Source organism: Esox lucius, chromosome 5, assembly GCF_011004845.1.
Source record: "Esox lucius isolate fEsoLuc1 chromosome 5, fEsoLuc1.pri, whole genome shotgun sequence".
NCBI lineage: Eukaryota > Metazoa > Chordata > Actinopteri > Esociformes > Esocidae > Esox > Esox lucius.
In genome coordinates, this window is record NC_047573.1 from 27,175,591 (window position 1) to 27,279,261 (window position 103,671).

The 103,671-nt window shown below is 40.9% G+C and overlaps 3 protein-coding genes across 5 annotated transcripts; all 3 read right to left on the minus strand.

Moving 5' to 3' along the window:
- Positions 1 to 6,511: 6,511 nt before the first annotated feature.
- LOC105005972 (collagenase 3) lies at positions 6,512 to 19,755 on the minus strand. The gene is made up of 10 exons (XM_010864257.5): positions 19,646 to 19,755; positions 15,413 to 15,657; positions 11,826 to 11,974; positions 10,167 to 10,295; positions 9,875 to 10,036; positions 9,566 to 9,701; positions 9,283 to 9,416; positions 8,922 to 9,081; positions 7,607 to 7,710; positions 6,512 to 7,384 (listed from the first exon to the last, which is right to left on the minus strand). Exons 1-10 carry the CDS (start codon positions 19,745 to 19,747, stop codon positions 7,284 to 7,286), a joined length of 1,422 nt encoding a protein of 473 aa, XP_010862559.4. The 5' UTR covers positions 19,748 to 19,755; the 3' UTR covers positions 6,512 to 7,283.
- Positions 19,756 to 39,596: 19,841 nt separating this feature from the next.
- On the minus strand, positions 39,597 to 48,909 carry LOC114839302 (collagenase 3-like). 2 transcript variants are annotated; one of them, XM_034292153.1, is made up of 10 exons: positions 48,806 to 48,909; positions 43,300 to 43,544; positions 42,871 to 43,019; positions 41,600 to 41,728; positions 41,301 to 41,462; positions 40,972 to 41,107; positions 40,722 to 40,855; positions 40,340 to 40,499; positions 40,128 to 40,231; positions 39,597 to 39,964 (listed from the first exon to the last, which is right to left on the minus strand). In XM_034292153.1, exons 2-10 carry the CDS (start codon positions 43,452 to 43,454, stop codon positions 39,864 to 39,866), a joined length of 1,230 nt encoding a protein of 409 aa, XP_034148044.1. In that variant the 5' UTR covers positions 43,455 to 43,544; positions 48,806 to 48,909; the 3' UTR covers positions 39,597 to 39,863. The 2 variants fall into 2 exon arrangements, with proteins under 2 accessions (XP_034148044.1, XP_034148043.1); XM_034292152.1 differs by lacking the exon at positions 48,806 to 48,909 and adding an exon at positions 43,866 to 44,127.
- A 6,093-nt stretch (positions 48,910 to 55,002) lies between these two features.
- LOC114834950 (collagenase 3-like) lies at positions 55,003 to 79,302 on the minus strand. Of its 2 annotated transcripts, none has more exons than XM_034292151.1 (10): positions 79,113 to 79,302; positions 78,551 to 78,795; positions 78,122 to 78,270; positions 77,223 to 77,351; positions 76,924 to 77,085; positions 56,316 to 56,451; positions 56,066 to 56,199; positions 55,684 to 55,843; positions 55,472 to 55,575; positions 55,003 to 55,324 (listed from the first exon to the last, which is right to left on the minus strand). In XM_034292151.1, the coding sequence occupies exons 1-10, from the start codon at positions 79,209 to 79,211 to the stop codon at positions 55,224 to 55,226; spliced, it is 1,419 nt and encodes a 472-aa protein (XP_034148042.1). In that variant the 5' UTR covers positions 79,212 to 79,302; the 3' UTR covers positions 55,003 to 55,223. The 2 variants fall into 2 exon arrangements, with proteins under 2 accessions (XP_034148042.1, XP_028975805.2); XM_029119972.2 differs by lacking the exons at positions 55,003 to 55,324; positions 55,472 to 55,575; positions 55,684 to 55,843; positions 56,066 to 56,199; positions 56,316 to 56,451 and adding exons at positions 75,358 to 75,744; positions 75,902 to 76,005; positions 76,114 to 76,273; positions 76,345 to 76,478; positions 76,595 to 76,730 and having other exon boundaries at positions 79,113 to 79,300.
- Positions 79,303 to 103,671: the final 24,369 nt, after the last annotated feature.

The window sequence follows — 103,671 nt, forward strand, 5'->3', positions numbered from 1 at the left end:
AATCGAGAGCTTCGCCTTGCGGCTCAGCTCTTTCTTCACCACGACAGACCGATACATCGACTGCATTACTGCAGAAGCTGCACCGATCCGTCTGTCAATCTCCCGTTCCATCCTTCCCTCACTCGTGAACAAGACCCCTAGATACTTAAACTCCTCCACTTGAGGCAGGCACTCTCCACCAACCTGAAGTGGGCAAGCCACCCTTTTCCGACTGAGGACCATGGCCTCGGATTTGGAGGTACTGATTTTCATCCCCACCGCTTCACACTCGGCTGCAAACCGTCCCAGCGCATGCTGAAGGTCCTGGTTAGAAGGGGCCAACACGACAACATCCTCTGCAAAGAGGATGTCGTCGGGCGGTGGAAGGAGTACTTCGAGGATCTCCTCAATCCCGCTGTCACTTCTTCCATTGAGGAAGCAGAGGATGAGGTATCAGAGGTGGACTCGTCCATCACCCGGGCTGAAGTCACTGAGGTGGTCAAGAAACTCCTCGGTGGCAAGGCACCGGGGGTGGATGAGATCCGCCCTGAGTACCTCAAGTCTCTGGATGTTGTGGGGCTGTCTTGGTTGACACGCCTGTGCAACATTGCGTGGCGGTCGGGGACAGTGCCTCTGGGATGGCAGACCGGGGTGGTGGTCCCTCTTTTTAAGAAGGGGGACCGGAGGGTGTGTTCCAACTATAGGGGATCACACTTCTCAGCCTCCCCGGGAAAGTCTATGCCAGGGTTCTGGAGAGGAGAATACGGCCGATAGTAGAACCTCGGATTCAGGAGGAACAGTGTGGTTTTCGTCCGGGCCGTGGAACACTGGACCAGCTCTATACCCTCTACAGGGTGTTGGAGGGTTCATGGGAGTTTGCCCAACCAATCCACATGTGTTTTGTGGATTTGGAGAAGGCATTCGACTGTGTCCCTCGCGGCATCTTGTGGAGGGTGCTTGGGGAATATGGGGTCCTGGGTCCTTTGCTAAGGGCTGTCAGGTCCCTGTACAACCGAAGCAGGAGCTTGGTCCGCATTGCCGGCAGTAAGTCAGACTTGTTCCCAGTGCATGTTGGACTCCGGCAGGGCTGCCCTTTGTCACCGGTTCTGTTCGTAATTTTTATGGACAGAATTTCTAGGCGCAGCCAGGGGCCGGAGGGTGTCAGGTTTGGGGACCACACAATTTCGTCTCTGTACTGTTTCTCTGTCAGTATTATGACGGTTGTTCCCGTGGTGCCACATAATTAAACTTGAAATAATCAACTGTTATACCAGACTCTGAGAAATTTTTACTGTATTAAATCGCGAAAATTTTCCATCTTCCACAGATGGATAAATCTCCATAGACAAACAAATGAATCATGCCTCACTATCTGGCAGTCTGGTGGATGAATCTGGGTGTGGCGGATGCCAGGAGTACGCTAATTACCGGAATGCATAGTGCCTAATGTAAAGTTTGATGGAGGAGGGATTGTGGTCTGGGGCTGTGTTTCAGGGTTTGTGGTAGGCCCCTAAGTTCGAGTGAATGGTCACCTTAATGGTACAGGATACAAAGACATTTTATACAATTTGATGATTTCAACAATGTAGCAACAGTTTGGGCAGGCCCTTTCCTGTTACAGCACAACTGTGCCCCTGTGCACAAGGTGGGGTCCATAAAATCACGAGGTTGGTGTGGAGGAACTTGAGTGGCCTGCACAGAGCCCTGATCTAAACCACACTGAACACCTTTGGGATGATTTGGAATGGCATATGTGAGGCAGGCCTTCTCATCCAACATCAGTGCCTGACCTTCAAAATGCTCTTTTGTCTAAATGGACACAAATTCCCACAAATTCCCCACAATTCCACACAAAGTCAGTGGGCCAAGGGTGAATGTTGTGACTTGGCACAGATGCAGACCATGGGACTGTCCAGTAGGTTCACCTCTCTGGTGTGTTCTCCCACTTCCTTCATATCTCCCTGTCCCTCTGCTTTTCACACTTTTAGCTCTTCTCCCTCTTCCTCCCCCTATGCATTCTCCTCTTTTCCCTCCACTTCCTCTCTCTCCACTCACAAAACGATCTGGGGCAGTACTTAAAACTCAATGCAGCTGTGTGAATGTTGCCTTTCCAGAACCTAGTTTTAAAACACTGACCAAAGGCCCTCTAATGGATGGAATCCTTCATCCAGTCACACCACTGCTGAGCAAGCAATGGATCATTGACTGAACTGACTACAGAAAGGACTCTCCTTCTGATGAGAGGTTTTTCTTTAATGACAAATAATTTGGCCACACCGCTGTACACCCAATGCACGTGGCACAGGGAGTGCGTCTTGGTCCAGGTTTTTGACATTCTATGCACTCTCTTCAGGGATATTAAGTGACTGTTGCTCACCCATTTCATAAGCCAGAATCCTCCCTTTGCACAAATGGCTCTCAGCTCATGGAAGATTGAGACAGCTTCTTCAGATGAATTCAGACAATCATCAACATAGAAGTTGTAAAGCCTTGTGTTGACCAGCTTAGCATTAAACAGCTCTCTGTTGTCTTCTGAACATTTCTGGAGTGTGAAGCCGGCGCAACTAGGAGATGAGGTAGAAAATACCGATTTTGGATTCTTTGGTGGTAGATGGTTCAACGTGGTACCTACGAACGACGCCTCACAAGCGAACACCACCCTCACTTTTTCGGATGGTCACTACGGCTAAGATTTTCACATGAGACTCTCACAGTAAAACCTTTGTTGATTTATATCACCCATAAATGCAGCATACTCTGCATGAAACAATGGGCTTTCCAAACTTCCTTCTCAAGTTGGGAGCATTCTGTTCCGCTATGTGGGTTTTTGGCATGTTAATAGCCTCCTTCCATAGAGGCAGACCAGTGATTGAATGCCAGTCTATGAGTCACACACTGTGAGACCTTGTCCATAAACATAAACAGTTTACGGTCCCGAATGTTGTCGAGATGATCATGACAGTGGACTACATTCTTGACAACTCATCCTGTAAAGCCACTGATTATGTTTTGTAACCTGGATGACCATTATACTCTCTGATTGATCCATTCACTGTCCACCTCAACATGGCTCTCAAAGCATTATGTTCAATAATCCACGCTGTTGATGACATGCCACACAAATCCATAAATTCGTCACTATGAGCAGACTTATCTGTTTAAACTAATATCCTCTTTGCTTCTTGATAGCCATGGTCCGATTCCATGGGTGAACAGTTGCGGATCAACTCTCCGGGCTGTCCTCTTGTGTATTGCTCCAAGACGTAGAGTCTATCTATGCTGGGGTGTGCCAGCTACTCTAACAAAATGAGTATAATTTCGCGTATGAGCAATTTGCAAGGTACGGACATGATCTGATTATTTAATCAGTTAGACCTTTCCCGTGATTGGATAAAGTTAATGAAAAACATAATTTGCTTGTCACTCCCACGGCTTGGATTGCTGACATGGTTAGATTCTCAAAAGAAACTCTCCCACACACACGACTACATTAACACACACACACACACACACACACACACGACTACATGAACACACACACACACACACGACTACATGAACACACACACATGTAATTTCAACCTGCATTCACTTGCACCCATTCGTCACTCATTGGAAAACTGTCTCCAGTTCTCATCCAAATGCATTTTATGTACAAGGTAGCCATCAAGCTACTTATATCTTCCACTGACTTTATGAGGCGGTAATGTAGTGGACGTTTTTTTTTTTGCCACTGGTTTTAGTAGGTGTGGTCTTGTTCATTAAATTTTATAATACAGTTATTTGTCTGCCTCACAATACATTTTACTGGGAAAGAAACAAATCGAGGCACCACATTATTAATAGCACTTAAAAGAAATAAGAAGCGTGTTACTATCAGGATCATTATTAAACTATCAACATGTTTTGAGTGTGTTAAAGAACATAAAAATCACAATGTTGGGCAATCTGAATGATGGAGCAATAACTTACCAATGAAGTATAGGCTTTGCCATCTTTAAAACACACTTCCGGGCTTTTCGATCAGAGTATAACCTATTACGAGTGTCACGTGTGACAAACGGATACAATTACGGAAGAATGAGACGCTCAGCACATCCCTAAAATGTAATGAACTTGGATTAGCATGCACAACGTGCCATTGAAGCATGGTTGGTGATAATGGGCCTGTATGTCTCTGTAGATATTCCATAAAAAATCTGCCGTTTCCAGCTACTGTAGTCTACACTGCATTTCGGATCAATTCGATGTTATTTTAATGGCCTTTCAAAAACAAGGCCATTTCTGTGACCCCAACCCCCATACTTTTGAACGTTAGTAAATGGTTAGTGCCCAAATACAGTATTCACGTTGCTACACCAGGAACCCTTCAAAAACACACTTTTCCCTATTATTTTTATTAACACGACTAAAAGAACGCACACATTAACCCTGGATAATTGAACTTTAGCTTTTCATAAAGCTTGAACACAGCCATTGGATGTGACGCAACAACGCTGGTGTTGCTTTGAAATCCCAGGAATGACAAACATCAGTAAAAGGTTATTTGATGAGTAAATAATTAAAATGTGTTTCATAATTTAATTTACCTACCATCTATCATTTACTCGCCCTTTATATTTTTCAACACCTCACTTCTACTTTTCCTCAAGACACATTTCCCATTTCTTCGTGGGATATTATAATTAGAAAGGTGTGACTAAACTACCTGGGTAGTTTCTGATACATCATTGGCTAATAATTATGCGCAACAAACACTCGACTACTAGTCTGTTGGGACCAAGCGTGCCGCACAAGCCCTGAAAAGTGAAGCCAAAACGTCTCGATCGCCCCCTGGTGAGTGGTCCCAGTATAGGTCATAAACCCCGCCCTCCCCATGTTATTCAATGAGACGCGAGACCAACTAAACAATTAAATTACCCTTCAAATATATTTTTTCCGAAGCTGGTTTCTGTCATTTACTGTAGTTTGTATCACGCTAATGTAAATTCAAGAGTATAAGTTTGTTTTTAGTTAGTTATTTAATGCTCTAAAAACGGTGGTGTGACGTCGTGATTCACAGCTGTGATTGACAGCTATCTGAGCCAAGGAGCCAGTGAATCTTCAGAGGACTGAGGAGATTGGAACTTTACATTTAATCTCTAAATTTCTATAATTGAAATTTATATATTTATATAATTAACTGCAGTACATTGTGCTAACCGATCTGGCATTTCCAATCGATCTTTGAATTTTTTTCGGTAAGTTAAATTTATAAGCTATTTAATTAGTAAATAAATGTAATGGGCTAGCTAACGTTAGCTAAAAGACAACAAGCCTCGTTAATAGCCATGTTAATAGCTAGCAGGTGATCGTTAGCTAGAAGTTACCAATTATTTTTGTATTAGGCCTATTCTAAATTAAGGTTAAACATGATGTAAGTTAGGCTATAACATATCGTCTAGGTTTAACAAGCAAAGGTTGTACTGTACTTGGACTTGCGATTGATTACGGAATGCGCATTCTGCGAGGGAGAGTGAGGGCGGGGCACAGGGGTGGGGCCGTTGATTTCGCGGCTTTACGGCTTTACTTCCTTCTCGCTACTGCGCATAACTACTGCGCAGAACTGGTCCCAAGATCGCTATCTGCGCAGACGCAAGTCCAAGATGTCAGCGCCGTATCAGGACACTGGTGGCTTCATTTTTCACCAATGGAAAAGAGCGAAAGGGCGTCGTCCATTATATTTACAGTCTATGGTTGGGACCAGTACTTCCATAGTCAGGCACTAGATGTCAGTGAGATTACTTTTAGATCTAGCTATAGTTCAGCTAGATGGCTAGCTATATAATTTGACTTTGAACCGTTGTCTTATTGTGATTGTTTGGTAGTCACAATGGGGTCATACACTCAAATTGTAACAGACATACGCGTTTTAGCCGAGGACATAGAGCGAGTCTAAAGCCGATATCAGAACATCTAACGGAACAAGGTTAGCTACCCCTTCAAGGACAAAGTGTTACCGTAGTAACGAAGACAACAATACTTGAGTCGGTGGGAGAATTTATTTTCTGCTGCGCTGCAATTTGTTACTTGAAGCAGACTAACAGTTGTAGTTCAAACAACTTTATATGAACGTTTATACCAGCGTATAATGCATGTGCATTAAACAACATCAATATCGCAGTATTGACTTTGTTGGCTTTTAGTAGGCAATGGAAATTATAAAACACTTTTTTTATATTTAACTATCCTTTTAAATAGTTTACTCATCAAATAACCATTTACTGACATTTTTAATTCCTGGGATCCCATGAAGCAGCTGTAATTTTTTTTCAAAGGAGGCATTCCTTTGCTAATGGCAACGGTGAACGCTTGCTGTAGTGTTGCTTCTAGGTTACAGGTGTTGAGGATGCTGTTGATCCAGAAAGAACATATTGAATTGGATTTATTTGGGCAACAAAATATACAAGATGTAAATTGCTTTCCTAGAATATAGCACCTAAAACTATGAAGTATTAATTAAACACATTTTACATCTGTATTATCACCCCTTTTTGTCAGATTACACAAAACCATTACAAAAAAATGTATACATACATTCATATAAAATTGACTTGTTGCATGAGGAAAACAAAACATGACTTCATTCATTTTTCAGATCTCGCTCACATTTGACATACTGTTATACTGTGTGTGTTTTGTTAACCAAAAAAAGTTACCTCACTGTTTCTGGCCAAGTATGTGTGGAACAAATCTCACTGCCCTAGAAATATCTCAGACATAATATACCCCCAGGGCCCTTTTAACAAATAATAGTGTAGTAATTAGATTAATACATTTGTATTGTTTACAAGGTATGATAGAACCCAATTCACCACTCACTACTAAAATGACTACATGAATCAGTCAATCAAAATTAAGTTGCAAAGAGAGTAGTTTTTTTTTTAGATCTTGTGTAGGAGTATACATTTTTCATGAGAGATCTCAGGTCATTTCCCTCCCTAAGCATGAATGCCATGTGTTAGTTACCTCATCCATTAACAGAGATCTGGGACTACATACCTTACATTCATTCATTATTGGAACAAATAAACATCACAATTACATTGAATGTATTTGAATATGAAATGTTTAAATATGTTTTGGTTAATTAATATACATAAATGTTTTACATTTTGAGGATACAATTTAATTGAGAAACGTAAAGTTTTTTAACCAAAATAACAAATGTGTAACTAAAAACTTTATATTAAGACACATCTACAAATTTGGGATTTGGCTACATTGATTGTTGGTCACAGCTACTTTAAATGAGTGATGATGTGCTAACAAGGCAGGAAGTAATTGTTTCCCAGAACACGAAACTGTCTCTTTGTCCACATGCTATACTCAAACACTAAGGGACCACTGAAGAGGTAGGTGAATCCTGAAAAGACATTCAGGGTAAAGAAATTAGAGACATGTCACTCTGACAAATGTTCAAAACAAGACAAATATGGTATATGAATTTGATTATTCGTATATGGCATATGAATTTGCTATTCGTGGGACTTTCAAATATTCATTAAGAAATGATGCAAGTAGAAAGGGGGAAATAACATTTTCCTTGGCTTCTAATGCACGTGTATGTTTAGATGTTAATTCTCACCTTGGACTTGGAAGGCTGCAGTCACTTTGCTTGTCATGCCTGGGAACCCTTCATCCACACGCTTGGGGAAACCTTGGTCCATCCTTTCTGTTATCTCATTGTAACTATGGCAACAGAAAAAGTAATTAGATTGTTATACTTTTCATAACAATATTGGATGGCAACACATGTTCAGTGAGGGAAAACAGTATTTGATCCCCTGCTGATTTTGTACGTTGGCCCACTGACAAATAAATTATTAGTCTATAATTTTAATGGAAGGTTTATTTGAACAGTGACATACAGAATAACAAAAAAATATATAAATTGATTTGGATTTTAATGAGTGAAATAAGTATTCGACCCCTCTGCAAAACATGACTTAGTACTTGGTGGCAAAACCCTTGTTGGCAATTACAGAGGTCAGACATTTCTTGTAGTTTGCCACCAGGATTGCACACATCTCTGGAGGGATTTTGTCCCACTCCTTTTTGCAGATCTTCTTAAGTCATTAAGGTTTCAAGGCTGATGTTTGGCAACTCGAACCTTCAGCTCCCTCCACAGATTTTCTATGGGTCTGGAGACTGGCTAGTCTTTGAGCCACTCCTTTGTTGCCTTGGCCGTGTATTTTGGGTCATTGTCATGCTGGAATACCAATCCATGACCCATTTTCAATGCCGTGGCTGAGGGAAGGAGGTTCTCACCCAAGATTTGATGGTAATGACTTACATGGCCATCCATCATCCCTTTGATGTGGTGAAGTTGTCCTGTCCCCTTTGCAGAAAAACACCCCCAAAGCATAATTTTTACACCTCCACCAGTAGCCCGCCGAAGGCCATTTTGTAGGGCTCTGGCTGTGCACCTCTTTTTCCTCCCCGCACAAATGAGCAGATACTGCTCCTGTTGCTGGGTTGATGCCCTTCTAAGCCCTGTCCAGCTCTCTTCTTGTAATGGTGGAAGAACTGGACTACCTGTACAACCTAAATGGGCTGCAGGTACGGCCTTATGATAACAGTAATGACAAGGACATTGGCAAAACGCAAAACTAGAGAAGAATCAGTCAGGTAGGAGAGCAATTTTCTGTGGCCACCACCAGCAAAACCATTCCCTTTTTGGGGGTTGTCTTGCTGTTTCCTCTCCAGTGCACCTGTTGTCACGTTCATTTGCACCAAAACAGGTGACATTAATTCACAATCGCGTATGCTTCCTAACTGGACAGATTGATATCCCTGACATTTCCTTGATTTGGTGTTATACTGTGATGATTATATGTTCCCTTAATTTTTTTGACCAGTGTATATACAGTAATCGTATGTACACCCTAGACTCTACTAACCTGTAGTAGTTGTCACCAACAAAGAACAACGTTTTCTTGGAGACTTGATCGTACAGGGCGGCATCAACTTTCTTCACAGTTCGCGGTAGACCCACAGCATTCAGGTACCTGGGATAGCCAGGGACTATCTCATAACCAGAGATAGCCCAGACCTGAATGTCTGTGGGAAAATGTTATATAATTACCAAGATTACAGGCACAAATTGAACAGGTTCCCTTTGTGTATGATCCTAATATATGTTGTAGCCTGTAGTGTATTCATATTGTACAGCTAGTGCTAATTCAACAGTGACCTTGATTATTTTTGTCAAGACTTCAGCCATACCAGGCCTAATTTGAGACAATCAGTACTCGGTCATACCTTTGAAGATGAACACTTTGTTTGATACGAGACTCTCGTAAGCAGCATCAATGTTTTCAGGAAGTTGGGGCCAGAAGGCCTTGATGAGTTTCTGCACTGGTTTTCTGTTCTTGGAGAAGTTAATCCAGAAGAACCTAAAGTTGAATGGAGGAGATGAGTAAATTAGTAGTTTTTCCCCCTGGGAAATAGTGTCATGCGAGGACATTCCTCTAGTTTGCTAGTCACTATTTTACTCTAGGTTAAGCGACTGAAAGTCGGATGTAGGTTACATGATGGTCTGTACCTGCCCTTGAAGAACATTTTCTTTCCACGAAGTGTTGTGACAGCATCCAGAACCAGGGAGGGGTCACAGGCATCTGGAGTGGAAGGGGGTGTAGGTTCTGGCTTGTCTGGTTTGGGGTTCACATCTGGGTTTGGACCTGGAGGACACAGACACATTTCTTCAAGTTCCAGTATGGATTGGACATTTAAGTTTCTATTTATTTATTTGGAGATCAATCATATAATGTATTTTTTTCTGAGGCAAACAAATTGAAATACAACAATATTAGACTGAAGAGAGTAAAAGGAAAAACGATATTGGAATACCGACCATAGATGTACTGGATACCATTGACATCATCACGGGGAAGAGAGAAAGTTCTGGGGTTTCTGTAGCTGTACGTTGGGAACATCAGTGCTCTAGGGTCTTTTGAGTGGTCAAGACCCAGGGAATGACCAAACTCATGGGCAGCAACCAGGAACAAGTTGTACCCTATATAAGGAAAAACCATAACTACACATCTACGCTTTTGGGGTAACTTTCATGACATAACACCCAGGATTGTCCTACATTTGTAACAAGGTAAATAAAGTAATGTTCCATGTTGTTGTGAATGTCTTACCTCTGGTTGAGATGAAGCTGAAGTTTTCATCATCATCAAAATGGGCATCTCCTCCAATGTAAGGGCCAGGGGCAAAGGCATGGGCAAGGGTGCCACCAGGGCCATCGAAGGGGTTGAAATCACCATGATCTACACAAATGGGAGAAATCATAGTAGGAGCTATCAAAGATTAGCACAAATGTGTTGTGTATTGACCAGGGTATTGGGGAGTAACATATTGCATGTTTTGGTCGGTGGTGAACAGGGATGAGTGGATGCAGGAGGTGAGGAAAGGTAGAAGCTCTGAACAAATGCATGCTGGGGGTCGGGGGTGTTATGAGAACCACAGAGTGCCGTGAATGGGAGTAAGCTATGGATATCACTTGTTTTTTATATTAAATAAATGTTTTATATTAAATACAATGCAAATCAATTCATAAAAATTTTGGACATGCATTTTTCTGGATTTCTTTGTTGTTTTTTTCTCTCATAGTTCAAATAAACCTACCATTAAAATAATAGAATGATAATTTATTTGTCAGTGAGCAAACATACAAAATCAGCATGGGATCAAATACTTTTTTCCCTCACTGTACACATAACCATTAAGATAAAAGACAAAATCTGTATGTGGCCATCTATACAGCTCCGGAAAAAACTAAGTCGAAAAGGAAGTTTTTGAACGAGGAACAGAAGGGGTAAAATTAAGAGTCCACTGCAAATTGAATGCTTCTGTTCCTCACTCAAAACTTTCCTTTTCAACTTTTTTGGTGGTCTTTTAATTTTTTCCGGAGCTTTATATAACTTTATGTTAAAGTAATTGTAAGAAAATGTCTTTCAATCTTCTAAAATTCTTAATAGGAAACTAATCCATACATCTGTTTAATCAGACTACGTTACTGATTTTGAGTAATCCAAAGTTATATTAAGCTTGTTTTACTATAGCAGCTAGCACATGATAAGCGTGTGTTTACCAAGAGACACAAAAATATTAATGACATTGCAAAAGGAGACAGGACACATGCACTGGGAGAATGGAAGGCATTTCATGAAAATAACTAAGACCTAACATAATTCAAATAACACACAAAACAGAAAATAGTTACTCTGGCGTGTAAACCAAATAAAACTGACAAAACCCAATAGGAAAGGAAGGACTTAAATAGGGACAGTGATGAGGAACACAGGTGAGGGTAATAATCACAAACAGATGTACATGCTACACATGAGGGAGAGAAGGCATGCCTGACATGCCAGGACGAGACAACCTTCCTCTGGGGAAGGAAATAGATGCAGATTGATACATTTACAGATCGATACAAAATTGACAGGTAACCATAGGAAGTATCAGTGTATTTAAAAATAGGAAGTATCATTGCAATTACAAATAGGAATTATATTGCAAAAATAAGAAGGAAGCATTGGGATGGAAACACTGGCAGGTTGTTTGAGGTAAATTAAGCAATCATAATGTGTTTTAAGAGGTAATTTCGTCTTTAAATGTAGCTCATGTCTTAGTGTTATAGTGCATGGTTTCAATTCATTCATTTTGACAATGCTAGTTAGGCTAACTTCAGGCAGAACTTAACAATGGCTTATTGTGGGGTTTGACACCATAAGCCTTCAAATACAACCAAATCAAGAAGAATTCCTTTAACTCATCACATCAAGACTGCGTACCTCCTCTCGTAAAGGAGATCATGATGTCTGCAGTACCACGGTAGATGCGGATGAACCTCAGGGGGGAGACCTTGGCCCACACCTGTAGTGCTCTCGTTATGGACTGGTCCACTTCAGCCACAGACATGTCAGGTGTGTAGTTCTCAATCCTGAAGAACACAATGCACCAACAGTCAACATCAGAAAACAGTTTTCAATGTTAATAATGTCATCAGTTAAACATGAAAAGGACTATCACTTATAGTGCCTCTGTGTATAGCTTGAAAATACAAACAAATCTCCAAATTAATGAGATGATTAAAACAAATTATTTTCTCAAAGTTTAAAGACAACTTTATTGGTGTTGCCATTACTAAGCAATAATCTTTTGACTTACAATCAATTTAACATGGTCAACTTTGTCTGTCCCCTCCAAGAACTGCCACCTTAACGTGGTGGAGGGGTTTGAGTACCCGAGTGACCCTAGGAGCTATGTTGTCTGGGGCTATATGCCCCTGGTAGGGTCTCCCAAGGCAAACAGGTCTTAGGCGACGGGTCAGACTCACCACCCACAGGAGGGACCATAAGGGGCCGGTGCGAAGAAGATCGGGCGGCAGTCGAAGGCAGGGGCCTAGACAACCCGATCTCTGGACACGGAAACTAGCTCTAGGGACGTGGAATGTCACCTCGCTGGCGGGGAAGGAGCCTGAGTTAGTGCGTGAGGTTGAGAGGTTCCGATTAGAGGTAGTCGGGATCACCTCTACGCACGGCTTGGGCTCTGGAACCACACTCCTTGAGAGAGGATGGACTCTTCACCACTCTGGAGTTGCCCATGGTGAGAGGCGGCGGGCTGGTGTGGGTTTGCTTATAGCTCCCCAGCTCTGCCGCCATGTGTTGGAGTTTACCCCGGTGAATGAGAGGGTCGTTTCCCTGCGCCTACGGGTCGGGGATAGGTCTCTCACTGTTGTTTGTGCCTACGGGCCGAACGGCAGTGCAGAGTACCCGACCTTCTTGGAGTCTCTGGGAGGGGTGTTTGAAAGTGCTCCGACTGGGGACTCTATTGTTCTACTGGGGGACTTCAACGCCCACGTGGGCAACGACAGTGACACCTGGAGGGGCGTGATTGGGAGGAACGGCCCCCCTGATCTGAATCCGAGCGGTGTTCAGTTCTTGGACTTCTGTGCTAGTCACAGTTTGTCCATAACGAACACCATGTTCAAGCATAAGGGTGTCCATCAGTGCACGTGGCACCAGGACACCCTAGGCCGCAGGTCGATGATCGACTTTGTTGTCGTCTCATCTGACCTGCGGTCACATGTCTTGGACACTCGGGTGAAGAGAGGGGCGGAGCTGTCAACTGATCACCACCTGGTGGTGAGTTGGATCCGATGGCGGGGGAGGAAGCTGGACAGACTCGGCAGGCCCAAGCGTACTGTAAGGGTCTGCTGGGAACGTCTGGCCGAGTCTCCTGTCAGAGAGATCTTTAACTCCCACCTCCGGCAGAGCTTCGACTGGATCCCGAGGGAGGCTGGAGATATTGAGTCCGAGTGGACTATGTTCTCCACCACCATTTGTGAAAGCGGCCGCTCGGAGCTGTGGCCGTAAGGTCTCCGGTGCCTGTCGAGGCGGCAATCCCCGAACCCGGTGGTGGACACCGGAAGTAAGGGATGCCGTCAAGCTGAAGAAGGAGTCCTATCAGGCCTGTTTGGCTTGTGGGACTCCTGACGCAGCTGACGGGTACCGACAGGCCAAGCGGGCTGCAGCCCGGGTGGTTGTGGAGGCAAAAACTCGGGCCTGGGAGGAGTTCGGTGAGGCCATGGAGAAGGACTATCGGCTGGCCTCGAAGAGATTCTGGCAAACCATCCGGCGCCTCAGGAGAGGGAAACAGTGCCCTACCAACGCTGTTTACAGTAGAGGTGGGCAGCTGTTGACCTCAACTGAGGATGTCGTCGGGCGGTGGAAGGAGTACTTCGAGGATCTCCTCAATCCCGCTGTCACGTCTTACATTGAGGAAGCAGAGGATGAGGGCTCAGAGGTGGACTCGTCCATCACCCGGGCTGAAGTCACTGAGGTGGTCAAGAAACTCCTCGGTGGCAAGGCACCGGGGGTGGATGAGATCCGCCCTGAGTACCTCAAGTCTCTGGATGTTGTGGGGCTGTCTTGGTTGACTCGCCTGTGCAACATCGCGTGGCGGTCGGGGACAGTGCCTCTGGGATGGCAAACCGGGGTGGTGGTCCCTCTTTTTAAGAAGGGGGACCGGAGGGTGTGTTCCAACTATAGGGGGATCACACTTCTCAGCCTCCCCGGGAAAGTCTATGCCAGGGTTCTGGAGAGGAGAATACGGCCGATAGTAGAACCTCGGATTCAGGAGGAACAGTGTGGTTTTCGTCCGGGCCGTGGAACACTGGACCAGCTCTATACCCTCTACGGGGTGTTGGAGGGTTCATGGGAGTTTGCCCAACCAATCTACATGTGTTTTGTGGATTTGGAGAAGGCATTCGACTGTGTCCCTCGCGGCATCTTGTGGAGGGTGCTTGGGGAATATGGGGTCCTGGGTCCTTTGCTAAGGGCTGTCAGGTCCCTGTACAACCGAAGCAGGAGCTTGGTCCGCATTGCCGGCAGTAAGTCAGACTTGTTCCCAGTGCATGTTGGACTCCGGCAGGGCTGCCCTTTGTCACCGGTTCTGTTCGTAATTTTTATGGACAGAATTTCTAGGCGCAGCCAGGGGCCGGAGGGTGTCAGGTTTGGGGACCACACAATTTCGTCTCTGCTTTTTGCAGATGATGTTGTCGTGTTGGCCCCTTCTAACCAGGACCTTCAGCATGCGCTGGGACGGTTTGCAGCCGAGTGTGAAGCGGTGGGGATGAAAATCAGTACCTCCAAATCCGAGGCCATGGTCCTCAGTCGGAAAAGGGTGGCTTGCCCACTTCAGGTTGGTGGAGAGTGCCTGCCTCAAGTGGAGGAGTTTAAGTATCTAGGGGTCTTGTTCACGAGTGAGGGAAGGATGGAACGGGAGATTGACAGACGGATCGGTGCAGCTTCTGCAGTAATGCAGTCAATGTATCGGTCTGTCGTGGTGAAGAAAGAGCTGAGCCGCAAGGCGAAGCTCTCGATTTACCAGTCAATCTACGTTCCTACTCTCACCTATGGTCATGAGCTTTGGGTCATGACCGAAAGGACAAGATCCCGGATACTGGCGGCCGAAATGAGCTTTCTCCGCAGGGTGGCCGGGCGATCCCTTAGAGATAGGGTGAGAAGCTCGGTCACCTGGGAGGAGCTCAGAGTAGAGCCGCTGCTCCTCCACATCGAGAGGGGTCAGCTGAGGTGGCTTGGGCATCTTTTTCGGATGCCTCCGGAACGCCTTCCTGGGAAGGTGTTCCGGTCCCGTCCCACCGGGAGGAGACCCCGGGGAAGACCTAGGACACGCTGGAGGGACTATGTCTCCCGGCTGGCCTGGGAACGTCTCGGTGTCCCCCCGGAAGAGCTGGAGGAAGTGTCTGGGGAGAGGGAAGTCTGGGCATCCCTGCTTAGACTGCTGCCCCCGCGACCCGGCCCCGGATAAGCGGAAGAAGATGGATGGATGGAACTTTGTCTGTCTCACCCCTCACCTGTAGGTAAGCTGGTTTGTCTTCCACTTCCGGTTGTTGAAGGTACTAAAGTGCCCAATTTGAACATCAGGTACACCACAGCGTGGCTTCTTCATCATTGCCAAAGTCTCAGAGTCCAAGGTTCCTGTCAACTTTAGGCCAAAGAACTTCTGCATCTCTTGGACCTTCCTGCTCCTCTGACTTGGCCCCTGTCTGGCTGTTGGAACGGTCTCCTCTGTCAGGTTATAGAACCTTTTCAGGTACGTCTACAGTAAGTACAGAAAGCATGATGTCAGTATGAAAGCCAATTATGGTACCATACTAATGTGCTATGAATATAAAATATATGAGGCTCTCATAGCAATCTTTTTCTACGTAAACTTTTTTCTCATTGGCCCAGTGAATTTCTTAAATATATTAGAGTCAATCAGAGTGTGTATATTGTTGGTTAGTTAGCTATAGTATGCATTGTTTCTTGGGATATATTTTGTTATTATTTTATTGTTAAAAAGCTGTTAATCAATACAGTAATTCTGAAGAGAGAAGCACAGTCTATAAAGGAAACAAAATTGATGGATTGCTTACATTTCACTGGCTTTTTGTAGGCCACCTTAGAAATACCCTGACAAATTTGGTCTACAAAGTTTTGTATTGAATATTGGTGCAATATTATTTAGTCCATACTTCATGCCTTGGCACCAACTTAAATAATAATGCTTTAGCATGCAACATAAAAAATATTCTGTAGCAATGACGTTAATGATAGCTATGTAGACTATGTTTGCTAGCTAGGTTAGTTAATAAACGTTCACATGTAAACATACAGTGGACAGGCTATTTTCAAAATATATTCATATTAAATTAATGCACAAATAATTATGACAAAAGGTATTTGTTGATAACAATTTTAATGGTTTGGTATTTTAATAAGTAGTGTGAAAATATATGTTGACATTCTCATGGATAACATTAGCATAGGAGATAGAGGAGGAAAGGTGAAGATATGATTACAGAGCCTGCCAATTAAGTATTCCAAACAATGTTTTTGAGATAAAATACAGAAATGAGGCAAGGAATGGGAATCTGTTAACCAAAGTATTTAATGTAATAGTGTACTACATATTATTAAAGATTGGAGAGTTAGAAGAAGAGAATGAAAAGGAAACATTAGGAAGTAAAAAGAGGGAAGCAAGGTGAGTGTAGAAGAGTGAGGTGGAAATTAAGAAAGAGAAGATGAGTGAAGAGAAGAGGAGAAAGACTGGAGAAGACATTTTGCTCATGTTCTCTTCTGCTCTTATGCAACCCAGAATACCAGGACCACTGAATGGCTGTTCAGTTCATACAAATGTCTTGACTGTAGTGTTTCTGTACTGTGATGTACCTGTTAGACTAAATACAGTGGACATAAAAGGTCTACATACCCCTGTTAAAATGCCAGGTTCTTGTGATGTAAAAGAATGAGACAAAGGGAAATCTTGTCAGAACCTTTTCCACCTTTAATGTGACCTATAACGTGGACAATTCAATTGAAAAACTTTTTTTATTTTAAACTCACAATAACCTGGTTGCATAACTGTGCACACCCTTTAACTAGTTCTTTGTTGAAGCACCTTTTGATTTTATTACAGCACTCTTTTTGGGTAGGAGTCTATTAGCATGGCACACCTTGATATGGCAATATTTGCCCACTCTTCTTTGCAAAAGCGCTCCAAATCTGTCAGATTGCGAGGATATCTCCTGTGCACAGCCTTTTTCAGATCACCCCACAGATGTTCTATTGGATTCAGGTCTGGGCTCTGGCTGGGCCACTCCAAAACGTTAATCTTCTTCTGGTGAAGCCATACTTTTATGGATTTAGATGTGTGCTTTGGGTAGTTGTCGTGCTGAAAGGTGAACCTTTCTAAAGGACGCCTGAAGATTTTGTGCCAAAATTGCCTGGTATTTGGAACTGTTCATAATTCCCTCCACCCTGACTCTGTTCTTTGGGTGATGTGCAGTGTTGTTTTTGCACCGAACATACCTTTTGGAATTATGGCCAAAAAGTTCAGACCATAACACATTTTCCAACGTGCTTTTGGGAGACTTGATGTTTGTTTTTGCAAACTTCAGCCGGGCTTGGGTGTCTTGCCACCCTCCCCATAGCCCATTCATATGAAGAATACGGGAGATTGTTGTCACATGTAGCACACAGCCAGTACTTGCCAGAAATTCCTGCAGTTCCTTTAATGTTGCTGTAGGCCTCTAGGAAGCCTCCCTGACCAGTTTTCTTCTTGTCTTTTCATAGATTTTGGAGGGATGTCCAGTTCTTGGTAATGTCTCTGTTGTGCCATATTTTCTCCACTTGATGATGACTGTCTTCACTGTGTTCCATGGTATATCTAATGCTTTGGAAATTATTTTGTACCCTTCTCCTGACTGATATCTTTCAACAATGAGATCCCTCTGATGCTTTGGAAGCTCTCTGCGGTCCATGGCTTTTGCTCTGAGATGCAACTAAGAAAATGTCAGGAAAATCCTACTAGAACAGCTGAACTTTATCTGTGATTAATCAGAGTCACTTTAAATGATGGCAGGTGTGTAATGACTTCTATTTAACATGAGTTTGAATGTGATTGGTTAATTCTGAACACAGTCACATCCCCAGTTATAAGAGGGTGTGCACACTTAAGCAACCAGTTTATTGTAAGGATTTAATGTTTAATTTTTTCCCCTTGAAGATTACAGTTTGTTTTTCAATTGAACTGTTCACATTATAGGTCACATTAAGAGTGGAAAAAGGTCTGACATGATTTATCTTTGTCTCTTACATCACAAAAACCACACAAAGGGGTGTGTAGACTTTTTAGATCCACTGTACATGAAACATAGATAATAACATGGGATATTTTAGTGATATACTGATCGGCGACCTGGAAATGTCCCCCCCCGGTTTTCATTTCAGAAATCTGGTCACCTTAAATATCAATATCAACCATGCGCGTGGGGAAGTAGAAGAAATGCAGATTGTAGCAGATTGGCTATGTGGGTACTGCTCTTCAGACATGTGAAATGCAACACTTCGGCTGCCCAGTGCAAACAGCTTTGAAACAAGTGCATCTGTAACTTTGCAACAAGTGCATCTGTAACTGCACTAAATTAGTTGAAAAAGTTTGAATGCAAGTCTTATCTGTAAAATGTTTTAAATAGATGTTTGGGTGTGGACATCTCTAGAAGAGTGAATGTGTCTTACTGAGTGAATGCAGGAGTTACTGATTATCCATTGATAAACAGCATAGTGGTTAGCCGACCGGCATTTGATCCTTGCCGCGGACTAAAAGATTATGCATTAGGATTTGTTCCGGGATAGACTAAAACTTTTCTGACTACAAGCATCAGTAGCTACTTTATAGTAAGCCTAAAATAAAACAGTTTTCGGTTATATTTCGGTGGACAAACTGCAACGACAAAGAACACATTCTTCTCTATTTTAGATTTACAAAACATAGTGAGTGATTGGAGTCATTGTTTTCATTAGTGTATAGCTATTAGCCTGCTATCTAGAATAATATTTTAGTAATTTAAAACGTTGAACATAGTGTAGCATACCTGTTGTTGGTTTGGATGTTAGCTAATATAAGAAACTAGTTTCGAGATCCCTGGAGTTTCGACCAACTAAACAAGGCAGAAGTATATAGACACCACATCTCTACGCACATATCCCAAGCAACAACACCCACTGTTTAAATAGTGTAGTGGACTAACAGTGTATAAAGACGCAGTCCACCACATAGGAAATCACAGATCGAATCCACACATGACAACAACATTCATCCCTTGTAATCCGGGCCCAGCAGAACTAGGCTTTCCTGGTACCTTTCATGTTTGTCAACAGTTGAGTCAGTGGTAGACTAAGACAGACTATATGTAGAACTGAAAATGGGATGAGAAAGTTACTGGCACGGGTTGGGCCACAGACTGACGAGATCCACTTGATGTTTCTACTGGCCATTGGGCCATCCTTACTGTACAACCCTGAATTAACTGTGTATAGCCACTAAGCAGGGATTTACATAGTTCACACACCTTCATATGATTAACATTCCAATCCATTTGCCTACATTTAACCAGGTAAATCTATGAAGACACATTATTTTCTATACTTACTAAATGACAAGGCCAAGTTAAGTTACATGTTCACATCTGTTCCATTGTAATCATTTATGTTTTCAAAAGTCTTAATGTCCCTCCAGTCATAAGATTTAACAAAAAGCATACCTCTCCAAAAGCATAATCTTCTTCTGTAGGTTCCGTTATTGGCAAAGAGTAAACCACTAATGCCATATTGGCCAGTATCAGGCACAGACTGACAGGCTTCATGTTTGATCCTTAATAGAATCTGGTTTGTGGTGTTTGATCAGGGAACATCTTATATACTCTTAATCCTGGAGAGTTAAGTAATAGTAATGAGTCATGGGTGTGAAATCTTCCCATCACAACACAAGAGGAAGGGAAACCAACTCATGGTTTACTAAAGACAAAAACACCTACTTAATCTGCACTTACACATTGTCATATTGTCCATTAATCAACAGTTTGATGGACCATTCTATTACTCTGTCTAAGGTCTTAATGGAAATGTTGAAATACCTGGTTAGTTGATGTACATAATTTTCCAGTTACTGCATATAATTGGTGTTGCTAATGTAACTTTCCACATTATAAATAAGAGGGAGAAAATATGTTTGTAGTAATGCAGAAATAAAGTGTTTGAGATTTGACTCTGCTTCTAGGTTATTGCGCTCTAGTAACTCAGAACTACTGACCTGCAACACAATCAGAGGTTGTCAGGTGTGTGAGCAGGCCCTCAGACATGTTTTCATCTGTGAAAAAAGTGTGGCAAAGAGCAAATCGTGGCTATGATTTGAAAATCTAATACCAGGTTTATGCTTAATGACTGGCCTGGAATTCTTATTTATTTAAAAAAAAATTTTTAATGCTTTATTAAACAGGAAAATGTGGAAAAAGATTTTGCTGAAAGAGAAGTTGTCCAGATTCAAGCATATTCATCATGTTGAGTTTAATACTTGTGCAATAAATAAGTGAGTCAAAGACAGTTGATATTATAGTTTACTCAGATACAGCAAAATATTAACCTTTACTCCTACGTCCTGTTGCCATGTATTATTGTACCAACCACCTACACTCTGTATAAAATTAGTTTGGGAGGGCTAAAAATAAAAGAAAGCAAGCTCTGTTTTATTTAAAAACATTTTCTGAATGAATCCAACTCATTGTATGGTTATATCAACAAAGTCAGACAAGTGAAATCTTATGTACCAAATTGTTCTAAACATTCTCACCAATTTACATGGCCCTGATCAGAGAATTATGTGTAGTTAAAAATGTGTAGAATATGATAATTATACCCAATATTTTATGAGTTTAAAGAAAGAAAATAACTTGTATATGCAGCTTGTTGTTCTAAAAAGATGTGATAGATTGTGATTAACAGATATAACAGTTTAATGTTAAGACGACTAGCAATGCAGTTAGTATTTAGACAGTGCCAGAAGTCGTGTTGTTTGGGCTCTGTTTTATACACACAGTATTGCCCCAGTTAAGGGTATTTTAAAACTTTGCTTCACAGCTGTCCCTTATTGTGCGGCGTATTGTACTGTTTGCATAGTTACTGTATGCAAAAAAAATTCTGTTTCAAATGAATTACTAACTGAGATAGTTGACATCAAGTCATAGTAAGAATCCATTACACAACAACAGCAATATGGATTGTGAAGGCCAATTTTTCTAGCTTGAGTCAAAGAATATACATGACAGGGATTTTCTGTTAAATAAAATGTATGTAAATGTTTAAAAATACAAAACTATAAAAAATGCTCCATAACGTTCGCAAATCAAGATGGACCTACGTATTTCTACTCACAAACCTGATCAACCCTACAAAGACAGATCTTATCCAGAAGTAACTTTAGCAATGAATGAGAGTAAAATAAAGTCACCCCTGTCCATTTATTTTGGCCTGAAAGGAACAGCACAGGAGTGGCTCCAATACATATTATACAATGATAATTTTCTCTCATGTACAGGAACAAGTTGCTCCATAATTAGATCAACCCTAAGGATAGGAGCAACTATACAAGGCATAGGTAAAGGTTAAAGGAACTGCGGTCGTGGTAGCTCTAGCGATCGAAATAGCATTGCTGTTGTTCATCATAATAACCCTTATCAGAGTAGGAATAGTTAAATGTGGCACAATAATTAGCAATACTCAGAAAGGACATCGCTAAGAAAGGCTCATCTGAAGTGAAGGAGGAGTGCTGATATCCATATATGGAATAATCTCACTTAGATGAACGGCAGGAAGTCCCAAAATACATGATTAATCAACCTAAAGGGAAAAGCCCCGAACCAGGCGAAGTAGTTTATGTACTGGAAACAGAGGTCAAGGAAGTTAAATAAGTAATTTACTGTACGGAGGAAGAATCCATTAGTGGGACCTTTTGGGTCCACGCCCACATCATGACTATCAGACTTAAATGACCTAATAAGGAAACGGGAGCAGGGAGTATTGTGACACGAAAAGTAAAAGCAAGCTAGTTTATTTATATAGCATAATTCATTCATAGAAGCAGTTCAGTGTGCTTTACAAAGAAAAAGAGAAATATAAAAATACAATAGAATGAAAACAAATTATAGAATAAAAACAATAAAACGTCATAATAATAAAACAGAATAATAAAATAGAAATAGAATAAAAACAAAAACATAACAGGTAAATTTGGCAGGTAAAAGTGACCATTAATAGATGTGGTGGAGGTAAACTTAAGAAACATTACTTAGTTTAACACAATGCTTAATGGCGTCTAGCGACACATTACTGGCTAATGAGCTTTCAAAATAACCATGACAAAAGTCATACAGTTCCTAGAGACTATTTGTGGTGGAGGTAAACCTAATAAGAAACGTTACTCAGTTTAACACAATGCTTAATGGTGTCTAATGAAATATTCAACTAGGCTTGCTTGGTTTATTGTTTATCTCACACAACAGGTTTTGTTCAAATAGATAACTCCATACACTTCGAAAGTTTTACTGTGTTTCCAGTGCCACTACTGTAAATGTAGCTAATATAAAATGTTATTTCTCTTGCGTCTAAAATGAGTTGCATAACTCATATTGATGCATTTCACAAAAGGCTATAGTTTTAATATTGCTAAATTACTTATATTACGCAATTTCTGTGAGAATATAAAAACTTGGTTCTCAGTGCCCACTGTAATTAATGGGATAATTAAACCTTTTTGCTGGACCGCGTAAGTGGTGCCGGCCAAGAAGACCAATTTGTCTCTTACTGACTGACTGAGGGAGTGAGTGCCTGTCTGACTACCCCTTGTTAAATAGCGTGGTGGTTAGAGACGTGGACCTCTAACCAATAGGTCCTGTGTTCACATCCTGTCAAAGCAAATTATGCATTAGGATTTGTTCCAGATAGATTAAAACTTTGCTGGTTACAACCTTCAGTAGCTGCTTTATAGTAAGCCTAAAATAAAACTGTTATATTGAAGTTATATTGCAACTATTTCTGGTGGATTTTTGAAGTACGCATCCATGCATGCTTTTTGGGACAGGATAGATAAAATCTTTGTTGGCTGCAACCTTCAGCATGTTATAGTAAGCTTAAAATAAAAATTTAGGCTAGATAAAAAAAAAAGGGCTGTAAATGAGCAGGGGTTTCCACAATCCTCTCGTCTTTTGACATGACGAAAAAGTAAGTTATTGTCACCTACAATGATAATGATTGTATCAATGTCATTCACGAATGAAAGAAAAACGTACATTGTTGTGCCATGAAATAGCTTTGGCTGTGTTTAGTTCATATTCAGTCTCGCTAGAAATTGCTCAAATCTTATGACCAAGTAGTAAGTCTATTACTGGCTAACAAGCTGTTTAAACCGCCAGTGGCCAAAAGCCATACAGTTCAAAGATGCTATTTGCAGTGGAGGTAAACTTAATAAGAAACGTTAGTAAGTTTAACACAATGCTTATTGCTATCTAACAAAATATTCAAACTTGGTGTGATGTTAAAACGTGGCAAATGGGTAATTATTGAAGTGAGCTAAGTATTGAAGTGATTCTTTGTTTCATATGTCCACTTTTCTAAAGGGTATTTTTGTTTGATGCCCAAAGATGCTTGCCTGACAAGTTTCCGTTTTGATATAATCATATATCTTGAATTATATAGAATATTTGTATATATGTACATGGGATTTTGAAAGAGAAGAGGAGAATGTGGAGGAGAATTTTCCCCCCCAAAAATGATCTAAAAGCTAGATTAGTGTCCTCTAATGGTTATTACTTGTACAACAAGACAAATAGTTCTCACTTTGAAGTGGATATCATTTTGAGATTGTATTTGGCTGCTATGAAGAAATAAACAAAGGTGTTAAATAAGTTTATAGTTCATTTATTTGTTTGTATTTTTTTAATCAACCAGTTTCACATTGTTTCTCAATACTTTGGTGATTCAAAATGTGATGTTTTCATTCTTGTTTTTTATAGAAATAATAAAACAACAAACATGAACTTATGTTTTTAGATGTATTTCTGATATATAACATTATAACTCGTGTGTCTATAAAAATGTGCTTCAGCTTCATCCCCCTTGTAGCTGAGTTTGTGCAGAATCCATAGATTCTTTTTTGTATTAAGGAAGACCATTTTAGAAGTCTGTAACTGGTGTAGTAGGTGCGTGAAATAAGGAGCCAACGCAGGGAGGTAGTTTCAAGCTATATATATTCACACAAAGGGCACGCCTAAAAACTCAAGCGCACAGGCGCAAAACAAGCGTGCAGACAGCTCTTACAAAATGTACACCACACATAGAACAATACCACACAAAGACAGCCAGAAACACAGGAACTTATATAAGCGATCTAATGAGGGAATGGACACCAGGTGTGTGCAATAACAAGACAGGACAGTGCCGTGGGAAGAGGAGCGGCGTGGCTAGATGGCCGGCGATGACGTGCACCGAACACCACGTCGGGAGGGGTGGCGCGCGTCCTCCACGCACGTCCTTGTTACAAAGTCAAAATGTCAAGATAGTGCCAGATGGTGTAAAATACAATCACCTTTAATGTATTAGAAATAGGTAAAATTGCACCAATCTGACAAAACAATTGCATTTGAAGGCCAAATAATTAATCTGGAAGTAGTCTGGCATTGTCTGTATCTTATAATTTGCCCAGAAACAGTATTGGAAATACTCACAATTGCAGACCTTTTTCGGTAAAAACTTATGACATCCTCCGACTTGTCAATTACTCAGTTGAAAGGCTTTGAAAAGGCTTAACATCCTATATACTGTATATTGCTGCTTAATTCATGAAATGATTTACTCTCCGGCCAAAATGAGGAAATAGGATCTGCATTCTGACATCTCCAACAATCAGTGGTCTTTATGTCTGAAAAATGTATCTAAAACGTATCTAAAGAAATGGATAACAGTGACATAGTGACACAGATTGTTTAAATAGTATTGTCAATGTCATCTATGCTCATAGTTTCCTCAGTATTTTATTTTTAACCTTGATCCTTTATTAGTATATATATCCACTCCTGATTGTTCATTGTCTCACTTGATGGTGTGTACATAGGCCAATGTGAAACTGGTGGTTGTACATCCTGTTTGTTAGCAGGGACACTGCTTAATAAATTAGGAAGAACAAGTTTGAGCATTTTTTTATTTTATGCCTAATGATTTTGGGGGCCCTCCCTTTATGAGAGCCTTGGGCCAATCTGTCCTAGTAAGAATCCTTTTGGACTGGAGGCTGAGCCCTGATGGCGTCCCAGGACGTGGTGGGTGGAGGGCGTCCCAGGATGTGGTTTCAAAAATGGTTCAGGAATGGTTTGAGGACCACAACAACGAGTTCAAGGTGTTGTCTTGGCCTCCAAATTCCCCAGATCTCAATCCAATCGAGCATCTGTGGGATGTGCTTGACAAACAATTGCGATCCATGGAGGTCCAACCTCACAACTTACAGGACTTTTTGTAGATCTTGTGTAGTTGTAATGAGTAGTAATTCAGTATTGACTTTTCATGAGGGATCTCTATCAGGACATTTCACTTCACAAATGGGTATTCCATGTTTTACCTCACCCATTATCAGAAATCCTGGACTACGCAAGTAACCTTATATTTCTTCAGCATGGGAACAAATAAACATCTATTGTTAATGTTGTTTCCACAATAAGTACACTATAATAACAGCTAAAACACAGGTATAACAAATACGTTTTATTTCAATGAATATGAAGAATGTAAATCTGTTTGGGTTAGTGAATAAACATATATTTTTTCAGGTCATTGACCAGGTCCTGCTGTGTAGTTCTGGGCTGATCCCTCACCTTCCTCATGATCATTGATGCCCCACGAGGTGAGATCTTGCATGCAGCCCCAGACCGTGGGAGATTGACCATCATCTTGAACTTCTTCCATTTTCGAATAACTGCGCCAACAGTTGTTGCCTTCTAATTATTTAAAAATCATACAATGGGATTTTCTGGATTTTTAGATTTTTTTAGATTCCTTCTCTCAGAGTTGAAGTGTACCTATGATAAAAATTACAGATCTCAACATGCTTTGTAAGTAGGAAAACCTGCAAAATCGGCAGGGTATCAAATACTTGTTCTCCCCACTGTATTTAGTAACGAGTAAACCACTATTGCCAGATTGACAAGTAGTAGGCACAGACTGAATGTCTTCATGTTTCTTCCCTATAAATGTCTTGATTGTTTGGTGTGTGGCCAGGGTACATTTTATATACACTTAAATCCTGAAGAGTTGAGTAATATTACTGAGTCATCAACATCATCCGATCATGAATCAAGAGGAAGAACTAACTGATTTCATGTTTCACAACAATGTAATGATAACAAGGAATGATTGAAACATATTTAATCCATATTCACACTGTCATGTAATCCTTAATCAACAGATTGTTGGGAAATGTATATGCAGTTTATTTGTGTTAAAGTGTTAGTGTTGCTGGCATATTGTTTCACATTAAAAATTTGAGGGTGAAAACTATTATTACACTATCATTAAAGTGGATGTGCATTTATTAGAAGTAAAGATTTGTCCCATTATAAATCATTTAAAAAAAGTGATAATACATTGTTTTAAGAACAACAACCCAAAATGTGTTTTAAAAACCGAGATGAGAGTATTTAGCGTCTTTTCTGTTACTAAATCGAAGCCCCACAGTGGTTTATTCCAACGGACCTTGATGCCTGTCCATCAAAACATGATCGTCTTTGGTTCTATGAAGTCCTTTCAGAAGACGAAATACACCATATAGCAGAGGTCCCCCTGATGCCGTTGTGTTCCAAGGCACTCATTTCTAAGACCAAGCTGACAAACACATTCTAGGTTCTAGAGGGTCAACCCCATAGAAAATCTTTGGAGGGAGTTGTGTGATGGCAATTTCTAAAATCCAAATAATTCTATGAAAATGGTAGGTAAGACAGGAGAAATCAATTGCGCAATAAACGGTTTTAATCTTGCTTGCAAGGAGAAAGTATATCATTTCGACAGTATTTATTACATAGGAAAAAGGGGTGTGGTAAGATGCTGCCATCTGTCTCAAACACCTTTCCCTTTGTTCTATCACACAAGTCAAATGCTATCTTCCCCAACCTTATCCTTCCTGCCATAATGTTTACTGTTGTGTTTACCCAAAGGGGCCAACTGGCCTTACTGCCCCCTGTTGTATCTTCTCCTATCCTGTCCTAAAACCCATTGATCTCCATCTGGACAGACAATAGATGTCCCCTATGCAAATACCAGATCCCACACATTCCTGTACCTATCTTAACAGTGGGACTCAGTCCTTTACTCAGTTAGAATACATTGTGCATAGAAATTTCCACAACAGTTGAAAGTGTTGCCCAGCGACAGCCCCAAAACATCACTGCTCTAGAGGATATCTGCATGGAGGAATAGGCCAAAATACCAGCAACAGTGTGTGAAAACCTTGTGAAGACTTACTGAAAACCTTTGACCTCTGTCATTGCCAACAAAGGGTATATAACAAAGTATTGAAATTAACTTTTGTTATTGAACAAATACTTCTTTTCCACCATAATTTACCAATAAATTCATTTAAAAATCCTACAATGTGATTTTCTGGAAATCTTTTTCTCATTTTGTGTCTCATAGTTGAAGTGTACCTATGATGAAAATTGGCTGACTAAATACTTTTTTGCCCCACTGTATATCAATCGATCCAGCACAAAAATATGACCAATGCACGGACCAGCACCACAAAGGCATGATTATAAAATATGCTTTCACTCACCAAGGCTGAGGGCTCACTTGAAGAGAAAAGTTTTCCTCTGGGCAAACTTTTCGATGACTTTGGGAATTAAGTCATGTAGCTGCTGAATCAGCTGGCTTTCGATGGACAACATGGCCAAAGCGTTGAGTCGCGGCTGTCCCATGGTATTGCAAGTTAAGTTTTTTACCCTCTTCAAGGTGGAAAAGTTCCTCTCTGACTCGGATGTCGTCATAGGTGTTGTTATGATCATTTTCAACAGAGTGACGGTCTCAGCAAAATCCTCCTCTAGGTTGTTTTCATGGATGGATCTTAACAGAGACAGGGCCGTCTTACAAGTGTGAAGCTCAGTGTGGTGGTACAGAGTGGTCAGCTCTGACTTCAACTTTTCATCATTTCCTAGAGGCCATAGTTTCACCGCACAGTCAAGCTCAGATGTAGGGAATGACAGGACAAATTGCGGGAAGAGCGAGCTGTCAACCAGCTTGGCAGCGAACAGGTGGTCACATTGTGAGAACCTCTGCAGCACATGGGAGATGACTGTGTTGCTTGCCTCCTTCATTACCGGCGCTGTGTTGGTTACTCATCGGCCTGGCTCGTCTGTTCCATCGTGAACGGTGGCAGCCCATTCATCAGTTTGCTTCCGCATATTCTGGACATTCTCCTTGAAACCGGTGAGCGCACTGCTAATCCCAGATCCATCGATGCTCTGTTTTTGCAGAGTGTTGTATAAAACATCAACTTCTGTCATGAGGAAGAAAAAAAATTCCAGCAGCTGCAGAAAGGCTTGGCCCATATGTTTTTTGACAGGCCATATGCATCACCTATGGTGGCCTCAGGCAACCTGGTCTCAGGAACCTACGTAGACTATTTAACGAAAGTCCATGGCACCCGATTTCGTATGATATGTGATGTTACGTTACATTACAATGCGCCACCAAAACATATGATACATTATGAAATTAGTCAAATGTAACATATCTTACTAACGCTATTACAATGTATCAAATGTTACGCTATTAAAACGTAAAATAGAATAAGAATGCCAGACAAATGTATGATATTTTACAAACGCTATTAACCGTTTGAAGCGTACGATCACACTGGTGTGATTAGAACGTCATGTTTAGAACGCACCATTAGCATGCCTAGCTACAAGTAACGTAACAATGGCTGGCAAAACCGTGCTATTATTTACTCACATTTAGCTCAAACAGTGTTTATGACTTTATTTCCTGATGGTAATTGTTTCAAGACCACACTATGATATTAACCAGGTAGAAAGCATTCAAATCAGGACAGGAAGTGTAACTTACGTACCAACAGACAGTCAACACTAGTACACAAAAACTAATTATATTAGCGACTACTACCGATCAAAACCATTGCAAAAACTTTCTAGAAGTTACGTTACCCGTTGTATGCATTTTATATAGTTTATTCATTTTCACTGCACTGAATAACTGGTCACGATTTGTTAGCTAGCGGGCAGCTGACGTTTGCTAGCGGTTAGCTGACGTTTCTAGCTAGCTACAGTTATAAATCAACCAACTTTTGCAGCTCTTAGAATTCAAGTCAACAAGAGAAGCTTGCAATGCAATGCATGTAGTGTTCCTTACCTAGCAAGGTGACAGTTCAAATGCTGGCGTGAGTTCAAATGCTGGAGTCACATGCAAAAAAACTCACGCTGGGGGGTCGGTAAGGAATATTTGAAACTCACGCGTGAAAAGGTTAAAGACGATTTTTGGAGAAAGAAATTAGACTTGTGTTTCAATCCAGTGACATTTGGATTAGAAGGCAGTCACCTTACCCACTGAACTACACTAGACATGGGGATGTCCGATTAGTAACAGCAATAGCAATCACTTCAAACACTTAAAATTAATGTTGCACTCGCCAAGATTAATTATAGGTCCCCAGTGGAGCAGTGGGTAGCATTGTGTAAGATGCGGAAGGTCGCTGCTTTTTTCCATTCCGACTCTAACGTTATTTTACTGCACGTTATATATGTTACGAAATCCCCTGCATAAAATGTACGTAAAATAGTCTACGTCATCATTCTGAGACCAGGTTGCCTCAGCCCATCCTCCATGATGCTCATCCTTGCTGAACAAAGTTGCTGAAAGGTCTAGTTCAGCTGGTGAGCATAGCAGTGAACAAACTGGGCATGTGAGTCTCTTTCATTAGAGTATGTACCCCTCTGACGTTTCCACTCATTACAGCCGCCCCATCATAAGTCTGAGCGATCACCTTTTCCCCCAGCTTCAGTGGTTCCAGCACTCCCTTGATGCTATTAGAGAGGCAGAGTCCAGATTTATCTTTGACTTCCATAAACTCCCAAAACCTCTCTGTCACTGTATTGTCAGGCCAAATGTATCGCAACACAACCACCATTTGTTATTTACAGGAGACATCAGTTGTCGCATCTGCCAGTATGGCTACAAATGGTGTCTTGTCCACTTGCTTGGATATCTCCTCCCTGTACACTTTATACATACAGTCTAACAGTTCGTTTTGTACAGTGCTAGATGTCCCTTTGAAGATGGGCTGAGCGTCATAGTGCCTCTGAAGTCTCGAATCGCCCTCACACACAGTCTCGAAAATGCATTTGAATATTCCAGGATTCAGGGAGTCCACCGACTCGTCATGCCCCTCAGTGCGGTTTCACATTTTCCACACAGTTTAATACATGTTATGATGCAATGAACATGAAATAAAATCCTAACACAAATGATATGCAATTTAGGAAGATGCTATATTCATAGATAATAAATTATAGGAATTTATCTTCAAGAAATAAAAATAAAAATGTTGTAGCAGTTCTTTCTGTTGACAGCAGGTGGGGCTGTGCCACTAAAAAATAAATGATCAGTCTATAATTTTAATGGTAGGTTTATTTGAACAATGAGAGACTGAATAATAACAAACAAATCCAGAAAAACGCATGTCAAAAATGTTTTAAATTGATTTGCATTTTATGCACCAACTGTTATCACCTTCTCACCAAGCTGCTTGGCGATGGTCTTGTAGCCCATTCCAGCCTTGTGTAGTTCTACAATCTTGTCCCTGACATCCTTGGACAGCTCTTTGGTTTTGGCCATGGTGGAGAGTTTGGAATCTGATTGATAGATTCTGTGGACAGGTGTCTTTTATACAGGTAATGTTGGAAATTTGTTTGAAGAAAGATGTGAATTAAGCAGCTTGTTCTGATGTGAGGCATGATGGATTGTGATGAAAAGATATCAAAACCATAAGGAAATAATTTACTGAACTGGGAACCAATCTCTTCCGGGAACACAATTGAATACAATTATTTTGGGAAAATGCATTATTGGCTTTGATACATTTATTATACAAAATCCAATAGATTATTACTTTGTTTTGAACAGCACCCCTACTTTTTTACACAAAGAACTTCAACATAAGCAGTGTAAGACTGGAGAACATAGCAGATGACAGAACTCGTAAGAACAAATTAATTTTATATTTCACTTGAAAGACGGAACCAATAATCCCATCTTTTTATTGATGGAATTGTGCAGAAAGCAAAGTGTGTGTCTGTGTGTGAGAGCGGGAGAGCGAGAGAGCGAGAGAATGCATCCTCGTGTCTGTTCAAACAGAACATTGCTCAGAGGAAGTATGCCTGGCTAACTTAAAATTGGAAGCATAATGCTTTTAATTAGTGAACATTTCTAAATAAATGTTGTTAAAACATTATACAGATTTTGGTGTTTTCTTAACATTACAATAAAACAAAGCATATTTTTTCACATAAATACAAAAGATTATGCATTTAGTCATTTCAATTATTTTAACTGTTCCACAGCGCTTGCAAAAAAACTGTCAGCTCTTGCTAAAAAAAATATTATAATAATGGTCACCTTATCGGACTGTACAATAGCCTTAATGATACATTCCAGTATTTTTAGCCACTGGTTGTAAAAGGGTTTGTTAGGCCACTTGGTTTAATAGCACACCATTCTAAAATGGTGTATGCATGTACTATGTGCCAAAATGTAGCACATGTCATCAAAACCCATTTGTAAACTTGCAATTGGATGGATAACTGAGTTGTAATAGACCCAGACTGCATCTTTAAAGCACCTTGGAAGCACAATTTCATTATCTAAAGAGTGACAGTCGGCGTCCACTTGCAGTAAATAATCAAACTCAAATTTGACCATCAGGATCAGAAATGATTCACTGCTGTTAAGGGCAAAAACATGAACTGTGTTCACATGGCTTTTCGTAAAGACACAATGGAAAATAAATCTGCGTCTTAATCTGACTGTCTGGGTATGTTCTGGAGACAGAACTGGTGGAGACAGCAACATGCAGGCTGTAGCTACAGTAGAAAAGGGGCAGGCTTGCCAGGCCTTGTCCTGAACTTGTTTCTTGTCTGTACACTCTTTCCTAACCTAGATGCTTTTTACCCTCCCTTCCCTTTTACTTATGTATTTCCCTTTATTTTTCGTTTGCGCTGTTGAGGTGGAGAGCAGATTCTTAAGAAAAGTGAAGGAAGTGAAGCATGAACAGTGCCTGACTACTATGAGGTTTTGTTAGGTTTAGCTTTTGGTTTTGAGTGTAGCCTGTTATGTTTGGTGTTTTTCCTCCCTATTAAAGATCCTCCTGCACCAGTGTTTCTTGTTTGTTTTTGTGTTTGCTGTTGCTGCCGTTTGTGCCTTTTGTTTCCCTGGAAAATGTATTAAACTACGGTCGCCCATGACAACCTCTGTACTTGTATCCTGCCTCCATGCCTCAAAATATGACTGTAAGAAATAAGTTGTTGTTGGGGCTTGTTGTTTTTATTATTATTATTATTATTATTTATTATTATTATTATTTCCATTTGAGATCCGGGGCTATTCATAAAAGATCCAGGGCTATACCCCCGGACGCCCAGGGCTAACGATGCCACTGGTGCCCTTTATAAGCTATTTTTGTTGTACTCTCAAGGAATATGAAAACATGATTTAATAATGAGTAAGAAAGATTGTTTAATAATCTTTGAATACTTGTAAAATGTGTAAAATAGGAGTCATCTTCCACTCAAGGCAAGGTAAGGCAAGCTTATTTGTATTTCACATTTCGTACACAGGGAAATTCAAAGTGATTTACATCAGAGAAAATGAAAGGAATAATGGAAAAACAGCTCTGGAAACAATTAAGAGACCACTGCAAAATAATACATTTCTCAGATTTTACTATTCATAGGTATGTGTTTGAGTAAAATGAACAGTTCTGTTTTATTCTATAAACTACTGACAACATTACTCCCAAATTCCAAATATATATTTTTTCATTTAGAGTATGTATTTGTAGAAAATAACAACTGGTCAAAATATCCAAAAAAATATACATTGTATTCAGACCTCAAATAATACAAAGAAAACAAATTAATATTCATTTTTCAACATCAAAATACTAATGTTTCAATTTAGGAAGAGTTCAGTAATCAATATTTGGTGGAATAACCCTGATTTCTAATCACAGCTTTCATGCGTCTTGACATACTCTTCACCAGTCTGTCACATTGCTGTTGAGTGAATTTATGCCACTCCTGGCACAACAATTCAAGTAGCTCGGCTTTGTATGATGGCTTGTGACCATCCATCTTCATCTTGATCAAATTCCAGAGGTTTTCAATGGGGTTCAGGTCTGGAGATTGGGCTGGCAATGAGAGGGTCTTGATCTGGTGGTCCTGCATTCACACCTTGATTGACCTGTCTGTGTGGCATGGAGCATTGTCCTGCTGGATAAACCAATTCTCAGAGTTGGAGAACATTGTCAGAGCAGAAGGAAACAGTTGTTCTTCCAGGATAACCTTGTACTTGGCTTGATTCATGCATCCTTCACAAAGACAAATCTGCCCGATTCCAGCCTTGCTGAAGCATTAACCAGATCATCACCAATCCTCCACCAAATTTCCCAGTGGGTGCGAGACACTTTGGCTGTGACCAGGTTTTGGGCAAAGCTGAAAATTTGACTAGTCAGAAAAGACGACCTTACTCCATTTCTCTACGGTCCAATCCTTATGGTTTTTGGCAAACTTCGGCCTGGCTCTTCTTTGCTTCTCATTGATGAAGGGCTTTTTTCTAGCTTTGCACGACTTCAGCCCTGCTCCTAGGAGCCTGTTTCAAACCGTCCTCACTGTGTACTTCACCCCAGCTGCTGTTTGCCATTCTTTTTGTAGGTCACTTGATGTCATCCTATGGTTGTTGAGTGACATTCGTAAGAGTTGACGCTCATCTCGGTCAGTGGACAGTCGTTTTCGCCCTCTACCAGTCTGTAGCTTTGTTGTCCCCAATGTCTGTTGCTTGACCTTGTTCTTATGAACCACCGTATTTGAGGTTTTCAGGATGGAAGCAACCTGACGCTCACTGTATCCCTCTGCCAGTAAAGCCAATCAAAGCTTTTCTTTTCAACTCTTTTGTCATGCTGAATATTTTTTTTTATTCAAATTACCTTTTGAGGTACTACTTGCACTGTTTTTGCTATACAGCTGGTTTTATTGCAAGAGGATAGTGAAGACCACAGCAGTGGTTTTTATACTTTCCCTTGTTAAATTAGATTTGGTTCAGGTAATCACCTAATCAGGACCTCATTAAGTAAAATGAGGTGTGCCTGTGGTGGAATTTAACAGACACTGGAATGGAATAGCGGCCATACATGGAGAGATGCTGATTTAAGAAAAATTAGGAGTGGTCACTTAATATTTTCCAGTACTGTAAATTGAGCATAAAAGACAAAGCATACAAAATAAAAATATCACATTTAAGATGCCTAAAAGATTATTAAAAGATTAATAAAAGACAGATGAAAACAAAGATATTTTGCCTAGATTTAAGAGGTCAATGTTGGAGCTAGATTTTCTGGCAGGTTGCTGCAACTCTGCACAACATAATGACTAAAAACTGCCTCACTAGCCTAAGTCTTTACACTTGGAATTGTTAGCAGACCAGACCCTGATGACCTGAGGGGTCTAGACGGTTCATACTGAGAGAGTAGGCCTGAAGCATTCTGAGATTCATAGACGAGTAGTAGTATGTGAAAATCGATTCTATGAGAGACCGAGAGCCAGTGCAGAGACCTAATAATTGGTGCAAGATTTTCACATTTCTACGAATTTCAGTGGCTAGGAAAAACTCCCTAAGAAGGCCAACATTTAAGAAGAAACCTAGAAAGGAACAATGCTCAGATAATAATGAATAAATGCATGTTCTTCTCTGTACATGAATCCTCTAATTCTAGCAATGTTTTTAAGGTTATAAAACATGATAGCTTTATTAATTAAGGTGATGACAATTATTTCAGTTTTATCTTTGTTTAGTTGCAGAAAGTTCTGGCACTGTCACATCTGAGGTTGTGGTAGGACACAGGCGCAGAGTCGATGTTGTTCCAATAATCCATGTTTTAATAAAAGAAAGTCTCAAACAAACAGTAGCAGCAACCAGCGACGTGGGTCTTACTGAAACTCAGGCAAAACCAAAATGAACCACATCAGCATGGCCAACCCAATGAACTTAAATAGGGTCCCCAATTGGAGGCAATGACCAACACCTGCCTCCAATTGGGGAGACCAAAAATGATTAGAGGTGGCTAGATGCCACCTCCTGTCCTGTCCTGGCTATGCCCCGAGCCCAGCGCAGAGATGGCTAGGGGCACAGCCAGGACGTGACAGGAACATCCAATCATTGATTTGTCCAAGGCACTGGCAGAGTGATTCTGTGGGACCGTATTCTCTAGATGAGATAGCTATATACATTTGGGTGTCATCTGCATAATTATGATAAGCAATTCTGTGGCTTTGCATGATTTGGGCTAGCAGTAGCATATTGTCACGGATATTGTAGTGGTGGAGAGGAGGAACCAGAAGCAGGCAGTGTGGCAGTCGACGTTGAGTATATTTAATAGCAAGACAAACAAGGAACAATGACCGACCAATGAGTGGAGCAGAGGAGCAACATTTAAACACATACTGATGGTGACTTAATTGGGACCTGGTGTGATTGACAATTGGAAACAAGACAAATGAAGGAGTCCGGGGTGAGTTCATGAACCATGGGAAACCGGGAACAGCGGGAGATGACAGAGCTGTCCGTCACCTCACCGTCACACATATACATGTGGAAAAAAAGAGGCCTTATGTGAAAGCCTTGGGGAACTCCACATGTAATTTGTTATTCTGTCTGATCCATAATTGCATATGGAGATAAAGAATTTTATTGAAAAAAAGACTTGAACCAATGTAGGACCTAGTGTCACTAAGACCAACCCAGTTTTCCAGTCTGTCTAGTTATATTGTGTGTTCAGTTGTGTCAAACGCTGCATAAATGTCTAATAACACTCAGATTGACATTTAACCAGAATAAGTGTTTAGACGAATGTAATTCAAAATTTTAATAAGGGCAGTCTCAGTGCTGTGACCACCTGAATTTAAGAAATGTCTTATTTGTTTGAAAACAACTTTTTCCATCATTTTACCTATAAAGGCTAAATTTGATAAAGGTCTGTAGTTGCTGACTACACAAGGGTCTAGGCTTTTAACAGGTTTAATGACTGTCATTTTCAAGGCCTTTGGAAAATTGCCTGTTAAGAAGGAGCTGTTAACTATTTGCAGTAGCTCTATTGCAAAGCAGCTAAAAACAACTTTTAAAAAGTTTGTAAGCAGAGCATCAAGGCAGTCGGTAGACAACTTAAGATGTTGTACAGTTTCCATAAGTGTATTGTCAATTGCATTAAACTGTGTCATGCTTACCAAATAGTTCCGCTGAATTGACGCCACTGTAATTCACATGACTCAAAATATGTGACACCAGCAGTTGGCAGATAACCAGGAAGTCTCAGTAAGGACTCGATTAGTTAGCAACAAACATGGTTCCCATATGCAATTAGACCCATGACACCTGTCCAGTTCCAAAGAAGAACAGTCAAATAATACATAATGACGGTGAAAAGTAATGAAGAAATTTAGTTTTCTGCTTGCAATGCAGCTTTGCTGTAGTGTGACGATAAGTTTCCATTAATGAATTTGGACGATGCTAAGAACGTTAATTACAGCTGGGGACAGAGCTGAATAATGGGTGGTTTGAAAAAAATACTCTTTGTGCATTCCTGAACAACTTTTAATTATGATTTTTAGAAGAACTATCCCTTTAAATTCTCCCTCAAGGGCTCCAGTTCTGGCTTTTTCTATAACTGGCATCCTTTTATTGAGTATTTTCACTGGCCGAGGTCTTCACTGACATTTTCTACCTGTCACTAGCCCAGGTGGTGGTCCCCACGTCCTTCCAGATTGCAACCATTGTGCCAGTGCTGATACTGTCGTCGGTGTCTAGTCTGAATGACTTTCCACCTGATGCACTCACCCCCACGATCATGAAGTGCCTCGAAAGACTAGTTCTGGTGCACCTTAAGTCCTGCCTCCCTGGATCCCTACCAGTTTCCCAGCCAGTAGAACAGGTCTACAGAGGACGCCATCTCCACAGCTTTACACTCTGCCCTGACTCACCTGGACAAAATCAACAGCTATGTGAGAATGATGTTCATAGACTTTAGCTCAGCATTCAACACGATCATTCCCTCTAGGCTGGTCAACAAACTGCATGACCTGGAGATCAGCCTCTCTCTGGAACTGGAATTTAGACTTCCTTACCATCAGACCCCAGTCTGTCAGGTTAGACAACCTCACCTCCTCCACCCTGATTCTCTCTGTACTCCCCCCCTCCTGTACTCCCTCTTCACCTACGACTGCGTTCCTGTATAGAGTTCCAACACCATCGTCTAGTTCGCAGACGACAACACGGTGGTTGTCAGGGAGGAGGTCAAGCGCTTGGCGGCATGGTGCACTGACAACAACCTGGCTCTCAATGCACAGAAAACCAAGGAGCTCATTGTGGATTACAGGAAATCTAAAGGCTGCAACCACACCCCAGTTCGTACCGATGGCACTGAGGTGGAGCGTGTCCAGCTTCAAAGTCCTGGGTGTCCACATCTCTTAGGACCTCTCCTGGTCCCTCAGCACCTCAACCCTGATCAAAAAGGTGTGGCAGCTTAAGAAGGCCCATCTGTCTACCAAGATCCTTGTGAACTTTTACCGCTTCATAATGGAGAGCATTCTGTCTAACAGTGCCACAGTGTGCTTTGCTGGTTGCTCTGTAGCCAACCGAAAGGCCCTAAAACGGGTGGTGAAAACCACCCAGTACATCACACATATCCAGCTCCCAGACATTGTAGACCTTCAACGAAAGCAGTGTCTTTGCAGGGCACTGTGATAACATTATACAACCCCCATTAAAGGATAACTGCAATTTTTCATTTAGTTTATAAGTGAATTAGCTTCTCTTATGGAATATGAAAAAGGGGCTGGCTCAGGCTTGACAAGATTATAATGGACATGTTTTAATTTACATGACCAAACATCAGAAATAACACACCATTTGCAGTCACACCTTCCATTAGGTTAGCTAAAACCAATATACGACAAATAACCAGGGACCCTTCACATCCACGCCACAAACTGTTTGCCCTCCTCCCATCAGGCGGGCCGTACAGGTCTCTCCATTCCCGCACCAGCAGGCTCAGGAACAGTTTATTTCCATCCACTGTAACCCTGGTGAACTCTGTGACTTCCCATCACTAACTATACCCACCCCTTGTACTACTGGACTCTGTCACTGTCTAACAACAAAGGTTTACATTTGTCTACAGGTACGTGTCTTTGCTGCTATTCCTGTATTTCATTTCCACATGCCGACTTGCACCTTAAACTTGCCATCATTGCACATTTAGAACTTCCACTATAGTTGCATTATGAATTATTACAGACACGTCTACCTTGGGAACCTCATTGCTGCTATCCCTGCATTTCAGTTGCACATGCTACAGTACTCTACTCCTTAAAAATACATACATACCTACATACCTAGCAAGCATGCACATTTATTTGTATAGCAAAATTCAAACATAGAAGCAATTCAATATGCTTTACAAATAAATAAATAAATAAATATATACAACTCCAGAAAGAATTAAGAGAACACTGCACCTTTTCCTTTCTTTTCCAAAAAAGTTGAAAAGGAAAGTTTTGAGTGAGGAACAGAAGCGTTTAATTTGCAAAGTACATTCTTTTGTACTGTACTGTTCAATGACAAAGTTTAATCTAAATCTCAATGCAGAGACTCCCTTTTGACGTTGGGATTTTATATGATTATTTATTATTATTATTATTCATTTGTTTATTAATCTATGTAATTTTGGTGTTTTGTTTCTGTGTATTGTAAAAAGAAATACAAAAGTAAAATAAATGTATCAAGGGCAAGTTTCCCAGTTACGTAATGCAGAACTCAGCTTTGTAAAAGTGCTTCAGAAAAGATGCAGGTGGACACAGCCTCTGTGGTCCATTTGTATGCTGCTCCTGGACTGGTTTATTTAATTACCAACCTACACAGAAGGTCTGCACAAAGCACAGTTCTGAGATAGTAGTAGAAAGTATTGATGCATCAAAGATTTCATATCAGATTTATTTCCTACCCTGTTAAGTTCCTTATCTTAAAGTGATCATAACTAAGTGCTTCAGGTTTTTTAAGTGGGGTGCAATCGTCTGTAGAACCTCATGGTTCTGAAACATTCATCTGGGTTCAGTAAGAAGGTCATGTACACACAGAACATTTCCATTTCAAATGAAAGGTAGAAAAATATATGAGAATACCTCCTGTCTATCTGTGTCCTCAAACATATTTAGTCATTTTTAACACAAATCTGTTAAACTATCACAATACATCCATATTCAGGGGAAAGCTGATGTTTTAGGATACAGGGAAATACACCAGTCATGGTTGCCATGAAGAACAGATGCTGAATTTATTAAAAGATGCACACCACACACACACACACACACAAAACTCGTATTATTCACATTCTTCTCAAGGTTATTACTTAGTACTTCAGCTGCATATAAGAAAAGGCAGGTTTCATTAATCTGTCATGTAAAGAAAGCAGGGGAACAAACACTTAGCCAAAATGTAATGCTGTAATAATGCTCAATTTAACTTTTTTTTCTTTATATTAGAAAGAAAGTTTGGGATATGGCTACATTGTTTATTGGCCACACAGCTACTACTTAGACGAAGGTTGATGTTCTAACAGGACAGGAAGTAACTGTTTCCCAGAACACGGCGCTGTCTTCTTGTGCTCATGCTATACTCAAACATTAAGGGACCACTGAAGAGGTAAGTGAATCCTGAAAAGACAGTCAGGGTAGAGAGGTCAGCAACATGCCACTCAAACAAGCATTAAATACTAAATAAATGGGACTGAACAGGGGACTTTTTGATATTTTATAAAGAATAACATTTTCCTTGGCTTGGCACACTTGTATGTTTGGATTGCTGTTTCACACTCACCTCGGACTTGAAAGGCTGCAGTCACTTTGCTTGTCATGCCTGGGAACCCTTCATCCACACGCTTGGGGAAACCTTGGTCCATCCTTTTCTTTTCTTCATCATAACTATGGCAACAGAAAAAGTCATGAGATTGTGATACTTCTCAAATCAATATTGGATGGCAACACATGTATTGTACATGGAACTATAATAGTACTCTATAAACCACTGACCTGTAGTAGTAGTTACCAACAAAGAGCAAGGTTTTGCTAGAGCCTTCATCATACAGGGCAGCATCAATTTTCTTTACAGTTTGTGGTAGACCCATGCTTTTCAGGGACTTGGGATAGCCAGAGACTATGTCATAACCTGAGATAGCCCAGACCTTACGACCTGCAGGAACATACAGTATTATTAATGAATATACAGGCTCCAAATAAACAGGTTCAGTTGGTTTATGATCCTAATGTACAGTATGTTGTAGCCTGTAGGTTAGTAAGGTTTTATGGGGCTAGTGCTAATTCATCTGGAGACTCAATTGTTTTCATAAAGACATGTTATCAAGACACCAGACATACCAGGAATAATTTGAGGCAATTAGTGACCGTCTCATACCTTTGAAGATGAACACTCTGTCAGATAGGAGACTCTCATAAGCAGCATCAATATTTGCAGGGAGTTCAGGCCAGAAGGTCTTGATAAGGTTCTGTTCTGGTTGGCTGTTCTGAGAGTAGCTACGCCAGAAGAACCTGAAGATCAATAGAGGACATTAGCAAATTGGAGTGCTAGATCACAGATGAACAATTCGCCATTTTGTTTTCCTGAGAAACCGTTTCATGCATGTAGGTTACATTATGGTCTGTACCTGCCCTTGAAGAACATCTTCTCTCCACGAAGTGTTGTGACAGCATCCAGAACCAGGGAGGGGTCACAGGCATCAGGAGTGGAAGGGGGTGTAGGGTCTGGCTTGCCAGGTTTGGGGTTCACATCTGGGTTTGTGCCTGGAGGACGCAGAGACATTAATCAGAGTTCCAGTATGGATTGGACATTTAGGTCTCATTATTTAGTTATATGGAGATTAATTATAGCAAGTTTTTTGCCTGAGCCTGTTTATTGATCAATTAAAAGGAAAAATAAGTGAAACACAATAATATTAGGCTAAAGAGGGAAGAAGAATTATAATTGAATACTGACCATAGATGTCCTGGATGCCATTGACATCATCACGAGGCAGAGAGAAGGTTCTGGGGTCTGTGTAGCTGTATATTGGGAACATCAGTGCTCCAGGGTCATTAGAGTGGCTGAGACCCAGGGAATGACCAAACTCATGGGCAGCAACCAGGAACAAGTTGTACCCTATATAAGGAAAATACTGTTACTACACATCTACTCTTTTGGGGTAACTTTCATGACATTACACCCAGGACTGTCATAAAATTGTAACAGGGTAAATATAGAAAATGATTCAAATGTGTTGTGATAGAAGGTCTTACCTCTGGTTGAGCTGAAGCTGAAGTCCTCATCTTCATCAAAATGAACATCTCCTCCAATGTTAGGGCCAGGGGCAAAGGCATGGGCTAGGAAGCCACCAGGGCCATCGAAGGGGCTGTTATCACCATGATCTACACAAATGGGAGAAATCTTAATGTGAGTTTTTTCAGTTATTCTTGCCTTACAGATTGTGGTTGTTAATCACTGTGCAGACAGGTATTTGTTTTCTTATTTCAACTTTATTTCAGCAGGTGGTAAAACTGATAAAGAATACAATTTAACCCAAAAATGGTTTTAGTGAAGTTTAGCATCAACTGCTTTTCACTTTCTTTTGGACACTAGACAGCCAGTGAAAAATGTGCTTTTAGACATAGCCCATATGGAACATAGAATTTCTACACTCTTCTAAACTCCTTGTGTTTAAAACACAATTTAAACATTACTAATGTTTCTTTCACGAAGTAATCACAAAATGTAAGTAATTAAATTACCTTAATTTGATTAAGTAATCCAAACCCTACATTATTTTATATAAAAAGTTGCATTACAAGAGGAAACTTCCTCGAAAACACTTCAAACTAAGTTTAGTAATTTGTCACTTCAACAGAGATTTTCAAATGTAATGCTGCTGAACTAGCCGACGGAGTTAGTTCTCCCAGTCAGGGGCGCTGTATAGGGGGGAAAGTTAGGACAATTCCAAGGGCCAATGACTGACAGGGGCCCCAAATAATAGGTAACAGCTTCGCCGAGGGGGCCCAATGAAATTTTTTGGCATGGGGCCCAAAACTCCTGGCGGCGCCCCTGCTCCCAGTAATTGCACTATTTCCGTAGTAATGTGGCCACACAAATATTTGTGTATAATAAGTGACACAAGAAGATACTTTCCTCTGGGGTAAGTAATAGACACGGACTGATACTTCTAAACAAAACTGACAGACAAAAACAGGAATTATCAGCACAACAAGAATTAGGAATTATTTTGCAAGAGTAACCATATTCTTATGGGAAGGAAACCTTGAGGTAAATGTTCCTTTCGAGGTGAATTTAAGAAGAAGGTTCCTCTGGCAATGCAACTTTTGTAATAGTGGTTGCAAGGTTTCACTTGTTTAATTTTGACAATGCTAGTTAGACTAACTCAAGGCTGGGGCCAAAGTAAACAATGGTTTATTAAGAATCTTGACACCATGAGCCTTCAGATATAAAATGTCAATAAATTCACCCAAAGACAGTTTTTGGCAAACTATTCCTAACTCTTCAAATCAAGACTGCGTACCTCCTCTTGTAAAGGAGATCATGATGTCTGCAGTACCACTGTTGATGCGGGTGAACCTCAGGGGGGAGACCTTGGCCCACACCTGTAGTGCTCTCGTTATGGACTGGTCCACCTCAGCCACAGACATGTCAGGTGTGTAGTTCTCAATCCTGAAGAACACAATGCACCAACAGTCAACATCAGAAAACAGTTTTCAATGTTGATAATGTCATCTGCAGAGTTTTGATGTACAGTTTGCAAATGCAAAAACTTAATTCTTCATATCACTAAAACAATTTAAATTAATAACCTACAACTGATTTTCATTTTGAGTGTTTTCGAAGTTCAATGACAACATCATAGGTTTTGTCATTTTGACTTTGTATGTGTCACCCGTCACCTGTAAGTAGTCAATTTAACATGGTCAACTTTATCTGTCTCACCCCTCACCTGTAGGTAAGCTGGTTTGTCTTCCACTTCAGGTTGTCGAAGGTGCTAAAGTGCCCAATATGAACATCAGGTACACCACAACGTGGCTTCTTCATCATTGCCAAAGTCTCAGCATCCAAGGTTCCTGTCAACTTTAGGCCAAAGAACTTCTGCATCTCTTGGACCTTCCTGCTCCTCTGACTTGGCCCCTGTCTGGCTGTTGGACCGGTCTCCTCTGTCAGGTTATAGAACCTTTTCAGGTACGTCTACAGTAAGTACAGAAAGCATGATGTCAGTATGAAAGCCAATTATGGTACCATACTACAGAGTTATAAAAGGTGTACACGGCTCTCATAGAAATAATTTAAATATACAATTTACTAAGTTAAGTACAGATACCAAACAAGTGTTTACTGCACTTCAAGGCAATGAGTTTTGCCTACATTTCAATAGGTAAATCAATTTTTTTTAACACTGATGTTGTGACCAAGCCAAATGATATTACATGTATTTGTACCATCGTAGTAATTTATGTTGGAAAAAGTCATAAAGAGCTTCCAGCCATAAGATTGTAACAGAAAACATACCTCTGCAAGAACTTCATCTTCTTTGCTTGGTGTTATTGGCAAAGAGTGAACTGCTATTGCCAAACTGACTAATAGTAGGCAAATTTTGAAGGTCTTCATGTTTCTTCCTCAAAAATGTCTGGATTGTGTGGTGTGTAGCCAGGGAACATCTTATATATGCTTTAATCCCAGAGAGTTGAGTAATATTACTGATTCATCAATATCAAAACATCATAAAAAAAGAGGAAGGAAAACCAACTCATGTTTGTCTGATATCATGTTTCAAAACAAAGTTTTGACCACAAAAGAAAAAAAACATCAACTTACTCTGTATTCACACGCTGTCATGTTGTCCTTTAATCAAAAAATCTATGGATCACTGTTTTCGTATAAAATCAATTTGATTGATTGAACTGAAGTCCCAATTGTTATGTTGCATAAGTTTGTGTGTTGGGGTACAAGGGACAGTCTGAAAGTATTCTTACATATCTTTGTGAATCCTAGGAATGCATCTCTTTACATTTCCTGGTGACCTGTTTAACTTAATGAGGACATGAGCTCTTGGACCCGACCCCAGGACTACCAGGCCCTAATGACTCTTGGCTGTTACTGTCCAAAGTCCTCCAGGATGTGTTTCAGATCAAGTTGCTGCTTCATGATTCCTGCGGCCACTACCCATCTCATTGTCCATGTCCTTGTCCACTTGGTTATGCACCTGACTTGGATTCTGTTTAAGGACACAGCCCACATACATTAAATGACCGGCTTGTCTTCTGATCATGCAAAACATTGACATGGCCCAAAGGGAATGTACTCTTATGATCGTCACATGGCACAGTCAATAGAAGAATGGCCACCCCTCAAAGTCTGGTTCCTCTCTAGGTTTCCTCCTAGAGTTTAGAACCAAGTTGGAAGTTTTTCCAAGCCACTGTGCATTAACTCTTGTGGCTAGCTTTTTGGGATTTCAGGCTGGGTATCTGTATAAGCACTTTGTGATTACTGCTGATGTAAAAAGAGCTTCAGAAAATACATTTGAATGATTGAATTGATTGTATCCGAAGTCTTGATGGGAATGTTGAAACATTTGGTAAATTCATATAGCTATAGTACATTTCTGTCACTGTATATGTGTTGTTAACATAAAGTTTCACATTCTAAATTAGAGCAATTTTGTAGTATGCATCCTTCCATCATTCTGCATCTATAAGAGGGAAGAATTTATATCCATCATGTAGTGTTTAGAAAAGCTGATATATTGATTCAGGACCAACAACAAAAAAGTGTTATAAACATTAGTTAAGATGGACTCATTGGCTGCTGTCCTATTTAACATGTCCCAACCCTAAAGTAATACAAATCTGGCCTATATAGCTGAAGTAGATACACCATACATTGGTGAATTCACCTGAAGGCACAGTGTTCTAAGACATTTGAAACACCAAGCTAATCACCAAAGTTAAAGTCTGATCCTTGACTGTGCTGTTAAGTCACTAAACTCTAACAACTCCCTCTGGATGGCTGACACATGTAAAGCTTTCTGAGGTGGTCAAGTGAGTGAGCAGATCCTCAGACATGTTTTCACTCATGAAGGGCAGTGTGACAAACAGCAGAACATTGCTTGGCACCAATAACACTTTGGAAAGACACGATCTTCAGCTCTACCAAATTCACTGGGAGTTTTTGCTATAATTCAGGGTATTTTTTATGGTTTATTTGGCAGGAGGGGGTGAAATGGGTTTTTTGCTGAAAGAGTAGTGGGCTGGTTTAAATCGTATTAGTCATGTTAAGTCTAATATGTGTGTAGTAAAGAAGTGAATCACTGATGATATTAAAGCTTACTCTGCAACATACAATATCAACCATTTCACACGTCCTGTCACATGTTATGTTGCTATGTACAGTAATATTAAAAAGTTTGGTACAAATGACCTTGTTTTCTATAGAAAAGCATTTTTTTGTCCATTGAAATATCATCAAATTGAACAGAAATACAGTGTTAATTTACATTGTTAATGTTGCACATGACCATGGTAGCTGAAAGCAGCTGATTTTTATTGCAATATCTTCATAGGCCCATTATCTGCAACCATCACTCCAGTGGGTCTTTGTGTTTTCTAATCCAAGTTTATCATTTTAAAAGGCTAATTCATCATAAGAAAACCCTTTCTAACAAAACAGTTTTCAGCTGTGCTAACATACAGCTCTGGAGAAAATTAAGAGACAACTGCACCTTTTTTTTTCCTTTCCACATATAGTAGAAAAGGAAGGTTTTGAGTGGGGAACATAAGGGTTAAAATTAAGAGACCACTTCAAATTGAACGCTTCTGTTCCTCACTAAAAACTTCCTTTTCAACTTTTTTAGGAGGCAAAGAAAAAGGTGCAGTGGTCTCTTAATTATTTCCAGAGCTGTATGTTAGCACAGCTGAAAACTGTTTTGTTAGAAAACTGGCCATATATACCGGGGTTCATTATCATTTTTATTACAGGCTATAAATATCCGGAAACAAAAAATTATCTGAGACAAGTCTGTTCTTGTTCTGAGAGATGAAGGCTATTCCATGCGAGGAATTGACAAGAAACTGAAGATTTCATACAACGCTGTGTACTACATCCTTCACAGAACAGCACAAACTGGCTCTACCAGATTAGAAAGAGGAGTGAGAGGCGCCAGAGCACAACTGAGCAAGAGGACAGTAGAGTGTCTAGGTTGAGAGATAGACGCACAGGTCCTTAACTTCTCTAGTCTCAATGTCAACTGTAAAGAGGCAACTCCAGGATACGGCCTTCTAGGCAGAGTTGCAAAGAAAAAGACATACCTCAGACTGGCCAATAAAAAGAAAAAATTAAGATGGGCAAAAGAACACCGATAACAGATTATATTTAGCGACAGCAGTTAAAGTGGTTACCAGGCTGTTTCAACAATTTTATGTGCTTCTGGCCTAAAGGTCGGAGAAACATCACTTCAACAATTCCTTAGTCTACTAAGTATTTAATATTGACTTTGTTCTTTAATTGTCTGTTATGATTTTGAGAGTAGCAATTAAAGGGATGAACATATTTTAACCAGTTTTAATTGAGTGAGAAAGATTGTTTAATAACACTAAATATTTGTAAAATGTGTGAAATGTCTAACCTGCATTAATGCAGCTTGCTGTGTACGCTACAACAGAGATCTCAGTATAATGCTTATTTTAAACATGACTGTTATACTCTGGAAGAACCCAGAGTCCTGGCCAATTCCAAGGAAGTAAAATCATGTCTGTATTGAGTAACGACTGTGAGACAGAAATCATCTGAATGACGTCTACTTGATCTTCTGAAGGAATCTTCTCGTTGCTATTCACATTCTATAGCAAATACCTGAGAGGCTCCAACATGCACTGCTTGGCAGTGGTATATGAAATAATATTTGTGATTAATATTACAATTATTCATGCTATCTGCAGACCCCAGAAAGAGAAGCACCAGCTAATGCAAGAGCAAATTGACATCCAAATAAAGAGGGAATGTCACGGCTTTGGGGTTTGGGAACAAGGAGGAGAAGGAGAAGGCGTGGTAGAAGGATATTTAATGGTATCCAGAAGAAATATACAATATATATATACAGTACGAAGCATCGCACAGCTCTTTGTCACAGTCGGAGGCAATCACACACAAAGACAGGGGGAGCAGAGGGAACATATATACCGGGGGTAATAATGATGATGAGGAACAGGTGCACTAAACGGGACACAGGTGAAATGTATGATGAGACGGTGGTGTCAGAAGGTCGGTGACGTCGACCGCTGGAGCCCGCCCGCTGCAGGGGGAGGTGAACCAGCAGAGGGCGCAGTTGTCACAGGGAACTTGGAAAGATATTGAGCAAGTTGTTTTGGCACAGCCCACTCCACATTAAATTGGTTCCTAACAGAAATCTTAACCAACCTGGGGCACCAGTCCATGTAAAATTTACTGGACCACTCAATGGAAAGAAGCACAAGCAAGAAAATTCTAAAAGCAAATTATGAAATAAAATGTGAAAAAGTTCAAATTGTGCTGACGGGGAATCATGCAGTCTACTGGAATTAAGCTTGTGTGACATCCACAGAATCTTTGCCAATCTGTCTAGTAAATGGCAGGTCTTCTAACACCACCGCCCATCTCATTCATTCATTTAACCTGTTGTCTTGTTTAGCGCACCTGGTCCTCTTTCTCATCATTCCCCCCAGTATATATGTTCCCTCTGCTTCCCCGGTCTTTGTGTGTTATTGTCTCAACGTTTGTGAGCACAAGTCAGTGATTCCGCATATAAAAAATATAAAACGTTATTTTTAAACGAATCCACGTCTCCTGCTCCTCTTTCGCACGCAGCCCTGACAGGTGCGTTCATGTTCCATAAACTATCGCCATTAATCCTCTCCTTTATGACACAAAAGTTGGTGTTACCATTGTTATCCATTAGTAAAATGTCATCCCCGTTAGCAGAGTTTCATCAAGGATGATCATGTGCAACCACCAGATATTTGAAATCACCCATGAGAGAATGTATCACTATGGTCCCATTTCACATTGTTAAACACTACTATCAATATGTGGAAATTGCCTCAGTCAAACAATTCAGTAATTGGCCTCGAAAGAACCTCAAACTTCAAATACATTCTTACTTATAAGGAATTAGGTTATGTAATAAAGAAATATTGGTATTTCCTTAATGAACAATTTACAAAAGGATTCCCTTGTTAGATTCATGTTGGAAAGAATACCTATAGGACTGTAGCTCTCCCTGAACAGGATAGGGACAGCCTAGTCCTACAGGCTGCCCCGATATATTTAATTAGCCCAGGATACATTTAAAATTGGCGGTAATTAGCCAATGCATCAAAATGTGACCGGATTACAAATCTGAAGTGAATAAATATTGGTTTCAGCTAGGTAATGGGCAGCAGTCTTCAAGGTTGACAGCAGCTGTAGTGTTGACTTACGACAGGAGCTTCTTGCGAGCCTTGTCTGTCTTCAGCTTGTGAATGTGCTCCATTAAGATGCACTTGTTCTTGAAGACATTGCCCTACACCTTCAAGTAGAGGCTGTGGTACCTGGGGAGAGAACAATGTCAACAGTGCCACAGTGTGGTTTGGTGGTTACTCCTTAGCCAACCGAAAGGCCCTAAAACGGGTGGTGAAAACCGCCCAGTTCATCACGCGTACCCAGCTCCCAGACATTGTAGACCTTAAACGAAAGCAGTGTCTGTGCAGGGCACTGTGATAACATTATACAACCCCCATTAAAGGATAACTGCAATTTTTCATTTAGTTTATAAGTGAATTAGCTTCTCTTATGGAATATGAAAAAGGGGCTGGCTCAGGCTTGACAAGATTATAATGGACATGTTTTAATTTACATGACCAAACATCAGAAATAACACACCATTTGCAGTCACACCTTACATTAAGTTAGCTAAAGCCAATATATGACAAATAAAGTTATGGTCAGTCTCATGCAATAAAATTGTCATTCCCACCAAGTGTGTCTCCAGACTGCAACATTTTAGTGGCATTCGTTCAAGCCCTGTATGTTTCAGCTTATATTTATTATGGTTGCATTCTGTCTAACAGTGCCACAGTGTGGTTTGGTGGTTGCTCTGTAGCCAACCGAAAGGCCCTAAAACGAGTGGTGAAAACCGCCCAGTACATCACTCGTACCCAGCTCTCAGCCATTGTAGAGCTTCAGCGTAAGCGGTGTAATTGCAGGGCACACGGCATCACCAGGGACCCTTCACATCCACGCCACAAACTGTTTGATAACATGAAGCGATCTAATTAACCCTCCGGTGCACAGGGACGAAAACGGAGAAAGCCCGGTGTAGAGGTAAATCTTCTCATCTCAGCCATTAGGGTGTTAAATGAGAAAAAATTGCTTAGTATTGTGCTCGTGCATCATCACCTAATATTGAACGTTTCATTGCTGTCACTAAGCTATCACTAGCTAGCTAACTGTTAGTTATTACTTTGCTAGTTTGCTACGTATTACTAGCAAACGTAACTTCACTGATAACCTAAGTTAACTTACCTGGATGTAAATGTCAAAAGACCAGTATCACTCGATTGAATCGATCACTCGATTTTTTTGGCCATGGCCAGATGCACTCAGGCCGGCACCTGCTGGAGAAAGGACACCTGATCCTTCATCTGAACTTTGTAAGTACAACTAGTACTATTGTTGCTGTTTTTGTTATTGTTATTATTATTAGCATTTATTACTTTTATAATCACATCACATTAATTCTACTAATTGTAATCAGTAGTATTATTTAGCCTTTTAGCAGCCTAATAGAGTAGTAATACTAGTAGTGGTGGTAGTAATTGTAATTTATCCACTACAAGTTACATGGTCAGAGATAAAATTGATTTGTACAATGCAACTATGTGGTACAGTGGTAGGATGATAGAAATGACCAAATGCAGTTGTGTAACAAACAGCATGGATAAACTCTGTGTTTAAATATGATACAGCTGCAGGAGTAGGGACATCCAGTAGTAGTACTCCAGGGAACAGTGAAACACAGGCCAGGAACACACAGCCTGCATTAAGTGAGTCTATTTAATAGTATTTATTCAAGCCACATCCATACTTTAAAGTACAATAAAAAAAAAAGTTAGCATGTATTAAAATACAATAGCTTGTTTTCTTAAAGAAGTTCAACCACATTCATTATTTCACTCACTGCTTGTCTGGCTATACAGTTTGCTTGTATACAGGTGATACTATTCAATTATTTTGGATTGCACCCCAGACCTCAGCCATATAGAACAGTTATATGTTATAGTTAGAATGGTTGCAGTAGATGACACAGACACCCCTACAGTAAAATAATATTTCATGGGGTTCCTTGAGGTGGAATCATCCACGGGAGAAAGGCCAAAATCCCAGGGCTTTATTTGTCCATTGCGGGGCACATACATTAAATCTTGTTGTTGCTGATGCAGCAAAAAGCTCCACAGATCTAATTAACTATTTTGGCTACCTACAGAGAATTTTTACACTATTCTCTGCCTCCACACAAAGGTGGACCATCCTAAAGCACCACATCAAAACAACTGTGAAATCCTGGTCAGATACAAGATGGGAAAGTCGCATTGACAGTGTACAGGCTGTGAGATTCCAGACAGCGGAGGTGAGGGATGCCCTTCTTGAGGTCAGGGAGAAAGCCACAGATTCTATGATTAAAACTGAGGCACAGTCTTTGGCTGAAGAGGTTGGATCATACCGCTTCTCCATTTGTAGCGTTGTGTGGTATGACATGCTGGCCAAAATTCATCATGTCAGCAAAGCATTACAGTCCATGTCTATGCAACTGGATGTGGCTCTGAATCTCCTGAGGACAACTGAAGCCTCTCTGGTCAGCTACAGAAGCAGTGGGTTTGTTTCTGCTTAGGTATCTGCAAGAGATCTCAGTGAGGAGATGAATGTGGACATTGTCCTAAAGCAGAAGAGGCTGAGAAAAAACAAAAGACAGTTCTCTTATGAATCCCCTGATGAGCCAGAGGGAAATGCGCTAAAGAAAATGGAAATTTCCTTTTTCAATGTCATTTTTTTTTCATGTGTCAGTTACATTACTGCATGAACGCTTCAAGCTCTTGGGTGATGTTGAGGACAAGTTTGGAGTGTTGGTGAACTTTCCTAATTTGCCAGAGGAAGACCTTGCAAAGGAGTGTTGATGGGAGGGAACTGGCACTTGAGTTGAAAAATTTCCCAGTGTTGCCAAAAGCTGGCATGACGACAATGGAAATTCTGAATTACTTGAAGGAGAAGAAACTTGAAGAAGTTTTTCCTAATATGTGGGTGGTCCTAAGAATTGCTGTCACACTACCGGTGACAGTAGCTTCTGCTGAAAGAAGCTTCTCTAAATTAAAATTACTTAAGACCTACCTGAGGTCACCGATGAGTCAGGAACGCCTCACTGGGCTTGCACTGATGAGTATCAACCAAGAAGTCTCAAGTAAAATATCATTTGATGATACCATCAACGAATTTGCCATTAGGAAGTCCAGACGAGTCAAATTGTAATGCTGTGTTAATTTTGAAGGTGAAAGCCGAAAGGGACTTTTGTTTGTAGAGGGTATAGTTTTGCACAGTTATTGGAGTTTATTACTTAATCTATGTAAATATCCTCGAACATTCTTTGCAGCATTTGTGTATGAACAATTTATTACTGTTTATCCTTATAATTTGCTTGTTAAAGTGTTGCAGTGACTATTAAAGCATTTTAGCTTGTTCATCCATGGTTTGAGTCATAATTAAATGCCTTTGAAAATTTTTTGTAGTATATGCAACTTATTAGTTGGGGGGGGGTGCAAAACTCAATCTCACCTAGGGCAACCAGAGGGCTAGAGCCGGCCCTGCACTTCGGACTCTCTGACCGGCGGAACTAGTGCAATATTTATGGTGATATCAAACCGGTCAGCTGACTGAATGGCTGTAGAAATGTGCTCGACCGCTGCGCAGGTGATATTTCCTGCACAGCCCGTGCTATAGCGACTTTACCGTCTATCTCTAGTTGTCGCAACTTATACTCAGCCTCATTTTCCTGACTTCTAACTTGTAGTTGTATTCTGACAGTTTAGCCTGCTCCTCGCAACTTCACACGAGCGTCGAAACTGGACATCTGGCTAGACATGAGATCAAAGCGAGTCAGCGTTAATGGCGTTGCACCATCGCCCTTAGCCTCTGCTTGCTTAAGAGCGCTACCGGCGCCGCTAACCTGTTCCATTCCATCCGGGTGACAAGGACTCTCCACAATGGGAATTAAGACTGCCCTGCAGTGCTTCTCAATCTTTTTTCAATGACGTACCCACTATCAAATTTTTTCTCAGCCAAGTACCCCCTGACCGGCCCCAACCATTTGAGATAAAATAAATGCAATTACTACAATATACACTCACCTAAAGGATTATTAGGAACACCATACCAATACTGTGTTTGACCCCCTTTCGCCTTCAGAACTGCCTTAATTCTACGTGGCATTGATTCAACAAGGTGCTGAAAGCATTCTTTAGAAATGTTGGCCCATATTGATAGGATAGCATTTTGCAGTTGATGGAGATTTGTGGGATGCAAATACAGGGCACGAAGCTCCCGTTCCACCACATCCCAAAGATGCTCTATTGGGTTGAGATCTGGTGACTGTGGGGGACATTTCAGTACAGTGAACTCATTGTCATGTTCAAGAAACCAATTTGAAATGATTCGAGCTTTGTGACATGGTGCATTATCCTGCTGGAAGTAGCCATCAGAGGATGGTTACATGGTGCTCATAAAGGGATGGACATGGTCGGAAACAATGCTCAGGTAGGCCGTGGCATTTAAACGATGCCCAATTGGCACTAAGGGGCCTAAAGTGTGCCAAGAAAACATCCCCCACATCCCATTACACCACCACCACCAGCCTGCACAGTGGTAACAAGTTATGATGGATCCATGTTCTCATTCTTTTTACGCCAGATTCTGACTCTACCATCTGAATGTCTCAACAGAAATCGAGACTCATCAGACCAGGCAACATTCTTCCAGTCTTCAACTGTCCAATTTTGGTGTGCTTGTGCAAATTGTAGCCTCTTTTTCCTATTTGTAGTGGAGATGAGTGGTACCCGGTGGGGTCTTCTACTGTTGTAGCCCATCCGCCTCAAGGTTGTGCGTGTTGTGGCTTCACAAATGCTTTGCTGCATACCTCGGTTGTAACAAGTGGTTATTTCAGTCAAAGTTGCTCTTCTATCAGCTTGAAACAGTCGGCCCATTCTCCTCTGACCTCTAGCATCAACAAGGCATTTTTGCCCACAGGACTGCCGCATACTGGATGTTTTTCCCTTTTCACACCATGCTTTGTAAACCCTAGAAATGGTTGTGGGTCAAAATCCCAGTAATTGAGCAGATTGTGAAATACTCAGACCGGCCCGTCTGGCACCAACAACCATGACACGCTCAAAATTGCTTAAATCACCTTTCTTTCCCATTCTGACATTCAGTTTGGAGTTCAGGAGAAGTGAAGATGGTGGGCATACTCATGGTGTGGCTGGCTTCAATGAGGTTTAGGCTTCCATTGTGTCTGACAATTATAATGTGACACACAATGTATTGCATTTTCTTTTAATTTACTTAATGCAGATGGAGATGTGTTCTTAAGCACATAGTTTTCATGGGAATTTGGGCTGCTCTTTCATTTTTATTTTCTTTTGTTTTTGAAAATATAATTACAACTGTTCAGAATGGAACTAATTTGATGCAGACTGAGTGGTGACTGTATGTTATTTATATAAAAGCTTTATGGTTACATTACTGTAGGTTTTCAGTTGGTTTTGTTATGGAGACATTTACTGGATTAAGTCACTAAGAGAATGTGGGTACCACCAACTGTCTGGACTGCCATAGTAAGAGTATGCACCCTTAAGTACTAAGTAGGTATTGCAGTGAACAATTTACAGCTGAAGATTTAAAATGTGAGACAATGTTAATACATTACATATTTTAATACCAACATACTCTGAAATGAGACATTTGACAGTTTCAATATTTAGTGTAATTACTGAATATATTTAATTTAAAGTTCTCTTTCAAATTACCTAAGTGGTGCCTTCAAATATACTTCTGGGTTGGTAAGCAATATAACCAATTCAGAATTATCTGACTGGAAATTTGTGATAATTCATGCACATAGTAACAAAAATAGTGACCGTGTAGAATTTGTGTGGTTGTGTAGGTTATTAGTAGTTAGTACCCACATGCTCAGTTACACTGAGTAATTAAGAAATGTAGTGATTTCAGTAATAAACGTGTTTTGATAGATTCTATATATCTAATCATCTCAATGAGAAAAACTGTTGTAAAGTGTTCAGGTTTTTTGTAGATCTTGTTTTGTAGTGATGAATAATTGTGTATGAAGGTTTCACGTAGGATCTCTGTCAGGACATTTCCCTTCAGAAGCGGGTTTGTCATGTGCTAGTTGCCTCACGCATTTTCAGAGATACGCAACTACGCAAGTAACATGTGTTCAGCATTGGAAAAAAACATCTATTGTTCATAATGTTTCCACTAAAAATACAGTATAACAAAACCTATGACACAGATATCAAAATATCATCACTTTTATTTAAATATTCAATTTATAAATTTGTTTGGGTTAATAAATATAGTTGATATAGTTTTACATTTTGTGGTTAAAACTGAATCGAGAAACAAGTCAAATAAATTAGGAACATGAATAGATAATTAGATGTAACAAGAATATTTGTTAGAAAACAAATCTGTAACATCGAACCAAACCCAACTTTATATTAGAAAAAAAAAGTTTGGGATATGGCTACATTGTTTATTGGCCACACAGCTACTACTTAGACGAAGGTTGATGTTCTAACAGGACAGGAAGTAACTGTTTCCCAGAATACGGCGCTGTCTTCTTGTGCTCATGCTATACTCAAACACTAAGGGACCACTGAAGAGGTAAGTGAATCCTGAAAAGACAGTCAGGGTAGAGAGGTCAGCAACATGCCACTCTAACAAATATTTAATACTAAATAAATCTGGAATATGAATAAGAAGGACTAACATTTTCCTTGGCTTGGCACACTTGTATGTTTGGATTGCTGTTTCACACTCACCTCGGACTTGGAAGGCTGCAGTCACTTTGCTTGTCATGCCTGGGAACCCTTCATCCACACGCTTGGGGAAACCTTGGTCCATCCTTTTCTTTTCTTCATCATAACTATGGCAACAGAAAAAGTCATGAGATTGTGATACTTCTCAAATCAATATTGGATGGCAACACATGTATAGTACATAGAACTATAATAGTACTCTATAAACCACTGACCTGTAGTAGTAGTCACCAACAAAGAACAAGGTTTTGCTAGAGCCTTCATCATACAGGGCAGCATCAATTTTCTTTACAGTTTGTGGTAGACCCATGCTTTTCAGGGACTTGGGATAGCCAGAGACTATGTCATAACCTGAGATAGCCCAGACCTTACGACCTGCAGGAACATACAGTATTATTAATGAATATACAGGCTCCAAATAAACAGGTTCGGTTGGTTTATGATCCTAATGTACAGTATGTTGTAGCCTGTAGGTTAGTAATGTTTTATGGGGCTAGTTTTGATTCATCTGGAGACTCAATTGTTTTTATCAAGACATGTTATCAAGACACCAGACATACCAAGAATAATTTGAGGCAATTAGTGACCGTCTCATACCTTTGAAGATGAACACTCTGTCAGATAGGAGACTCTCATAAGCAGCGTAAATATTTTCAGGGAGTTCAGGCCAGAAGGTCCTGATAAGCATCTGCTCTGGTTGGCTGTTCTGAGAGTAGCTACGCCAGAAGAACCTGAAGATCAATAGAGGACATTAGCAAATTGGAGTGCTAGATCACAGATGAACAGGTCACCATTTTGTTTTCCTGAGAATCTGTTTCATGTACATAGGTTACATGATGGTCTGTACCTGCCCTTAAAGAACATCTTCTCTCCACAAAGTGTTGTGACAGCATCCAGAACCAGGGAGGGGTCACAGGCATCAGGAGTGGAAGGGGGTGTAGGGTCTGGCTTGTCTGGGTTGGGATTCACATCTGGGTTTGGGCCTGGAGGACGCAGAGACACATTCGTTCAAGTTCCAGTATGAAATGAATAAGTCTCATTATTTATTTATTTATTTGGAGATCAATCATATAATGTATTTTTTTCTGAGGCAAACAAATGGAAATAAAACAATATTAGACTGAAGAGATTAAAAGGACAAACGATATTGGAATACCGACCATAGATGTACTGGATACCATTGACATCATCACGAGGCAGAGAGAAGGTTCTGGGGTCTCTGTAGCTGTATGTTGGGAACATCAGTGTTCCAGGGTCATTAGAGTGGTCAAGACCCAGGGAATGGCCAAACTCATGGGCAGCAACCAGGAACATGTTGTACCCTATATAAGAAAAGCCATAACTACACATCTACGCTTTTGGGGTAACTTTCATGACATAACACCCAGGATTGTCCTACATTTGTAACAAGGTAAATAAAGTAATGTTCCATGTTGTTGTGAATGTCTTACCTCTGGTTGAGCTGAAGCTGAAGTTTTCCTCTTCATCAAAATGGGCATCTCCTCCAATGTAAGGGCCAGGGGCAAAGGCATGGGCAAGGATGCCACCAGGGCCATCGAAGGGGTTGAAATCACCATGATCTACACAAATGGGAGAAATCATAGTAGGAGCTATCAGAGATTACCACAAATGTGTTGGGGAGTAACATATTGCATGTTTTGGATACTCTGGTAAGTAAAGGTTTCAGAGGTTGTGAACATAGCAGTGTGATGATGCGACGTAGCCAAGGATATTGGTTTTCAAAGAGAAGAGGGCCTAGATCAGACCGCTTTGGAACACTAGTACTGAGTGCTCATGGTGCAGACAAAGATCCTCTTCAAGTAACGTGGGAGGAAAGGCCTGCCAGACATTTCAAATAAACCTATCATTAAAATGATAGACTGATCTTTTCTTTGTCAGTGGGAAAACGTGCAAAATTAGTAGGGGATCAAATGATTTTTTCCCTCACTGTATACATAACCAATAAAGTAAAAGACAAAATCTGTATGTGGCCATCTATACTGCTCCGGAAAAAATTAAGAGACTACTTTTGAACGAGGCACAGAAGGGTTAAAATTAAGAGACCACTGCAAATTGAATGCTTCTGTTCCTCACTCAAAACTTTCCTTTTCAACTTTTTGTAAAGGAAAGAGAAAGGTGCAGTGGTCTCTTAATTTTTTCCAGAGCTGAATATAACCTTATGTTAAAGAAATTGTAAGACAATATCTTTCAATTGGTAAAACTCTTAATAGGAAACTAATCCATACATCTATTCAATCACATTACTTTACCGATTTTGAGTAATCCAAAGTTATATTAAGCTTTAACAATAAAACTTATTTGAAAACAGTTCAAACTGAGTTTAGAAATGTTTCACTATAGCAGCTAGTTTTTAATCTTCTGCTTATCATACATCCAGCTAGCACATGATAAGCGTTTGTGTTTACCAAGAGACACAAAAATATTTATGACATTGCAACAGGAGGCAGGACACATGCACTGGGAGAATGGAGGACATTTCATAAAAATAACTAAGACCTAACAAAATTCTAAGAACACACAAAACAGAAAATAGTTACACTGGTGTGTAAACCAAATAAAACTGACAAAACCCAATAGGAAAGGAAGGACTTAAATAGGGACAGTGATGAGGAACACAGGTGAGGGTAATAATCACAAACAGGTGTACATGCTACACATGAGGGAGAGAAGGCATTCCTGACATGCCAGGACTTTCCTCTGGGGAAGGAAATAGATGCAGATTGATACTTTTACAGATCGATACAAAATTGACAGGTAACCGTAGGAAGTGTATGTGTATTTAAAAATAGGAAGTATCATTGCAATTACAAATAGGAATTCTTTTGAAAAAATAAGAAGGAAGCATTGGGATGGAAACACTGGCAGGTTGTTTGAGGTAAATGAAGCAACCATAATGTGTTTTAAGAGGTAATTTTGTCTTTAAATGTAGCTCATGTCTTAGTGTTATAGTGCATGGTTTCAATTCATTCATTTTGACAATGCTAGTTAGGCTAACTTCAGGCAGAACTTAACAATGGCTTATTGTGGAGTTTGACACCATAAGCCTTCAAATACAACCAAATCAAGAATAATTCCTTTAACTCTTCAAATCAAGACTGCATACCTCTTCTTGTAAATGAGATCATGATGTCTGCAGTACCACGGTAGATGCGGGTGAACCTCAGGGGGGAGACCTTGGCCCACACCTGTAGTGCTCTCGTTATGGACTGGTCCACCTCAGCCACAGACATGTCAGGTGTGTAGTTCTCAATCCTGAAGAACACAATGCACCAACAGTCAACATCAGAAAACAGTTTTCAATGTTAATAATGTCATCAGTTAAACATGAAAAGGACCATCACTCATAGTGCCTCTGTGTATAGCTTGATGTTTGAAAATAGTGTTAGTTTTAGTTTAGTATTCTCAAAGTTTAAAGACAACTTTATTAGTGTTGCCATTACTAAGCAATAATCTTTTGACTTACAATCAATTTAACATGGTCAACTTTGTCTGTCTCACCCCTCACCTGTAGGTAAGCTAGTTTGTCTTCCACTTCCGGGTGTTGAAGGTACTAAAGTGCCCAATTTGAACATCAGGTACACCACAACGTGGCTTCTTCATCATTGCCAAAGTCTCAGAGTCCAAGGTTCCTGTCAACTTTAGGCCAAAGAACTTCTGCATCTCTTGGACCTTCCTGCTCCTCTGACTTGGCCCCTGTCTGGCTGTTGGACCGGTCTCCTCTGTCAGGTTATAGAACCTTTTCAGGTACGTCTACAGTAAGTACAGAAAGCATGATGTCAGTATGAAAGCCAATTATGGTACCATACTAATGTGCTATGAATATAAAGTGATGAATATATGAAGCTCTCATAGGAATCATTTTCTACGTTAACGTTTTTCTCATTGCTCCTTGAATTTCTTAAATAAATTAGAGTCAATCAGGGCGTGTATATTGTAGGTTGGTATGCTATAGTATGCATTGTTTCTTGGGATATATTTTGTTCTTATGTTATTTTTAGAAAGCCGTTAATTAATACAGTAATTCTGAAGAGAGAAGCACATCCTATAAAGGAAACAAAATTGATGGATTGCTTACATTTCACTGGGTTTTTTGTAGCCCACCTCAGAAATACCCTGACAAATTTAGTCTACAAAGTTTTGTATTGAATATTTGTGCAATATAATTTAGCAAAGACCATACTTCATGCCTTGGCACCAACTTAAATAATAATGCTTTAGCATGCAACATTCTGTAAAATATGCAGAATATATGCAAAATATTCTGTAGCAATTACGTTAACGATAACGATAGCTATATAGACTAAGAATCTGTTAACCAAAGTATTTAATGTAATAGTGTACTACATATTATTAAAGATTGGAGAGTTAGAAGAAGAGAATGAAAAGGAAACATTAGGAAGTAAAAAGAGGGAAGCAAGGTGAGTGTAGAAGAGTGAGGTGGAAATTAAGAAAGAGAAGATGAGTGAAGGGAAGAGGAGAAAGACTGGAGAAGACATTTTGCTCATGTTCTCTTCTGCTCTTATGCAACCCAGAATACCAGGACCACTGAATGGTTGTTCAGTTCATACAAATGTCTTGACTGTAGTGTTTCTGTACTGTGATGTACCTGTTAGACTAAATACAGTGGACATAAAAGGTCTACATACCCCTGTTAAAATGCCAGGTTCTTGTGATGTAAAAGAATGAGACAAAGGGAAATCATGTCAGAACCTTTTCCACCTTTAATGTGACCTATAACGTGGACAGTTCAATTGAAAAACTTTTTTTTTAAACTCACAATAACCTGGTTGCATAACTGTGCACACCCTTTAACTAATTCACCTTTTGATTTTATTACAGCACTCAGTCTTTTTGGGTAGGAGTCTATTAGCATGGCACAACTTGACATGGCAGTATTTGCCCACTCTTCTTTGCAAAAGCGCTCCAAATCTTTGAGATTGCGAGGACATCTCCTGTGCACAGCCCTCTTCAGATCACCCCACATATGTTCTATTGGATTCAGGTCTGGGTTCTGGCTGGGCCATTCCAAAATGTTAATCTTCTTCTGGTGAAGCCATGCATTTGTCGATTTAGATGTGTGCTTTGGGTCGTTGTCGTGCTGAAAGGTGAACCTCCTCTTTATCTTCAGCTTTCTAAAGGACTCCTGAAGGTTTTGTGCCAAAATTGCCTGGTATTTGGAACTGTTCATAATTCCTTCCACCCTGACTCTGTTCTTTGGGTAATGTGCAGTGTTGTTTTTGCTTGATGTTTGTTTCTGCAACATGCTTTGTAAGTAGGAAAACCTGCAAAATCGGCAGGGTATCAAATACTTGTTCTCCCCACTGTATTTAGTAACGAGTAAACCACTATTGCCAGATTGACAAGTAGTAGGCACAGACTGAACGTCTTCATGTTTCTTCCCTATAAATGTCTTGATTGTTTGGTGTGTGGCCAGGGTACATTTTATATACACTTAAATCCTGAAGAGTTGAGTAATATTACTGAGTCATCAACATCATCCGATCATGAATCAAGAGGAAGAACTAACTGATTTCATGTTTCACAACAATGTAATGATAAGAAGGAATGATTGAAACATATTTAATCCATATTCACACTGTCATGTAATCCTTAATCAACAGATTGTTGGAAAATGTATATGCAGTTTATTTGTGTTAAAGTGTTAGTGTTGCTGGCATATTGTTTCACATAAAAAATTTGAGGGTGAAAACTATTTTTACACTATCATTAAAGTGGATGTGCATTTATTAGAAGTAAAGATTTGTCCCATTATAAATCATTTTAAAAAAAGTGATAATACATTGTTTTAAGAACAACAACCCAAAATGTGTTTTAAAAACCAAGATGAGAGTATTTAGCGTCTTTTCTGTTACTAAAACGAAGCCCCACAGTGGTTTATTCCAACGGACCTTGATGCCTGTCCATCAAAACATGATCGTCTTTGGTTCTATGAAGTCCTTTCAGAAGACGAAATACACCATATAGCAGAGGTCCCCCTGATGCCGTTGTGTTCTAAGGCACTCATTTCTAAGACCAAGCTGACAAACACATTCTAGGTTCTAGAGGGTCAACCCCATAGAAAATCTTTGGAGGGCGTTGAAAGTGTTGGCCAGCAACAGCCCCAAAACATCACTGCTCTAGAGGATATCTGCATGGAGGAATGGGCCAAAATACCAGCAACAGTGTGTAAAAACCTTGTGAAGACTTACTGAAAACCTTTGACCTCTGTCATTGCCAACAAAGGGTAAATAACAAAGTATTGAAATTAACTTTTATTAAAGTTGTCAAATACTTATTTTCCAACATAATTTACCAATAAATTCATAAAAAATCCTACAATGTGATTTTCTGGATATCTTTTTCTCATTTTGTTTCTCATAGTTGAAGTGTACCTATGATGAAAATTACAGACCTCTCTCAACTTTTTAAGTGGGTGAACTTGCACAATTGGTGGCTGACCAAATACTTTTTTGCCCCACTGTATATCAATCGATCTAGCACAAAAATATGACCAATGCACGGACCAGCACCACAAAGGCATGATTATAAAATATGCTTTCACTCACCAAGGCTGAGGGCTCACTTGAAGAGAAAAGTTTTCCTCTGGGCAAACTTTTCGATGACTTTGGGAATTAAGTCATGTAGCTGCTGAATCAGCTGGCTTTCGATGGACAACATGGCCAAAGCGTTGAGTCGCGGCTGTCCCAGGGTATTGCAAGTTACGTTTTTCACCCTCTTCAAGGTGGAAAAGTTCCTCTCTGACTCGGATGTCGTCATAGGTGTTATCATCATTTTCAACAGAGTGACGGTCTCAGCAAAAGCCTCCTCTAGGTTGTTCTCATGGATGGATCTTAAAAGAGACAGGGCCGTCTTACCAGTGTGAAGCTCAGTGTGGCGGTACAGAGTGGTCAGCTCAGACTTCAACTTTTCATCATTTCCTAGAGGCCATAGTTTCACCGCACAGTCAAGCTCAGATGTAAGGAATGACTGGACAAATTGTGGGAAGAGCGAGCTGTCAACCAGCTTGGCAGCGAACAGGTGGTCACATTTTGAGAACCTCTGCAGCACCTGGGAGAAGACTGTGTCGCTTGCCTCCTTCATTACCGGCGCTGTGTTGGTTACTCATCGAAAGGCTTGGCCCATAGGTTTTTTGACAGGCCATATGCATCACCTATGGTGGCCTCATGCAACCTGGTCTCAGGAACCTACGTAGACTATTTTCCGAAAGTCCATGGCACCCGATTTTGTATGATATGTGATGTTACGTTAGGTTACATTACAATGTATGATACATTACGAAATTATTAAAATATAACATATCTTACTAACGCTATTACAACGTATCAAATGTTACGAGTGCTATTAAAACGTAAAATAGAATAAGAATGCCAGACAAATGTATGATATTTTACAATGTCTGATTAGTAACAGCAATAACAAGGTTGCTAGTATATGTTGTAAAAGCATTTTATCGTCGATGTTAGGCATCACAGCACTGGGGTTAGGTTTAAGGTTAGATCTCATAGCACCAGGGTTAAGGTTAGGGTTAAGGTTTGGGCTACAGTTAGGAAACAAAAAAGGTTAGTTTAAGGTTATGTCTCACAGCTCTGGGGTTAGGGTTTGAGTTAAGGTTAGCTATCACAGCACTGGGGTTAAGGTTAGGTTTATGGTTTGGGTTAGGATTACAAAGAAAATCACTTCAAACACTTCAAACTTATGTTGTGACAACAGCACTCGCCAGGATTAGTTATAGGTCCCCAGTGGAGCAGTGGGTAGCACTCCTGTGTAAGATGCGGAAGGTCGCTGCTTTTTTCCATTCTGACGTTATTTTACTGCACGTTATATATCTCACAAAATCCCCTTCCTAAAATGTACGTAAAATAGTCTACGTCATCATTCTGAGACCAGGTTGCCTCATCCCATCCTCCATGATGCTCATCCTTGCTGAACAAAGTTGCTGAAAGGTCTGGTTCAGCTGGTGAGCATAGCAGTGAACAAACTGGGCATGTGAGTCTCTTTCATTAGAGTATGTACCTCCATGGGCGAGGCTAGCCCCTTTTTAGGGGTACTTCAGCAAGTAAGAAATGTTGTTATTCTAACATTTTTGTTCGTCTTTGACAAGGTTAAATAATGTCCAAAACATACTCCGTAGTTTTTGGTTTAAAGTGTATGTGTTAAGCATGAAAATGAAAACATCCCCGCTTAGCAAATGGTGCGAAACACACGCTGAGTGAGAACCCGTTATGTAGTGTTGTGAATCAACTAGTTGCTCCAAAGTTGTGTCTCACACTTCTTTCCTTTTACCTAGAGTTGTTCCGATACCGAAACCATATCGGTGAGTACTGGAGTCAGTATCCTGAATCACGGTACACCGATAATAAGTGTTTATTTTCTGACTATTTTAGTCCAGCGGGTCGCCGCCGCTGTGGAGTTGCACAGGACCTGGGTGACTCGTCCATAGTCATTAACGGAGAGAAGTAGCGCCGGTTACAATGTTCTTCCGCAAGACGCATGCAGTTCTGTTTATTTTTAGTATTTTTTTAGTATTTAAAAAAAAAATTATAACATAGAAGAAAGTATACATCACATTTGTGAATGTAAAATTTGCTTAGGAAAATAATTAAATTAATAACAAAACAGATATTTTCTTTTGTGGGGTCTGAGTCAAAGTACCCAAATATAATGTTTCTCATATGTATTGAGAAGCCTGGCCAAATCTTACACTTAAATGCATCAATATAATTCCAAAGCATCTGAGTGTAGTGACATGACCAAAATAAGTGAACCACTGTTTCATCAGACTTCAAACAAAAAGAGCATCTTAGCTCAATATCCGACTTAAATCTTTGTATACATTTCTTAGCAGGATAGAACTTGGGTATGAGCTTAAATGAAATTTCTTTCACTTTATTTGTGAGAAATAATTTCTGCTGTAAAGACCAGATTTTTTTCCAATTAAGGTTAACAAACAGATTATTCCAAAAGTAAATAACAGGAGGAACAGATATCACATTCTTAAGAAATAAAGATCTTATTTTATAGTTTTTAGCTTTCAACTGAGAAAAACAAGTTTGACCCACAGGAGTATCACAAGGTTTAGGAAAGGATGTAGTAGATACTGGGGAGGAGTATTTACAGTTTTTAAAAAGCATACATAAGCCCGAAGGAATAACACCCATTACAGTATGAAATTATTTTGGGGTTATTGGTATGTGGTATTCTGAAAGAAATTCTGAATATCTGAACAAAAGACCTTGTTTATTAAACCAAGTGTCATAAAATAGAGACGTATTCTTGAATAAAATGTTCTTATTGTTCCAAATAAAACATCTCTGTGGTGAAAAGTTATGTTTATAAATTAGTGCCCATGCTAAGAGAACCTGACGATGAAAGTTGGGAGTTTGGATACATCATAATTACACAATAAGAGAAAATGAATGCCACAAAGTTGTGAAAAAACAAGTTGAGGAATAACATTCCAGATAGAAGATGGTTTGGCTAGGTACTGTTTCAGCCAATTAATTTTAAATGTATGCAGTTCTGTTTATTAACTGCTAGAGCATGAAACAAAAATAAACTGCGTACCAGTGTATTGCATACGTGTGTCTCTGTTGTTAAAGTTTATTGTTCATTTGATACTCATGTAAACATGACATGATGTGCGACTTTTCTGGTCAGTCGTCATGGAAACATGAAGCCCTGGCGTTTGGACCAGGGTGAAAACAAACATCACTGTATACCAGTATCTGTGAAAACACTAACTGTGGCTTTTTAAATGAATTGTTATTCATTCCTAGATTTATATCTGTTATTTTTCAGTTGTGGCTGACTATCAAACTAGACAATAAAAGAAAGTTTAAGTGTTGATACAAAAGGAGACACATGGAGTTAACGGTCAGGAAAACGAGTGAAGAAGGTTTTGTGTTTGTTACAGGGGGCTGTCTGTGTGAACTCTCACAATTAAGCTGGAGCTTTGAAAAGGTCTCAAAAAAAGAAAAAATAAATCTGCATTCTGGAGTTAGTTGAACCAATTTTTCAATGAACATATTTTTTGTTTTTGTGTGAAAAGAGGGTGGATGGTGGCAGTGGGTCTCATTGGGTGCTCAGCACCCCTAAAGCTCTGACCCTAGAATCGCCCCTGTGTACCTCTCGGACGTTTCCACTCATTACAGCCGCCCCATCATAAGTCTGAGCGATCACCTTTTCCCCCAGCTTCAGTGGTTCCAGCACTCCCTTGATGCTATTAGAGACGCCGAGTCCAGATTTATCTTTGACTTCCATAAACTCCCAAAACCTCTCTGTCACTGTATTGTCAGGCCAAATGTATCGCAACACAACCACCATTTGTGATTTACAGGAGACATCAGTTGCATTTTAGGAAGATGGTATATTCATAGATAATAAATTATAGGAAGTTATCTTCAAGAAATAAAAATAAAAATGTTGTAGCAGTTCTTTCTGTTGACAACAGGTGGGGCTGTGCCACTACAAAATGAAAGGTTCAGTCTATAATTTTAATGGTAGGTTTATTTGAACAATGAGAGACTGAATAGTAACAAACAAATCCAGAAAAACGCATGTCAAAAATGTTTTAAATTGATTTGCATTTTATGCACCAACTGTTATCACCTTCTCACCAAGCTGCTTGGCGATGGTCTTGTAGCCCATTCCAGCCTTGTGTAGATCTACAATCCTGTCCCTGACATCCTTGGACAGCTCTTTGGTCTTGGCCATGGTGGAGAGTTTGGAATCTGATTGATAGATTGCTTCTGTGGACAGGTGTCTTTTATACAGGTAACAAGGTGAGATTAGGAGCACTCCCTTGAGTGTGCTCCTAATCTCAGCTCGTTACCTGTATAAAAGACACATTGGGAGCCAGAAATCTTTCTGATTGAGAGGGGATGAAATACTTATTTCACTCATTAAAATGCAAATCAATTTATAATTTTTTTACATGCGTTTTTCTGGATGTTTTTGTTGTTATTCAGTCTCTCACTGTTCAAATAAACCTACCATTAAAATTATAGACTTATAATTTCTTTGTCAGTGGGCAAACGTACAACATCAGCAGGAGATCAAATACTTTTTTCCTTCACTGTACTTAATATTTTAACAACTTGCCATGTTGCCCTGTTTAGGGGATTATGAAGAATTAGACATTTGTAGAACTTATGTTGGATTTACCCCATGTTGGAAATTTGTTTGAAGAAAGATGTGAATTAAGCAGCTTGTTCTGATCTGAGGCATCAGTCTCAGTTTCCAAGGTGTTACGCTGCTATATTATTGTGCTGGGGGACACGAGGGATGTACTACTAACTTTTCTCAGTTTCCTCCAATTTTAAATTTTAGAAGGAGATTAGGTCCTGGTCCACACCTGCGGATTACCTGGTTTGGGGGGACCGTTGCTGTTCCTGTCCTTGTCCACCTGGTCATACTTCTGACCTAGTCTAAAATCGAATATACTCTGGATTTAGCCAAGAGAAATTTATTTATTATTCCAATTGGACTCTTAATATCTCACCCGGCACAGCCAGAAGAGGACTGGTCACCCCTCTGAGCCTAGGTCCTCTCTAGGTTTCTTCCTAAAATTCGACCTTCTTAAGGAGTTTTTCCTAGCCACTGAAATTCAACACTGCTGTTGTTTGCTCCTTGGGGTTTAAGGCCGGGTGTCTCTGTAAAGCACTTTGTGACAACTGCTGTTGTAAAAAGCGCTTTATAAATAAATTTTGATTGATTGATTGATGATGGATTGTGATGAAACGATATCAAAACCATAAGGAAATAATTTACTAAACTGGGAACCAATCTCTTCCAGGAACACAATTGAATACAATTATTTTGGGAAAATGCATAATTGGCTTTGATAGATTTATTATACAAAATCCAATAGATTATTACTTTGTTTTGAACAGCACCCCTACTTTTTTACACAAAGAACTTCAATATAAGCAGTGTAAGACTGGAGAACATAGCAGATGACAGAACTCGTAAGAACAAATTAATTTTATATTTCACTTGAAAGACGGAACCAATACTCCCATCTTTTTGTTGATGGAATTGTGCAGAAAGCAAAGTGTGTGTCTGTGTGTGAGAGCGGGAGAGCGAGAGAGCGAGAGAATGCATCCTCGTGTCTGTTCAAACAGAACATTGCTCAGAGGAAGTATGCCTGGCTAACTTAAAATTGGAAGCATAATGCTTTTAATTAGTGAACATTTCTAAATAAATGTTGTTAAAACATTATACAGATTTTGGTGTTTTCTTACCATTACAATAAAACACAGCATATTTTTTTACATGAATACCAAAGATTATGCATTTAGTCATTTCAATTATTTTAACTGTTCTACAGTGCTTGCAAAAAAACTGTCAGCTCTTGCTAAAAAAAATATATTAATAATGGTCACCTTATCGGACTGTACAATAGCCTTAATGATACATTCCAGTTTTTTTAGCCACTGGTTGTAAAAGGGTTTGTTAGGCCACTTGGTTTAATAGCACACCGTTCTAAAATGGTGTATGCATGTACTATGTAGCACATGTCATCAAAACTCATTTGTAAACTTGCAATTGGATGGATAACTGAGTTGTAATAGACCCAGACTGCATCTTTAAAGCACCTTGGAAGCACAATTTCATTATCTAAAGAGTGACAGTCGGAGTCCACTTGCAGTAAATAATCAAACTTAAATTTGACCATTAGGATCAGAAATGGTTCACTGCTGTTAAGGGCAAAAACATGAATTTGCGTCTTAATCTGACTGTCTGGGTATGTTGTGGAGACAGAACTGGTGGAGGCAGCAACATGCAGGATGCAGCTACAGTAGAAAAGGGGCAGGCGTGCCAGGCCTTGTCCTGAACTTGTTTCTTGTCTGTACACTCTTTCCTAACCTAGATGCTTTTCACCCTCCCTTCCCTTTTACTTATGTATTTCCCTTTATTTTTCATTTGCGCTGTTGAGGTGGAGAGCAGATTCTTAGGAAAAGTGAAGGAAGTGAAGCATGAACAGTGCCTGACTACTATGAGGTTCTGTTTTTTTTTTCTGGTTTTGAGCGTAGCCTGTTATGTGTTTTTCCTCCCTATTAAAGATCCTCCTGCACCAGTGTTTCTTGTTTGTTTTTGTGTTTGCTGTTGCTGCCGTTTGTGCCTTTTGTTTCTCTGGAAAATGTATTAAACTACGGTCGCCCATGACAACCTCTGTACTTGTGTCCTGCCTCCATGCCTTAAAATATGACTGTAAGAAATAAGTTGTTGTTGGGGCTTGGACTGATCATTTAGGGTTGGTGTTAGAATAGTGTAATTTGTGTAGGCTCTTTTGTTTTGCTAAATTATTTCATCCCCACCTTATTTTGTAATGTCCAGTTTCTGATTATGGTCCTGTCTCATCCCTGCAACTCCTCTGCCAGTCAAAGATTGACACACTCCTTCCTCCAATCCAAGGACATATCATAAATATGGTCAGTTGGTTGTTATCACACAGCAAGCTTAACCTGGAAGCTTGTCGCTGGTTTAAAAAGGGTGAGTCTATCACATTCCCCAGCTTTACGACCACTATTGAGTTCACAGGCGCCTGAATTACACAAGGAGTCTCTAGAGAGTAATGTGACGTGGTACCTTCTTTAACTACCCGAATGTCCACCCATCCATGCCAAATTGTGACCAAACAACCACATTTTTACTTTACCTCTCTACTGTTAATGCTCCCAATGTTTAGATAGACCTAGTACCTATTATCATTGTTCTTGATGTTCTAACACTCAAACACTAAAGGCCAGGTAACACACTAAATAGTTTATTTTATTTCCTTTACTCTAATCAGACAGAAACTTTACCAGTTGCAAGTAATCATAAATACAAGAAATGTTTATATTACAGCCCTCCCGTGGGCTCACCACCCACAGGAGGGACCATAAGGGGCCGGTGCAAAGAGGATCGGGCGGCAGTCGAAGGCAGGGGCCTAGACAACCCGATCTCTGGACACGGAAACTGGCTCTAGGGACGTGGAATGTCACCTCGCTGGCGGGGAAGGAGCCTGAGTTAGTGCGTGAGGTTGAGAGGTTCCGATTAGAGGTAGTCGGGATCACCTCTACGCACGGCTTGGGCTCTGGAACCACACTCCTTGAGAGAGGATGGACTCTTCACCACTCCGGAGTTGCCCATGGTGAGAGGCGGCGGGCTGGTGTGGGTTTGCTCATAGCTCCCCAGCTCTGCCGCCATGTGTTGGAGTTTACCCCGGTGAACGAGAGGGTCGTTTCCCTGCGCCTACGGGTCAGGGATAGGTCTCTCACTGTTGTTTGTGCCTACGGGCCGAACGGCAGTGCAGAGTACCCGACCTTCTTGGAGTCTCTGGGAGGGGTGCTGGAAAGTGCTCCGACTGGGGACTCTATTGTTCTACTGGGGGACTTCAACGCCCACGTGGGCAACGACAGTGACACCTGGAGGGGCGTGATTGGGAGGAACGGCCCCCTGATCTGAACCCGAGTGGTGTTCAGTTATTGGACTTCTGTGCTAGTCACAGTTTGTCCATAACGAACACCATGTTCAAGCATAAGGGTGTCCATCAGTGCACGTGGCACCAGGACACCCTAGGCCGCAGGTCGATGATCGACTTTGTTGTCGTCTCATCTGACCTGCGGCCGTATGTCTTGGACACTCGGGTGAAGAGAGGGGCGGAGCTGTCAACTGATCACCACCTGGTGGTGAGTTGGATCCGATGGCGGGGGAGGAAGCTGGACAGACTCGGCAGGCCCAAGCGTACTGTAAGGGTCTGCTGGGAACGTCTGGCCGAGTCTCCTGTCAGAGAGATCTTTAACTCCCACCTCCGGCAGAGCTTTGACTGGATCCCGAGGGAGGTTGGAGATATTGAGTCCGAGTGGACCATGTTCTCCACCGCCATTGTCGAAGCGGCCGCTCGGAGCTGTGGCCGTAAGGTCTCCGGTGCCTGTCGAGGCGGCAATCCCCGAACCCGGTGGTGGACACCGGAAGTAAGGGATGCCGTCAAGCTGAAGAAGGAGTCCTATCAGGCCTGGTTGGCTTGTGGGACTCCTGAGGCAGCTGACGGGTACCGACAGGCCAAGCGGGCTGCAGCCCGGGTGGTTGTGGAGGCAAAAACTCGGGCCTGGGAGGAGTTCGGTGAGGCCATGGAGAAGGACTTTCGGCTGGCCTCGAAGAGATTCTGGCAAACCATCCGGCGCCTCAGGAGAGGGAAACAGTGCCCTACCAACGCTGTTTACAGTAGAGGTGGGCAGCTGTTGACCTCAACTGAGGATGTCGTCGGGCGGTGGAAGGAGTACTTCGAGGATCTCCTCAATCCCGCTGACATGTCTTCCATTGAGGAAGCAGAGGATGAGGGCTCAGAGGTGGGCTCGTCCATCACCCGGGCTGAAGTCACAGAGGTGGTCAAGAAACTCCTCGGTGGCAAGGCACCGGGGGTGGATGAGATCCGCCCTGAGTACCTCAAGTCTCTGGATGTTGTGGGGCTGTCTTGGTTGACACGCCTGTGCAACATCGCGTGGCGGTCGGGGACAGTGCCTCTGGGATGGCAGACCGGGGTGGTGGTCCCTCTTTTTAAGAAGGGGGACCGGAGGGTGTGTTCCAACTATAGGGGATCACACTTCTCAGCCTGCCCGGGAAAGTCTATGCCAGGGTTCTGGAGAGGAGAATACGGCCGATAGTAGAACCTCGGATTCAGGAGGAACAGTGTGGTTTTCGTCCGGGCCGTGGAACACTGGACCACCTCTATACCCTCTACGGGGTGTTGGAGGGTTCATGGGAGTTTGCCCAACCAATCCACATGTGTTTTGTGGATTTGGAGAAGGCATTCGACTGTGTCCCTCGCGGCATCTTGTGGAGGGTGCTTGGGGAATATGGGGTCCTGGGTCCTTTGCTAAGGGCTGTCAGGTCCCTATACAACCGAAGCAGGAGCTTGGTCCGCATTGCCGGCAGTAAGTCAGACTTGTTCCCAGTGCATGTTGGACTCCGGCAGGGCTGCCCTTTGTCACCGGTTCTGTTTGTAATTTTTATGGACAGAATTTCTAGGCGCAGCCAGGGGCCGGAGGGTGTCAGGTTTGGGGACCACACGATTTCGTCTCTGCTCTTTGCAGATGATGTTGTCGTGTTGGCCCCTTCTAACCAGGACCTTCAGCATGCACTGGGACGGTTTGCAGCCGAGTGTGAAGCGGTGGTCCTCAGTCGGAAAAGGGTGGCTTGCCCACTTCAGGTTGGTGGAGAGTGCCTGCCTCAAGTGGAGGAGTTTAAGTATCTAGGGGTCTTGTTCACGAGTGAGGGAAGGATGGAACGGGAGATTGACAGACGGATCGGTGCAGCTTCTGCAGTAATGCAGTCGATGTATCGGTCTGTCGTGGTGAAGAAAGAGTTGAGCCGCAAGGCGAAGCTCTCGATTTACCAGTCAATCTACGTTCCTACTCTCACCTATGGTCATGAGCTTTGGGTCATGACCGAAAGGACAAGATCCCGGATACAGGCGGCCGAAATTAGTTTTCTCCGCAGGGTGGCTGGGCGATCCCTTAGAGATAGGGTGAGAAGCTCGGTCACCCGGGAGGAGCTCAGAGTAGAGCCACTGCTCCTCCACATCGAGAGGGGTCAGCTGAGGTGGCTTGGGCATCTTTTTCGGATGCCTCCGGAACGCCTTCCTGGGAAGGTGTTCCGGTCCCGTCCCACCGGGAGGAGACCCCGGGGAAGACCTAGGACACGCTGGAGGGACTATGTCTCCCGGCTGGCCTGGGAACGCCTCGGTGTCCCCCCGGAAGAGCTAGAGGAAGTGTCTGGGGAGAGGGAAGTCTGGGCATCCCTGCTTAGACTGCTGCCCCCGCGACCCGGCCCCGGATAAGCGGAAGAAGATGGATGGATGGATGGTTTATATTACAAATTTCATTTATTTAACTAGTAAAATATGCAAATGAGGCTAAAAGTCCTTAAATATGAGCTAATTTGCATATTACGATAATGAATTGTTCAACACATTACAAGCTAGAGTGTTTCTTGTTTTTCTATCTATATACATTTTTCAGAAAATGTCTGATAAAGATAGGCCTATGCAATTAGAATGTACTTTACAGAAATAAGAATGATGCATATTTATATATGCATCATTTTATTTAATATATATTATATTTAATAGCAAAACAAACAAGGGACAATGACCGACCAATGAGGGGAGCAGAGGAGCAACATTTAAACTAAATTTGATATAGGTCTGTAGTTGCTGACTACACAAGGGTCTAGGCTATGCTTTTTTAACAGGCTTAATGACTCATTTTCAAGGCCTTTGGAAAATTGCCTGTTAAGAGGGAGCTGTTAACTATTTGCAGTAGCTCTATTGCTAAGCTGCTAAAAACAACTTTTAAAAAGTTTGTAAGCCGGTAGACAACTTAAGATGTTGTACAGTTTCCATAAGTGTATTGTCAATTGCATTAAACTGTGTCATGCTTACCAAATAGTTCAGCTGAATTGACGCCACTGTAATTCACATGACTCAAAATATGTGACACCAGCAGTTGGCAGATAACCAGGAAGTCTCAGTAAGGACTCGATTAGTTAGCAACCAACATGGTTCCCATATGCAATTACACCCATGACACCTGTCCAGTTCCAAAGAAGAACAGTCAAAAAATACATAATGACGGTGAAAAGTAATGAAGAAATTTAGTTTTCTGCTTGCAATGCAGCTTTGCTGTAGTGTGACGATAAGTTTCCATTAATGAATTTGGACGATGCTAAGAACGTTAATTACAGCTGGGGACAGAGCTGAATAATGGGTGGTTTGAAAAAATTACTCTTTGTGCATTCCTGAACAACTTTTGATTATGATTTTTAGAAGAACTATCCCTTTAAATTCTCCCCCAGTTCTATAACTGGCATCCTTTTATTGAGGATTTTCACTGGCCGAGGTCTTCACTGACATTTTCTACCTGTCACTAGCCCAGGTGGTGGTCCCCACGTCCTTCCAGACTGCAACCATTGTGCCAGTGCTGAAACAGTTGTCGGTGTCTAGTCTGAATGACTTTCCACCTGATGCACTCACCCCCACGATCATGAAGTGCCTCGAAAGACTAGTTCTGGTGCACATTAAGTCCTGCCTCCCTGGATCCCTACCAGTTTCCCAGCCAGTAGAACAGGTCTACAGAGGACGCCATCTCCACAGCTTTACACTCTGCCCTGACTCACCTGGACAAAATCAACAGCTATGTGAGAATGATGTTCATAGACTTTAGCTCAGCATTCAACACGATCATTCCCTCTAGGCTGGTCAACAAACTGCATGACCTGGAGATCAGCCTCTCTCTGGAACTGGAATTTAGACTTCCTAACCATCAGACCCCAGTCTGTCAGGTTAGACAACCTCACCTCCTCCACCCTGATCCTCTCTGTACTCCCCCCCTCCTGTACTCCCTTTTCACCTACGACTGCGTTCCTGTATAGAGTTCCAACACCATCGTCTAGTTCGCAGACGACAACACGGTGGTTGTCAGGGAGGAGGTCAAGCGCTTGGCGGCATGGTGCACTGACAACAACCTGGCTCTCAATGCACAGAAAACCAAGGAGCTCATTGTGGATTACAGGAAATCTAAAGGCTGCAGCCACACCCCAGTTCGTACCGATGGCACTGAGGTGGAGCGTGTCCAGCTTCAAAGTCCTGGGTGTCCACATCTCTTAGGACCTCTCCTGGTCCCTCAGCACCTCAACCCTGATCAAAAAGGTGTGGCAGCTTAAGAAGGCCCATCTGTCTACCAAGATCCTTGTGAACTTTTACCGCTTCATAATGGAGAGCATTCTGTCTAACAGTGCCACAGTGTGCTTTGCTGGTTGCTCTGTAGCCAACCGGTAGGCACGTCTACCTTGGGAACCTCATTGCTGCTATCCCTGCATTTCAGTTGCACATGCTACAGTACTCTACTCCTTAAAAATACATACATACCTACATACCTAGCAAGCATGCACATTTATTTGTATAGCAAAATTCAAACATAGAAGCAATTCAATATGCTTTACAAATAAATAAATAAATATATACAACTCCAGAAAGAATTAAGAGAACACTGCACCTTTTCCTTGCTTTTCCAAAAAAGTTAAAAAGGAAAGTTTGGAGTGAGGAACAGAAGCGTTCAATTTGCAAAGTACAATCTTTTGTACTGTACTGTTCAATGACAAAGTTTAATCTAAATCTAAACCTCAATACAGAGAATCCCTTTTGACTTTGGGATTTTATATTATTATTTATTATTATTATTATTCATTTGTTTTTTAATCCAAGTAACTTTGGTGTTTTGTTTCTGTGTATTGTAAAAATAAATACAAAAGTAAAATAAATGTATCAAGGGCAAGTTTCCCAGTTACGTAATGCAGAACTCAGCTTTGTAAAAGTGCTTCAGAAAAGATGCAGGTGGACACAGCCTCTGTGGTCAATTTGTAGGCTGCTCCTGGACTGGTTTATTTAATTACCAACTTACACAGAAGGTCTGCACAAAGCATAGTTCTGACATAGTAGTAGAAAGTATTGATGCATCAAAGATTTCATATCAGATTTATTTCCTACCCTGTTAAGTTCCTTATCTTAAAGTGATCATAACTAAGTGCTTCAGGTTTTTTAAGTGGGGTGCAATCGTCTGTAGAACCTCATGGTTCTGAAACATTCATCTGGGTTCAGTAAGAAGGTCATGTACACACAGAACATTTCCATTTCAAATGAAAGGTAGAAAAATATATGAGAATACCTCCTGTCTATCTGTGTCATCAAACATATTTAGTCATTTTTAACACAAATCTGTTAAACTATCATAATACATCCATATTCAGGGGAAAGCTGGTGTTTTAGGATACAGGGAAATACACCAGTCATGGTTGCCATGAAGAACAGATGCTGAATTTATTAAAAGATGCACACCACACACACAAAAAAAACTCTTATTATTCACATTCTTCTCAAGGTTATTACTTAGTACTTTAGCTGCATATAAGAAAAGGCAGGTTTCATTAATCTATCATGTAAAGAAAGCAGGGCAACAAACACTTAGCCAAAATGTAATGCTGTTGTAATGCTCAATTAAACTTTTTTTTCTTTATATTAGAAAAAAAGTTTGGGATATGGCTACATTGTTTATTGGCCATACAGCTACTACTTAGACGAAGGTTGATGTTCTAACAGGACAGGAAGTAATTGTTTCCCAGAACACGGAGCTGTCTTCTTGTGCTCATGCTATACTCAAACACTAAGGGACCACTGAAGAGGTAAGTGAATTCTGAAAAGACAGTCAGGGTAGAGAGGTCAGCAACATGCCACTCTAACAAGCATTAAATACTAAATAACTGAACAGGGGACTTTTTGATATTTTATAAAGAATAACATTTTCCTTGGCTTGGCACACTTGTATGTTTGGATTGCTGTTTCACACTCACCTTGGACTTGGAAGGCTGCAGTCACTTTGCTTGTCATGCCTGGGAACCCTTCATCCACACGCTTGGGGAAACCTTGGTCCATCCTTTTCTTTTCTTCATCATAACTATTGCAACAGAAAAAGTCATGAGATTGTGATACTTCTCAAATCAATATTGGATGGCAACACATGTATAGCACATAGAACTATAATAGTACACTATAAACCACTGACCTGTAGTAGTAGTCACCAACAAAGAACAAGGTTTTGCTAGAGCCTTCATCATACAGGGCAGCATCAATTTTCTTTACAGTTTGTGGTAGGCCCATGCTTTTCAGGGACTTGGGATAGCCAGAGACTATATCATAACCTGAGATAGCCCAGACCTTACGACCTGCAGGAACATACAGTATTATTACTGAATATACAATATATAATTTGAGGCAATAAGTGACCCTCTCATACCTTTGAAGATGAACACTCTGTCAGATAGGAGACTCTCATAAGCAGCGTCAATATTTTCAGGGAGTTCAGGCCAGAAGGTCTTGATAAGGTTCTGTTCTGGTTGGCTGTTCTGAGAGTAGCTACGCCAGAAGAACCTGAAGATCAATAGAGGACATTAGCAAATTGTAGTGCTAGATCACAGATGAACAGGTCGCCATTTTGTTTTCCTGAGAAACCGTTTCATGTACATAGGTTACATGATGGTCTGTACCTGCCCTTGAAGAACATCTTCTCTCCACGAAGTGTTGTAACAGCATCCAGAACCAGGGAGGGGTCACAGGCATCAGGAGTGGAAGGGGGTGTAGGGTCTGGCTTGCCGGGTTTGGGGTTCACATCTGGGTTTGTGCCTGGAGGACGCAGAGACATTAATCAGAGTTCCAGTATGGATTGGACATTTAGGTCTCATTATTAAGTTATATGGAGATTAATTATAGCAAGCTTTTTGCCTGAGCCTGTTTATTGATCAATTAAAAGGAAAAATAAGTGAAACACAATAATATTAGGCTAAAGAGGGAAGAAGAATTATAATTGAATACTGACCATAGATGTCCTGGATGCCATTGACATCATCACGAGGCAGAGAGAAGGTTCTGGGGTCTGTGTAGCTGTATATTGGGAACATCAGTGCTCCAGGGTCATTAGAGTGGCTGAGACCCAGGGAATGGCCAAACTCATGGGCAGCAACCAGGAACAAGTTGTACCCTATATAAGGAAAATACTGTTACTACACATCTACTCTTTTGGGGTAACTTTCATGACATTACACCCAGGACTGTCATAAAATTGTAACAGGGTAAATATAGAAAATGATTCAAATGTGTTGTGATAGAAGGTCTTACCTCTGATTGAGCTGAAGCTGAAGTCCTCATCTTCATCAAACTGGGCATCTCCTCCAATGTTAGGGCCAGGGGCAAACGCATGGGCAAGGGTGCCACCAGGGCCATCGAAGGGGCTGTTATCACCATGATCTACACAAATGGGAGAAATCTTAATGTGAGTTTTTTCAGTTATTCTTGCCTTACAGATTGTGGTTGTTAATCACTGTGCAGACAGGTATTTGTTTTCTTATTTCAACTTTATTTCAGCAGGTGGTAAAACTGATAAAGAATACAATTTAACCCAAAAATGGTTTTAGTGAAGTTTAGCATCAACTGATTTTCACTTTCTTTTGGACACTAGACAGCCAGTGAAAAATGTGCTTTAGACATAGCCCATATGGAACATACAATTTCTACACTCTTCTAAACTCCTCTGTAAAACACAATTTAAACACTACTAATGTTTCTTTCACGAAGTAATCACAAAATGTAAGTAATTAAAATACCTTAATTTGATTAAGTAATCCAAACCCTACATTATTTTATATAAAAGGTTGCATTCCAAGAGGAAACTTCCTCGAAAACACTTCAAAATAAGTTTAGTAATTTGTCACCTCAACAGAGATTTTCACATTTAATGCTGCTGAACTAGCCAATGGAGTTAGTTCTCCTAGTCAGGGGCGCCGTATATTGGAGAAAAGTTAAGAAGAAGTTTCCTCTGGCAATGCAAGTTTTGTAATAGTGGTTGCAAGGTTTGACTTGTTTAATTTTGACAATGCTAGTTAGACTAACTCAAGGCTGGGGCCTAAGTGAACAATGGTTTATTAATAATCTTGACACCATGAGCCTACAGATATAAAATGTGAATAATTTCACCCAAAGACAAACTATTCCTAACTCATCACATCAAGACTGCGTACCTCCTCTTGTAAAGGAGATCATGATGTCTGCAGTACCACTGTTGATGCGGGTGAACCTCAGGGGGGAGACCTTGGCCCACACCTGTAGTGCTCTCGTTATGGACTGGTCCACCTCAGCCACAGACATGTCAGGTGTGTAGTTCTCAATCCTGAAGAACACAATGCACCAACAGTCAACATCAGAAAACAGTTTTCAATGTTGATAATGTCATCTGCAGAGTTTTGATGTACAGTTTGCAAATACAAAAACAGAATTCTTCAAATCACTAAAACAATTTAAATTAATGACAAACAACTGATTTTCTTTTTGAGTGTTTTCGAAGTTCAATGACAACATCATGGGTTTTGTCATTTTGACTTTGTATGTGTCACCCGTCACCTGTAAGTAGTCAATTTAACATGGTCAACTTTGCCTGTCTCACCCCTCACCTGTAGGTAAGCTGGTTTGTCTCCCACTTCAGGTTGTCGAAGGTGCTAAAGTACCCAATTTGAACATCAGGTACACCACAGCGTGGCTTCTTCATCATTACCAAAGTCTCAGAGTCCAAGGTTCCTGTCAACTTTAGGCCAAAGAACTTCTGCATCTCTTGGACCTTCCTGCTCCTCTGACTTGGCCCCTGTCTGGCTTTTGCACCGGTCTCCTCTTTCAGGTTATAAAACCTTTTCAGGTACGTCTACAGTAAGTACAGAAAGCATGATGTCAGTATGAAAGCCAATTATGGTACCATACTACAGAATTATTGTTAAAAAGTGTACACGGCTCTCATAGAAATATTTTAAATATACAATTTACTAAGTTAAGTACAGAAAGTGTTTACTGCACTTCAAGGCAATATGTTTTGCCTACATTTCAAAAGGAAAATCTAATTTTTTTAACACTGATGTCGTGACCAAGCCAAATGATGTTTCATGTATTTGTACCATCGTAGTAATTTCTGTTGGAAAAAGTCATAAAGAGCTTCCAGGCATAAGATTGTAACAGAAAACATACCTCTGCAAGAACTTCATCTTCTTTGCTTGGTGTTATTGGCAAAGAGTGAACTGCTATTGCCAAATTGACTAATAGTAAGCAAATTTTGAAGGTCTTCATGATTCTTCCTCAAAAATGTCTGGATTGTGTGGTGTGTAGCCAGGGAACATCGTATATATGCTTTAATCCCAGAGAGTTAAGTAATATTACTGAATCATCAATATCAAAACATCATAATAAAAGAGGAAGGAAAACCAACTCATGTTTGTCTGATGTCATATTTCAAAATAAAGAAGGTTTGACCACAAAAGAAAAAAACATCAACTTACTCTATAATCACACACTGTCATGTTGTCCTTTAATCAAAAAATAAATGGATCACTGTGTTTTCGTATAAAATCATTGTCCATGTCCTTGTCCACCTGGTTATGCACCTGACTTGGATTCTGTTTAAGGACACAGCCCACATACATTAAATGACCGGCTTGTCTTCTGATCATGCAAAACATTGACATGGCCCAAAGGGAATGTACTCTTATGATCGTCACATGGCACAGTCAATAGAAGAATGGCCACCCCTCAAAGTCTGGTTCCTCTCTAGGTTTCCTCCTAGAGTTTAGAACCAAGTTGGAAGTTTTTCCAAGCCACTGTGCATTAACTCTTGTGGCTAGCTTTTTGGGATTTCAGGCTGGGTATCTGTATAAGCACTTTGTGATTACTGCTGATGTAAAAAGAGCTTCAGAAAATACATTTGAATGATTGAATTGATTGTATCCGAAGTCTTGATGGGAATGTTGAAACATTTGGTAAATTCATATAGCTATAGTACATTTCTGTCACTGTATATGTGTTGTTAACATAAAGTTTCACATTCTAAATTAGAGCAATTTTGTAGTATGCATCCTTCCATCATTCTGCATCTATAAGAGGGAAGAATTTATATCCATCATGTAGTGTTTAGAAAAGCTGATATATTGATTCATGACCGACAACAAAAAAGTGTTATAAACATTAGATAAGATGGACTCATTGGCTGCTGTCCTATTTAACATGTCCCAACCCTAAAGTAATACAAATCTGTCCTATATAGTCCTAGCTGAAGTAGATACACCATACATTGGTGAATTCACCTGAAGGCACAGTGTTCTAAGACATTTGAAACACCAAGCTAATCACCAAAGTTAAAGTCTGATCCTTGACTGTGCTGTTAAGTCACTAAACTCTAACAACTCCCTCTGGATGGCTGACACATGTAAAGCTTTCTGAGGTGGTCAAGTGAGTGAGCAGGTCCTCAGACATGTTTTCACTCATGAAGGGCAGTGTGACAAACAGCAGAACATTGTTTGGCACCAATAACACTTTGGAAAGACACGATCCTCAGCTCTACCAAATTCACTGGGAGTTTTTGCTATAATTCAGGGTATTTGTTTATGGTTTATTTGGCAGGTGGGGATGAAATGAGCTTTTTGCTGAAAGAGTAGTGGGCTGGTTTAAATCGTATTAGTCATGTTAAGTCTAATATGTGTGTAGTAAAGAAGTGAATCACTGATGATATTAAAGCTTACTCTGCAACATACAATATCAACCATTTCACACGTCCTGTCACATGTTATGTTGCTATGTACAGTAATATTAAAAAGTTTGGGGTCATTTACAAATGACCTTGTTTTCCAAAGAAAAGCATTTTTTTGTCCATTGAAATATCATCAAATTGAACAGAAATACAGTGTTAATTTACATTGTTATTGTTGCACATGACCATGGTAGCTGAAAGTAGCTGATTTAGGCTAATTATATGAAGGCTAATTCATCATAAGAAAAACCTTTTCCAATTACAGCTCTGGAGAAAATTAAGAGACCACTGCAACTTTTTCTTTCCTTTCCACATATACATTAGAAAAGGAAGGTTTTGAGTGAGGAACTGAAGGGTTAAAATTAAGAGACCACTTCAAATTGAACACTTCTGTTCCTCATTTAAAACTTCCTTTTCAACTTTTTTAGGAAGCAAAGATAAAGGTGCAGTGGTCTCTTAATTTCTTCCAGAGCTGTATGTTAGCACAGCTGAAAACTGTTTTGCTAATTAAAGAATTAAAGAAACTGGCGTTAGACTAGTTCATTATAATTATTATTACAGGCTAAAAATATCCGGAAACAAAAACAATTATCTGAAACTCTTAAGTCTGTTCTTGTTCTGAGAGAGGAAGGCTATTCATCTCCAGGATACGGCCTTCTAGGCAGAGTTGCAAAGAAAAAGACATATCTCAGACTGGCCAATAAAAAGAAAAGAATAAGATGGGCAAAAGAACACAGACACTGGACAGAGGAAGTTTGGAAAAAAGTGTTATGAACAGAGTAATCTAAGTTTGAGGTATCCACTGCTCAGCTAGCACATAATATCTAACAATGTGTGAATATTTAGCGACAGCAGTTAAAGTGGTTACCAGGCTGTTTCAACAATTTTTTGTGCTTCTTGCCTAAAGGTCGGCGAAACATCACTTCAACAATTCCTTAGTCTACTAAGTATATAATATTGACTTTGTTCTTTAATTGTCTGTTATGATTTTGAGAGTAGCAATTAAAGGGGTGAACATATTGATTTTAACCAGTTTTAATTGAGTGAGAAAGATTGTTTAATAACACTGAATATTTGTAAAATGTGTGAAATGTCTAACCTGCATTAATGCAGCTTGCTGTGTACGCTACAACAGAGATCACAGTATAATGCTTATTTTAAACATGACTGTCGTACTCTGGAAGAACCCAGATTCCTGGCCAATTCCAAGGAAGTAAAGTCATGTCTGTATTGAGTAACGACTGTGAGACAGAAATCATCTGAATGACGTCTACTGGATCTTCTGAAGGAATCTTCTCATTGCTATTCACATTCTATAGCAAATACCTGAGAGGCTCCAACATGGACTGCTTGGCAGTGGTATATGAAATAATATTTGTGATTTATATTACAATTATTCATGTTACCTGCAGACCCCAGAAAGAGAAGCACCAGCTTCTGCAAGAGCAAATTGACATCCAAATAAAGAGGGAACTTGGAAAGATATTGAGCAAGTTGTTTTGGCACAGCCCACTCCACATTAAATTGGTTCCTAACAGAAATCTTAACCAACCTGGGGCACCAGTCCATGTAAAATTAACTGGACCACTCAATGGAGAGAAGCACAAGCAAGAAAATTCAAAAAGCAAATTATGAAATAAAATGTGAAAAAGTTCAAATTGGGCTAACGGGAAATTATGCAGTCAACTGGACTTAATCTTGTGTGAGATCCACAGAATCTTTGTCAATCTGTCTAGTAAATGGCAGGCTATGGTGCGGTGACGACTGCGCCCTCTACTGCCTCTCCTCACCCTGCAGCAGGCAGGCCCTGGCGGTCGACGTCACCGGTTTTCTAACACCACCGCCCATCTCATTATACATTTAACCTGTTGTCTTGTTTAGCGCACCTGGTCCTCTTTCTCATCATTCCCCACAGTATATATGTTCCCTCTGCTTCCCCTGTCTTTGTGTGTTATTGTCTCACCGTTTGTGAGCACAAGTCAGTGATTCCGCATATAAAAGATATAAAACGTTGTTTCTAAACGACTCCACGTCTCCTGCTCCTCTTTCGCATGCAGCCCTTACAGGTGCGTTCATGTTCCATAAACAATCGCCATAAATCCTCTCCTTTATGATACAAAAGTTAGTGTTACCATTGTTATCCATTAGTAAAATGTCATGCCTGTTAGCAGAGTTTCATCAAGGATGATCATGTGCAACCACCAGATATTTGAAATCACCCATGAGAGAATTTATCACTATGGTCCCATTTCACATTGTTAAACACTACTATCAATATGTGGAAATTGCCTCAGTCAAACAATTCAGTAATTGGCCTCGAAAGAACCTCAAACTTCAAATACATTCTTACTTATAAGGAATTAAGTTATGTAATAAAGAAATATTGGTATTTCCTTAATGAACATTACAAAATGATTCCCTTGTTAGTAGGGAAAAAAAAATATTAACATTGAAAAGGGGTTTTGTGTAAAAGGTCTAATAATTTTTTGGTTGTCTCCTCCTCCTTCGACATGGTCTTGATGATTTCTTCCTTCTTGGCTGCTATGCGCTCCTCTCTGCGCCTGCGGGCCTCCTTGGTCTTCGAACGGCGAGCCTCAGCCTGGTCACTGGTGAGAGACAGAACATAGAGATCAGAGGATGCAAAGACATTACAGCCCAGGTTCCAGAGCAGAGCTGCCAAACAGATTCAGGAGATCTACCATCCTGTAGGCCTCCACAGGTGTGCCTAACCTGACTTAGCTTTTCACCCAGGATGATTAGAATCAGGTGGGCTAGATTTATGTTGGAAAGAATACCTATAGGACTGTAGCTCTCCCTGAACAGGATAGGGACATCCTAGTCCTACAGGCTGCCCCGATATATTTAATTAGTCCAGGACACATTTAAAATTGGCGGTAATTAGCCAATGCATCAAAATGTGACTGGATTACAAATCTGAAGTGAATAAATATTGGTTTCAGCTAGGTAACGGGCAGCAGTCTTTAAGGTTGACAGCAGCTGTAGTGTTGACTTACGACAGGAGCTTCTTGCGAGCCTTGTCTGCCTTCAGCTTGTGAATGTGCTCCATTAAGATGCGCTTGTTCTTGAAGATATTGCCCTTCACCTTCAAGTAGAGGCTGTGGTACCTCAGGAGAAAACAATGTCAACAGTGCCACAGTGTGGTTTGGTGGTTACTCCTTAGCCAACCCGAAAGGCCATAAAACGGGTGGTGAAAACCGCCCAGTTCATCACGCGTACCCAGCTCCCAGACATTGTAGACCTTCAGCGAAAGCGGTGTAATTGCAGGGCACACGGCATCACCAGGGACCCTTCACATCCACGCCACAAACTGTTTGCCCTCCTCCCATCAGGCGGGCCGTACAGGTCTCTCCATTCTCACACCAGCAGGCTCTGGAACAGTTTATTTCCATCCACTGTAACCCTGGTGAACTCTGTGACTTCCCATCACTAACTATACCCACCCCTTGTACTACTGGACTCTGTCACTGTCTTACAACTCTGATAAGGAAGTTTACATTTGTCTACAGGTACGTGTCATTGCTGCTGTTCCTGTATTTAATTTGCACATGCCGATTTGCACCTTAAACTTGCTTTCATTTGTTGTGGAAATTCTTGAAATTCTCGAATTCTTGTATACTTGTTCCTATACATATAAAAATGGGTTACTAGTTAAAGGTACTGAGTCCCCATATATGTATGAGAAAAGGAATGTAGAAGAGGGGGATCTGGTATTTGCCTAGGGGCCATCATTGAAATGGTTACTCTTTTATCTGCCCATCTGTATAACTCATCAGGGCATCTATTGTCTGTCTGGACGCTGTAAGAGCTCTTTAGAGGTCAAAGGTTACCCATGTGGGGGAGGATAGCCTGCCCCTTCTGTGAAGCCTAGGTATTGAAATAAACAAAATGAATGTGTTTTATTGACAGGACAGATGGGCAGCATTTTACCAGTCCCTTTTAACTGTAATAAATACGAACTGTTCATGTATTAAGTCAGACTCCTCTGATTATTATTTTGTAATCATTAGACGAGTCTCTCTATTTGAAAATAAACTGTTAATTATGCCAAGAGAATTTTGTCTCTGAAACTCAAAAGTCTCTTAGGAGAATGTGAATTCGTCAATACATTTTATCACAACTTTCAATGGTCCCCTTACTGTGTCCAAATGTCAGCGTGAGGAACACATTCGTCCCAGTTGTTTTTGGTGTCCATACAATACCTCCGTAAAATGGACATCAGTGTTTGGTGCCAGCGTTTTAAGGCACCCTGACTCTCAGGATAATAAGCACTGGACACTTGTGAGTAATGGCAAGGGGTTTGAGCACCTGAGTAAACAATTTGGCCATGAATTTTGTACCCTGGTTTGTCTGAATTACTTTGGGGAGACCATGTAGCAAAGAATTAAACCAATGCCGACACAATGACCTTAGATGTGACTTTTCAAAAGGTATTGATTCGGGGTAACGAGTGGCAGCACACATAATCGTTAACAGATATTGATTTCCTGAATTTGTTTTAGGTAAAGGACCAACACAGTCCATTATAGTTTTATCAAATGTCTCACCCATAACTGGAATTGGGTAGAGAGGAGCTGGCGGAATGACCTGGTTAGGCTTCCCGGTGATCTGACAGGTATGAAAAGACCTACAATAACCTGCCACATCTCTTTTCAATCCTGGCCACATGAAATGTTGTAACACACAGTTGTATGTTTTTGTGACACTTAAATGTCCTGACCATGGAATGTCATGAACTAAGGACAATACCTGTGACCTAAAAGGCATTGGGATAACAATCTGAACCACAGAATTCCATACACTATCAGAACCCTGCTGGGGAGTCAGTTTACGCAGCAAAAACCCATCCTCAAGAAGATAAGCTACAGTTTGTTTTTCAGCTTGCTTTTGAGTTATCACAGAAGAGTAGCATTTCTAAAGCCTGCGGTCTAACTTTTGTGCCTCAACCAGATTCTCATGAGTAAATGGCAACAAGCATTCACCAGTAGCAAATGGACTGAGAACAGAACATCAGAACATAATAAAACAAGAGGAAGGAAAACTAACTTGTGTTTGTCTGATGTCATGTTTCAAAATAAAGAAGTTATGACCACAAAAGAAAAAAAACACCACCTTACTCTGTATTCACACGCCTTCATGTTGTCCTTTAATAAAAAAATCTATGGACCACTGTGTTTTTGTATAAAATCTATTTGATTGATTGAACTGAAGTCCCAATTGTTATGTTGCATAAGTTTATGTGAATGGGGACAAGGGACAGTCTGAAAGTATTCTTACATATCTTTGTGAATCCTAGGAATGCATCTCTTTACATTTCCTGGTGTCCTGTTTAAGCTACAGTTTGTTTTTCAGCTTGCTTTTGAGTTATCACAGAAGAGTAGCATTTCTAAAGCCTGCGGTCTAACTTTTGTGCCTCAACCAGATTCTCATGAGTAAATGGCAACAAGCATTCACCAGTAGCAAATGGACTGAGAACAGAACATCAGAACATAATAAAACAAGAGGAAGGAAAACTAACTTGTGTTTGTCTGATATCATGTTTCAAAATAAAGAAGTTATGACCACAAAAGAAAAAAAACACCACCTTACTCTGTATTCACACGCTGTCATGTTGTCCTTTAATAAAAAAATCTATGGACCACTGTGTTTTTGTATAAAATCTATTTGATTGATTGAACTGAAGTCCCAATTGTTATGTTGCGTAAGTTTATGTGATGGGGGACAAGGGACAGTCTGAAAGTATTCTTACATATCTTTGTGAATCCTAGGAATGCATCTCTTTACATTTCCTGGTGTCCTGTTTAAGCTACAGTTTGTTTTTCAGCTTGCTTTTGAGTTATCACAGAGGAGTAGCATTTCTCAAGCCTGCGGTCTACCTTTTGTGCCTCAACCAGGTTCTCACGAGTAAAAGGCAACAAGCACTCACCAGTAGCAAATGAACTCAGCGGATCTTGACGGTCCACTTTCGCAGGGGAGATAGGAGACAAATGGGATACATCCTTCGTGCTGAAGACTGGGGCAAACACTGTCATCCAGTCCAATCACCTCGCCCAGTCGACTGTGCACGCGTTACCACACACGCTGGATACACAACACCAAGCTCACCATTGAGTGACTCAAAGCGGGTGGAACTGTCAGGTGTGTCTAACACTGGCCTCACTAGACCTCCAGCCATGTCAATTCCCATGATCATGGTGACCCCTTTCACAGGAGGAGACGGTTGTACAGCCACCGTAACTTGTCCGTTAAGTAACTCAGATTTCAAGTACACACAGTGCACATGTACTGGAACACAGCCCATCTCAATACCTAGCAACAGTACACTGTAACCACACAATGAATCATCAGACCAAGGCAAAACACCCGAAAGGATGACGGATTGCAATGCTCCAGTATCCCTTAGCATACAGACAGGCACATACATCTCCGGTTTGTCAACTAATGACACCGACCCTGTAGATAGAAAAGGATTGTAAATGGGATCAGGGGACAAACATGAGACAGCAGGACTTTGTTGTCCCTGAGTAAGAGGCATAGTCTTAACCAATCCCACCGCTTTAGAAGTTGAGGGCGACGAGATTTGCTTACGATGCAGCTTCACACAATCAGCCATGATATGGCCTTTTCTATGGCAGTAAAGACATTCTGCCATAGAATGTGGATAGGTAGAGGTGGAGAAGGAAGTGAGGTGCTTTTGGTCAGTGTAGTACCTGATGAGGTTTAACCTGCGTGAAGTCGACCCCCCACCCAACGCAAAACGTCGTCAAACTATGCTCAATCGTTTGTGCTCCGTTTGTGCCGGTTTGTGCTGTAAAAAGTTTCGTTTGTGCTGCTTCGGTTTTTTAGATATTAAAATTATATTTTTAGGTCAATCTGAGGTCACTCAGCCCCCCCCCCACATGCTCCAAATTCACCCAAAATTGTCTTGTTCGTTTGTGCTTCGTTTGTGCTGGTTTGTGGCGGTAAAAGTTTTGTTTGTGCTGCGTTGGGTTTTAAAATATTATACATTAAATTATTGTTGATGACGTCACCAGCCCCCACATGGTCCAAATTCTTGTTCGTTTGTGCTCCGTTTGTGCACAGCTAACTTAATGGGAAAGACACTGAATGAGAGAGAATTTTAGACGGGGCTCCAGCCCATTTTTTTTTAACAGTAGGCTCGTTGAAGTAACAAGGTAAGACCTAAAGAATCGGCAAACCAAATCACAATATTCACTTATAGGTTACTGTTATCCTGTGCGTTTTCAACTTTTAACGAACACTGATGCGGATAACAGGATGTGTGGATGCAACATAAACTTTAAGGTAAGTGTTTTTACTTACTGTATGCTCTTTTTTGTTAATAATATAAAAATTGTCACAAATACACGCACCATAATCGGTTTGCTGTGTTTATACACGTGTGTATTGTAAAGGCCTATATGTCTCTTAAGCTCACTATGGCTTTTAATTTTTTATTAAACATACACTGATATTGTGAAATATTATTACAAGCTATTTGCTATTTTGTATCAGTAGGCTAGCTATTTTAGAATGTTTTCTGAAGGATCATGTGACACTGAACTAATGATGCTAAAAATCAGCTTTGATTACAGGAATAAATTACACTTTACTATTTATTCACATATAAAACTGCAGTATTATTGGAATAATATTTCACAATATTACTGTATTTTTGATAAAATAAATATAGCCTTAGTGAGCATAAGAGAACATTAAACTTTGAGAAACACTTTTTAAAACTTTTGACTGGTAGGCTACTGTGTGTGTATTTATGTTTCTGTGTGTATATATAATTTAATTATTACTACTACTACTATTATTATGCTTGTGGAAACTCATGACTCAATTAAGTCAAAATTATTTAACTTTTCAAATTTAATTATGCACTATCGAACATCCATTAACCACACAAAAAATACCTTTAAAAACTTAAACTTAAAAACACTTAATACTGACAAGTTACAATCTGTCTTCAAACCAAAGATACCACACAAAATAATAGACTTGAGTGCAAAATTCCATGAAATAGCACACTACTTCTCCTAACAGGAATAGGAAAACAAGGGTGTGTGACATACAAAATGTTCAACAAAAATAATTATAAAAATATAAATAAAATACAATCAGGAGACACTGAAGTGAAGATAATTGTTTATTGAACAATTGAACAATTCTACTTTAAAAGTGTGCTCACCTCAAGGATAGTTTAGCTGTTTTCTTGCCCAAATATGCTGAAGTTACATTAAATATGCAAATTGATGGCACACGCGCACAAATCCATGTTGCTCAGAGAGAGAGAGTGGCAGAAAAAAAGTGACATAGGCCCAATATCCGAACTACATTACGTTTTTATTAAACACTACAGGACTACAAAAAACACTGATAAGAAGTTGCATGATGTTCTATTAACTTCACACAAAAATACAGAGCTGTCTATAACAATTTTTTATCTTGTGACCATTGATTTATCTATTTTATTCAGTCAGCCTTATTTGTAGCCTATAGGCCTAATAAATATTAACATTCATTTGATTTAATTTCTGATATTTAAAATCCAACGCAGCACAAACGAACATGTTAACGGCACAAACCAGCATAAACGGAGCACAAACGAACAAGACTATTTTGGGTGAATTTGGAGCATGAGGGGGGGCTGGCAACGTCATCGACAATAATTGAATGTATAATATTTTAAAACCCAACGCAGCACAAACGAAGCTTTTACCGGCACAAACCAGCACAAACGAAGAACCAACTAAACGGACTATTTTGGGTGAATTTGGAGCATGTGGCGGAGTGACCCCAGAATGACCTAAAAATATTATTTTAATATCTAAAAAACGAAGCAGCACAAACAAAACTTTTTACAGCACAAACGATTGAGCATAGTTTGACGACGTTTGGCATTGGGTGGGGGCCAACTTCACGCAAGTACAACGTTGCCACCTTCTGTTCGTTTACGTACACTACCAGTCTGGGAACCTATTCTTAAACTCCAAGTAACGTCAACTCACGTAGAGAAACGAAGTTGTTGCATTTGCTTACAGCAAACCACCTATCAAACAGTGTTTGTTTCTCCCGAGCAAACTCCACCTATTTGGGCCTAGGACCTATTTGGGCTTTTTTTTAAATGGTTCCTAAACTTCTGCCTGTAGGCTTGAGGGACCAACTCATATGCACGGAGAACAGCGTACACAATCGTACTGCAAGCTATCCTCAAGCAGTGTTGTCAAGTCTCCTTACAATACGTGACTTTGGCAATAAGGTATATCTACAGACCGCAAGTCGGGGGCGTTACTTAATATTCCTGAATTTGCTTTAAATACTGCACTCTAGTCTGATTATGCTTGTACCAATTATGTAAAATAAAATGGTATTTACCAATAACATTTAATTGTATTTTGTTACAGGATTAAAATAGTTTGATAACAAACAACTGAAATACATTCATTTGAAAACTGAAGTGCCTGTAAAAAAGTTTTGGTTACAGTCAAGAATGAGACATGGATCTGACCAGTTTTCATACAAATCATTTTAATGGTTTCTCCTTTCTCTGACTTGCATTGTTCAATTTAACAGCAATCTTCTAGAAAGTTGAAATTGGTAACTGGAAGTGTGGAATTTTCTATAGCCTGTTGCATAAAGGTGGCAAGTTTCAATTTGCATAATTTAGAGGTCAGGTCAACATCTGTTTACAGAACAGTACATTTATCCAGGGGTGCCTGGAACAAGCACAATTTTTATTATATAGTAATGACGTGGTTATGGAATTAAAACATTGTTGGGAGGAATATGCGTTACATCTAATCTAACCCTTATCCTAAAAGTTATTTCAATAGCATAAATTATAAGTAGAACAGGTCAAAAAGAGCACAACATACATTATAAAAAGTTAATGGCATAACCTAAGAAATAAAAAATTAAATGATATGCCAGTTAGACAATTAAACATTTAATTACCCCATTAAATATACTAAACATTACATTCCAACACTGTCAAAACTAAACTGTTTCTTTATGTACTGTGTATTCAGCTTTGCCCAGATTCTGTAGGCTTTGGATTCATCCTATCATGTTGTATAGCCAGGTGAACACTTCCAAAACACTGTCCAGTTTACTCTTGCTAAATAAATGATGTTCCTTGTCTCTTTGTCTCATGAAATTATATTGTGTTTTCTGGATCTTGTAATTTTTGTTGTGTGGAACCCAGCATTAGCTGATGGTTTAAATACAGCTAATTGGTATCCTCATCAACAAACATAATTAACAGGGAAGCTCAAAATTATCACTAAGTCCTCTTTTGTCTATTTCGTCTATGAATGTTTCAGTGTCTTCAAAATTATTAAACAAAAACATGAATGGGAGAGAGCTTCTTGTTCTTCCTCTGGAGTTGAAGCCTCTCTGAGCATCTGCAGAGCACCCTGTATTTCCTCATCATTCAGGGGTGAGGACTACCCAGTCTCAGAAAAGGCCCTTGTTGGCATTTACCCAGGCAACAGCATCCCCCAGCTCAACAACGCATCTTTGGAACTGAAATGAAAGATCACAAAAATCACATAGAAGTAGAGGTGTACAAAGTGCAAAGTAAAAGTACTCAACTGTGTTCGGCATTGTTCACCACTTTAGGGAAGTATCTAATTAAGATCTAAGTAACCAGGTAAAGCAAGCAAATGTATTTATACAGCACAATTCATACATCGAGCCCTGCTCAGTTTATATTCTTCAAACATATCAGAAATGTAACCATTCAGAGATTTATAAACTAAAAGCACCATTTTGAAATCTATTCTGTAACTGACTGGATGCCAATTCAAAGATTTAAGAACCGGAGTGATGTTCTCTTTTCTCTTGGTCCTGGTTAGCATTCTGAATGAGCTGCAGCTGTTTTAAAGTATTTTTGGGGAGTCCAGTTAAGAGGCCATTACAGTAGTCAACCCTACTAGAGATAAAAGCATGGATGAGCTTCTCTGGGTCTTTTTGGGGCACCAAGCCTGCTAATCTTGCAATATTTTTTAGATGATAGAATGCTGTTTTGGTGACTGTTTGAATATGACTGTTAAATGTGAGGTCTGAGTTTTATCAGAACACCAAGATTACCCACTTGATCCCTGGTTTTAAGGGCCTGAGAATCCAGCTCTTTACTAATACTTGTTTTGTTTTTTATGTTGCCAAACACACTAATCTCATAATTGTACACAATTTTGGGAGTTCAAAATTAACCAGTGATCAATAAAATTAAAAGGAAGAGTGTAAATAATCAATTAAGATCACTGGTTAGTTATGAACTCTGTTGAGGTAATTTAGCTCATCCTTAGCAACTTCACAAAACCGTTGAACACAGCCAAATACAATTTTTTACACCACTGCATAGAAGATGGCCATGACAAAATATTATTTTGTTTACATTTCTAAATAATGACAACATAGTGTATATTAAGCTACAAAATAAATGGATTTTGCCTGCTTGCATAGAGTGACAGGTGCATCACACATCTTTAGCTAGTTATAACGTACCCTAATAGACTAGACCTGGCTTAAGCCCCATGTGGTGCGAGACAAGGCAACCGTGTTTGACATCCACCTGTCAAATCCCGGGCCGTGTACATTTTGCACCACCCTCTGTTGGAGCCTCATGCACTGTCAATACGCCTCAACCAGGATTCGATTGAAGCAAAGTTGGAGCTGCACTGCAAGCTGGAACGCTGCTGTATGTTACCGGAAGGTTTTAGGTAATAATCGCAATCCATGTGCCACATCATGGCAGAAATAATAACAAGTAGCCTACCTCGACGCGTAGCTATCTATCTTTAAACGTAACTATAAGGGTTGTCGTGTTGTCTGTCTCTGGAAAGCTATTCGAATCTCAGATTCAAAGATTTTAGTAGATAAGCGATCTTAGCGAACACATTAACTATCCCTAAATATATAGCTAGCGGTTGTCAATTGGAAGCACTTACCAAAATCGTCGTCATTGACCCTGTAATACTTCCTTCATAAATGCATGCACTTAATCGAAAACACCACACCAATGGAAACCTTCAATGGGCGTAACTTAATATTAAGGAACCCCCATATTAAGTTATGCCCCTGACTTGCGGTCTGCAGATATACCCTCCTCGACTTTGGGCTTGTTTTCTTTTGAAGTCGCTTGAAGTAATTGCGTTGGGCTTATTTTAAAAGTTTTAGTCGCTTGTTAGGAAAATCTGACAAGCGACTTCGTTTTTGTACATTTATGGTCGCTACTTTCCCTAAATGCATTGATTGACATTGTCTGCTCACAGCCTCACAGTAATGTAGGACTGTAGTGTAATTCGCTCTTCCACAAATCCCCACGTGGATCATTCCCGCCCCCACCTCCCTCCCTTGGTGAAAAATCTAGTTAGAATTACAAGTTTCAAAGTTATTTGTATAATGCACCAAACGTCATCCTGAAAAATTAAATTATTTTGACATGGAACCCGAGAACTATTCAGTGAGATATATACACAGCAAAAATATATCAAGAAGAGAAAGCAATAATATACATAACACTGTACACTAGCAGCAGTTTAGAAAGAGTACTGTAAACTAGCAGCAATAATGGTAGTGGTATTGAAATTATACATAGGTCTATGGCAAGTATGACAATAATATAAATTTAGATGGCGTGGCACTACATACATTTCCACAAACGATCCCGCCAACAAAGTGGTCCAAGTATGGCACAAAGCAAAGCAGAATCTATCTACAGTTTATAGCAAAAAACAAGCATAACATAATCTATTTGTCTGTATGTATGTTTGTGTGTGTGTATATATATATGTATTTACTAATACCTATTTTACGCTCCCCCTATAGTGCTCCTGTCCCCTCGTTTTCCATCTCTCTTCTCATATTCTGCTCGCAGGTGATCAGAGATGAGTGGATGGAGCCTGCACTCCATATACGCGTTGTTGACGTTTGATTATATTTTGTAAACAGTTTTTTTGCTTGTTGATGTTAAATTACAATGTTTTGCGTTTCAAACTGTTGCAGGCTCATTCATTGACCGTAACACGCTATAACAGTATCGGGCTTGGTTTTGAAGCTTCGGTTGCTTGTTTGACTCGCAAGAGTTGGCAACACTGTCCTCAAGTGCTAGCACCGACACAACCTCTTGTGCTTTAAAACAGTTTGCACTGTAAAATTAACAGCCAAACCAATTTGGGCCATTTTAACGAAGCAGCAATGCGTTCAAACACAAAATAGGAATCCACTTCGGACTCTCTAACCGGCGGAACTAGTGCAATATTTATGGTGATATCAAACCGGTCAGCTGACTGAATGGCTGTAGAAGTGAGGTCGACCGCTGCGCAGGTGATATTTCCTGCACAGCCCGTGCTATAGCGACTTTATCGTCTATCTCTAGTTGTCGCAACTTTTACTCAGCCTCATTTTCCTGACATCTAACTTGTAGTTGTATTCTGACAGTTTAGCCTGCTCCTCGCAACTTCACACAAGCGTCGAAACTGGACATCTGGCTAGACATGAGATCAAAGCGGGTCAGCGTTAATGGCGTTGCACCATCGCCCTTAGCCTCTGCTTGCTTAGGAGCGCTACCGGCGCCGCTAACCTGTTCCATTCCATCCGGGTTTCAAGGACTCTCCACAATGGGAAGTAAGACTGCCCTGCAGTGCTTCTCAATCTTTTTTCAATGACATACCCCCTATCAATTTTTTTTTCAGCCAAGTACCCCCTGACCGGCCTCAACCATTTGAGATAGAAATAAAAGCAATTAATGACTACGATATACACTCACCTAAAGGATTATTAGGAACATCATACTAATACTGTGTTTGACCCCCTTTCGCCTTCAGAACTGCCTTAATTCTACGTGGCATTGATTCAACAAGGTTCTGAAAGCATTCTTTAGAAATGTTGACCCATATTGATAGGATAGCATCTTGCAGTTGATGGAGATTTGTGGGATGCACATCCAGGACCCAAAGCTCCCGTTCCACCACATCCCAAAGATGCTCTATTTGGGTTGAGATCTAGTGACTGTGTGGGCCATTTCAGTACAGTGAACTCATTGTCATGTTCAAGAAACCAATTTGAAATGATTCGAACTTTGTGACATGGTGCATTATCCTGCTGGAAGTAGCCATCAGAGGATGGGTACATGGTGGTCATAAAGGGATGGACATGGTCAGAAACAATGCTCAGGTAGGCCATGGCATTTAAACGATGCCCAATTGGCACTAAGGGGCCTAAAGTGTGCCAAGAAAACATCCCCCACACCATTACACCACCAGCCTGCACAGTGGTAACAAGACATGATGGATCCATGTTCTCATTCTGTTTACGCCAAATTCTGACTCTACCATCTGAATGTCTCAACAGAAATCGAGACTCATCAGACCAGGCAACATTCTTCCAGTCTTCAACTGTCCAATTTTGGTGAGCTCGTGCAAATTGTAGCCTCTTTTTCCTATTGGTAGGAAATGCTTTGCTGCATACCTCGGTTGTAACGAGTGGTTATTTCAGTCAAAGTTGCTCTTCTATCAGCTTGAATCAGTCGGCCCATTCTCCTCTGACCTCTAGCACCAACAAGGCATTTTCGCCCACAGGACTGCCGCATACTGGATGTTTTTCCCTTTCACACCATTCTTTGTAAACCCTAGAAATGGTTGTGCGTGAAAATCCCAGTAACTGAGCAGACTGTGAAATACTCAGACCGGCCCGTCTGGGACCAACAACCATGCCACGCTCAAAATTGCTTAAATCACCTTTCTTTCCCATTCTGACAATTTGGAGTTAAGGAGATTGTCTTGACCAGGACCACACCCCTAAATGCATTGAAGCAACTGCCATGTGATTGGTTGATTAGATAATTGCATTAATGAGAAATTGAACAGGTGTTCCTAATAATCCTTTAGGTGAGTGTATATATATGATGTGTATAACATTTTAGCTCAAAAACACTTACACAAAATATTTACAAAATGAGATTTTTGATAAATAATAATCCGTAATGTAGATATAATGACTAAGTGGATAAAGGCAAATAATAGAAAAGTTACAACAATCTGGTAAATTCAGAAAATGAGATCACTTTACTGTAATGCAGCCTTTAAAACCAGGAAAAGACAACACTATATTGCATATTACGATATCCAAAATTCAAAACCCCCTTAATGATGCATAAGATTTTGAGTACCGTGACGTCGCCCGGTATGGCGCAGCCGGGGCCCCACCCTGGACCCACCCTGGAGCTCAGCCCGAACGGGCGACGTGGGGCCGCCTTCCCGTGGGCTCACCACCCACAGGAGGGACCATAAGGGGCCGGTGCGAAGAGGATCGGGCGGCAGTCGAAGGCAGGGGCCTAGACAACCCGATTTCTGGACACGGAAACTAGCTCTATGGACGTGGAATGTCCTCGCTGGCGGGGAAGGAGCCTGAGATCGTGCGTGAGGTTGAGAGGTTCCGATTAGAGGTAGTCGGGATCACCTCTACGCACGGCTTGGGCTCTGGAACCACACTCCTTGAGAGAGGATGTACTCTTCACCACTCTGGAGTTGCCCATGGTGAGAGGCGGCGGGCTGGTGTGGGTTTGCTAATAGGTCCCCAGCTCTGCCGCCATGTGTTGGAGTTTACCCCGGTGAACGAGAGGGTCGTTTCCCTGCGCCTACGGGTCAGGGATAGGTCTCTCACTGTTGTTTGTGCCTACGGGCCGAACGGCAGTGCAGAGTACCCGGCCTTCTTGGAGTCTCTGGGAGGGGTGCTGGAAAGTTCTCCGACTGGGGACTCTATCGTTCTACTGGGGGACTTCAACGCCCACGTGGGCAACGACAGTGACACCTGGAGGGGCGTGATTGGGAGGAACTGATCACCACCTGGTGGTGAGTTGGATCCGATGGCGGGGGAGGAAGCTGGACAGACTCGACAGGCCCAAGCGTACTGTAAGGGTCTGCTGGGAACGTCTGGCCGAGTCTCCTGTCAGAGAGATCTTTAACTCCCACCTCCGACAGAGCTTCGACTGGATCCCGAGGGAGGCTGGAGACATTGAGTCAGAGTGGACCATGTTCTCCACCACCATTGTCGAAGCGGCCGCTCTGAGCTGTTGCCGTAAGGTCTCCGGTGCCTGTCGAGGCGGCAATCCCGAACCCGGTGGTGGACACCGGAAGTAAGCGATGCCGTCAAGCTGAAGAAGGAGTCCTATCAGGCCTGGTTGGCTTGTGGGACTCCTGAGGCAGCTGACGGGTACCGACAGGCCAAGCGGGCTGCAGCCCGGGTGGTTGTGGAGGCAAAAACTCGGGCCTGGGAGGAGTTCGGTGAGGCCATGGAGAAGGACTATCGGCTGGCCTCGAAGAGATTCTGGCAAACCATCCGGCGCCTCAGGAGAGGGAAACAGTGCCCTACCAACGCTGTTTGCAGTAGAGGTGGGCAGCTGTTGACCTCAACTGAGGATGTCGTCGGGCGGTGGAAGGAATACTTCGAGGATCTCCTCAATCCCGCTGTCACGTCTTCCATTGAGGAAGCAGAGGATGAGGGCTCAGAGGTGGACTCGTCCATCACCCGGGCTGAAGTCACAGAGGTGGTCAAGAAACTCCTCGGTGGCAAGGCACCGGGGGTGGATGAGATCCGCCCTGAGTACCTCAAGTCTCTGGATGTTGTGGGGCTGTCTTGGTTGACACGCCTGTGCAACATCGCATGGCGGTCGGGGACAGTGCCTCTGGGCAGACCGGGGTGGTGGTCCCTCTTTTTAAGAAGGGGGACCGGAGCGTGTGTTCCAACTATAGGGGGATCACACTTCTCAGCCTCCCCGGGAAAGTCTATGCCAGGGTTCTGGAGAGGAGAATACGGCCGATAGTAGAACCTCGGATTCAGGAGGAACAGTGTGGTTTTCGTCCGGGCCGTGGAACACTGGACCAGCTCTATACCCTCTACGGGGTGTTGGAGGGTTCATGGGAGTTTGCCCAACCAATCCACATGTGTGAGAAGCTCGGTCACCCGGGAGGAGCTCAGAGTAGAGCCGCTGCTCCTCCACATCGAGAGGGGTCAGCTGAGGTGGCTTGGGCATCTGTTTTGGATGCCTCCGGAACGCCTTCCTGGGAAGGTGTTCCGGTCCCGTCCCACCGGGAGGAGACCTCGGGGAAGACCTAGGACATGCTGGAGGGACTATGTCTCCCGGCTGGCCTGGGAACGCCTCGGTGTCCCCCCGGAATAGCTAGAGGAAGTGTCTGGGGAGAGGGAAGTCTGGGCATCCCTGCTTAGACTGCTGCCCCCGCGACCCGGCCCCGGATAAGCGGAAGATGATGATGATATCCAAAATCTAAGTCGATATCTAGTGTCATATCACAATATCAATATAATATTGATATATTGCCCAGCTCTAGTTGCACTTATAATTAAGTGTGAAACATGTGCTTGTGCTTCACTGAGGATCTTGGTCATCCTCGGTGGCAGGGAGGACACAGCAGTGATCAGACTTTTTTCCAGGCCCAGTCTGTTTCTCTGCTTTGTTTTGATCAGTCATTGAGGAGAATGAGGCCTCACACAAATATATGGATCCAAAGGGCAGTAGCTGCTGCAAAGCTTTTTCTCCCAGCTCAGGGTACTCCTTTTTTACACACACACAAAACTGCGTTAGAGTGGAGTTTTCATATTTCATCCGTAGGCCATAGTCAGATGACACATCCAAGAGTTTTTCCTGGTGACAGAGAGGGAGCATGTTTCGCCTTTCTTCTGACAAAAGAAATGGGTTTCTCACCCAACTGAGCTGTGCAGATTTCTCCTCAATGTCAGGAAAGTAGGAGTTCAAACTCACAATCAGGTTGGCCAAATGTTTCTTCTATGATGGACTTCACATCTTCCCTGCAGAGGAAAGCATCCACCTGAGAAAAGCAGGTGAGATCCCCCTGTACACATGCCTGTTTCCACAACTCTGCATTCTTCAGAAAACCACCCACCTTGTCATACAGGTTCAGAACGTGGGTGTCCTTGCCCTGCAGACACACATTCAGCTCATTCAATTTGCTGAATATATCTGCCAGATAGCACAGCTTTGCAAGCGAATCTTTATCTTCAAACAGGGTGGCATATGGAGATCTTTGCTCTGACAAAAAGCTGTGCACCTCCGCCCGTAGTTCCAACAGCCTGTTCAGTATCCTCCCTCGAGATAGCCAGCGCACTTCTGTGTGTAGCAGCAGTGTGTGTTCAGCTCCCATGTCCTCACAAAGGCGGTGAAACAGTCGTGCATTGAGTGGCCTTGACTTAATGAAGTTAATCACTTTAATGCTGTCATTCAAAACGTCATGCAACACAGGACTTATATTTTTGGATGCCAGTGCTTCCCTGTGTATGGCAGTGATTCCACTGCACTTCTGGATGTTTATTTCTAATACGCGCCATGAGCCCTTTAACACGGCCTGTGATTGACGCAGCTCCGTCAGTGCAGACACTCATGCAGTTTCTCCAGTCCAGCTCGTTTTCAATGAAGAAATTATCCACAACATTAAAAAGGTCCTCTCCTGTTGTTTTCCCTTCTAAGCTCTTGCAGAAAAGTACATTTTCATAAATGTCGTTGATATCCACATACCTCACAAAAGCAATGAGCTGTGCCTTGCCACTGACATCGATCGACTCATCAATGCTTCGCCAAGTTTTCCCACAACTTGTTCAACAATATCCGCTCCCTTTCTTTCGATTCTGCGGGAAATGGTGTCATTAGACAAAGGCACCGTTTTTTATTTACTGTCTCAGCTAATAGAACAGCGGCTGGGAGTAACAGGTCCTCAGCGCTCGTGAACGGCTTTTTTGCTTTAGCCACGAGCATTGACACTGCGTTGATGCCTGTAGCGCTTTGGCTGATGTTGTGGAGACTTTTCGCATTGTTTCCTGCGATGATCTAAACTCAGCAAGTTTTCTCTTGAAAAAGTCTGGTGGTTTTCCAACATGACACTGATGTTTGGTGCTGAGATGTCTCTGGAGGTGCGCCGGTTTCATCGAGCTGTTAGCCAGTTTCTCCCCACAGAAAAAACACAATCCCTGGGGAGGGTTGCCGTTTGTTGCCGTGAATCCCATCAACACATAGAGTAACTGGCTTCCCACTAGGTGTGATTCAAATTCTTGTTTCTCTGATTTAGGTAGTTTACAATCAAACATTTTGTATAAAAATGTTGTTTACATAAACATTTTTTTTTTTAATCAAATTTTTATTGTTTTAACATCGTTTAAACATGACATAAATGACGAAGACAAACAATCAGCAATTACACCAGTAAGAAATTAAAATGAATAAATCAATAATTTAGAAAATAAAAATATATAGGGTACTATATCAGTGGGATAACAAAGATACAGAAAAACAATATATAATGAATAAATAATAAACAAACATACAGAGTATTCATCAAAATATCAAAATATACACAAATATATTTAAGTACTACAGATTATTAGAATTGTTAGAAAATATCCATAAAAATAATAATGATAATAATAATTAAACCAGTAAAGTAGAGCCGAAAGTAATCTATGACAGTTGCACAATGATTAATAATGAGAAAAACATAAATTAACCAGATGAACAAGAACAATAAAAAATTTAATAAAATGGCCATAAAACCAGAGAAAGGGGGGTATTAATTCAACTCAGTAAAACCTTGAGTTTTTCCAATGTTTGGGCCCAGAGTCTAATGGTGCCCTCCCTCGCGCCATGAATGCGTGCAGTGGACAATTCGAGATACACCATCATCTATAAATGTGAGAACCCAATACTGCTTATTAAGAGAATGTGGAGGTTTCCATCTTGTTGCTACTATTTTCTTAGCGGCTGTCAAACCAGCTAAAAACACTCGTTTCTGAGTTTTGTTAAGTTGGATATCAGAGAGATCATCTAAAATGAAAATAGATGGGGACAAAGGGGACGAAACATTTAATAAAGTGGACAAACTTTCTTTAACCATATTCCAAAAATAAGCAACCCCAGGGCATTCCCAAATCATTTGAAAAAAAGTACAAATTTCCCATGTATGGCACAGCGTGCAATTAGGATCAGGTTTAAGCTTCATACTATAGAGTTTACGTGGAGTCATAAGTCCTATGAATACAATTTTAATGGATTTGTTGATGATCCGGATTCCTTGAGGCATGCATTACCATTACTCAAACACTGTCCCAATTAAAACTGGGGGAAAGGTCCGGAATATCTGCCCGCCATGAAGAGTCTATTGTCAGAGGAGGATGCATTTTTTCCAGAATTTTTTTTTATAATTTAGAAACCAAACCTCTTGTTCCCCGAGTCTCACATAACACTTTAAGTAAAGGGTGGTCTTTAAGAGGAGCCAACCAAGGGACCCCATAAGCCTTCATGGCTGCCCTCAACTGTAAGTAAAAAAAAAAAGAAAAGTAGAGCTCTAAAGGTTAAATTAAATGGAAAGTTCTTCAAAAGAGTGAAGGCCTTTATCACCCATTAAATCACCCAAGACGTGAATTCCTTTGTGGAACCACTGTCGACACTGGCCCATCTTTATTGGGCGCTTACCAATTAGCAAACCATCATTATTAAAGATAGGAGAGTAGGGATTCCAATTAGAACGGATATTACAAGCTTTTTCTGCTGCTCTCCAGACTGACAGAGCGTGTGACACTAAAGGACCGAAACGGAGCGTACACTTTTTTAGAGGAATATTGGCAAATAAAACTTCATTTAACTTCATAGGAAGAACAATATTTCCCTCCGAGGAACGCCACGAAACATTCATTTTGTCATTATACAGCTAAGCAGGGGACGTAGTGTAAAAGCCCAGTGATATAGCTTAAAATTCAGAAGTGCAAGTCCACCAGCGAATCTATCTCGTGGCATTGTGGAAAATTTAAGTCCCACACATTGTGATTGGGGTGATACCTTTATCTATGCGTATTGTCTGGGCCAGTGGCTCTAGCGAGAGTGCAAAAAGAAGCAGGCTTAGGGGGCATCCCTGTCGAGAACCTCTGGCTATGTTAATGCAAGGGGCCTGAATAACCCAGTGAAACGGGTTGCTGTTTTGGACTTTTAGCGGAAACCAATAATTTATATAGCCTTCCTTCAAGAGACTCATCTGTTAAAAAGGGATACAAATCGCATGTCTAATTGCTTTTTCCATGTAATTGCTTACTCGTCAGCTTTAAACAAATCGAAAGGTGTGGCAATCATATGTCAGCATAATTTGCGCTTTAAGTTGTTGGATACTTGGGCAGACCGCAAAGGCAGAATAAGTTGCGAAAGTTCATATAGAAAATAGAAATGTTGCCTTCGTCTCAATTTATGCCCCTAATACTTTTGAAAAATAATTTTATGAACAGATCACTAAGGTACTGCTGGAGCTCTCTGACTTCAAAATTGGTGCTGTTGATAGTTCAGTTGATAGATAGGGAAATTCCGAAAATTTAGATCAAAAATATGCTTCTGAGGCTTTGAGTTCCTGGATCAATGATACTGGGGTGGTGGATCTCTGGCGTGTCTTAAATCCTGGTGTTAAAGAGATTTGTTTTATAATATTGTTAATGTTAGCTAATTACCAGTGGCTTTTTCTGACCATAATGCAGTGATTGCATCTGTGTTGTTAAATTCTAATCCAGCTCGGGCCCCTAGATGGCGTTCTAACACCACGCTACTCCGAGATGAAGCATTTAAAACCAAGTTTTCAAGTCAACTATCAGAATTTGTAAATATAAATAAAGGTTCTGTGGATGACTAGAGGACAGTCTGGGATGCTGTTAAAGGTTTTATTAGGAATTTTACTGTATGTTATGCCTCCAACATAAGGAAAGCTGGTTCATCCAGATTACACAATTTAGAGTCTAAATTATCAGCATTAGATAGCCTATTACAACAAAGTTATGATGAGGAGGTTAGGCTTCAATTTGACCTTGTGAAAAAAGAGCTAAATGCTGTTATGAAACAGCGGGCCAAATTTTTTATTCATAGGACGCGACAGTGGTACTATTTTAATGGGACTAGACCCAGCCGTTTATTAGCCCTTAGATTTCGGTACTAATGAACATTTTACAGATATCAGTACATTTAAGTCCAATTAAGCTACTTTCCGCAGCTTTTACACTGATTTATATAGCTCTGAGATATCACATAATCAGACTACTTGTGACAATTTTCTAAACAAAATACTGCTTCCTAAGCTGTCTGAGGAAGACTCTCTAGAATTAAATACCCCCATTACTTTTGATGAGCTTAAGGAGGCTGCTCTTGATATGTGTAGCGGTAAATCGCCTGGGTTGGATGGAATTCCACCAGTATTTTATACCACGTTCTGGGACAGTTTGGGCCCCCGACTCTTTTATATGGTTCAAGCCGCTATTGAGAGGGGGTCCTTTTCCAGAGATGTAAATATTGGAGTTATTACGCTTTTGCTTAAAAAAGACATGTTCAAATTATCGGTCACTTCTAAATGCTGACTTAAAAATGTATGCTAAATTGCTCGCGCGGAGGCTCCAGCCAGCCATGACTAAACTTGTTAACTGTGACCAGACAGGCTTCATTAGAACTAGATTAGCATCTGATAGTGTTAGGAGGTTACTCCATATAATACATGGGTCATCTTCGTTGACTCCTCCTACCGCGGTTCTTTCCCTAGATGCTATGAAAGCCTTTGATTGTCTGGAATGGCCATATTTGTGGTCAGTGTTGAAGCTCATGGCTCTGGGGTCCTCTTAGATTCATATGATCAAGGTGCTGTATGCGAACCCCACAGCTATGGTTTTGACAGGTAGGACTTGTTCTTCACTGTTTAACCTCAAGGAGTCCATTGAGGGAAGTGACCCCATACTTTTCTTTGAAACTTTCATCCCAAAACTGCTTGAGTTGACAGTCCTGAATATCGCAATTGACCGCGCACACCGAGGGCTCGGTACTCCTTCGGATGGTCGGCCTCGCCCTGTTATTATCAAGATTCATCGCTCTAGAGACGTCGCTACAACTCTGACCGCTGCTAGACGCAAAGGCCAGCTTCAATACGAGGATCAACC

Excerpts from the sequence above, each read along its gene's own strand:
- LOC105005972 (XM_010864257.5), bottom strand. The coding sequence starts at position 19,747 with ATGAAGCCTGTCAGTCTGTGCCTGATACTGGCCAATATGGCATTAGTG. Across the intron at positions 10,296-11,825 it reads GATCTCCTTTACGAGAGGAG|ATCATGGTGATTTCAACCCC; the intron begins GTACGCAGTCTT and ends CCATTTGTGTAG. Across the intron at positions 9,417-9,565 it reads AAAATGTTCTTCAAGGGCAG|GTTCTTCTGGATTAACTTCT; the intron begins GTACAGACCATC and ends ATTCAACTTTAG.
- LOC114839302 (XM_034292152.1), bottom strand. The coding sequence starts at position 43,964 with ATGAAGACCTTCAAAATTTGCCTACTATTAGTCAGTTTGGCAATAGCA. Across the intron at positions 43,020-43,299 it reads ACAAACCAGCTTACCTACAG|GATTGAGAACTACACACCTG; the intron begins GTGAGGGGTGAG and ends TGTGTTCTTCAG. Across the intron at positions 40,232-40,339 it reads GTTGGTAACTACTACTACAG|TTATGATGAAGAAAAGAAAA; the intron begins GTCAGTGGTTTA and ends CTGTTGCCATAG.
- LOC114834950 (XM_034292151.1), bottom strand. The coding sequence starts at position 79,211 with ATGAAGACCTTCAAAATTTGCTTACTATTAGTCAATTTGGCAATAGCA. Across the intron at positions 56,200-56,315 it reads AAGATGTTCTTTAAGGGCAG|GTTCTTCTGGCGTAGCTACT; the intron begins GTACAGACCATC and ends ATTGATCTTCAG. Across the intron at positions 55,576-55,683 it reads GTTGGTGACTACTACTACAG|TTATGATGAAGAAAAGAAAA; the intron begins GTCAGTGGTTTA and ends CTGTTGCCATAG.